The sequence below is a fragment of the Balaenoptera borealis genome (genome assembly GCF_965194805.1).
Source record: "Balaenoptera borealis genome assembly, chromosome: 14".
Classification (NCBI taxonomy): Eukaryota; Metazoa; Chordata; class Mammalia; order Artiodactyla; family Balaenopteridae; genus Balaenoptera; species Balaenoptera borealis.
In genome coordinates, this window is record NC_138875.1 from 25,659,310 (window position 1) to 25,796,169 (window position 136,860).

The following is a 136,860-nucleotide window of genomic DNA, read 5'->3' on the forward strand; positions in this document are numbered from 1 at the left end:
TATCCTCCTCAGGGAAGCCTTCATTTCGGAAAAGAATATATTTCAAGAAGTCTTACTGTTTGAAGTGGTCACTTGGTACTTCCTGCTTACTGATTTGCATTGCTAGTGCCGCTTTACTTGAGTCGCAGGTTAAATCCACGAAGCAAGGAGTACATGAGAATGAGTGCCAGCCAGGGAACCAAGATAACCGTGTTCTAGTCTTGTCTCTGCCACCAACTACCTAAGTGAGATCTAAGTTTCTTTTCACCTTCAGTTCTACGGTGCTCTCTGCCTAACACAGTAGGTGCTTAATAAATGCTTGATGTGATTGGTTGGGTTCAATATTTCGGCAGAGGCTCGGGTGTCTGTAAGGTATAAGTGACAAAGTTACCCGATGGAGGTTATGACTCCACCAGCTTTGGGAAGCCACCGGCTTAGCGGCTTGTCGTGCAGACGAGCGAGGATGGGGCCTAAGAACAGCGCCTGAACAGTGCAGAAATGCAGGGGAAGGGAAGATAACTCAGCAATTGAGGGGCATCGTGCCAGGCACTTATGTTCTAGATTTCACAAGACCATTCAGAGCATGCATTATTAGCACCATTTTTAACGAAGACAGAATGACGGTTCCGGTTAAAGAAAAATACCTGGCATCCCCTTTCCCTGGCCCTACATCCCAGAAAACATCTCAGCCCTGGGCTTATTTACATCTCGGACCCCGCCCCCGTTTACCACCACGAGGGCCCCGCCCACTCATTCGCAGAAGGGCGCGCCCAGTGTGGGTCCGGTACCCGAGCTTCTGCAGAACCCTCTTCTGCCCGTGGCTCGTCCCGTCCTCTGGGCATCCCTGGGGATGAGCACGTATCCACTCCCGGCTTGACTACTGAAGGTGGGCCAGGCGGCCCCCGACAGGCCCCACCCAGTGGCGCTGGCGAGAGACCGGGAGGGAGATCAGGGCCGAGGTAGTGAGGGACGGGTGGTCGCTAGCGCAGCAGGTTACGTGCCTTCCCCTCCCCTTCCCAGAGCCTCTCGTGAGACCGCGCAGGAGACGAAGCCAACCCAAACCACGGGCATCACACCCTGCCTACTCCTTCACCGCCCCGCCGCCCGCCGGCCACGCCTCGCCTCACGCTCTACGGGGGAGGCGGGACCAATCAGCGAGCGACGTCTCCCTTCCGATTCGAGGCCCCCGACGCGCGGCTCACACCCCGAGCACTCCGTGCGCTGATTGGCTGCACGCGCCGCCGGTCCGGCCGGGGGGGCGGGGCGGCCGAAGGGAAAGGAGGTGGGGAGGTAGTAGCCCGCGACTCTCTGAGCTCCGCTCGTGTCCCGGCCTTTCCCGGGCGCTCGGCCTCCTTCTTTCCCTCCTCCGTTCTCCTCGTCTTCCGTACGCGCCGAGCGCTGCGCTCGGCCGGCGTGCCTCGCGCCCTAACGGGCGGCCGGGGGCGCCAATCAGCGGGCGGCAGGGTGCCAGCCCCGGGGCTGCGCCGGCGAATCGGCGGGGCTCGCGGCCCGGGGTGGGAGGCGGGTCTACCGCTCGGCCGCGGCGGCGGAGGAGCAGCTCCCAGCCAGCAGCCAGCGAGCGCCGAGCGAGCCTCCCGGAGGTGGGTGCGCCGCGCCGCTGCGGCCGGCAGCGGAGGGCGCAGGGCGGAAGCGGAGGTGGGCCGGCGGGCGCAGCGGGGGAGGGCTCGGCCGTCCAGGCCGCCCGGGGTGGGGGCGAGGCGGGCGCGCGCCCGAGGGGAGGAGGGGCGGTGGCGGGACGCGCGTCCCCACCCCCTCCTTCCCGCGGGCGGCGGCCAGGCCCGCGCCCCCTCCTCGCGCGCCGGGGTCGACTGCCGGGCTCCGGCTGGGGGGCGGGGCGGGTGGCCTGGCAGCCGCGAGAGTGTTTTCAGTTCCGCCTCCAATCGCCCATTCCCCTCTCCCCTCCCAGCCCCTCATCCCATTCGGAAGAGGAAGGAACAAAAGGTCCCGGACCCCCGGCTCTGACGGGGCGGGACCCGGAGCCTCGGTCCAGGTAACGCCGCGGCGCCCGGCGGGCCCACGGGGCTGGGGTGTGTCAATGTGGGGCTCGGGTCGGTGAGGCTCGCCGCGTCACCTGGCCTCGGGGGCCGGGGGCTGGGGTGTGGCGAGGTCGGGGCCGCGGGGCGCCGGGCCCTCGGGGTGCGGGAGCGCAGGGCGGGGCAGCCGGAGGGACGGGGTCGGCAGCCGGAGGGACGGGGTCGGCAGCCGGAGGGAAGGGGTTGGCGCCCGGAGCTGCTGCCCGCCCGCGGCCCGGGGCGGGGGCCGGCTGTGGCCCGTCCCCTGCGCCGCGAACACACTCGGTAGTTTGTGGTTGTGATTTGCAAAGCCCGGAGGGACAGAGCTCTGGTTTCGGGAGTTGTTGAGAAGCCGAGTTAGGAGCGTGCGATACTTTGCTTCCACTTTTTTTTTTTTTTGGTGCTGTAACCTTTGTTAACCATTCTGGTCTCGGGGTTCAGAATCGCTTGAGTGTGCTCTCAAACACGCACACGGCTGATACTCTGTCCAGGTCCTTCTCTACTCGCTTGTGAAAGTTGCTCTGTGAGCGGAGCCTATTTGTTTTTATCACACGCCTTTAGAAAGCACGCTGATTGATTTCACGCATTTCAAACTTGGTTTTCAAATCTGCAACTTTGTTTTGTTCTCTCCTGGGGGATACTGCCCTTGGGTTGAGTACTTTTGTCTTTTACTTACTTAACCCTTTTGTGGTTATGGTTTCTTTTTGATCCTAAACAAAAGAAAGACAGTACTTAGGTTGGTTTTGTTATTTCTGCCTCCTGACCCTTTAAAAGCTAAATGCTACCGGTTTGTTGTCAACTAAACCTTTATTTAAAAAGAAAAAAATTACCAGGTAAAACGAAAATGAAGTAGCATTTTCCATCTAAGTCCTGGCATGTTTGTTACAGTTTGGAGTATCCTAGATTTTGGTGTTTTAAACTTTTAAAACGACGCAGGTAAAGTAATTGTCAATAAATAAGTGATCACGCAAACTCCATTTTTCCAAAAATGGTCCCTGAAATTTGAATTAATTTCCAGAACTCTGAATGATTAGTTCCTTTTCTTCTGATTTCATGTGAATTGAACCTTCACCACTGATTGTAAGGGTGCTTTCCTTGAGACTAATAAGATAATACATTTTCTATTATTCTGAAAATACATTAGCTATTTTTCTAGTTTTGATCCCCTTTAAAAAAAAAGTTTTCCTCACATACATGTGTCAGGTAAATAGTTAAATTAAATTTGGGAAGTTTTGATGTGAATAAATAAGCAAATATACACAGAGATGGGAGAAATAATGTAAAATGGATTTCATAAATGTATCATGGTTGGAGGATTTTTTTTTCATTTGCCTTTAAAAAAACCATACAGAGTATTGATAGAATTTTCTCCACCAAAAGGTCATTTAGAAAACATTTATATTAAATTCAGGAAGTAACACTGATTTTATTTTTAAAGTTCCTTTGTTTTTTTTTTTTTTTTGCCGTAAAATTAGCTGTGGTAGTAAGTAAGAATAGTTCAAGTCTATGGGCATATCTAAGGTGATTACACACTTACACTCTTAATGTTAAAATTGAGTTTAAAGTAGTTCATTGGTCTGTTTTAATTAATGTAATGTGATTGGTAACATCCATTTCTGGACTTGTTTTAGTAAGAAATTGCTGTTAGAACTTGGTTTTTATACTTTGTAGCTATACTTTGTACAGTGATTTCACATTATAGGTGTTCAACAAAGTTTGGTTTTTCAGGGTTGTAAGTTAACCTGTGCCTAGTCATAAATGGTCAGATCGCTACACACACAATCTGTAAGGTTCATGAAATAAGAATCTTGTAAGAAACTGTGCAGAGTAATTTCCTGTTGTTTGTGGCTTGTCAGGCTTGGTGTGTGCTTTAACTCTCAAGTAGGAATTTGGGGATAGTTTTGTATATTTCAGCAGAAATTCTCTTTAGTAAGAACAAAGGTTGTTTCTACTTCAAGATGGCAAAAGGTCCCCTTTTCATTTTCATATTGTAGATATTACAAACATGTTGTTAAAATTTTGTTACCTCACATTGGGGGAAAATCCGTGAGTGAAAAATAGTTTAGTTACGTAACCTGCTGATCAAAGACCTATTGAATTTTTACATTTTGCAAATATTTTCAGCTTTGGCTTTTCTAAAGGTGTGAAAGCACTCCTTATTCTTGTTTGGTTTTGATTTTGTTGGTTTTGTACTTTAGGACTTCTAAGGCCTCGTTTTGTAGCAGCTTTTTTATACAGGTGTTTTTGTAATGCGTATAAAAGTCATATTTAGTGCAGTCTGGCAGATGGAGTCTCATTCTTATTCTTGGGACAAGAGTCATTTTTAGATGATGGTGAGGGGCATGTCTTTTGATGGGAGTAGAGGAGCCATTTTTATCTGTAAGAGGAAAGATGTTTTCCACTAAGTGTTGTAAAGGTATGTCAGAAAATGTGAAATAAAAAGATTTCAAAACCAGTTCAGGAGAGGTTATGCATTTATTCAACAACTAACTTGTATTTATTGAACAGGTAACATTTATTCATTTATTAAACAGTAAAACAGCCTTTTGCTGTGTGTCAGGCCCTGAACTAGGCAGTGAAGTAACAGGGAACAAGTGTATCCCTGTTCCTTAATGGGATTAGAAAAGTGGAAAATCTTCATATCTCCTTGTCCTGTCCTCCAGTGTTTAGAGTAGGAAAATCATGTTAATGTACAAATTCAGGACTGAGCCAATTCCTAAAGTATGCTTGCACGGCTTTCTTTTGAGTGTAGAGGACAGCACTAGGAAAGGTGTCACGTGTTAACTGATATTGTCACCGGGAACAGGTAGGGTATTTTTGGGGGGTGGGGGAACTTGTCACCATTTTTGCACAATCTCTACAAATTGAAGATATGACTAGTCTTTCAGAAATATATTTGTTGCTGAGCAGGTGAACACTTGTAGAGCTAAGCCTAATTTGGCCTTAGTTTGATTATCCATTGCCTTTTATAGAAACTGGTCAGGGAAAGAAAGCAAACCTGAATCGGTCAGGTTCTGATGAGAGTATGAGAAAGTATAAAAGCAATGAGCTAAACCGAGAAAAAGGATTGGGCTGCAATCTTGTGTAGTGGAAAGGCCCTGGGTTTTGGCGTCAGAGAGACCTAGGCGTACAGTCAGTTTCTCAGTCACTGTATTGGGCAAATTACTTAACTCCTGAGCCTTGGTTTTCTGATTGAAAATGGAGGTAATAACACCTACCTCTTAAGGTTATTACATACAAAGAGTAAATGATTGTGATGAAGGTACCTAAGAACAGTGCCTCAGACTAAGGGTCTTCTCAGAAGATCTTTGTTGTCTTCTGGTTGTAGCTTTCACTTGTTTTCTAATTCAGATGATTTTCCTACACTCTTCTCCTTGACCTATTATAAAATACATTTGAGAAACAGACACTTAGCGAAAAGGCCTAAGGTAGGCAAATTGTCCAAGTCCATACCTTTCAGTTCTAGTCATAGGAGAGCCATTGTGACCCTTAATTAGAACCTGTTGGCATTTATTTCAAATGTTTCTAACAAGCAAAGTTATCTTGCTTCTAAACCCACAGTAGATTAGAGACAAGTAGATTGTGGGTCATGTGGGAGGTTGAGGGGAGTCTAGGGGGGGGTGGGGTAGGAGGATGGGGAACTGTTAGCCTACTGTCTATTTTAAGGAAACACAGATAACAGTCTGGTGAGGATAATGGAGATAATCTACAAGACACAAAAACGAATACTCAGAGCCTAGCTAGCATGTCTGGAACCATTCAGTGCAGGACCAGACCTGAAAACATAGTAATGAAAGTTCATCAATTAGATTAAATCATATTTGGGAAAATCTATTTAAAGAGAGCGGTAATCTCCATAATATATTTTAGATTGTCATTCAGGATGATTAACAAATGTTCTTAAAGGGGTAGAGCATGGTTCTAATGACTTTCTTTATGACAGATCCAAAGTACCTGCTCTGACCAAAGTGCTTTTCATTTGTTTTGCCATTCAGAGTGCCGTGATTCCAGACTGAAAAATCTTTCATGCTAGGCCAGTAGTAAAGAAAGGTGATCTAAAGGGTGTCGCACCCCTGGCCACACCTTTTCTTTGGAATAAGTCAGTTTTTTGTCAATCTGCAGGGGTGTCGTGTACAACTTTTCACTCAGGTTTTAGAATAAAGTATGCTAGAGATTTCTAGGACTGAACAAGTGTGGACAGTTGGCTTAGTCTGTCTGTTGAGGGCTTCGTGCTTCTTATATGTGACTTCTATCCAATATTAGCCTTGGTAATTTTTTTGGATCCTCTTTTCTATCTCAGGGTTACTTTCTAAACCATCTACTCCATCAAATATTAATTGGTCACCTTGTAATTTATAGCCTTAGCTATTTGGAAAAAAAAAATGGACTTTTTTTTTTTAAAACCAGTAGTACAAAAGTTATCCATCCTTTTTTGTTTAAAAATGCACAGTTTGAGGCTTATTGCTTATCTCTGATCAATTTTTAAAATTTATTTATTTCATTTTATTTATTTTTGGCTGTGTTAGGTCTTCTTTGCTGCGCACGGGCTTTCTCATGGGTTTAGTTGCTCCGCGGCATGTGGGAACTTCCCAGACCAGGGCTTGAACTTCACTGTGTTCCCTGCATTGGCAGGTGGATTCTTAACCATTGCCCCACCAGGGAAGCCCTCTCTGATCAATTTTGATCATTACTCCAGGTTGATATAATTGTGATGTGTTCAATTAGGACATATTTCAATGCTGATTATAGGTAAACATCTCAAGGATAGCTCTGAGCTTCAATTTCAGTAATTTCATGTAGGGAGAATGTAATTTTGCCAAGCCAGATGGATTTAGGCCCTGCCTCTGGTTTGGCTAGTTAGCCTGAAATATTAAGGTAGTTAAGGTAATTGTGGCTCACATATGTGCCTTACATTCTAGAGTGTGTACGCGTTCCTCTTAGAGATGTGAGCCACACTGACAGGACAGATGCCTGGTAATTTAGATCTTTAAGTTTGTGCTTTTAAGAAAACAGAAATCCTGAAGTGATTCATTCTCATTAAAATTTGTGAGTTTACTGTCAACTTGTCACGAATTCTTCCAGATAGTTCTGTAATTTTCAAAATCTCAGAATTACTTTGGCCTCAAGACTAGAACAGTGGAAAGTGAGTGCAGACTTGAGTTTTGATCTGTTCAGTACACATGTCCAGTTTGCATCTGAAAACCTGTAGTGCCCTACTGTGACCTCCCTTCTCTTTTGGCGGGAGGGCATAGCTTCAGGTTTAATGTATTCAGCTTGTGAGGAAGAATAACTGGGAGGAGCCAATGGAAGTTCATCAGATTTATTACCTTGAGTCTTTCAGTTCAAAAACTCGATCTGAGGAAGTAGCATAGTAAATCTGTGATCTTGTAGTTTGCCCGTTGAAGATAAAGTACATTTGCATATGCTGCTTCAGCTTTTCCAAAAATTCTATAAAGAGATAATGGTTATGGACTTGTAAATATTAAGGTAATGCTCCGTCTTAATCATCTTTCATTATAAAATGTGGGGCGGTGAATCTGGTTTTCAAAGTTCACAGAATAAACTCCTGATAAATGGTGCAACGGAAGCTGGGCCCATGGGCTTTCTTCCTTGATTTGAATGAACTATGGAAACTTTATTGTTGACTAGAGGCGCTCTATCTATGGCAGTGAATGCAAATTTTTCATGTTTAGACCAACCTTTTACTTTGTAGACAGGTGGTTAGGCTGTAGTTCATGTAAGCCAGCCAATTAAACTTTTCTTTATAAAATGTTTTAAGTATCAGGAGGGTTCCGCTTTGGCCTGAGGTTTGTGCATTGGCCATTTTTGCTCTAAACCCGTTTTCAAACCTAATGCACACACATACCTGTATGCACACAGCAGCAGCCAGAGAGAAGGCTCCTACCAGCAACAGCAACAGCAACAGCATTATGCAGAATCTCAAAATGTAAGGAAAGCGACAGTTGCTGAAGCCCTGCCTGCTCAGTTTTCCTCTCATTCTTTGGCCCCCAGGAAGCCTTTGAAGCTCTAGAGGAGTAATAGATCGTAGAGAAGAAACTTTCTGTAGACCCACACCATTCAATATAGTAGACACCAGCCACATGTGGCTATTTAGCACTTGAAATATGGCTTCTGTGACTGAGGAAGTGAATGTTGAATTTAATTTTAATTAATTTTAATTTAATAGAAAGTTGTGTTGGGCAGTGCTACTCTAGCCTTTGCTTTAATTGCACTTTTACACACTGAGGACTTGTACCCAATTGATGGTGTAAGTTGTTGCTTTAGCAGAAGGTCAATACAGACTCTGGGAGTTTTAAGAGAAATAGGAGTACTGAATATTTGTGCTGATTTGAGTCTGGGCTTGTGTAGTCTCTTAATAGTTGGATCCTTTTTCACAGTCCAGGGATGATAAACTAGTATGTAATTTTATGTTTACAAGCTGAATATAGACCTATGGATTCCACACAACTCATTAAAGGTGAAAGGAATGTAACTCAAGTAAAGAACAGATAGACTCTCTTTATACAGCAGTCCCCATATAATGGGGACTTTCACTGAAGTAATGACCTGCTTTTAGGGTTAAATTCAAGCTCTAACATTACGTTTTAACAGTCCATAAAACTGAACACATGAATGTTTTCTCTTTGCTTTTAAAAGGCACATTACCCATCGCTCTCCATGGGGCCAACTTAGGTTTCCAATTGGCAGTCTTTCCTTACTAGCGTACAACTTTGGAAAAAAAGCATAGTTACAGTGAGAATTGAGAAATCTGGGTTTTTTTTGGTTGTTGTTCCTAAAACTAGTTTTTACTTTTTTTTTTTTTTTTTTTAATGCTTTCTATTGTCGGGGTTTCTTTGACTAAAACAATTGTAAAAATCCAGGTCATTAGTAAACGTGTGATACATGTTTGAATGTGGATTGCCAAAAATCTAATAGTGATTTTATACTATTTCAGCAGGAACTTAGGTGTTCTTTATGAGGCAGCACCATCACATTTCAAGTATTTTATGTTGAAATATCTAACTTGATTTTCTTTTGAAATAAATATTTATATAGGTATTTGGAGAATATTTTGTATTTGCAATTTGAAGATATTTGAAATTTACATTTACTTTCTATACTTAATGACTTCCTTTGTTCTAAACTTGAACCTTGTGAAGTGTTTTTTGCCACTCTTTTTCATATCCGCCTTCCTGCTGCCCTTTTAGAAGTCATCACTGAATTCTGAACTGCCAAGTTTAGCAGTCTTTTCTCCATTATCATACTGCTTTCTTCAGTGTTTGCATCATTGACTATACTCTCTTTATCTAGATTTCTAAAAAATCACACAAAGAGACATAGATTAGGCCCATTCCTCCTGCTACAAATGTTGGATAAAATGTAAAACATTTTTGGTCATATATATATATATATATATATAGAGCTGATCTAGAGAGGGAGGGGTGGGAGGGAGAGAAAAGTCCCCAGGTACCAGAAACTTAGAAAGTCAGTTAGTGTCAAGGAAAAGCTGGCCTTGGGGAATTTATTAGATAATTCAGTAGCTGGGGCTGGGGTTGTAATGCCATTTGGGGAAAGGAGATAAAATTCTGGGAACTGTATACTAAAATATATATATCTATATCTCTGTTCCAATATCATTGAAACTTCTGTGGCCTCTGAGAAAAACAAGCCTCAAGCTTCTCTATGGAAAAACTAGAAAAACACTAGTTTGTAGTGTTTTTGTAGAGGGACTTAAATAGCACATGAAGGCCAAGCAGGGTAAATAAAAAGCAGACACTAGCTAGATGTAGAATAGTGGATTTTTTAAATAGGTGATACATTATTGTATTCAAATTCAAAATTCAAAATTCAAAAGATACAAAAGGATATACAGTGAAAAGTCTCTTTGCCAGCCTGTCCCTGCCAACCAGTTGCCTTTCCAAAGGCAAGTAGCATTACTAGGTTTTCTTGTATTGCTCCAGAGATTTTATGCATATGTGAGCAACTTTGTGCATATATTACCTTTTAGTACAAAAACTGGTCCTGTATTTTGCTTAATAATGCATCTTGTAGATTATTCCGTGTCAGTACATAATGAATACTTTTTAACTTTTTCTTTTGGTTGCACAGTATTCTTCTGTATGGGTGTCTATATTTCATCAGTCCTCTTGTTGATGGACATTTATTTCCAGTCTTGTGGTATTAAAAATAGTGCTGTAATAAATGACTTTGTTGATACATCATTATACACATACATAGGATAGATTTCTAGAAGTAGGTCAGAGGATATCTACATTTGTATTATTTATTTTAGGGAATGTACTTTATTCATTTTTTGAATAGGTATTAAGAGCACATGGTGCAAGATTCTAAAGGGACAAAATAGTAAATAATGAAAGTAACTCTCCCTCAGATCTCTTAACTCCTGCTACCCAGTTCCATGTCCTTCTAGAGCTGCTCTGTTCAATAGATAGCCACTAGCCACATGTGGCTCTTGAACAGTTGAGCTGTAGCTAGTCCAAATTGAGATGGGCTGCATTTGTAAAATACATACTAGATTTTTAATACTTAGTTAAAAAATAGAGTGTAAAATATCTCCATTTTTAATACTGATTACACATTGAAATAATATTTTAGAGATATAGTAGGGTATATTAATAAAATTATTAAATTATTAAAATGATTACTTTTAACTATTTTTACTTTTTTAATGTAGCTAATAGAAAATTTACAATTATATGTGTGGTTTGCATTCTATTTCCATTGAATGGCTCTGGCTTAAAGAAATTCCATATATATATAAACAAGTCTGAATGCATGAGAATTCCTCTTATCAGGCCGGGTTTTTTTTCCTTTGCATTATAATCTGTAGCATCAGAAATCTCGACGTTGGTTAAAACATACCAGGCGGTTCTTTCCTGTCACATTTACTCTCAACATTTACCATGATCATAGTGGGTCTCATCAGTGAAAGCCATGCTTCCATTGACTTTTACGATGTTTGTCTACTTTAGAGAGAAGGCTGATATTACTTTTTTTTTTTTTTAATTAATTAGCTTATTTATCTTTGGCTGCGTTGAGTCTTCGTTGCTGTGCGTGGGCTTTCTCTAGTTGCGGCGAGCGGGGACTACTCTTTGTTGCGGTGCTCGGACTTCTCGTGTTACGGAACACGGGCTCTAGGTGCGCGGGCTTCAGTAGTTGCAGCGTGTGGGCTCATTAGTTGTGGCTCGCGGGCTCTAGAGTGCAGGCTCAGTAGTTGTGGAGCACGGGCTTAGTTGCTCCGCGGCATGTGGAATCTTCCCGGACCAGGGATTGAACCCGTGTCCCCTGCATTGGCAGGCAGATTCTTAACCACTGTGCCACCAGGGAAGTCCTCTAATATTACTTTTGCTACATGTTTTTGAACCTGCTCCAGTCTGCACTGGTTGCCTACACCTAGTACACAGCAGTTGTCCTCGGATCCCCCTTCACTGTCATTTTATGGGGTTCACTGTCATGGGGTTCACTGTCATTTTATGGGGTTCCTTAGCCTTTCTCCTTTGTTAGATCTCCTATTCTTTTGCTCTCCTTTCTTTTGATGAAACATATCCTTCAGGACTTCCTTTGAGAGAGAGTGTGTGTGGAAAATATTTGGAGATGTTACATGTCTGAAAATACCTTTATTCGATCCTGGGTGGGTAATAGAATTCTAGGTTAAAAATAATTGTTTTTTAGAATCATGAGGGCATTGCTCTGTTGACTTCACTTAGTGTTACTGTTGCGAAAATCAAATCCATTCTGATTCTTTTCTGTATGACCTTTCAAAAAATTTATCCCTGGAGACTTTTGGCTCTTCTTAGCATTCAGAAGTTTCATAGCCACCAACCTTGATGTGGATGTGTTTCATCCATTGTTCTGGGGTCTTGATGGGCCTTTTCAATTTGGAAACTCCCATCGAAAGATTTCTTGATTTATTTGATATATTTCTTGATTTCTTTGACTGATAATCCCCGCCCCCCCCAATCATCTCTGTTGTCTTTCTGGAAGTTCTGTTTGGACATTGGACCTCCTGAACTGGCCTTCTAATTTTCTTCATTTTTCTCCACTATTTTTCATCTTTCTTCTTGTTCTGCTTTCTGGGAGATTTCCTATACTGTATCTTCCCACACTTCTGTTGTCCCCCCCCCTGCCACCCCCCCCCCCCTCCGTTTCTGCTATCAAGTCATCCAAGAGCTCTTCTTTTACACTTTGAATGTTCCCTTTGTAAAGTATGTTTCCTTTGTAAAACATGCTGCTCTTGCTTCAGGGTTGCTATATCCTCTCTTGTTTCTCTGGGTATAATGATGATTTTGAGGATGTTTTCTTTCTCTGTATAGTCTCAAACTTATTGAAAGTTGCATTTTTCTGTTTTTGCTTGCATTTTTCCTCACATAAACCAAGTAATCATTGATTAAGAAGGTGGGGTCTAAAAAGCCGATTGGAAACTAAGCATGTGGGTCTTCTTTCAGTTTCACTGTAGAGTGATCTGAGTGGACCGTTTGTTGGTAAACTCTCAATATTAGTATCTGTATGTTTTTCCTCCTGGGTTGGTCAGGTAACCTGGAGAGGAGTCTTGATCTGACTAAATGGGTAAAGGTCTGGCTGTTAGTATCTTGGGAGCCAGAACTCAGTGGAGGAAGGGGTTGGGGAGTGTCTGCTTTTGGCATGCTTATGTTCATTTACCCCCTCTCTTCTCCTAATGGGACCCAGGCCATCTCCTAGCACAGGTAGACTGTTTTACTCTCTGCCAAGAATAAACGTTTAGTCTTCTGGAGAGGGAGAGGAGCAGTTACCCAGTGGCATAGAGTGGGGAAGTGGAGCTAAGTATCTGATTGCTTCTCAAATATCCCTCACCCAATCCTGCCTATTTTATCTCCTTCCTCCTTCTGGCCCTCAGTTCCTGCTATGACTGGTGGTGTCTGCTACTTAGCCTTTTGAGAATTCTGCTGTGTAGATCAGGATGTTTCTCCACAGGTAGCCTAGAGTTAGTAAGTAGTCTCTGATCTGTTCACAGTTATTACTCATCCATCCATTTTCCAGTTATCAAAATTTTGCTTGTTTTTGTCTTACTCTTCTCCCTATCTTCATGAAATTGTCTTTTCTTTTTTATTTTTAAATTCCTTTATTGTGTGTTGAGTTTGTTTTTGTTTGCTGTCTTCACCTGCAACCCACTGATTAAAGTTTTCCATTAAAAATTTTTAAGGATAACCCTCTGAAAGAATTGGAATAGAATGTATAACTCCAAATCAGTGGGGATGAGGTGGTGGAAATAAAGAATATGTGATCATTCAACTAGAAGGCAGGAAAGGAGAAAAAAGAAGCAAAGAAATTGCTTACGAATTAGAAAACAAAATAAGATGATAGAAAATAAGCTTAAATGTCTCCATAAACCAATGCATAATTTCAGATTAAGCTTGCTGGTTAATGGAGAATGAAAAATTAAAAATTAACTAAATGCTTTTTATTAGTAGATACACTTGAAACTATGATGACACAGTTTTAAAGTAAAGGAAAAAGATGCAAAAAGATGTACTAGGCATAAACTCCATTTGGGCTGCTGTAACAGAATTCCGTAGACCGGGTGCCTTATAAACAATAGAAATCTATTTCTCACAATTCTGGAGGTTGGGAATTCCAAGTTCAAGGTGCCAGCAGATTTGGTGTCAGGTGAGGGCTCACTTCCTACTTCATAGACAGCTGTCTTTGCTGTAATCTCATATGGCAGAAGGGGGCAAGGGAATTCCCTGGGGTCTCTTTTATAAGGGCATTAATCCCATTCATGAGGGCTGCACTCTCATGATCTAATCACTTCCCAAAGGCCCCACCCCCAGATATGATCACAGTGGGAATTAGGTTTCAACATGTGAATTTGGGTGCAGGGCAGGGCAGGTGTGGTAGGGACAGTCTATAGTGGTCTATACGGTAACATTAGCAGAATTACAAGGATAAGTCAACAAATGTGTAATAATCATTGTAGGAGATTTTAACATACCTCACAGTAATATAAGAAAAGATAGGTAAAAAATAAGGTTATACAGCACTGGAAATGTGCAGTTAGCAAGCATGCAACAATTACAATTATATTCTTTTCCGGTACATATGGAATTATACAAAACTTGGTTATGTACTAGACCTCAGAGCAAATGTTGACAAATTACTAAGAATTTGTACCTTAAAAATCATGTCCTTGGATCCTAGTGCAGTTAAGTTAGAAACATAACAGGAGGATAGCAACAACAGCTCCCAAATCCATAGTTGTATGCTGAAAAAACATACTTCTAAATTTAAGAGCAACTCATAAAAATTAGAAAATGTTTAGGATGATGAAAATACTGTCAAAACAAAACAAAACAGCAAAAGTTCATTTGTCTATCTGGGAAACTTACAACCTTAAATGTGTATTAAAGAAGTAAGAATGTTTACTTAGTAAAGAAAAATAAGTTAACTATACAATGTAATGAGTTAGAAAAAGGAAGGAAATAAAGTTGAGAAATATTAATAGGGGAAAAATAGATATAACTGGAACAACTAAACCTAAGGTGCTAAGTTGAAAAGACTAAGTTTGATAGAGGAGGAAAAGAAGGCACAAATGTGTTAGAAATGAAAAAGGGATAGGACTGCGGCCAAATGAGATTTCAAAACTAAGAACACTGAGCAGCTTTTTGCTTTCAGATTGGAAAACAGGTAGAATGGAAATTTCTAGCAAAATAAATTACCAAAATTGGCTTAAGAATAAGAAACTTGATTAAACTTGATTAGATTATAATGTTAAAATTTAAATTCAGAGTTAGATATTACACCAAAATGAAATTAAATAAAAATCCCCAAGCAACCCAAACCCCAAGTGAAAATTCCAGATGGGCAAGTTCTATAAAACTTATGAAGAACCAGTAATTCCAGTGTTATACAAAATGTCATAGAAAAATCATTTTGCTAGGCAACTGTAATCTTGATACCCTCCCAGCCATCGAGACAAGTGTAGTACCAGAAGGGAAACATGTAGGCTACATCTCACTAATGAACATGGCAATAAAATTTTAGGTAAAAATGTTAGTATTTGCTCAAAACAAAAAAAACGCTGTGACTATTTAGGGTTTGTCTCAGGAATGTAAAAATGATTAAACATTAGAAAACCTGTAAATGAAATTCATCACATTAACACATCAAAAGAGAAAAGCCGTATGATAATCTCAGTGGGTGAAGGAAAGCATATGATAAAATTCAGTACTTATTCTTGACAAAAATTCTTAGAAAACTAGGAATCAGGGAACTTGCCTAATTTGAGTAAATGGTGTTGGTTTAAAAAAATAGAAGTGTACCTATGGCATGATTCCAACTATATGAATTTCCAGAACAGGTAAAATTACTTTGATAGAAATCATGGGTGTGAAGGGTAGATTGACTCAAAAGGGATCCAAGGAATCTTTTTGAGATGATGAAAATATTCTGTATCTTGACTGGGATGGTGGTTATATGGACGTATATATTTACCAGGACTCACTGAATTATATGTTTAACATCTGTGCATTTTATTGTATGTAAGCTGTGCCTCAATAAAGTTGACTTTAAAAAGAATACAGTTGACTCTTGAACTGCATGGGTTTGAACTGTCTGTGCCAGTCCACTTCTATGTGGATTTTTTTTTTCAATAACTGTGTACTACACTATTCATGGTTGGTTGAATCTTCACATGCAGAACTGATACAGAGGGCTAACTGTAAAGTTATATGCGAATTTTTGACTGCATGGGGCGTCAGCACCTCTAACCTCCTCATTGTTCAAGGGTCAACTGTATATAAAAACCAGTGCATTACTATATGCCAGCAAGAAACAAAATCTAAATTTTAAAAAGCCACCCTTTAAAATGGCAACACAAACTACAGAATACCTAGGAAAAAATAAAAACACGTGGGACCTTAATGGAAAAAATTATAAGACCCATATAATATTCAATTAGAAGAAGATATACTTGTGTTTATGAATAGAAGACAGTATCGTGTCAGTTTTCCTTCACTTATTTATAAATTGTGTCATTCCAATTAAAATCACAGGTGAAAGAGAATTCACTTTATCAGATTTCAAGACATATTGTGTAGCTTTAATGGTTAAGACATGATGGTATTTGTCTCAGATATAGACTAATGGAAGGAAAGAAAAAAAGCCTAGAAACACAAATAGCATTTGTAATCACTAGGGAAAAGATTCAGTATATGGTGCTGGTGTACTTGATTATTTCTGTTGAGAAGGGGAAGATGCCTACCTCACACCATACACACAAAAAAATTACAAGTGTGAAAAGCAAAACTTTACACTTTGACTTTTAAAAGGTGACAGCATATGGAAGGATCTTTAAGAAGGTACAAATATATACGTATGATTTAAAATACTGATAAATTTGAGCACATTAAACTACTTAAGTATAAAAAAGGCCATCAAAAGTCACTTGCTAGGTGAAGATACATGTGATATGTGTAATTAACAAAAGATTATTATCCAGAATATATAAATAATTCCTGTAAATTAAGAAAAAGATGGTGAATGTGAACAAATGATTCAAAGGAATAGGATCCTGAAAAGTCAGTAAATATGAAAATATTCTCAAACTTCTTAGTAGTTGGGGAAGTGCTAAACATCGACAGCCCTCTGTGTTGCACCCCATCCTTTTGACAAAAGTTTGAGAGACCAAATAATGTGTTAGTGGTACTGGGTAAAATAGGAACTCATATTTCCCTGGTGGGAATGACAATTAGTATAACCATGTTGATAGTATTTGGTAAAGTTGTATATGTGCATGTCCTACTATGCAGCATTTCAACTCCTTGGTATCCTAAGGCAGTGGTTTTCATATGTTTTTTTACAAACCTATGGTGGGAAATATGTTTTACATGAGACACAGACAATTAAAATTTTTGAAATAATTGAATATGCTCTGTTTTCTACTGTATTCTGTTTTCTATTTTTTTTCTTTTCTGTTCTTCTAAAAAAGATACTTCTCAGGATCAACTAAGTTGATTCATATTCATTAATGGTTCACAACCCTCAATTTAGAGAAATGGCAGAGGATAACATATGGTAAAATGTCTCTTTTAAGAATGTATGTGTGTGTGTGTGAGTGTGAGGTTGCAGTGTAAAATTGTATTTCTCGCTGTGGGGCTTCATTTTTGATCAAGAAGTTCAAAAGTTTCTGTCCTTAAAGAGCTCTCATATACGAATGAGAAGATATATGCCAGACTACTCATGGCAGCTTGTGAGAGTGGAAAATTGGAAACTAAAAGGAGACTAGACAGTGAACTGTGATAGAGTCATGTAATGGAGTGGTATATGACAGCTAAATGAATGCATTAGAGTTGAGGATTATATATTTATAATATATGCTGTATTATAACTATCAGCATGGATAGTTATAATACTGAGTGAAAAAAGCAAAGTTACATGAGCAGTGTTTAAAAGTTTGACACACATTTATAAAATGTGCAAAACTTTATTGTATGGATACCATATGTATCAAAACCCTTTAATGACCATGGGGGAAAGTCAAGATAGTGACTCTCTGAGAAACAAGAGGGAGGAGAGTGGGATCATAAAGGTGTTCATAGGAGACTTCAGCTATATCCATCTATCATGTCTTATTTCTTATATCTGATCAAATACTGCAAAATGCTGAGAGTTGACAGAGCTGGATGGGAGATCCAAGGGTGTTTCAATATATTGATTTTTTTGTATGACTGAAATATTTATTTATTTTTTTTAATAAACGTTCCAGCCACAGTAAAACCCAAGATGGAGGAATAAGCAAATTTAATGAGATGTGCAGAAAATTAGACAACTTATTGATGGGTATTAAGTCCAAAATAAATGCAAATATCTCATTTTCATACACAGGAATACTCAATATCATAAATTAATATAAATTCATCAGACTTCCAAAGTGCTATAGGGTTTTGGTGGAATTTGACAAGCTCAAATTAAAATAACTAACATAAATTTGAAAAATGAGGGAGGGCTCACCTTGTAGGTATCAAAACTTGCTTGAAAGCAGTAGTAGTAGTAATAGTGTAGATGTGAACAAGCATACCAATGAACAGAATATAAAGTCCACAATCAGACATTTATTTATAGGGATTTGGTATGTGACAGGAGTGGCATTTTGAATTAGTAAAGAAAAGATAAGCTGTTTAATAAATGGTGCTGATAAAATAGGCTGTCCTTACAGGAGATATTTAGATTGCCATCTCAACCCTTAAAAAGAAATTCCTGATAAGTTAAACACCTAAATGTGAAAGGCAAATCTAAAATATCTACAAGAATATCTAGAGGGGGCAATATCTTTATAAAGTCAGGGTATTTCTTTGTGTCTCAGATTCCTCACTGGTAAATAATAGTACCCACTCCACTGGATTCTTATGAGAATTTAATGAGTTAATGCTTACCAGACTATTACACTAACATGTCATTGAGTAAGCACTCAATAAATTATTTCCTACTGTATTTGGGTGCAGAAAGGGATTGTTTTAAAAAGAAGCAAAGTTGTGTCATAAAAGATTTTAGATTAAAATATAAATTTGTATATACTAAAAGACAATGTAAGAAAATGAAAACATTCTAAGGATTTGGAGATTTTTTTTGTAATACATATTCAGTGATAGGGTTTATATCAGAATAAAAACAGTACGCAAAGAACAGCAAGTTGAAGACTCTGCAAAGAAAATGAACCGTAGTTTAATAAGACATGTAGAGAATGCTATTTGCAAAACTATTTTACAATTATTAATAACTTGAAGGTTTTATTTGCTAGTTCAGGATAATCAGACCTCTTACTTAACTGAAACTTTCCGGTGAGTAATCTTGGAATCCCAATTTTACTAAGGTATCACTTGATAAGCTTTCTTACCTAGCTGTAAAGATAGTCTTCCTATTCTGTTGAAACTTGCATTGTGTAAGTATCAGTTATAGCTGGAATTACGAACAGAGTTAGTATCTGAACTTATTTTTCAATTCTTGCAGATGTTGGGAAAACATTTCTAACTTTAGTAGAGAGCTTGCTGCCACACTATTGAAGGAAATCTGTATATTATGTAAATGACTCACATCTTGATAACTTGATCATAAATCTAATTTTCTTATTTTCTTACTCCATTTTGTCTTCAACTTGGAACATGGAGAAATCGATACCTTGTAAAAAACCTAAACTCAGTCTGTTTACGTTTCAAAACTATTGGCTAAATATGATACCTTAGCTATTTAAAATGCTCAACTAATTAAAGTGTATTATCAGCATTACTGAAAAGTATTTTATTGCATAATTGAAAAATTCTCCAGGGATAATTAGCCAGGAGTCAGCGAGCCATGATTACTAAAACATGACAAGTTAAGGCTGGTAACTTTAAATGAACACATAGTTCCAAAGTGGTCATAACTGCTCTTCTAAGACATGGGACATTGAAATCATGTGGCAATACTAGGTCATGAGGTTATTCAGATGACCCAGAATAGGCGTAAACTTTTCATGTTTTCATTTCCATGAAGAAAAAAATTTTTAAGATTTTATAGAAAGTTTTCAGATCCCCAAGAATACATCTTAACTCACAAGAAACATTTCGCCTAATAGAAGTCTAACAGAGAACCTGTTTACTCAGATTCTTCCTAACACTGGGAATCCCTTTCATTTTTGCTGCATATATAAAAGTTTAATTTTTATTCATTTTCCTAGGCTGAATTCTCATGGGTGGATTAATTAAACTAAAGTTATAGGCACTTTTAGATAGAGTCTTGTTATATTTGCTTGTTCTGTCAGTTTTTCGCAAGGAACAGGGATCCCTCGTGTAATGCAGGAAGAGTTTTGTTTTAAGGATAAAATCGGTGTGGGGCTGAAACAGCGCCCGGCGGAGCCCTCAGAATCCAAGCCTTCTCCACAGGACTAGCTCTGCCTTGCTTGGGCGTGCTCTCTTGCCCTGACTACCCTCTCTCCTGAGCCTCTGCTGTATTTTCTGCTGCTCCCTGGTTATGTGATGAACACAGTTACTTACGTAAAGCCATGTATTAATACTGACCTTGTAACCTTAGCCTTCAGATTTGCTTCTGTTTCTGTGTTCTGAATAGGGATTAGTGCATCATTCCACACTGCTCAGTTACATTGGTTAGTGGCTGTTATCCTCGAATCCTCCTTTTCCCTAAACTGTCCACATCCACTTGGCCAATAACATATGTGAATTGTTTCTGAAATCACTGAAGTAATACTAGCATTAGCACTAACTTGTCTTCATTTTTTTAAACTGGGCTGCCTCACTCTCCCCTCTCTCCTACCACGTTGCTTCCTTGTACTCTGAGTTCTTGTAGTACCTACATTTTTTTTGATAACTCCTAAAACGTTTCCTGTCTCTTGAAAACCTGCTGAACTTTCTGCCTGATATTCTCTCTCTCTTTCTCTTTCTTTATTCGCACTTCTGCTGTGTGTTGCTTTTGTGATACCTCTCCCTTCCAAAGGTTGAATTAATAAGCGTGTTCTCTGTGCTTGGATAAGACTGTCACATGGTATTGAGGTTTATATAGCTGGCTCCACTAGAGCGTGCTTTGTGACACAGAGTAGGAATTCAGCAGAGGTCAAAGGTAGCCAAATACAGCTTTTGCTGCCTGGTAGTTGCAAATGTCTACTTTGGTGGATTATTACATGTGTTTGATGTAGTTTTGTGTGTTTGCTTTATTTTGTCAAGTTGTAGTTTCATATACTATAGTATTTTTAAATTATAGTATTCACTATAGTGTACTATAATATATGGCATTTTTATATATACTTATTTATGTGTGTTATTATAGCATCTCCCACTCTAGACAGCTTAATGGTGCTACCTACTGTCAAGTTCTCGTTGCTGTTCTTTACTTAGCTTACAGTTCCTAACTGGGCAAACCTCACTTTCCCACCATTTCCGCTGTATTGCTAAAGAAAGTCACATAATCCTGCTTTTTGGCTCCTTTCAGATTTTTAGCATCTAAACCACAGTTGGGCTATCAGGGGTGCCAGGGCAGCATTGTTATGTGGAATTCCAGAGATGTCCCTATAAAAGGGTTACCATGGCCAAATAAATTTGTGAAATTTGGCATGCTATATTACCTTGTGGGAGACCCTTGGGACAGTCTCCTGAATTGCGGTTGGGACCTGTTAATTGTTTTTCCCTTTTGAGGGGAATGAATATGATTATTAATTAGGTTGTGACCATTATTTTCTAGCAAACTGTACCAAGGCCTAAGTATCTTCAGTTTGGAAGACTATTTTTGAGAATGGTCTTTTGAGAATTCAAAGTCCTTTTTTGAGAATTACACGAACTTTTTTTTTTTTTTTTTACGTAAATGTATACCTCTATTGCAGCAACCTTGCCACGGTTGCCCCAGATAAGTTTGTGATTGGATGTCATTTGGGCTCTCACTGTTTGTTCTCAAATAATAAAAAAAATCCCTCCCACATCCCCAGCCCTGTTCCCCAACATATACCTAGATGTGCTTGCAGAGGCTCACCTCCAAGCTGTGGGCAGACACTTGTTGGCTTACTTAACATCTTTGGTCAATTGCCACCTCCTCCCTTCTGAAACTTACAGTATGCGTTGGCATATTGAAGGTCTGATAAGTTCTTAAATAAAGAAGTCCATTTAACTTTGCTTGTTTGAAACTTCTTAGTGTATTTGTTTAGATCCTTTTTAATTTTTTTGAATTGTAATTTACATTGGTAAATGCCCAAACTTTAAATTTTCAGTTCTGTGAGTTTTGATAATTGTGTACTCACATGTAATTACTTCTCAAAATAAGATAGAAAACAGTCGTATCACCCCAGAAAGGTATTTGTGCCTCGGACCAGGCATTTCTCTGTGTCCCTCCCCTTTCCTGAGACAGTCATTTGACTTCTGTCACTGTATTAGTTTCCCCAGTTGTTGCAAGTCATAAGTGGAATCAGTATATATTTTGAGTGTCTTTTTCCCAGCATGATTTTTTTTTTTAACATCTTTATTGGAGTATAATTGCTTTACAATGGTGTGTTAGTTTCTGCTGTATAACAAAGTGAATCAGCCATACCTATACATATATCCCCATATCTCCTCCCTCTTGCGTCTCCCTCCCTCCCACCCTCCCTATCCCACCCCTCTAGGTGGTCACAAAGCACCGACCAGCATGATACTTTTGAGATTCGTCCATGTTGTGAAGTGTATAAGTAGCTCACTCATTTTTGTTCCTGAGCAGTATTCCATTGTATGAATATACCACAGTTGTTTGTTTTATTTTTTTCAGTTTTCCTGAGATTTGGGCTCTTTCCAGTTTGGGGCCATTATGAGTATGGCTACTATGAACATTCTTGTATAAGTCTTTTTTTGTGAACTTAAGTTTTCATTTTTCTTGAATATGTCTAGGAGTGGAATTGTGATATAGGGTAGATGTATGTTTAACTTTTTAGGAACTTGCCTATTTTCCAAAGGCACTGTACCATTCATTTTACGCTCACATCAACAGGGTATGAGCATTTCCAGTTGCTACATATGTCAGGCTGAATAATGGTCCCCAAAGACATCCAGGTCCTAGTCCCCAGAACCAGTGAATATTATTTATATGGCAAAAGGGACTTTCCAGATGTGGTTAAGGATCTTGAGATGGGGAGATTATTGTGTAATATCTGGGTGAGCCCAAAATGTAATCACAAGTGTCCTTATAAGAGGGCAGATAGAGGGAGGTTTGACCTGAGATGGAGAAGGCAGTATGACAATGCAAGCAGAGATTGGAGTGATGTGCTTTGAAGATGGAGGAATGGGGCATAAGCCAAGGAATATGGGAGGCCACTAAAAGCTGAAAAAGGCAAGGAAGCAAATTCTCCCGTCATACCCTCTGGAAGGAAACAGTCCTGAGTATACTTTGACTTTCTTTAATTCATTGAAACTCATTTTGGTAAATCTGTGGTGGTTTAAAGCACTGAGTTTGTGATAATTTGTTACAACAGCAATAGGAAACTAATATATTCTACATCTTCACCAACATTTGACAGTGTCAGAATATTTTTAAACCATTCTAGATGGTGTGAAATGCATTGTGGTTTTAATTTGCATTTTCCTGAAGATTGTTGATATTAAACACCTCCTAACGTGCTTATTGGCCATTCCTGTATCCTCTTTCATGCAATATCTGTAATTTGTCTTTTGCCTATTTTTTAAAAAATGGAGTTCACTTTTTTCTTTGACTTGCAGTTCTTTATGTATTCTGTATAGTAGCCCTTTATCTCAAATATTTATAGCAAATATTTTTTCTCTAGTCTGTGACTTACTCGTTCTTTAATGGTGTCTTTTGGTAAGCAGGCATTTAAGTTTTGATGAGGTTTGTGTTATTTATATTTCTTTTGTGGTTAGTGTTTTTTATGTCTTAAGGACATAAAAGTATTTTGAGTTTTCCTCTAAGAGTTAATTAAGATTTTGCTTTCCTATTGAGGATGGTATAAGATAGTGCTTGAGGCTTACTATTTTCCATATTTTTGAAAAGCTGTCGAAAAAATGTTGAAAATAGATTGACTTGGCGCCTTGGTAGAAAATGAGTTGACTGTATATGTATGGGTCTATTTCTGGACACTCTTCTATTTCACTATCTTTATTTTTCTCATGCCCACTCTATACTCTTGATTACTAAGGTTTTTTCAGTTGAGTCTTGAAATAAGGTGGTATAAGTCCTCAAAAATCCTTTTTCTTTTTTCAAGATTGGTTTTATTATTCTAGATCTCTTTTGTTTCCATAGGAATTTTAGCATCAGCATATCAGTTTCTTTTTTAAAAATCCTGCTGGAATTTCAACAGGGATTACATTTATATATCAAACTGGGAAGAATGGACATTTAAATAATATTGAGTCTTCTAGTCTATGAACATGGTCTCTCTTCATTTCAGTCTTCTTTCATTTACCTTAGCAATATTTTGCAGTTCTTAGTATAGAGGTCTTGAGTATCTTTCTTCAGATTGACCTATAGGTTTTTTTGTTGTTGTTGCAGTTTTAACTGGTATTTCTTTAAATTTCATTTTCCATTTGTTCTTTGCTTGTATGTAGAGATACGCTTAATTTTCTATGTTGACCTTCTATCATGAAACCTTGCGAAATTCACTTCCTAATCTTACTAGTGTTTTTGTAGGTTCTGTGCAGTTTCCAATGGAGACAGTCATATTACCAGAGAATATACTTCTTTCTTTCCAGTCTTTATGCCTTTTATTTCTTTCTTGCCTTATTGTGCTGGCTGGAACATTCAGTGTGTTATTGAATAGAAATGGTGACGGTGGACATCCTTGTCTATTCTCACTTATAAGGGAAAGGGACTTAATGTTTCATCATTAGATATGTTGCTAGCTTTAGGTTTTTCATAGATGTCGTTTTCCAGAATGAAGAACTTCTTCCCCTTTTCTATTTCTAGTTCTCTGAGAGTTTTTAATCATGGATAGATACTAAATTAACATTGTCAAATGCTTTTTTTTTTCCTGCATCAGTTAAGAGAATCATAAGGATTTTCTCCTGTATACTGTAAATGAGGTGCTTGATTTTTTTTTTTTTTTTTTTTTTTTTTTAACTGTTAAACCAGTTTTGCTCCTTGGGATAAACCCCACTTGGTGATGATGTATTATTTTTTCTACATATGTTACTGGGTGTGATTTGCTAATATTTTGTTAAGGATTTTTCCTTCTAGTAGTAGCAGACCTTTGCTTTGTATTAGTGCAGGATCTTGGGCCAAAGACAGTTTCTTGCTCCTGGCCCGTTGTCATATCGATAGCTTTGCTTTCTATTCATTCCTTAGCATCAGGGTATGTTTGTCTGCCACTGGTGGTGGCAGTGTTTCCTGCCTTCCTCTAAGGGTAGACTGTGGTTATGTTACATGGTGAAAGGCTTGTTTGTATGTGGGAGTGGGGCAAATAGGTTCTGCTCCCCCCACCCTCCCAAGTAGTACACAGCTTTTGCTTTACTCTTCCCTTTCAGGCAGGGAAACTTTCCTTGGGCCCTGGGTGTGGGAGGCTTTCCTGCATCTCCTCTCCTGGTTGAAGGCTTTTGCTTCATGTTAGGTGCCACTTAAAGGGGAGGAGCTCTCTCCCTTCTCTTGCCCCATGCCATTCTTTTTCAAGAGAACTCATTTGCGAGCCTTTGAAAAGAGCTTGTGAATGACTGCAGATTCCCCTTTTGTCTGGGTTTTCCAGGGATTCTTAACTGCCATCCTAGCTGACACTCAGCCATTATTTTTATTTTTATCTTTAATATTCAGCAGATTGACTACTGTATGTTTCCTTTCCATCTGTGGGTTGATATCTGCCATCATTTTTGAAATGTTTTTGGTCATTATCTCTTCTTAAGCTTTTTCTGCCCCATTCTCTCTTTCATCTCCTTCTGGGACCCCAATTACACTCCACTTAAACCCCAATTGACATGTGGTCTTGGATGTTCTGGGATTTTTTCCACACTTTTTTTTTCTCTTCATGATTCAATCTGGGCATTTTAATTTGGCCTGTCTTCACATTCAGAGCTTATTTCTGTCTGTTTTTAAATCCATCTAAAGAAATCTTTAATTTCTGATATTGTATTTTTCATTTTTAATGTTTCCCTGTGATCTTTTTTTTATAGCTTCAATGTCTGTGATTAAATTCTCCATTTCATTATTCATGTCGTCTTTCTTTTCCATCAGTTTTCATCATAGTTATTTTAAAGTATGTCTGATAATCCCCAAATCTAGGCCCTCTCTGATCTGATTATATTAGTACTTCCATCTTTTGACTTTGGTTTGCTACTCTCTCTGTCTTGTAATTTTTGATTGAATGCTGATTGTTTGTGTAAAATCAGTACAGGTTGAAGTATGTATTATCTACTTCCCCAAAATGGCCCATCATTTCTTGTGGGGCTAAGTCAACAAGATGTGTGCATAGTCAGCTAGTTCTGGGCTTATTTGCAACTTTATTTTGATTAATTCAAGTGTTTTGAGAGTAGGATTAAGACTTTACTTTCTGCAGTATTTGTTGTCTTAGTGTAATTTCAGTTATCTCTTTATGCTTTGTATCTGAGCCATCAGCTTTCTGAACCGTGGGTGATTTCTCTGCTTTACAGCCTAGCTGCTGGTTTCCTGGTCATTCTGGAGTTCTTTTTGTTCTCTAGTCTTACCCCAGGTTTTTGTGCCTAGTGAGATCTCTCTGTATGAGTAATACCTTCCAGTGCTTTCTCTCAGCAATCCTTTCCTACCCCAGCCTTGGTAGTTCAATTTCCAGAGTATCTGCATGGAAGTTTCTGTCTCAGTTCTCTTGTCCCACCTCTGCCCTTGGCAGCTGAATGTCTGGAGTCTCTTGGATTGATTTCTCTCACATCTCACCACCACCCCCCCACCGCGCCCCCAACCACCTCCTCAGGGCATTTGAGGAAGACCCTAAGCTTCTTAGGCTATCTCTTAGCTTTCCTGCCCTGTCTTCCAACCTTTGCCATATTTTGGCCAGCTTGGTGCAGATCTGTGGGATTGAGTGGTTGAGTGGTGCAGACTTGCTCTGTGGAATCCTTGGAATTCTAATATGTCTTGTCAGCCTACATGTTACTGTTAAAATGTACTAAAATTTAGGCTGATTTCTCCTTACCTTCACTGTGGTGGGATTATTCCTCCTTAGCCACTCCACCAGGAAAGAGACCATCTGTGGGCTCCTCTTCTATCAAGACTCAAAACTTTCTGGAATTTAGTTTCACTTAGGTTACTTTGCATCTTAAACTTTCTGATGGGTTCAGAAAAACCATGATTTTATAGCTTTTCTGTCTTGTTTTGATAGTTAGGGTGAAAGTGATGGTCTACTGTGACTCTATACCTCCTGATTAGAAGTGGAACTCCTTCATGGAATACTTCCTGATTTATAATCTGGCAAATACCTGATAAAGTTTGTTATTTCACTTCACCCTAGCTGATTTTCTACCGTATTTCTCAGAGCTAGTTTTCAAAATGTTTTCCATTCTTCTCAAATCTGAACTCTCCAGTTCTGTCCTCAAGGGTAAATTATCTTATCTCTTACTTTGAGATTAAAGCCATTGACATTAAATTTTAAGTGGGCTGGTGGAGGGTGTGGGAAGAATTTGTAGTAATTAGCTCTGGGGAAAGGAAAGAGTTGTATAAAAAGGGAAACATGATTATACAGTAGTTAACTACTAATCTCATCAGGTACAAAACTACCTGGGAGATAATTATTTTTAAGGTTGGAGGAAAGCAAGTGGTTGTGGTGTAAATCCTCATTTTCTGTAGAAAAATCGATAGGTATATCTAAACTTGCTATTTCAAGGGATACCATTACTGAGGTATAAATAGCAAGAATAAAAGTTAAAAGATTCTCTTGGTGTGAGAAGAGGAGCTATACTTGACTTTACTCCCTATGCATGTTGTCACTTAGATATAAATGAAAATATTTTTTAAAAGAGGTTTAATTAAAAGTCTTCTCAAGGGGTGGTAAAAGTGAACCAAATCTTTTTTTCACAGACTCTCTTTACCTTTATTTCTTTATTTTTATATTTTTTAACTTTTTTTTTTCTTTGGCTGCGTTGGGTCTTTGTTGCTGCGCGTGGGCTTTCTCTAGTTGGGGCGAGTGGGGGCTACTCTTCGTTGCAGTGTATGGGCTTCTCAGTACGGTGGCTTCTCTTGTTGCAGAGCATGGGCTCTAGGTGCGCAAGCGTCAGTACTTGTGGCGCACGGGTTTAGTTGCTCCGCGGCATGTGGGATCTTCCCGGACTCAGGGCTCCAACCCGTGTCCCCTGCATTTGCAGGCAGATTCTTAACCACTGCACCACCGGGGAAGTCCCTATGTCTTTATTCTTCTTGTTTACTTCACACTTCATGCCTTTTCCCTTGTTATAACTTTACATTTTACTTTATGATACTTGGTTATAAAACTTTAAAACTTTGGGGATATTGAGCTTGTAAATTTTTAAAAATATTTTTGTTACGTGTTTTGAGAATAGATTGAAATTCTAAAAAGTGAGGAAAACTTTCTTTTGGTGAAGATATTTTATTGATACTATTAAAAGTTAAAAATAAAGTAGTATGGGTAGTGATAAACTTGTCCAGTGTTGATAAAGATAAAAGATGTTACTTGCAAAATTATTATATTTGTCTACTTATAACACTGTCTTGTTTTTAGAAGGATTTGTTTCCACAGTTCATTTAAATTAGTAAAGTCATTTTCAGGGGTGAAAAAGATAACTTCTGAATGTCTGTTGTGAAAGAAATAATTTGAATTTCTATTGCATTCTGTAATTTGCTTTTGATACTGTGTTGAAACAAGTAGTTGATTGTAAAGTTAACCTCTAAATTATCCTTTCCATATCTTTTCTAGGTTAGATTAAGGAGGATATTTTCTTAGAGTGGATCGCTGCCTTTGGTAAGAACATGTCGTCCATCTTGCCATTCACTCCACCAGTTGTGAAGAGACTACTGGGATGGAAAAAATCAGCTGGTGGATCTGGAGGAGCAGGTGGTGGAGAGCAGAATGGACAGGAAGAAAAGTGGTGTGAGAAAGCAGTTAAAAGTTTGGTGAAGAAGCTAAAGAAAACAGGACGATTAGATGAGCTTGAGAAAGCCATCACCACTCAAAATTGTAATACTAAGTGTGTTACCATACCAAGGTAAGTGTTGTTAGATCAGGAATTTGATGGCCAAACTGTTGAAAATTGCTTAAAGGAATCTGAAGGGAAGTTATTGAAATTTTGTTACTTTCAAGTGACCTGTCAATAGTGATTTTTAAAATATGACAGCTATTTTTAACCTGTCATATTAATTTTGTTTGACTCGTTAAGACTTGTTTATTTTACAAAGCATTTTCTTGAACAGTGAGAAGGTTTAATCAAGCAAAATAAAATACTTAGATTGTATTTTTATCTTCACTGTCTTTATTTACCTTCATTGCCTAAATGCTTCATTGTATGTTATCCTAATTTCTGTGATTGAATGACATTTGAATAAAGATTCAAAGATTTTTCTATCATTAGTGCCGTAGTGACTGACAGTTTTTTTCTCCCTTGGTCAGAACTTCAGTAAGGAGTTAACAGAGGCTGCTAACATTGTGATGAATTTTATATAGTTTTTGCTTGAGTTGCAGCATTACTTCTAACAAAGAACGGTATGTGAGACAGCTTCCTAGGTGCCATAGGTGGTCAGAACCTGTCTTGAAGACCTACCTCTTGTATTAGAAGGACCTATTACTTAAGAGGTTGAAGTTTTATTAGTGTAAATTTAATCATTTACAGATCAGTACCACTGTCAGAAATACTGTTTTTTTTTTTTTTTAATTTATTTATTTATATATTTATGGCTGTGTTGGGTCTTTGTTTCTGTGCGTGGGCTTTCTCCAGTTGCGGCAAGTGGGGGCCACTCTTCATCGCGGTGCACGGGCCTCTCACTATCACAGCCTCTCTTGTTGCGGAGCACAGGCTCCAGACGCGCAGGCTCAGTAATTGTGGCTCACAGGCCCAGTTGCTCCGTGGCATGTGGGATCTTCCCAGACCAGGGCTCGAACCCGTGTCCCCTGCATTGGCAGGCAGATTCTCAACCACTGCGCCACCAGGGAAGCCCAGAAATACTGTTTTTTAAAATAAAGTAGCAAGTGGTTTTTAAGTGTTGTAATGTGTACTACTGTAGTTGTGCACATTACAGGGTTTGCGGGAGTGTCAGTTTATAGCATTTTCTAAAAATGATTGTTTTCGGTGTCATACACATAGGCTAGCATATGGCACGTAAAACCATTCTACTTGACACGTTTCTAATGAGTTTTGGGAAATACACTCTGGATGCTTGTTGATAATAGATCCTAATAACACCAGCGTGTCTGCTTGCAAATACTAACAGTAGAATGTTTCCTCCCTTGTTTGGTAGGTTAATTATCCATTTCTTTTACCTCACTTGTTTCATGTATTTCTTAAATAAGAGTCACTTTTCCTGGTTTATTCTTTCGTTTTAGAAGTGTTTATGAATGCCTGCTGTGTACAAGGCACTGGTTTTAAGCACATGGGATAGATACAGTATGAACAAAACTCAAAGTTCCTGCCCTCCTCAGGGATAGATGTACACAGTAAACAAGTGGACAATTAATCTAATTTGAGATGGTAATGAGTACAAAGAAAACGACGACTGAGGGGTAAAACTGCTTTGGATGGGATTGTGACACTTAAGCTGAGCTTTGAGAAGTAGCAGCTAGCTGAGGGAGGTCTTCTAGGCAGAGGAAGGAGTGAGTGTAAAGATGCCAAGTCAGGACATAGCTTATTGTATTGGAGGACTTAACTGTATCGCAGTAGAGATGGAGTGATACAAAATGAGTACAAAACTTGGAAAGGGTCAGATCATAGAGGGCATCGTAGGGCAGTTTGAATTTTAGTGTCAGTGTAATAGAAAGCAAATAAGATTTTTAAGTGGATTTTCAGATTTTAATCCATTTTTAAAGAATTTTTTACATTTATATTTTTACAAAGATCATTCTGGCTGCCGGACACACGTGGTTGGGGCTGGGGGTGGGTAGTGGTGTAGTGGTGTGTGTGTGCACATGTGTGTGTAGTAGACTGGTATGGTATAGTGGTCTGCAAGCGGGGAAATCAGGAGGCTATTGAAGCAGTCCAAAATAGAAATGCCAGAGGTTGGGCTGGCATGGAGGCTGTGCTGCCACCGGAAGTGGATGGATTTGGTTGGAAATTGAACTGACAGGACTTGCTGATGAATTGGTTAAGAATAAGTCAAGTTTTTTGTGTTCATTTTTCATTGTATAGTGCCTGGTATTTCAGTTCAGTAAACATTTATAAACATACAGTCTTTGCTCTTGAGTTGCTTACTTCCTAGTAAGGGAGGTAAACTTTAAAAAATAAGAAAGATAATTTCATAATGTGCAGGAGGTGTTCTGAAAGCTGTATGCTTAGGGAGCTGTGTCCAAAGTGGGGACCCTTCCCTCCTCTGTGGCTTGTGGAAAATTTCCTCCTGGAGAAATATTGGTGCCTGAGTTGGGTGGAGGTAAAGGAGGAATTTAGTCAGGAGAAGCTCCATTCATCCAGAGTGACCCTGGGGTGTTGAGAGGACTGGTGATGGGGGTCCTGGGAGTGTCAGGTGGGAGGTGGGATATGGCAGGACTCAGAGGCTGTGTAGTAGTGAGGAAGCACCACATCCTGCGCTGGGGGGTTCACACTGAACATGAGTGTGATTGGGTGATGGGGGAGTTGTCAAAGAGTCTTAGGTAAAGAAGTGAGGAAAATGGTTGTGAGACTGTCAAGAGTGGAGACAGGGAGACCAGTTAGTATGTTTTCTCCTCATCCAAGGGAGCTGTGTGATCCAGGAAGACAGGGGGCCATGCTTTTGCACAGCTTCATCTAGGGCTCTGGTGCCAGTGCAGTGAGGTTGTTGGCAGAACAGAACTGAGAGGAGAGTCATGCAGTCCTGTCTCTTAAGGAGATACAGTAGGAAGCAGCCTCATGATTGAAATGTATAGACCTTCTATTTAAACTGTGGAAGTCCCTTTAGTCGAATTTCTTTTCCTTATTTTCCAGTCTTCGTTTTACAGTCTAGTTTTTAGAGATTTTTTTTTTCATATTCTAGGGCTTTTTCATCATTTAAAGATTTTTTTCCCCGCACTTTTACCTGAGTAATGAAAGTGAAGTGGCGCTTGTCCAGTATCTTGTTTTTCACTCTTTAGAAGTTCCTTGAAGCTTAGGAACTTGCTTGTCTAATTTGGTGGTCTTTTTTTTCTAATATTTCAAGAAATGTAGATTTGTTAATATTGGCTGTTTATCAAAAAACTTAAGTTTCTTGCACTATATTTTGGAGCCATATATTTTATAAAGTTTGTTTTTAATAATAGAACAGTTATATTGTGTCAGATTATTAGTCATCTCTTAACTACTAAATGTATTTAAACATTCAGTCAATTCTTAATTATATAGACCTGTAAAAGGTGGGGAATGGGTGTGGAAAGGGTCCATTATGGAGGAATCCGAACCATAGCTTAAACAAAATTATTTAAAATGTAATACATGGTGGATTTACTGTAAGCTTATTAACTTAAAATTGCAAATAAGTTGTCAATAAAATACCTTAAGGTATTGATGTATTCATCATGTATTAATGAACATGAAACATAAATTACTTAATTTTTTAAAATGACAAATGTTTTCTGTTAAGAAAAACCTGTTTCATTGACTCTTCTTAACAGTTTCCTTTCCTCCAACCCCCATCTTCTAATGTTAGAGTGGGACTAAACTGCAGATAGAAACATAGTCCTGACTTTATGTCCCTCCCATCCCCCTCACATAATTAACTCTGCCTTCATCGCTTTGTCTCCGAAGGGATAGAAGCTACTACCCATATGTGTCACTGCTTCCTTCTTACTGTTTTATGTGGTGACACAAAGTGATTCATGGGTAGATCTTAACCTATTAAGCTACAATGAGCTGAATAGGATAAAGTTTCATGAAGCTTTTCCATCTCAATTTTTTGAGACTAACAAATGGAGGACAACTCAGTCATAAAATCAGAATGGCAATTGATATTTAGGTAATGAATCAGTCAGAAGAAGAAAAAATGACTTTCAGTGCATTTAATCTACAGTAAAGCAAAATCCAAACAGCAGTGGGGATGGAGAGCTTGTAAAGTTTAAAACAAGTGGCTGTGAGGTATGAAATGCCAATTTGATAATATCCATTGTACATAAATGTGTAAGAATGAAGAATTTATTTTCATAAACATAAATTATAAGGGCTTTCCTAAGGTGGTACTTTGACCGTATAATTACATTTTGATCTTTCATCTTAAGGAAATAATCAGGAATATGGTCCAAGATTTCTGGTGTTCATTTCAGCATTGTTTATAATAGCAAAGAATTAGAGAGACCCAATCCTAACCCACAGTTTCCTTAACTCTAATAATAAAGGAAACTTACCCAACTCATTTTATACCAGAATTGAAAATGAATAGTAAAAGTAAAGTTTATATCAATCTTACTCATAAAAACAAATGCAAAAATTATAAATGAAAAAGCTTGAATTATAAAAACAAAACCACAAAATCATGACTAGGTAAGGTTTATTGCAGGAATGCTAGTATGATTCACCTACAGGAAATCCATTAATATAAGATACTCTGTATTTATATTTATGAACACTCTGATCTTGGTGGATCTAGAAAGAGCTTTCTATAAAATTCAGTATTCATGTTAACAAATTAGAAATAGGAATTTTCTTAACTTGATAAAGCAGTACTTCCAAAAATGTTAATACTTAATCTTGAAACTTTAGAGAAATACATCAAATTGTTAATAGTGATTATTTATGGATTACCTAAAAAAAGAAATGTCCTGTAATTTTTCCCTAATATTTATCTATGAAAGTATGTTTTACTTTTGCAGTCAGCATAATTAAATTTTTTTTTTATGGTTTGTTTTACTTTATTATTTTTTTAATAATTTTTAAAAATTTATTTTTATTTATTTTTTGACTGCGTTGGGTCTTTGTTGCTGCGCGCGGGCTTTCTCTAGTTGTGGTGAGCCAGGGCTACTCTTTGTCGCGGTGTGTGGGCTTCTCATTGCGGTGGCTTCTCTTGTTGCGGGGCACGGGCTCTAGGCGTGCGGGCTTCAGTAGTTGTGGTTCACGGGCTTAGTTGCTCCACGGCATGTGGGATCTTCCCGGACCAGGGCTCGAACCTGTGTCCCTTGCATTGGCAGGCAGATTCTTAACCACTGCACCAGCAGGGAAGCCCAATGAAATGTTTAAAAATAACTTCTGGGCAATACTTAGACTATTCTTGGCTTCGCTTTTTTTACCCTTTAAATTAAGTCAATTTTTCTGTTAAAGGGCAATTATATTTTCATTTTCTTAACATTCTAATAAATGTATTTATATTTTGTCCTTCGAAAAGTATGTTCCTTAAAACAAAGTAGTATATGTACATGATTCCAAATTCAAACACAGATTATACAGTGGAAAAATGTGTCCCTCCCCCTCTTGTTGTCACCCATCTCCTCACCTAGTTGTATTACTAGTGTCTTATATATCCTTACAGGATATGTTTCTTGTTAATGCTGTTACTAACATTTGGATTTTGTTTTTCATCTTCTAAATTTTTAAATATCAGAGTAATTGAAATAAACTTTATGCAGATTATCAACTTTTATTTTTGATTTTGTATTACTACCCTTTTACTTCTCTGGATAACCCAGGAAGAATTAAAGAGAAGTCTTTTAAAACCAAACTATAGTATCCTTCAGTTCTTCTTAAATTAGTGCTTTTTTGTTATTTCAGAAGGGAATAATTCTCTCTCCCTCGTTCACACATAGATATAGACTGTGTGTGTGAGGGTGTGTGTGTATGAGATAATATATATGGAATACTATGACAGAAAGAACTTTGAAGTTTGATGACTTGTTTTTGAGTCAGCTTCTTCAGTACTGATGAATGTGAATCCTGAGGCATGTGATTATACTTTTGACTGTTTCTTCATCTGTGAAACGGGTGGTACTATTTGAGTTCTTTCACAGTACTATTTTTGGGTCCTTTGAAATAATGTTAAGTTTAGTTTGTAAGCTATAAAGCACTACAGCCATGAGTATGATTTGTTTGAAATAGTCACAGATATTCCATGTCTTCATTTTCCTTCCAGGTTTTCTAAAAGAACTCACATTAAATTGTATTGTCTATCTTTGCTTAGTTAACATTTCTGCCAGACAACTATCATAATTTAGTATAACATTTATTTATAAAATCAATTCATCAAAACAATGAAACATTTTATAAATGCAAACTAGAACTTTGAGATTATCAGCCTCAGCATCCAACTTGTCATTTTCTTTCTATATGTTCTGTGTATAAGTTGTGAAGGCGCTTGTAATGAGCACTTCACTATGGTCCTGTGAAACACAATTTGAAAGACGCTTTGCTAAGACCCTTAACCTTTATCTGGTGCCTACATTTACAGTTCTTTTTTATTGAGGGAGCTCATGCTCTAGGACTCTGGTATTCAGAGCCCTTTTGTGTATATGATATATTCTTCTGTAGGGCATTTTTATCATTTACCTGATCAGGGAAAACATCCACCTGCCCTAGGACCTAGGTTCCTTTATAAAATTATAGGATTATTACCCAGATTAATTAATATCTATAATTTTAAATTTAACGCTCGATGCAACAAGCATCATCCCCACTTTTCTTGTCCCATTCACGTAACGTATTGGCTTTAAAGAATTCATTTCTCAACTTAGAATCAACCTAGCTAAAATAATAAGCATTTAAAAAATTATAACCATCTTTTATTTTCTCAACATCTTTGGTCTCTTTCCAGTCTTATCTGGAACCATTCCAGCTTGCCCAGACTATGTGACTAACCACATTCTAGGAAGATCATTATTATTGGGGACAACATTGAACTATATTGTTTGCTCCTTCTCCTGCCTGTCTTGTACTAGAGTGTTTCCAGGCCTATGTCGTCCCCGCTGGTGATACGAGTAAATGTACCACTACCATCTAAGGCAGGGGTCCCCAACCCCCGGGCCATGGACTGGTACCGGTCCATGGCCTGTTAGGAACCGGGCCGCACAGCAGGAGGTGAGCGGCGGGCGAGTGAGCTAAGCTTCATCTGTATTTACAGCTGCTCCCCGTCGCTCGTGTTACCGCCTGAGCTCCGCCTCCTGTCAGATCAGCGGGCGGCATTAGATTTTCATAGGAGCAGGAACCCTACTGTGAACTGCGCCTGTAAGGTATGTAGGTTGTGTGCTCCTTATGAGAATCTAATGCCTGATGATCTGAGGTGGGGCTGAGGCGGTGCTGGGGAGCGGCTGCAAATACAAATTATCATTAGCAGAGAGGTTTGACTGCACAGAGACCATAATAAATTGCTTGCAGACTCATATCAAAACCCTATCAGTGAGTGTCAAGTGAAAACAAGCTCAGGGCTCCCACTGATTCTGCATTATGGTGAGTTGTATAATTATTTCATTTTATATTACAGTGTAACAATAATAGAAATAAAGTGCCCAATAAACGTAATGCGCTTGAATCATCCTGAAAACAGCTCCCCCACCCCCCCACCCCGGTCTGTGGGAAAATTGTCTTCCACACAGTGGTCCCTGGTGCCAAAAAGGTTGGGGACCACTGATCTAAGGGACCTGAAATTGACAGTACCACACATAGACTGTGAAGATGGAAACTAGTAGTAAAACACCAGTTTAGGATATTCTTCAATCTTGTGTTAAATCTTACCTGGTAATTGGACTGAAATGACTGGGTCCACATGTCTCTTATGCTCTGTTCTTTACATTCTTTTTGTTTTTCCTCTTTCAGTTCGGATATTTTCTATTGACCTAAGTTTGAGTTTACTGCTCCGATTTTCTGCTATGTTCAGTCTTCTGTTAAACATATTCAGTAAGTTCTTAATTTAAAATACTATATTTTTCATTTTTAGTATGTTCCTTTGATATTATAGATTCTGAATCTCTATTGAAATTCTTCACCTGTTTTTTCTATTTTCCTGAATTTTCTTTAATATATTTATAGTAGTTATTTTATAGTCCCTGTCATCTCTAATATCTGGATCATCTTTAGGTCTGCTTCTGTTATTGTCTGTTCATTCTTTTGATTATCATCACATTTTCCTGCCCCTTCATGTGCTGTGTAATTTTGATTGTACGCCATATATTGCATACAAGAGAATTATAGATGCTGCAAATGATGCTTTCCCCTGTCAGGTAGATAGGCTGGATCACCTTAATCTTCTCAGGGATTGAGCTGGGTTGAGGCTTGGTTGCCATTTTAATTTGATTTAGTCTACACTGGCACGTACCTTTTCTGCAAATAAGATTCTCCTGGGATTTTGCTTAAAAGCCTGGCAGGTCTCTGTCATCCACTCCCTCAAACGCTGTGGGAGATTCACTTCTACTCTTCTTCCATAGTTTGAGTTTGGCTCTTGAGCCTCCTGATGCTTGCATTTTTAAAATCAGGCAGATGCCTTTGAGGAAGGAGAATCTTGTGATTGTCAAAAGTTTGACTGTGTTATTTTCTTCGTAGAGTTTTTCTTCCCAGACCGAGCCTGATGCTCAGCCTGTACCTAGAATCTGCAGGTGACCCGACCCCAGGGAAGGAAATGACAGACAATTGTCAGTTCACCAGAAAGTGTTCTCTCTTCTCGCAGTCTTTGTTCATTTGGATCTCATTACTTTAATAGTTCTCCATTGTCTTTGAATAAGTATTTTTTGTTATTTTTTTCCCCCTAGTTGTTGCAGTAGGGAACATTAGCCTGTATGACCTGCTTATGTCTTACCTGGAAGCAAAATTGTAACAGCTTTTGAAAGTGGGACTCTTCTGATATTTATTCAGAGACCCGAAATCTGAGAACAACTGATTGCAAGTAACCTACACTGAGAATTGAGGTGCTATACCATTCATGCAGGACTTGCAGAAAGGATTAGCTGAGACAAGTATTGCTACAGTTAACCCATCACTGACCTCTGAGCCATGTAAATAAAATACAAGAGTTTGTGGAAGGGATCCCATGTGAAAACTTGGGAGAGAGGAGGGTATTCTGTGGCATTTCCCCTTTCTTCATCCAAATTGAGCGGCTTCAGGGAACTTCTCAGTTTGACATGAGGTTTGGGAGATAAATAGACTGGTACCTGACTGTCACCTGAAAAAGGCTAAAAAGTGAGAGAGCAGCTGGAGCTGCTCCTGCATCAGTAGAATGAAGGAAGGGCACTGTTGGAATGGTCTGCACGTTCACAGTGCAGTGCATCAAAGGTGCAAGAATTTTCCCATGGGCCAGGTGGAGTTTACTAAGGTAGTTGAAGTTGACTTGTCTTGAAAAGATCAAGAGGCTCAACTTGGAAAGTCAGAGTGACCCAAGCCAAACAGCCAGAGAAATTCCTGCAACAGGAACTAACTACAGGGAAGAGGCTGCATGTGGGCTTCTGACCTTATAAGGCTGTTCCCTCTTCCCCTAAAACCCCCTCTTCTTGATGTTCCAGAACCTACAGGGCCCTTAAAAGTAACAGAGAGCCCCGGAAGAGGTGAAGTTAGCAAAATTGAATGAGAGAATAAAGTTTTGATTTAGATCAGGGTAGTAAAATTTTAATTTCTGCCAAGAGGTTTATTGTGTTATATATATATATATATTTATATATTTATATATATATATATATATATATATATACACATATACATATACATATATATATATATAATCTATTTGGGTGTGACTAGAACAGCCATAGGGTCTTTTTGAAATTTAACGCAGAAAGGAGGAAAACAGTTTGACAGAAGCTTGCTTGAGGGTAATGATATGGAAAGACTCAACAAATCCAGCTTTTTAAATAAGCTGTCTATATTCTCCTTTTGAAAACTTGGGAATCCAAATTTAGTGGTGCTGGGGACAGGTAGACTATATGGGGAGAATGGAGGAATGTTACATCTGCATGAAGTATGTAGCATTTTAACAGAACTTTTTTTCTAAACAGAAACCATCTGACCATATACCTGTTAAATTATCCAATGATGCTTTATTTCCAAAGAGACAATTTTATTACAACTAGAGTCTTCTTCTATTACCATCACATTTTTTTCCCTTGAACTGTTAGTTTAATCTCTGTTCTCAAAATCCAACATTACTTCAGCTTTGCTTTTGGGTTATTATGGGAAGCACTGTGAAATGGTTGTCTTGAGACTCTTACGAAACTATGATCATGAATAGTGCTTAAATTAGAACTAAAGTATATAAGTTTTGATTAACTCCTGCATCTCAGACTTTTTTCTTTTATGAACTTTGCTTATCTTTATCGCTTTTTAACTTACGTAAGAAGAGGATATAGCTTTTCGCTAACTTAGTTTACTCCATGTTTGCTAGGCCAGTGGGGGAGAGGAGGTTAAAGGGAGGCTATATTTGTGTTAAGGATGCTGTAAAAGTTCAGAGTCACATACTGAACAAAAATTTATAATGAAAAGTAATTTAAGTAACTTAAAATAATTTTTCCCAATAGTTATTATGTGATGGCTTATATAATTTGCATTAACTTTATAAAACATTTTAACTTCTTCATGTAAAAGCACATTGTCAACTTCAAAGTGCTATACAAATGTGAGTTAATTTTTATTTTGTAGGATGCTAATATTAAAATTGTCAGATTAAAAAACCTTTCCTTTATAAAGCAGAAACTAACACACCATTGTAACGCAATTAGATGCTTTACATCCAATAAAGCAATTTAACATCCGATAAAGATGTTTAAAAAAAAAAAACACCTTATTTTACAACCAACTACAACATTATAAAAATGTGTGATTAATAAGTTGAGTTTTTACAGAACTCTATTCTGTAGTGCGATCCTTGTTTTATGTTTTATGCATTTAATTTAAGAGATTGGAATGACCATGTACTTATATTTTCTCTTAGGATTTCTTTTGTCTTTTAGGATACTATTTAATTGTTAAAAACAGAGAATATGTATTAAAATAAATTTAGAAAATCCATCAGCTATATTATTAAAATAAATGTTCCTGAGCCTATTTTGGTGTTAGCTTTTTTTTTTTTTTTCTTCTTAAGTAAAAGTTTCTGTTTTTTTGGAAGGACTTGAAATATTTTGAGCAACTATTTTTAGAACTGATATTTAAATCTTTTCAATGATAGGGACTATTTTATTTGTGTGGGAGATATTTTGTTATTTTTCAAAGGCAGTAGAAACATCTAGCAAGATCTTAAAGTAGTGTTTTCAACATAACTTTAAAGGGAAAGGTAAAAATTTTTTCCAATCATTACTTGGTCCTTTCTTCTGCTTCTAAAAAGAGCTGTTCCAAACCGAAGAAGAAGAGTATCAGTTTTATCTTATTGGACTCTATGGAAATTTTATTGTCTCCCCCTATTTTAATTTGGGAGTGGCTCTACTAATTTCCTTGTCCAAAGAGGTTTTTTTCCTGAGAAATTATAACTCTTACAGTGAAATCTCTAGTTTTTATAATTAAGCACATTCTATAATGCTTTACTTATCAGAGATTCTATACCAAAATTATTGTTTTAATTTTGTCTTGCTATGTTTTTATTTTTAGTAAACTATATGAGACAGAATAGTGCTGGTAATTAAGAATGCAGTCTCTCTCCCCGCCACTTGCTAGCTGTATGACCTTAGACATGTCACTTGATCTCTGTGCTTCCATTATCTCATTTGTCAAATGCGGTAACTGCCTAAATTGTGGGTTGTTGGAAGATTAAGTAATTCAATATGTGTACGGACTTAGTGCTATACTTGATATATAGTATGTGCTTAATCAGTGTGAACTATATGTGGGGTGGATCGCTCCCCAAGTTTGATTTTGATGTGAGACTGATGAAGCCAAACATATACTGAAAGGGCATGAAAAAGATTATTGCTCATATGATGAGGCTTTCTGGGGAAAGCAGGGCAGGCTCCCAAAGTGGTCCAAAAATTACTTGAGAAAGGAGTGACAGGAGACGTGGGGCTGGGGTGATAATTCCTGCACTCCTGTGTGTGCCCAAACTTGCCTGGTTTAAAATTCTCACCAGCCCCAAGGGCTTCCTTATCAGCTTGCTCAGATTTGAGGCAGAGGGGATGAGGACATGATGGGACTTGAAACTCTTAACAGTCATATATCAAGAATGGAGTCAGATTCCTCATTAAACTCAATAAGGATAAATGAAAAGTAAACCACACCTAGGTGCATCATAGTCAAACTCATGAAAGAGAAAGTCTTGAAAGCAGCCAGTGAGCAATGACATGTTACATACCGGGGAATGATGATGTGAAGGACAGGTGACCTTTTGCAGAAGCGAGAGTGTCAGAAGATTATAAAATGATATCTCTGAGGAGCCATAACCATAAATGTGTATCTACTTAATAAAAAAAGCTTCAGAATACATGAGTAAAACTGGATAGAATTAATGGGTCAAAATGACAAATTTGTGGTAATAGTTGGAGAGTTCAATTAGACCAAAAAAGTAAGTAAAGGCATAGAAGATCTAAATCTAAAATCAGTATAATAACAGTCTTTTCCAGTGCTCTTGGTAACATCACCAGGAAAGACTATTTGCAGGGCACAAGTCTCAATACATTTTAAAGGATTGAAATCAACAGAGTATGTTCTCTGCCAACAGTAGAACAAAATTAGAAATTAATACCAGCAAGACATATTAAAAATGGAAATTATTATAATTCTTTGACCCGTGGGTCATTTAGAAGAGAATCATGAGCAAAATTAGAATACATATCCAACTGAATGATAATCAAGTTATACCATATCAAATAAGTGGGATGCAGCTAAAACAGTGCTTAAAGGGAAATTTATAGCTTTAAATAATTATACTAGAAAAGAAAAGTTATCTAAGACGTCACCTAGGGAACTAGGAAAAAAGGTCAAAGAAAATGGAAAGTAAGTAGAAGGAAGAAATAATAAAAATAAGAGCAGAAAATCAATGATTAGAAAAGAGACAACAGAGATGATAAATCCAAAAGCTGATTATTTAGAAAGATCAATAAAATTGAATAAACTCCTATAATGCTGATGGAGAAAAAAAAGAGAGTGCCCATAACCATAAATTAGCTATGTATGAAATGAAAGAGATATTATCATGCTAGATCCTACAGGCATTAGAAGCATACTATGGATATATTTTAAACAACTTTATGTCAATAATTTGTAATAGTCAAATTTCTTTAAAAACATGTTACCCTGGCTGGTGCAAGAGGATGTGGAAGATTTGGATAGCCCTATAATCAATTAAAAAACTTGAATTCATAATCAAAATCTTTCCCACAAAAAAAACTCCAGGTCCAGTTGGTTTTACTGGTAAATTCAAGCATTTGAGCAAGAAGTGACATCATTCTCATAGAAACTCAGAAAAAGAGTTATTTTATGAGGTCAGTATAACCCTGATAGCAAAACCTGACAAAGATGGCACCAAAAGGAGAATATTTAGAGACTAATACTTGTCATGAACATAGGTTTAAAAAATTGTTAACAAAACATATACTCCAGCAATATACAAAGAGCACATCATGATTGAGTGAGATTTAGCTCAACAATGCAAGGTTAGTTTATAATATTCAAAAATTAATCAGTGTAATGCACAGCACTAACAAAGGAGAGAAACAATCTTGATCACTTTACTTGGTCAGAAGCATTTAACAAAAATTCATCCATTCATGACAAACACTCCCAGCTAATGAGAAATATAAAGACGTTTCCTCAGTCTGATAAAGGACATTTAAGAAAAACTGACGGCTTAAGAATATACTTACTCGGACTTCCCTGGTGGTGCAGTGGTTAAGAATCTGCCTGCCAATGCAGGGAACGCGGGTTCGAGCCCTGGTCCGGGAAGATCCCACATGCCGCGGAGCAACTAAGCCTGTGAGCCACAGCTACTGAGCCTGCGCGTCTGGAGCCTGTGCTCCGGAACAGGAGAGGCCGCGATGGTAAGAGGCCCGCGCACCGCGATGAAGAGTGGCCCCTGCTTGCCGCAACTGGAGAAAGCCCTTGCACAGAAACGAAGACCCAACATAGCCAAAAATAAATAAATAAATAAAGTTAAAAGAGACTGTCAAGCTGTTTCACAGAGTGGCTAAACAATTAAAAAAAAAAAAAAAACAGAATATACTTACTCACAATATGTTTTCCCTAAGATCAGAAGTAGGACAAGGATGTTCATTCTTGTGTCTTCTTCAATTCATTATTTTAGTAGAGGACCTAGCCAGTGCAGTGAGGCAGGAAAATGAAATATAAGAGGCATAAATATCTGAAAGAATGGGTCAAAACTCTTGCTTTTTGTAGATGATATGATTATGTAAGAAACCTTAAGGAATCTACAAAAACAGTCACTAAAGCAAACAAGTAAATTTAGCAAGGCTTCATTTTACAAGATCAGTTGTATTTTCATAAATATTCATAAATATTAACAGCAGACAAATGGAAGTAATATTAAGAATTCTATGAATAGTAACACCAATAAAATTAAAATACCTAGGAATACATTTTTTTAAAGACATAAGATCTGTACACTGAAATTTCAAAACCTTAATGAGAAAAATTAAAGAAGACTAAACAAATGGGGAGAGAATTCTTCTCATATAGCCAGATATGCTTTTATCAGACTTAGACTCCCTCAGATAACAATTATAAACTCTGCACAAAATAAAATGAAAATAAGGCACTAGAGAATGAACAAACAAAATAGACATTTTGAAGGAGATTTGACCCTTGGAAGAAACAAGTGACATGAGGTGAATTTTCTGTTCTTATAGCTTTTATCCATGCAGAATGTGCAGGGTAGCTACAATTTCAATATGAAACCCGCCTTTTCTGTCCTGAAGAAGCAGAGATCAGAGTTTAGGACAACCACAGTTGCTGAAGAGTGAGAGGAGAATTCTGGCATGGAGAGAGCCACAGAAGGGGAGCCCCAGATTTTCCTTAAAAACTTTGCTGAAATCACTAGGCTGGTGAAAAACTAATTGGAATTGTTCAAAGACAGAGTTTGAGTGTGAACAAGTTAATTGCCTGCCAAAACAAGAACAGTTAACACTTAGAGGAATATAACAGAATCTAGCATCTCCATCATGTAATGTTCACAGTGTCCAGCATACAGACTTTAAGTTACTCAACGCATGAAGAGCAAAGAAAATGTGACCCTTTCTCAGGAGGAGACCAATGGAGACCAACCCTGAGACAACCTTCATGTTGGAACTACCATACAATAAATTGACAGACATACCATGTTTGTGAATTGGAGCACTCAGTAGTAGTAAGTTAGTTCTCTCCCAGTTTAATCTGAATCAAATCAATCTCCATTAAACCCTAAAAATATATTTGTTTTTCATAGAATATACAAACTTATCCTAAAATTTAGGACCTAGAATGTCCAAAGCAATCTTGAAAAAGATCAACAAAGTTAGAAGACTTAAATTATCTGACTTCAAGACTTTCTGTGAAGCCACAGTAATCATACATTGTGTTTCTGGCATAAAAACAAACAGATAAATGGGATAAAATAGAGTACCTTAAAATAGATACTTATATGGTTGTTTGATTTTTGACAGATTTGCCAAAGCAATCCAGTAGGGACAGGAAAGTCTTCAATAACTAATACTGGGAGAACTGGATTCTCCATCTGGAAGAATGAACCTTGGCCCCACCTTAAACCATTCAAAAAAATTAATTCCAAATGGATCATAGTTATCTAAAAGTTAAAACTATCAAGCTTGTATAGGAGAAGACGTTTGTGACTTGGAAGTAGGCAAAGGGTTTTTAAAGGATATGGAAAGCAATAAGAGGAAGTTGTTAAGTTAGACTTCATCAATATTAAAAAGTATTTCATCAAAAACCATTAAGAAATGAATAAACAAGTCATGGAGTGGAAGAAAATATTTGCAAAATATATTTCTGACAAGAGGATTGTATCCACACTTTATAAAGAATTTCTGTAACTCAGTAATGAGAAGAGGAATAGCCTGATTTTAAAAATGGGCAAAAGATTGCCCATTTCCATCACAATAGAAAGGGCCACTGAGCAAATGGAAAGTGTGCAGTATTGTTAGTCATCAGGAAAATGCAAATTGTGAAGCAGTGAAATACCACTGCACAGCCACCAGAATGGCCTATCATGGGAAAAAAAACCACATCAGTGATTACCTTTGGGGGTGGGGGAGGGGATTACAGGGATTAACTGAGAAAGGGGTAGGAGGGAATTCTTGGCAGGACGGAGGGTTACCCGATTTATGTATTTGATAAAACTAACAAAATGGTACCATTAAGATTTGTTTGACACTATGTAAATGTTACCTCAAAAAAAGAGTGAGCAGTGAGCTCTAGTTAACAATATACGCATTCTTTAAGGTCTAGATTGGAAGTATTTACGACTTAATTTTGAATGCATCAAAAAATAAGATGGATTGATAAATAGATATTGGGGCAAGGACAGCATGGCTCAGAGCCTTTATTGGAGTTTTCCAGAGAAGGAATGACAGTGCTGGGTAGATATGCTGAGTTAAGTTTAGGATTAGATAGTTTTAGTAATTTTGGCCAGTCTCTGGACTGTAGGGGTGGTTCCTAGTTGTCCAGTACCTAGCCCTAGGGTGATTTAGGGCAGGAAGAATATTGGCTTGGTGTGTGTCAGAGTTTGATTAAATAGCTAGGGGTGTGAGCTCTGGATCGGTTGGTTTGTATTCAAAGGTGAGTTCTCAAGGAAGTCCCTTGCCATCTCTAGACCTGGGAGGGGTAGTCTCTCCAGGATCAAGGCTCCAAATGCCAGAGTATCAAGGATACAGAAAATAAGAAAACATAGTTAATACATGTTCCTATAAAATTTTGAAACTACAGATTTTAAACCACCATTTTGCAGAAGTATACCTTGAAAAATTTAGGCTTTTAAGCCAGCCAGAAGTGGATGTAAATCCTGGCTGTTACCTCAATAGCTTTGTGACCTTTTGAGTTATTTAGCTTCTCATATTTATTTCTTTATATGAAAATAATGGTCATGTTAATTCACTTTATAGGGTTGATATGAGTGTAAATTAGATAATACATATGAAGCACTTTGAATAGTGCCAGGTACATAGCAGATGCTTAAAATAAATGTTGGCAATTTGCTTAAGTTTTCTGTAGCCAATGAAAATTTCTTAATTGTTCACTTGTATCCTTTGCTAATTCGTTAAGAACAAGGTTGTACCTAAAGCTCCTTTCTTGGTGATGGAGTGAAGGTTAAAAACTATCTGGAGGTAGGCATTTTCTTTTTTTCCATTGCCCATCCCTCAGCTGTATAATGGTGATGAAGTGAAGTATACAGACACACGTAGTACGTATACTTACAGAGACTTTATTTTTTTATTACAGCTATCAGCTCTTGATTCCTGAGGTGATATAAACTTTTAGTCTTGCTAGTCATATACAAAATGGAAGGACTGATCTGTTATAAGTAGAAATAATTTTGAATGGGTAGGGCTTTCCTGGTGGCGCAGTGGTTAAGAATCCGCCTGCCGATGCAGGGGATACGGGTTCGATCCCTGGCCCGAGAGGATCCCACATGCCGCGGAGCAGCTGGGCCCGTGGGCCACAACTACTGAGCCCGTGTGCCACAACTGCTGAGGCCCACGCGCCTGGAGGCCGTGCTCGGCAACATGAGAAGCCACCGCAGTGAGGAGCCCGCGCACCGCAACGAAGAGTAGTCGCCGCTCGCCGCAACTAGAGGAAGCCCACGTGCAGCAACGAGGACCCAAAGCAGCCAAAAATAAATAAATAAATACATTTTTAAAAAATAAATAAAAACAGGAATGCTTTAAAAAAATTTTTTTTTTTGAATGGGTGGTTACAGATTATTCTGTAGAAGTCCGTATTTCATGAGTACATCAGTAATCGAGCTGGAGCCTCAAGTGAAGTTTCTTTTGTTGAACCCTTTCATTTTACTCAGTGTTCAGCATTGCTTATATGGGTTTCCCCAGTGACAGTCTAGATCCTACTCCTTTTGATTTGTAGAAGAAATATACTCTTTAGACAAGAAGTTCGTGAAAAATAATGAATTAGTAAAACATAGTGAGGCTTATTACTTTTGACACTGGTGGTTTAACTGCTGCAGTAAATTGTGCAAATACTGTAGGGACAGTACAACTTGTTTAATGGTTTATATGCTTCTGTGGTATGAGCCTTCAAAGTCAGTGTTATTTTCTTGAGCTTAGTTCACATTACTTTTCTTCTATCTCCTGATAACAAGTATACAAATAAATATACGTCCTTAATTCAAAAAGTATATTAATTAACAAACAACGTCTGTTTGAACCAAAGTTCAAAATGTTAATGTAGATGTGTGTATAAAATACCTACACATATATATGGTTGGTAAATTGTACACTAGATTTTAAATTTTAACTTTTTTCAAAGGTTTATTCTTAGATGAAAAAAAGCTTTAATGTTTTGGTTTTGCTGATAATTATTGTAAAAGTGATTATTAGGGCAATTCTATAAGGATTTCTTCCAGGTTTACTACAAAGTCATCTGGTTAGTCCAGTGGTCAATTAATATACTATATGCCATAGAGTTTTTTTTTTTTTTTTGGCAGTTTAGTGTCCTGATGATTTTAATAGCTGTTCCAGCCTCTTTTTCCCAGATTTTTAAAATTCAGTCTATGTAAGCAAGAAAGTTTCACAGTTGATAATCTGCCTTTAAGAAATTGTGTTCCATACAAAGGATTGCAGGACTTTGCATGATATTTCTAACATGGACATGCTTGCTCATCTGTCTGTGAATTGATGCAGGGACAGCATCGTAGATGACTTATGGTCTATTACGTCTTATTTCAACATAAATTTATAATATTCTATGTTAATTGCATTGGTGAACAATATCAAATTTTGATCAGGTAGAATTTATCTGAGACCAATTTTTGTTTTTAACCAATTAGCATGGTATTTTTTAAAACTAAAGAGTTTTTAGACTGTCCTGAAGTCAGATAGTCAAATTTAGGAGATGTTGAGCTAATGTGTATGGGATAGTGCTATCACTGTAGTTAATTTTGTAATTAATAAAGTGTAATACTTTCTTTAGGATATGTGGATTTCACCTAGCAGGTATTTTTATGAGTTTAATGTTTTCAGACCCATCCTTCTCTTCCTTACTACTTGTCAACAGCTTGGTGTTGTGCAGGTTGATACGTTTCACGTTCAAGTAATGTACAGACATTTCTTGTGGACTTCTCAATGTTGTTTAAATGCTTATAAATTTATTTATTTATTTATTTATTTTTGGTTGCATTGGGTCTTCGTTGCTGCGCACGGGCTTTCTCTAGTTGCGGCGAGCGGGGGCTACTCTTAGTTGCGTTGCGTGGGCTTCTCACTGTGGTAGGCACACAGGCTTCAGTAGTTGTGGCACGCAGGCTCAGTAGTTGTGGCTCACGGGCTCTAAAGCGCAGGCTCATTAGTTGTGGCTCACGGACTTAGTTGCTCCACGGCATGTGGGATCTTCCCGGACCAGGGCTTGAACCCGTGTCCCCTGCATTGGCAGGCGGATTCTTAACCACTGCGCCACCAGGGAAGCCCTGTTTAAATGTTTAGAAACATAATTTAGTGTAAACTTATGCTTATCAAAAGGTTGATTTATACTGAGTTCTATAACCAAGAAAATTCTAACATCAAGTTAATGATTTGTTAATATTGATTTTCTGTTTCCATTGTGATTGTGCTGCTGAATGACTAAGGTTCTTTTGAGGCCAGCATACTACCATGTGCCCTGTGTTGCTAAATTCTCTACCTCTTTTCTCTAAGACTATTATGAAACATAATTTATTTAGCACATCCTGATATCATTTGACCTTTTTGGAGTGATCTCATCATTTACATGTTAAGTCAATCTCTCTGCTTACCTTTGGTGCTGAGGTGATTGTCAAACCCAGATCCAAACCCAGACACCAAGATGATGCAGCAGAACAAGACTAGTGCTTACCAGGTTATCCAGAATATGTGTTTAGAAGATTTATGTAAAGTTACTATTTACTCAGAATAAAAATGTAACTTAAAAAGTTATTGTAGGAACCAAACAGACCCTTGACACAAGTACTATATTTGAGGTGCCCAGGGATCCCCAGGTTTTAGTCACAGAAATGCTGATGTAGGTGGTGAGAAAGTAAAAGCTCAGAAAGCTCTTGGTGGAGTGGACAGCATTGTTGGACAAGAGTGGGCTGGAATCCTGGCCCTGCCACTTGTTAGGAATCTGACCTTGGTGAGATTGTTTTACTATCCCGCTGAGGCTCGGTTTCCTCAAATTTAAAGTGAGATAATAATGCACAGCTTACAGGTGTTTATAAGGTCCATAATATATTTAAAGTCTTACATAGTACCTGACATGTAGTGGCTAACTTATGAAGGTAATTGCTATTACATTTTTCATTGGTTTTAAGATGCACATTTTTTCACTTTGAGATGCATCATATAAATAAATTTGGAAGTTTTTCCTTTTAAGTTTAACACAAGATAATGTTGCATTTTAGATTTATTGAAATAAGGAATGTGCAAAAGACTTTTATAAAATAGTTGTTAAAATCAGTGCTATTTCTCTAACATTTTTCCTGTGTTCGTTTCTTTTAATATCTTTTAGGAACTGTACATACTTGCAGTTGTAACTTGCCACTCCTTGTGAACAAACTGAAAACCTGAGAGGTCATTTTCCCCACTGTTATTTAAAGTATTATGATTTAGTGTGCCTAGGAATGTTGTGGTCCAGTTTTTATGCTATAAAAATATTAATTTAGTCACCAGATACCTTGCTTGCTAGGTAGTAGGTATACAAAGACCTTTGGCAGCTCAGGGTCTTATGGGGATTATTTTCCCCATAAATAAAAACTTTGGTTAGTAAGAATCTTTAAGGAAGAGGGAGTGATTAAAACCACCTGATTTAAATCCCCTAGACTACTAGGTCTTAAAAATTGACCTGGTTTGCTAGGCATACCTAAAAAAGAATTAGTAGTTAAGTCAAAAGGTGGCTAGGAAGGGGCCGTTGACATAAATGCATGTGGAAGAAAATGGGTACCAAAGGCCGATGTTATATAGAGAGGACATTTTGCTAGAAGAGAATAAACAGGGCTCAGGCTGGCATTTTATTATCTCCTTTAGTAATGCCCAAAGTGAGCTGAAATGACGCAGAATAGGAAATAACAATCTGTACTTCTTAGTTATCTAAGGTTAGAAGCATATCTTTTAATAGAAATGTCAAGACGACTTGACTTACATTTTATTCTGTGGCAGTATTCTTTTTTTTTTTTTTTTTTTAATTTTTATTTATTATGTTTATTTTTGGCTGTGTTGGGTCTTCGTTTCTGTGTGAGGGCTTTCTCCAGTTGCGGCGAGTGGGGGCCACTCTTCATCGCGGTGCGCGGGCCTGTCACTATCGCGGCCTCTCTTGTTGCGGAGCAGAGGCTCCAGACACTCAGGCTCAGTAGTTGTGGCTCACGGGCCCAGTTGCTCCGCGGCATGTGGGATCTTCCCAGACCAGGGCTCGAACCCGTGTCCCCTGCATTGGCAGGCAGATTCTCAACCACTGCGCCACCAGGGAAGCCCGGCAGTATTCTTTTGTTTGATTTGTTTAATTTGGTAAAAAGCAGTACATTCACGTGGTTTAAAAATCTGTGTATATTTTATGTGTACATGCATACATAAAAACAGAACAAACAGACATCGAAAAATTTACCCTTCCCTCCCTCTCCCCACCTCAAGTAACTCCTGTTCATGGTGTGTGTGTGTATCTTTCCCATATGCATGTGCAAATACTTAAAGATAGTTTTTTTTGTTTTTTTTTTTTAATTTATTTTTTTATTATTATTTATTAAGTAGGCTCTTATTTATTTTTTTTTGGCTATGTTGGGTCTTCGTTTCTGTGCGAGGGCTTTCTCTAGTTGTGGCGAGCGGGGGCCACTCTTCATCGCGGTGCGCGGGCCTCTCGCTATCGTGGCCTCTCTTGTTGGAGAGCACAGGCTCCAGACGCGCAGGCTCAGTAGTTGTGGCTCACGGGCCTAGTTGCTCCACGGCATGTGGGATCTTCCCAGACCAGGGCTCGAACCCATGTCCCCTGCATTGGCAGGCAGATTCTCAACCACTGCGCCACCAGGGAAGCCCCTTAAAGATAGTTTTAATTGTCCTTTTTTACACGGAGTAGCTTACTAAAATATTGTACACTTTTTTTCACTTAATTTATATTTTAGAGATCTTTCCTTATCAATTCTTACGGAACTTTATTGTATACTAAATAAACATGAATTTTTTTTTGTTGCTACTTTCCATTTTGATTATTATTTCATTGTCTGAAGTTCTTCTTTTTCCTTGTTTGTATTTTTAGGTAAAATTTTCAAATGGTAAAGTACACAAATCATAATGCTTATTAGTAGGATTAGATCTGAAAAATGCATATACAGTGTATCAAGATACAGAACATTTCAATCACCCAGAAAGTTCTTTCATCTTCTTTCCCCCTAGAGGCAACCACTGTTGCAATTTTTTTCACTTCCAATTTGTTTTGCCCCTTCTAGAACTTTATGTAAATGGAATCATTCAGTATCTAGTCTTCCATGTTCAGCTTCTCTTCATCAACTAAATATTTCTGAGATTCATCCATGTTGTGTTCTTTTTCCAGATGTTTTGCTTTTCAAGATCTTTTGCATTTCCATATACGTATTAGATCAGCTTGTCAGTTGCTATAAAAATATCTTGCTGAAATCATGATTGCAATGGATTTGAAAAAATAGAGCAAATATTATTGGGGAATTAGGGAAAATGGATATCTTAAGTCATTTAATCTAATATATTGTATTCCTTTATATATTTAGGTTTATTTAATATCTTTCAGCAAGAATTTTAGTTGTTAGTAAACAGGTCTTACACATCTTGCATTAAACCTTTTGTCTAAGCATTTTATGTTTTTGACACCATTGTAAATGGAATTTAAATTTTTAATTTTCAAATAGTTTATTGCTGTAATAGAATATAATGGATTTTTATAAGTTGCCATTAAATCCTACAACATTGCTAAATTCACTAATGAGTTCTAGAAGTTGCTTCAGAGACTTTCTATGTAAACAATTATGTCATTGTTCAGAAAAAGGGTTTTTATTCCTGCTTTATTGAGATTATTGACATATGAAAAATATAAGTTTAAGGTATACAATATGATGATTTGATACACATATATATTGCAGAATGATTACCACAATTAAGTTAGTTAACACGTCCATCCCCTCACATAATTACCTTTTTGTGTGTGTGTGGTGGTAACTTTAAAGATCTACTTAACTTTCATATATATGTTACAGTACAGCCATACCTTGGAGATACTGTGGGCTTGTTCCAGACCTCACAATAGGACAAATATCTCAATAAAGTGAATCACTAGAATTTTTTAGCTTTCCAGTCTATACCAAAAATTACGTTTATGCTATGCTGTAGTCTGTTAAGTGTGCAATAGCATTATATCTTAAAAAATAAAAACAGTGTACGTACCTTAATTTAAAAATACTTTATTGCTAAAAAAAAATGCTAGCCATCATCTGAGCCTTTAGTGAATGGTAGTCTTTTTGCTGATGGAGAGTCTTGCCTCGATGTTCATGGCTTCTGACTGATCAGAGTGGTGGTCCCGAAGCTTGGAGCAGCTGTGGCAATTTCTTAAAATAGGACAACATTGCAGTTTGCCACTTCGATTGACTCTTCTTTTCACGAACAATTTCTCTGTAGCATGCAATGCTATTTAATAGCATTTTACACACAGTAGAACTTCTTTCAAAATTGGAGTCAGTCCTCTCAAACCCTGCTGCTGCTTTATCAACTAAGTTTATGTCATATTCTAAATCCTTTGTTGTCATTTCAACAACCTTCAATGTATCTTCACCAGGAGTAGATTCCATCTCAGGAAACCACTTTTTTGCTCATCCGTCAGAAGCAAATCCTTATCCGTGAAAGTCTTGTGAGATGGCAACAATTCAGTCACGTCTTCAGGCTTCACTTCTGGCTGTTTCCACGACATCTGCAGTTACTTCCTCCACTGGAGTCTTGAACCCCTCAAAGTCATCCACGAGGGTTGGAATCAAATTCTTCCAAACTCCTGTGAATGTTCTTAATGGCAGCTAGAATGGTGAATTCTTTCCAGAAGGTTTTCAGTGGACTTTGCCTAGATCATCAGAGGAATCACTGTCTATGGCAGCTACAGCCTTACGAAATGTATTTTGCAAATGATGAGACTTGAAAGTCAAAATTACCCTTTGATCCATGGGCTGCAGAATGGATGTTGTGTTAGCAGGCATGAAAACAACATTAATATCGTTGTACCTCTCCATCATTGCTCTTGGGTGACCAGGTGCATTGTCAGTGAGCAGTAAAAATTTGAAAGGAATCTTTTTTCTGAACAGTAGGTCTCAACAGTGGGCTTAAGTTATTCAGTAAACTATGTTGTAATCCAGGCTTTGTCATCCAGGCTTTGTTGTTCCATTTATAGAGCACCGGCAGAGTTGATTTAGCATAATTCTTAAGGACCCTAGGACCCTAGAATGGTAAATGAGCATTGGCTTTAACTTAAAGTCACCAACTGCATTAGTCCCTAATGAGAGAGTCATTAGGAGAGTCAGCCTATCCTTTAAAGCTTTGAAGCCAGGCATTGACTTCTCTCTAGCTATGAAGTCCTAGATGGCATCTTTTTCCCATATAAGGCTGTTTTGTCTACTTTGAAAGTCTGTTGTTTAGTGTAGCCACATTCATTAGTTACCTTAGCTAGATCTTCTAGATACCTTGGTGTCCCTTTTACAGCAGCACCTTCACCTTGCACTTTGATGTTACAGAGATGACTCATCTCTTTCCTTAAACCTCATGAACGAACCTCTGCTAGCTTCAAACTTTTCTTCTGCTATTTTCTCACCTCCTTTGGCCTTCACAGAGTTGAAGAAAGGGCCTTGTTTTGGATTAGGCTTTGGCTTAAGGGAGTGTTGTGGCTGGTGATTCGTATCAGCAGTAAGGCTGTTTTTGCTTTTTTTTTTTTTTTTTAATCATTTTTGTGTTCACAGGAGTAGCACTTTTAGTTTCCTTCAAGAACTTTTCTTTTGCATCCACCATTTGGCTTACTATTTGGTGCAAGTAGCCTAGCTTTCGGCCTATCTGGGATTTCAACATAACATTCTTCATTAAGCTTAATCATTTCTAACTTTTGATTTAAAGTGAGAAATGTACGAATCTTCCTTTCACTAGAACACTTAGAGGCCATTATAGGGTTATTAATTAGCCTAATTTCAATATTGTTTTGTCTCGGGATAGGGAGGTGGTGGGGGCAGAGATGGCTGGTAAGTGGAGCAGTCAGAACACATACAGCATCTTAGATGGGTGTGATTCATGGTTCCCCCAAACAATTGCAATAGTAACATCAAAGATCACAGATCACCATAAAAAATATAATAATAATGAAAAAGTTTGAAATATTGTAAGAATTACCAAAATGTGACATAGAGGCATGAAGTGATCAAATTCTGTTGGAAAAATGGCACCACTAGATTTTGCTCGACTCAGGGCAAATCTTCAATTTGTAAAAAAAAAAAAAAAAACCAAATACACAGTATCTGTGAAGCACAATAAAATGAGGTATGCCTGTATTGTTAATTATAGTCACCATGTTGTACGTTAGATCCCCAGAACTTTTAGTTCATCTTTTGACCTACATCTCCCCATTTCCCCCATACCCCTGGCAACCACCATTCTACTCTGTATTTCTTTGAGTTTGGCTGTAAAAAAGCAGTTTTATTTCTTCCCTTTCTAATATTCTTTCTTTTTCTCGCCACTGGCTATGACCTCCAGTACAGTGTTAATTAGAACTATATCATTGTTGACTAAAATTAAGTCATTAATTTAAAATATTTCTTCTTTCTAATATAAACATTTAAGCAATAAATTCTCCTTTAGCCCCCTTTCCCCAATTTTTTATATTGTGGAGTCCTTATCATATAAAGTATTTTCTACTTTATTTTGTCATTTCTTCTTTAACCCATGGGTTACTTAGATGTATGTTGTTAATTTCCAGGTATTTGGGACTTTTCTAAGTATCTTTCAATCATTGATTTTTAATTTAATTCACTTATGGCCAAAGAACATAATCTATAGGATTTCAAAGTTTTAAAATTAACTGGCCTCAGCATGTGGTCTCTCTCGTATTTTTTTTAACCAAGGACGTCACAATATGTAACTCAGAAGTAAACTCAGTTTAGATCTCTGTAGATTATTCATTCATTTAACGTTCAGTTGATACCTAATAATGCAAACCATTTCTCTGAAATAGTTCATTGATCTTAGATCATTGGCTGTTGACTCCAGATAATTATTGATCAGTTTCTCTTGGATCCCAGTGTTAAATAGAGGTGCCTCAGGCCTAAAGGGAAGGCAAAGGAAGTAGTACTCTTGTCTCACTCTTATTCTGTGCTTCTGTTTAATGCCTACAGTAAGCATAGAACCTTTCTACTTTTATCTGTTTTATATAAAGGAATTTCCCATAAAGTTCACTCATTTATCAAGTATTTTTTGAGACATTGTTATTGTGCTAGATCCTATCTTGTCCTTTGACTTTGTTCAAAAAACACTGACTGTACTTCTCATTACATGCCATTCTTTTTTAAATACATAATGATGAAAACTGATAGAGTTCCCTTGGGAGGTCTTGAACTACATGTCCCCATACACAAAGACTTAGAAGGGAAGAGAAAATTGTCCTAAGTTTGGTCTGGTTTTTTGAGTGATGTAATTTGAAAGCCATTTCTGGGAAGAAATTAGCATTTCTAGAAAAATTTAGGCAGTTTTCTAGCCTCTTCTAAAGAACCAGGCACCCACCCACCAGCTGATTGTCAGGCACTGTTTTGCTCTCTTTTTTAAATACTCCATGTGCACTTGAAGAGGATTCTATAAATGTCAGTTAGAAGGTGGTTGATAGTATTGTGCAGCTCTTCTATGATACATAGATTTTTTTTGGGGGTAGTGTGACTGTCCAAAGAGTTACTGAGATTACTCTGATGGCTGATTTGTTCATTTCTTCCTTTAGATCTGTCAATTTTTGCTTCATGTATTTTGAAACTGTATTTTTAAATGCTTACAGGATTGTTAATGTCTTCTGATGAATTGTCCCTCTTAATGTCTCTTTTTACTTTGGTAATACTCTTAGACTTGAAGTCTTATTATTTCTGGTACTGTGCTTTATTAAACTTATTGCTTGTATGAACTATGTATTTCCGCTCTTGTATTTTCAGCCCATCCATATATTATATTTAAAGTACATCTTTTTTTGTAGACATTTTGCATCCTGTATTCATTCTGACAAGTCTCCGGCTTATTGGAGTATGTGGTGTATTTATGTATAACGTTATCATTGATGGGTTGGACTTACTCTTTGTTTTACTCTTTACTCTGTTTTTGGTTATCTGTTTTTTGTTCTTTTCTCCTTTCTTTCCTTTGGGCTTATTTTTTAGTATTTCATTTTAGTTTTCTATATACTCTTTAGTTACATCTCTTTTGCCCTTTGTGTGTGGGGGAGTTGCTTTCACAGCGACAATATGCATCTTTAGCTTTGCAATAATGTAGTGGTTTTTAAACACCTCTTGTTGCTTCTGCTGCCATTGTCATAAATTACACTACATGCTTTTAGAGTTACAGTTTTTTTCTGTAGTTGGTCATCTCCTTTTTGTAGAAATTAAGAGACGAACAGAATATTATCTTTTATATTTACTTACATACCTATACTTTCTAGTTTTTTAAAAAAATTTCCCCCTGATTTAGAGTTTTCATCTGTTGTCATTTCTTTATCCTGAAGAATTTTCCTTTAGGCATTTCTTTGTGCAAAGTCCGCTAGAAGTCTCTCAGTTTTTGTTTATCTGAACACATTTTTGTTTTGACTTCTTTTATGAAGGATATTTTTGTTGATTATAGATTTTAGGTTGAGGGTTTTTTTGTTTTTTCCTTGCAGCTCTTTAAAGCTGCTGTTCCATTATCTTCTGGCTTCCATTGTTTCTGATGAGAAATTGTTATTCACGTCTTTATGCCTTTACATGTATAAATTGCTCTGGTTTGGCTGCTGTCAAAGTTAAACAAAACTGCACATTGTTGGTTAAAAGTGGTAAAAACAGATTTTATTCAGTAACCATTCCAGTAGGGGTAAGATCTGAGCCCAATTCCAGTTTGCACAGAGGTGACTGGGAGAATGAGGGAGTAGCAAGGGGGTGATGAGTGGGGTCTGGAACAGAGTCAGGGAAGTGAAAAATTACCCAAAAAGTGGGTACGAGGTTTGGTCAGTGTCCGTGTGATTTAGGCCATCTGTGTCTGCTAAATGGCATTTATCGGAAGTTAAACTTCTGCCTTCTCTCAGAGGGCAGACTGGAAGATGGAGACCCCATTTTTTCCTGGTGATTGGTTACATTTCAAAGGAATGGTTTTCAGGTCCTCCACTCCTGAGTTGTAGGAGTCATGTATACATTTCAAAGAGACAGGAAGGATTTACAATTGTAAGCTTTTTAAATAGATGCGCTAGGAAAAGGAGATCAGGGGCCTATGGACCAGTATTGGCTGGAGCAAATGGTAAATTCTTTTGGCAGCCTTGAGCTTTTCCAGGCAGGAACTCAGAAGGGTCTGGGTCACACCAGGGACGAGGCTTTAGGTTGCTAGAAACCATGTTAGAGTTTGGTCACGTCTCTAACTGCAGGGGTTTGGATGGAGTCCTTTGTGCTGAGAGTTTTTATGCTTCTCACCAGCTTAAAGATTTTCTTTTCATCTTTTGTTTTTAAGAGTTTGACAGTGATATGCCCAATATGTTTTTGGTTGTTTGTTTTGTATTTAAACTGCTTGGTATTCACTGAGTTTCTTGGAAGTTTAAGTTTAGTTTTTCACTGAAGTTGAAGATTTTTCAGCCATTGTTATTTCAAAATGTTTTTCTTGTTTGTTCTTGCTTCCCCTCTTTCTGGGACTGCACATGTTACCGAGACTGTTTATTTTGTTATTCAGTCTTTTATTTCAGTTCTGATAAGATAATTTCTATTGATCCATCTTCAAATTCACCAACTCTTCTGTCTTCTCCAACCATCAGGTTAATTTTTAATTTCTGATTTTGTAATTTTCAGTTCTAGAGTTTTCATTTAATTTGTTTTTATAGTTTCCATTACTCAGCTGAGATTCCCATCTGTTCATTAAGTCCACGAACATATTCATAATAGTTACTTTAAAATTCTTGTCTGTTAATTCATCTTGGGGGTCTGTTTTTACTGGGGGTAACATTTTCTTATTTCTTCACATGTTTAGTATTTTGTGATTTTTATACTGGATATTTGGGACAAAATATTTTAGAGGCTAAATTCTCTTATCTTTCTCTGAAGGATGTTGATTTTTGTTCTAACAGATAGTTTTGGGTGACCTCAGAGTCCAAACTGCCTCTTAGAAAAGGAACAGCTGAAATCTCAGCTTAGTTCTTTCAGACTTTCAAGCACTGGTTTTCAGCAGGCCTCCACAGTCTCTCCCACATGCATAGTTTAAGGGTCTGGGCAGAGTTCATACTCCTATTCAGATTTTTCTTTCCCTTCGTGGCTTCCTTCATTATGGGATTTCCCTCTTCTCTTTCCAGCCTTTCCGGCAGCCCCAAATCCACCCTCTGATTCTGCAGGTCCTTAAAACTGCTGTTTTCTGCTTAAGGTCTAGTTGCCCTGGGTAGCTTACACTGTGGGGTGCCTTTGGATATAGAGCCACACAAATGCAGCTCTCATCCAGTGCAGTTCCCCCCTTACAAAGGCTGACTTCCCTTCAATTTGTATCTGTTTTTGGTCTCTCTCCACTGTTATCAAATAGTTGATTTTATTATATTTTCAAATAGTTAATTTTATTATATTTTGTTCAGAGGTTCTCATTTTTATCCAAAGGAAGATTTGCCTAATTGAGGCTACTCTACTGGCAGAACCTCTATTCTGTTTTGTTTGTGTATTCTTTTGTTAATTGCATACTATTTCTATTACTGAGGATTTATAATGTGTTTCAGGATCTGGTACGGCCAGTTTCTTCTTTGTCAGAGTTTTCCTGGTCATTCTTGTTTATTTTGATACATTATATTTCAGGTAGTTTTATCAGGGTCTTAAACAATTTTTTTTTTAATTTATTTTTATTTATTTATTTTTGGCTGTGTTGGGTCTTCGTTTCTGTGCGAGGGCTTTCTCTAGTTGCGGCAAGCGGGGGCCACTCTTCATCGCGGTACGCGGGCCTCTCGCTATCGTGGCCTCTCTTGTTGGAGAGCACAGGCTCCAGACGCGCAGGCTCAGTAGTCGTGGCTCACGGGCCTAGTTGCTCCGCGGCATGTGGGATCTTCCCAGACCAGGGCTCGAACCCATGTCCCCTGCATTAGCAGGCAGATTCTCAACCACTGCGCCACCAGGGAAGCCCCTTAAACAATTTTTTAAAATTTTTATTGAGTGCATCAAATATATAAATTTGTCAGAACTGATATCGCTATGATGTTATCTTCCTGTCTAGGAAGATGTATGTTTTTCTCTTTGCTCAGTTGATTTTTCTGTTCTTTAGTAATAATTAAAATGTTTCTTGGTGTAGTTTTGACACATTTCTAATTACATTTATTCTAGGTGCTTTGTATATTTTGTTATAAATTGATTCTTTAAAAAAATTTTTTTATATAAACAAGGAAAAATTTTACTTGATAGAAGCAAATTTATTATTTTTAAATAAGCCTTCTAATTTGTGAGAGAGAGATTATAATGATCAATAGAACTGGGGCTTAAATATACCCTGTGATGGCAATGGGAAAGTGGCCGAGTTAGAGTTGGGATTTAGGTCTTCTGCCTCTACATTGATTGCATGTTTTTAACAACTACTGCGTATTGTTCTCTGATATATTTCAAGGCTTGAATAAAGCACAACTTAAGCTCTTCATGCCCTATTACATTCTGGTTCTCATGTCAGTTCCAGAGTTACTTGAGTGAAATGTTCATTTTAGTCTCATAAGAGCAGAATAGCCTCATTATCTTCTCTTTTATCAATCTTTTTCCTCAAATTATTTTCAAAGAGAGAAGAGTAAGATGCATACTGTTCCTTCTGAGGTTTAAATACAGATTAATGAGACTCTAGAATTTAGTTGATTTTATTGTGTTTTAAACTACATGGTGCTGTATGTTTCCAGTAGATATTTGATAAATATCCGAATTAAAGAACCATTTATGTCATGGTTGTTTAGTCAGTACACCTTTGGGAAAAAAGGAAAGGTCTGAATTATCCTCCAGTTTGTTTTTTTCTGACTTTTGTAGTCTGAGAAGTGGAAGTTAGAAGCCTAAAAACCAAGAGAATCTGTAAAATGTCTCAGAAAGCTGCTGGAAAGTGTCTGAAAATGTATTTTTAAAAACCATCCAGTATTATACTTACTGTAGCCTCCAAAGTATGGTGTGAAATGTTTCTGCAGCCCAGTGACTGTGCAAAAGGCCCTGAAGCCCTGAAGCCCTGAAGCCCTGAAGCCCTGAAGCCCGGCAGCCCACTTGATGTGTTGTCCAGCCACAGGAAGACAGCAGTTTTCACCAGTGCCCTTTGAAATGCTGATTGAGTTAGCTCATTAGCAAAGTATACATCTGGAATTTAACCAGTTGTTTAATTTGATTTTCAGAAGTTGTTTTGAAGTATTTCTTTCTCTTCCTTTAAATTTTGATGATTTTGTAATATGTAAGAAATGGAATAGAGTTTCAGAAATTATCTTTTGACTCTAATTTTAAAAGTATGACTTATAACTGAGACCCCTTTGGCTGTCATTAGTTCCATTCCAGACTGTTTTTAAGCTCCTGTTCTTTTCTCGTTTTCTTCTCTTCTCCCACAGATGAAGTGGTGGCAGGGAAAATAGGCAGACTTATCTCTGGGCTGCCCTTGTTCTGGAAAGAAATGTGGAAGAAAAATTTTGAGGTCTTTCTGGTGTATGCCTTTCAGGTGTATTAATGAGAAAAACTAGATATAGCAACTTTGTCATATTCATACTATCTTTTATGAATTTTGTCCTTTCATGTATCTTTAGTCCTCATAGCAATTTCTTAAAACTTTTAAGGTAGTATGCTGTGCTAGAATGACTTCAAAATCCATTTCCTTGTCCTTTACAGTAATAAGAGAGCAATAATAATTTTCAGTAAAACTGAATATATATGTATCTCAAACAAATAACCTGGAAATCTTAACTGTGGGTATATGTCTATTTCAATTGGAATTTTACCTATATTAAAAATACTAGTTGACATCCATTTTTAGATAAGTTTTTTTAAAAAACTGGGTTATAAAATGAAGCACTGTTAGTAAGGCTAATGGCATAGGATCCTTTGTTGTGAGTAGAAGAAATTGGAAAAGGCATAGGTATGATTTCATTAAGCCAGAGAGCATTGGTGTTCACATTTTAAAAACATAATCATAACTTATCTGGAGTCACATGTTCCATTTTATTGGCTTCCTTCATATAGAAAATATAGAAACCAGCACTAAATGCCTGTGAAAAAGTGAAGCAATGTATATTTTCTGGGTGAAGGAAGTATTCTGTACATTTTCCATGTTTTACATCATGGTAATTTGAATAACCATGCTTCCATGTTCACATCAATTTTTTGTTTTTCAATTTATGCACAGCACTTGCTCTGAAATTTGGGGACTGAGTACACCAAATACGATAGATCAGTGGGATACAACAGGCCTTTACAGCTTCTCTGAACAAACCAGGTGAATATTCTGCCCTCTATCGAATCCTAGAGATCTTGTGGGAGGGAGGGTGTTTTGGAAGACCTATAGTGGGTTGCTTAGTATAATTTTGCCTTGGATGTTTCCTTAATGTAAAATAAGGCATGGCATTTAAAATAACTGCTTGCCAGTATTAAAAATATATTAAATGTTTCAGCTGATGTTTTATCAATGAAATTCTAGTTTTGAATCTTTTTTAAATTATTGCATCCCCTAAAGAATAGAAACTTTGATAACTATATTCTCATTTTAGTGTGAGGTTAGATTATAATCTGTTGTTGGCCTAATTTTTAAGTAGATACATAACCAGTTTTTGCTAAATTTCTTGCTATCATCTAAATCTCATCTGTATACTAATAAGTACATACTTATTTACTGAACCCCTTATATCACAATTAATGCCAGGCGAACTCGTTTTTATGTTTTCTTTTTTTTTTATCACCTTATTCTCTTTTTTGAGCATATTGGTATTGGTCCATTTCATCTCATCATATTCATCACCATCTGCATTTATGTGTGAGCTGTATAGAAATATACCTCAGTACTCAAAACAGTCACAACTGGGTAATGAGTTACATTAGTTTTAGTAAGTTACTTTTACATCATTGTTGGTATTTATCATTCTTCACACTAGTTCTTTTTTTTGATAATTCTGTCACCTACAGAAATAATGCCCTTAAAAGCCTCCCTAAATAAGAGTTTGATTCACTAAAGATGAAAGTTGTTGACAGAAGTTTTTCAAGTATAGCTATATGATACTTTTTTTAAAAAAATCACTTTTTCCCTAAGCGGTTACCTGTTCATTGACATTTGAGTCATTTATGTAGCATATTTATAAGAAACATACCCTAGTGTTGCTGCTTACTTTTATATGAGATCCATTAGATAACACATTTTTCTTCCTTGTACTCACTAAAACTAACTAAACGTCTGTCATTCCTTTCTTTATGCTCTTACTGTACTAATTTATCCCAATTGAGTACATTTATTTTTTTTAAAGTTCCCACCTTTCTTTTCCCTTGCTTCCCAATAGGTCTCTTGATGGTCGTCTTCAGGTATCTCATCGGAAAGGACTGCCGCATGTAATATATTGCCGATTATGGCGCTGGCCTGATCTTCACAGTCATCATGAACTCAAGGCAATTGAAAACTGCGAATATGCTTTTAATCTTAAAAAGGATGAAGTCTGTGTAAACCCTTACCACTACCAGAGAGTTGAGACACCAGGTAGGAAAAGTAGATTTTTTTCCCCTTGTTTTAATTAAATGCTTGAACTTAAGTTCAACTTAAGTGTATTAGGTACTCTTATACCTAATTGACCCAGGGAAATTTTGGTATAAAACTCTAATAAGTTACCTTAAATTCAGTATATTTTTTGGCAGTAGTTAAAAATACTTTAAAGTTTTTTAACACATGTTATGGGAAAATATATCTTAGAGGGAGAGATATCTTAGTTTCTTGGAATAGCAAACATTTCACATCAAAGTACGTATCTAGGAAATTCTAATCCCACAGATACACAGTCTGCTTAGAACTGAGTGATATGTCTTATTACTTGTCTGCTGCACTACCTGTTTTCAGTAATTTTGCTCTTTGTTTTTTTGATGTACTTTAATGACATCATTTGCATCTAAGCAGTTCGGTAAAACTCATAGCAGGACTTTCAATTTACTTAGCTGTATACTTGAAACTTTCTAAAAGAATACAGCTATATTTTCAAAAAATACCCCAAATCTGATTTTACAAATCTTTCTGCAACCTTCCCAATGAGGATTTATGAACTTCTATAGTTCTATAGTAATATAATATTACCAGGATCACTTTGTCCCCAAAAGTACAAGATAAATTGGGACTTGGAGATTTAGATTGTGGACTACATGACAAGTTAAAATCATAATCAGGTTTGTCAATTTCTCAATAGCCAAATAATACCAAGTAGGTGGATCCTAAACTTCAAAAATTAATGAAAACTTTTAATACAGGTGTCATCCTCCCCTTTGCTCTGCCATTGACTTGGATTTCTTTTACTCTTTTAGTTTTGCCTCCGGTGTTAGTGCCACGGCATACTGAGATCTTAACAGAACTACCACCTCTGGATGATTATACCCACTCCATTCCAGAAAACACTAATTTCCCAGCAGGAATTGAGCCACAGAGTAATTATATCCCAGGTATTTTTGCCTCAGAATCTCCTAAAATTTGGGATAGATACAAATTTTGTTCATAAACGTTCAAGTATTAATAAATTATGGTTTGGCTTTTTTGAATTTTTAGTTCTACAGACATAGCAACACGTATGTTGTGCTGAAAATCAGAAGACCTCTTATTTTAGTTCCTTTTTTCATCTGGGACTCAGTAATGCTGATAAATAAATGAACTGCATGGTTCTCACATTCTGCTCTATTATATTATATGTCCAGTAATATTCCATGATATGGAAACTACTCTTTTAGTTTTCACTGTTTGTTAGGAGAACAGCTAATAATTTCTTCCTTTTTTGTCTGTTTCCTTTTTTTTTTTGGTTTTTTTTTTCCTAGCACAAACTAAAGATATAAGACGGAGCATTTAGCTATACATTGGATTTTTTTAGTGTCGTTTTTCTCCTTGTGTAATATTTATCTATTCCACTCTTATGTTTATTTTATACAACTGAAAATATGTAAGGAACTTGGAGTTTCAACTGTATTTAAAAAATTGCTTTGTCTCATCATGGAAATAATGCTTGTTCATTGGAGATAATTTTGAAAACATAAGGAAAAGGAAGGATTTTTAAAAATAGCTTATTTTAAGGTTAGAAAGTGTTTTCTGATTATTTTAATGCCTTTTTCTTTTATTACTGTTTTATTCCAAAAGAAGATTTAAAGCTGTTTTTTGGGTAGCTGGGAAACAAACATTTTGAGAAGTTAGGAGGACAGGGCAAAGACGTTGTTGTGGAGAATGGGGGCCAGGGTGAGGGGAAGGAGGATGAACAAAGGGCATTTTGTAGGGAGAAGAATTTGACTGGAAGTGGTTACGTGTGGGTAGTGTTTTGAGTGAGGGGGTACTTAAGTCTCTGATGTGGGAATTAGTATAATTCAACAATACTTAGGAAACTGAGGTATAAGCATACACTCTTGCAAGACACCTACCCAATAATTATATGGAGGATGTTAGAATGTTTAGTGGCTTTCACTTGTGGAGATGTTTGGGCTTATTTTCCCTGTTATCTTTACTTGTTTAGATTTGGGCATTTTACAGAGTAGAAAATCACAAGTGGATTACACCTATCTGCTTTTCTGGACAGTGGGGCTTTACCCACTCCAACTGACAGCAAAACCTTGGGATTCACTTTTTATTCCATTCCGAAAGAAATTTTAACATTTCCTCCAAAACACTAGTACCTTTGTTGTCTATTATTTTATAGATAACTAATAATGGAGAAAAATGAAAAAGGATAACATATTTAACAGTTCAGTATTTCTTCCTCTTTAGACCTTTGAGAGATGAGTGGTTAAACGGGCAAAGTTTAGCTCTTTTTTTTTATTTGCTTTAACTTTTGCAATAGCACGTAATGGTATGTATTATTCTTATTTTTGTATTCTTTGTTGTTTGAGTGTATGAAGGAATTTATTTTATTCTTATATTAAAAATTTGGGGGCACTGACACTTAAAATGAAAAGTTTGATACTTAAGTTAAAATTTATAGTTAGCTTATTGAAGAGAGATTGTAAAAAGTTTATGAAGGAAGCCTTTATTTAACCCACATCATTTAAACTTATTTTTTCCTCCTTGAAATTATAATTGGTAATATTGTATAAATGTTTTTATTTTACATGAAGCTTATTCAGATATTCAGATGCTTCCTGAATATAAACATTTTGTTCATAAACCATATTGGAAATGACACATTAGAATCTTAAGTATTTTCAGGAAGTAGTTTGCCTCAGTTTTGTGTAGTAGTCTGTATTTGAATTTAATTTTCTGCCTCAAGCATTCAGGATTTACTGGTTAGCAATCATGGAGCAATACACTTTTTAGGTAGAATTCAAGCTAGACCATTCCTGAACTATATTACCATATTTTGCCCTATAGAACCTAATGTAAGATGTAAGCCTGTATTATTTTGTAATCCAAAATCTTGTGTGCCTGTGTTGTGTGTCCTTTAATCATCTCTAAGTACCCATCTATGATGGCCATTAGGTTAAAAAATAATAATAATTATGGGTACTACTTTCTTTGAAACATACCGATCGGAACTGAGGCATCTTTGAAGTTATATTTTTGGCTTTGCCCCAGAAAATACACATATGACAATGAGCCAAATATGTAAATAATAGCTAAGAAAATATGCACAGAGAGCTCAATTATATTACAAGTAAGTTTTAAGGTTTCACCTATAAGGTTTGGATCAGAACCTGAATCATAAGCCCTCAGTATCCAATATTGCTTTTTATAGAGATGTTATATAACATTGATATGTTATTTGGAGTGACTTGTTGGTTGTCTTTGGTAGCTGGGAGAAAAGGCGATGAGATTAAATTGAACCTGTACGTGATTTGTTCTAAACTTTTTTAGAAACGCCACCTCCTGGATATATCAGTGAAGATGGAGAAACAAGTGATCAACAGTTGAACCAAAGTATGGATACAGGTAAAAATATTTTTCAAAATTCCTCAGTAATTAGATACACATTTTTGCCTTGTTGGAAACTCACTAGAGTTATTCATAACCCTTACATTTAGAGAAGTTGGGACATATCAAAGAAAGAATCATCGTGATTTAATCATATTTGAATCTTCAGAGAGAGGAGTCAGTGAAAGATTAACATATGCTACTCTGCAGAATAATTGTTAGAATTTTCTCTTATTAGAGTAAACAAATAAAAATTGGAGAACACTCACTTTTCTTTTTAAAATATTGATATTCTGTGCTTCTGTTTAAAGTTTTAGGTACTCTATGAATAAATGTCTTTGTGATGAAAGATTCTAATTAATTAGCCCAATAACAGGCTTTCAGAGGAACTTGGAAGTAAGAGATGGGGATCAGCTTTTCAGTGCTCTTTTAACTTACTAGTGAGTTCTGAATTATAGTAGATTGTTTATACAAAATACCTTGTATATTGTACCTGACCTAATGCAATTAATTTCTAATATTTAGCTACCAACTTCAAACACAATGAAGAAAAAATTGACGTGTAATAGATATTACACACATCAAAGCTTTAAAACAGTTGTTATGTAATAAAATGTATATAACCCATCAGAACTAATAGGTTACCAGTGAAATAGCTGTGATGTCATTGTAATTATATGTTTTGATCTATTCCACCCTGGTTATATCTTAAGGATTGGACACCTTAATATCACAACCTCCCAAATTATAGCATCCGCTTTTCTACACAGTTTATACTAAAGCATTCTGCAGTTATGATAATTTAAGTTATTTTTTGCATGGCGGGGGGCTGGGGTGGTTGGCTTTTACAATAATTCTGTTGTTTAAATTCTTCCATTATTTAGACTCCCAAGTGAAGAAGTTTCTGCTATAGCTAATCATACTTATAGCTTTTCAAAATAGTAGATAACCAAGAAAAGTAGATGATGATCATTAGAAATAACATATCGTATGTTTTTAAAAAACATTTTTTTTTTGGCCGTGCAGCTTGTGGGATCTTAGTTCCCTGCCCTCACAGTGAAAGCGCAGAGTCCTAACCACTGGACCTCCAGGGAATTCCCCATATTATACATCTTAATGCAAATATCTTACTGCAAATGACGTTTGGATTTCCGAATATATCTTCCTAAGACATGCATGTGTGTCGAAGAACTGTATTCCTAAATCAGTCATGTTCCTTTTTGCCCCATGATGGACAGTTGCTACTGTGACACTTAGAAATGAATGCCAATAAAAATACGCCCTAATGACATCGTTAATCATCAGGGAAATGCAAATCAAAACCATAATGACATATCACTTCACACCCTCTAGAATGGCTATAATCAAAAAAGGAGGAAGTCTCAATGAAGATCGGAGAAGTTGGAGTCTTCATATGTTGCTAATGGGAATGTAAAATGGTTCAGTTACCTTGGAAAGATTTGCTATTCCTCAAAGTTAAATATAGTATAACAATATGACCCAGCAATTTCACCCAAGAAAATTGAACCCATGTCCACATTAAACTTGTAAACAAATGTTCATGTAAGCATTATTCATAGTAGCCCAAAATTGGAAACAGCCCAAACTATCTATCAAATGATTAATGGATAAATTAAATGAGTTATATCCATACGTTGGAATGTTATTCAACCATATAAAGGAATGAAGTACTGATGCATGCTACAACATTGATGAACCTTGAAAGCATTATATTAGGTGAAAGAAGCCAGGCGCAAAAGGCCATAAGGATTCCAATTAGTGCACAAATGCCTATTCTATAATATAGCTGAAACATGGGAAGAACAATAAGATGAATATAATCATTGGTTATGATAATGGTCAAAATCTAAAAGTGGATAATAAGCTGAATCAACTAAAATGAATTCAATGTTTTGGGGCTAGCTTTGAACGTAACCTAATATTTCTAATTCTGTTTCAGTGGGGGAAATGTTACTGTCTTTTTCAAAATGACACATTTAAAATTATTTACTATAATGACAGTGACAGTGTGAATATTTGATTCATGAGATGCTAAAAGTTGGTTTAAATACCAGTCTTCTACCTGCTATCTATTGTTCTCTCAGTGCCATGGGAAGAATTTTCTGACTGATGCAGGGTCCCAATTTAGAACAAAATTAACCTGTTTTTAAACTCTGGTCCATACCTTCCCTGAGGGAAGGACATAATTAAATTGATCTTTCAAGCTCTGCTTGAAATAGAAGGAGTTAATATTTTTTAAAAGGGTAACCAGAGGGGCTTCCCTGGTGGTGCAGTGGTTGAGAATCCACCTGCCAATGCAGGGCACACGGGTTCGAGCCCTGGTCTGGGAGGATCCCACATGCCGCGGAGCAACTAGGCCCGTGAGCCACAACTACTGAGCCTGCGCGTCTGGAGCTTGTGCTCTGCAACAAGAGAGGCCGCAACAGTGAGAGGCCCGCGCACCGCGATGAAGAGTGGCCCCCGCTCGCTGCAACTAGAGAAAGCCCTCGCACAGAAACGAAGACCCAACACAGCCAAAAAAATAAATAAATTTAAAAAAAAATAAAAAGGGTAACCAGAGGAGAATTCTCTGGCGGTCCAGTAATTAGGACTCCGCTTCTACTGCAGGAGGCACGGGTTCAATCCCTGGTCGGGGAACTAAGATCCAGCTGCGTGACCCTCCCCCCCCAAATAAATAAATAAGAATAAATATAAACAAACAAACAAACAAATAACCATAGGACAAATAATGCAGAATACAAAACTGTATGAACAAGTACCTGTTATTTTTTGCTTTGCTTTTTCTTTTTTTTAAAATTTCTCTGGCCAAGCCTTCATTCTTTAAAGTTTGTGGACATTAAGGAGTAGGCTGAACATCACAGGAAATATAAGTTTGATTTAGTTCTAATTTTTTTTTCTTGCAAGCCAGTCATTTTGTATACCCGTAGACAAGGTTCACATACCCCACTTAGGAGACAGCTTCTCTAACCAAATGCATGGCGGCAGGATAGTATGGTTGGACTGTGAACTAGACTACCTGAGTTTGAATTGTCCCTCTACTATATACTAGCTAGATGACCTAGGCACACAGTTTCCTTATCTGTAAATTAGGAATAATTATAGTACCAAACCCATAGGGTTGTTAATAGTTAATTTTTGTAAAGAAGTTAAATGTTCCTAACTTACAGTAAATACTATGTGAGTATATTTAAAGAAAATATAAAAGGATGAATTAACCATTAAGAAAAAGGAAGAAAGTTGATTGCATGAAAATTAGAAGTAAATTGAGGGACTGAGATCCAGAAGCAGAAGCAGTTTCATCTTCATGATTAGGATCTTCTAAATAAAATAGGAAAATAAGGTTATTTGTCAAGAATGGAGGGTCAGGTTTGAGAACTTTAAGGTAGTGGTCTTATTGGCTATGCCATCTGTGCCATGTTTTACAGTTTTTAGCATAGATATATAGCATTTCTGTCATTAGATGCATTCTTCACTGTTTTAACCTTTTCGTGCTATTGTAAATGTTTCTTTTTCAATTTATTTTTAATTGTTTTTTCCTAGGATATAGAATAAAATTTGATTTTTGTATGTTGGTCTTTTTTCCTGAACTTTGCTAAAATCACTTTTTGTATCTAGTATTCTGTAGATTCCTAAGATTTTCTATATATGATACCTTGTCATCTCTTAAATAAAGACAGTTTTACTTCTTGCTTTCTAATCTTTAAGCTTTCTTCTTTTTCTGTTCTGGGTAAGACCTACAGTAAACTGTTGAATAGAAATACTAAGAATGGATATTTTTGCATTGTTCTTGATCATTGGGGGAGTACATTTAATAATTCCCCCAATAAGTAAAATGTTAATTACAGATTTTTAATAGATTATCTTTATCAGATTGAGGATTTTCCATTCTGTTCCTAGTGTTCTGAGTGTTTGTAATGAGTGGCTGTGGAATTTTGCCCATAATTTTTCTGCATCTATTGAGAGGATAATACAGTTTTACTCTTTTTGAGTGAATTCCACTAAATGATTTTTCTAATAACCAATTTTGACCTTATTTGGTTGTGATAAATTATACTTTTAAAATATTTACAAATTTAATTTGTTAATGTTCTTAAAAGGATTTTCACATCTATGTTTATGAGAGATTTTGGTCTTTAGTTTTCTTGTAATGTTTTTCTGTAGTTTCAATATCATAATTATGCTGGAATCAAAATATATTGGATGAGGTTTTCTAATATTTTCTGAAAGACTTTGCATAGGATTGGAATTAATTCTTCCTTAAACACTTGATAACTTCTACCAGAGAAGCCATCTTTTATAGTGAAGGGTTTTTTTAATTGAGAGTTATTTAGATTTTCAATTTTTTGTGTTGGTGTGCTAACTCGTGTCTTACAAGATATTTTGTTCATTTCATGTGAATGGTAGATTTTATTGCTATAAAGTTATTTCTAATATTCTGTTATCCTCTTGTCTGCAAGATCAAGTAAATCTTGATGACCCAGTTTTTACTTAAAATGTTGATAGTTTGACTTTTCTCTTTTATTCTTGATAAGTCTTGCAGGGGCTTTATCAGTTAATATTTTTAAAGAACCAGTTTTTGGCTTCTTAAACTTTTCTCTTGTGTTTGCCTTTTTACTGCTTGATTTATTTCTATTCTGCATTGTTTTCTTCTACTTACGTCCCATTTAATGTGGTCGTTTTAGACCCTTGTAGTTTAAATTTAGGTCATTGATTCTTTTGTATTTTTTTCCATTGATTCTTTTTTTTTTTGTCTGAGCGTCTATACATTATTTATTTATTTTATTTTATTTATTTTTTTACACAGCAGTGTCTTATGAGTTATCCATTTTATACATATTAGTGTATATATGTCAATCCCAATCTCCCAATTCATCACCCCCTCCCGCCCCGCCCCCCCCCCCACTTTCACCCCTTGGTGTCCATACATTCTCTACATCTGTGTATCAGTTTCTGCCCTGCAAACTGGTTCATCTGTACCATTTTTCTAGGTTCCACATATATACATTAATATACGATATTTGTTTTTCTCTTCCTGACTGACTTCACTGTATATGACAGTCTCTAGATCCATCCACGTCTCTACAAATGACTCAATTTCGTTCCTTTTTATGGCTGAGTAATATTCCGTTGTATATATGTATCACATCTTCTTTATCCATTCGTCTGTCGATGGGCATTTAGGTTGTTTCCATGTCCTGGCTATTGTAAGTAATGCAATGAACATTGGGGTGCATGTGTCTTTTTGAATTATGGTTTTCTCTGGGTATATGCCCAGTAGTGGGATTGCTGGGTCATATGGTAAATCTATTTTTAGTTTTTTAAGGAACCTCCATACTGTTCTCCATAGTGGCTGTATCAATTACATTCCTACCAACAGTGCAAGAGGGTTTCCTTTTCTCCACACCCTCGCCAGCATTTCTTGTTTGGAGATTTTCTGGTGATGCCCATTCTAACTGGTGTGAGGTGAAACTTCATTGTAGTTTTGATTTGCATTTCTCTAATAATTAGTGATGTTGAGCAGCTTTTCATGTGCTTCTTGGCCATCTGTATGTCTTCTTCAGAGAATTGTCTATTTAGGTCTTCTGCCCATTTTTGGATGGGTTGTTTGTTTCTTTAATATTGAGCTGCATGAGCTGTTTACATATTTTGGAGATTAATCTTTGTTGATTCGTTTGCAAATATTTTCTCCCATTCTGAGGGTTTTCTTTTCGACTTGTTTGTAGTTTCCTTTGCTGTGCAAAAGCTTTTAAGTTTTGTTAGGTCCCATTTGTTTATTTTTGTTTTTATTTCCATTACTCTAGGAGATGGATCAAAAAATATCTTGCTGTGATTTATGTCAAAGAGTGTTCTTCCTATGTTTTCCTCTAAGAGTTTTATAGTGTCCGGTCTTACATTTAGGTCTCTAATCCATTTTGAGTTTATTTTTGTGTATGTTGTTAGGGAGTGTTCGAATTTCATTCTTTTACATGTAGCTGTCCAGTTTTCCCAGCACCACTTATTGAAGACACTGTCTTTTCTCCATTGTGTGTCCTTGCCTCCTTTGTCATAAATTAGTTGACCATAGGTGCGTGGGTTTATCTCTGGGCTTTCTATCCTGTTCCATTGATCTATATTTCTGTTTTTGTGCCAGTACCATATTGTCTTGATTACTGTAATTTTGTAGTATAGTCTGAAGTCAGGGAGTCTGATTCCTCCAGCTCCGTTTTTTTCCCTTAAGACTGCTTTGGCTATTCAGGGTTCTTTGTGTCTCCATACAAATTTTAAGATTTTTTGTTCTAGTTCTGGAAAAATTCCATTGGTAATTTGATAGGGATTGCATTGAATCTGCAGATTACTTTGGGTAGTATAGTCATTTTCACAATATTGATTCTTCCAGTCCAAGAACATGGCATATCTCTCCATCTGTTTGTATCATCTTTCGTTTCTTTAATCAGTGTCTTACAGTTTTCTGCATACAGGTTTTTGTCTCCCTAGGTAGGTTTATTCCTAGGTATTTTATTCTTTTTGTTGCAGTGATAAATGGGAGTCTTTCCTTAATTTCTCTTTCAGATTTTTCATCAATAGTATATAGGAATGCAAGAGGTTTCTGTGCATTAATTCTGTATCCTGCAACTTTACCAAATTCATTGATTAGCTCTAGTAGTTTTCTGGTGGCATCTTTAGGATTCTCTATGTGTAGTATCATGTCATCTGCAAACAGTGTCAGTATTACTTATTTTCCAATTTGTATTCCTTTTATTTCTTTTTCTTCTCTGATTGCCGTGGCTAGGACTTCCAAAACTATGTTGAATAGTAGTGGTGAGAGTGGACATCCTTGTCTCGTTCCTGATCTTAGAGGAAATGCTTCCAGTTTTTCACCATTGAGAATAATGTTTGCTGAGGGTTTGTCGTATATGGCCTTTATTATGTTGAGGAAAGTTCCCTCTGTGCCCACTTCTTGGAGAGTTTTTATGATAAATGGGTGTTGAATTTTGTCAAAAGCTTTTTCTGCATCTATTGAGATGATCATATGGTTTTTCTTCTTCAGTTTGTTAATATGGTGTATCACATTGATTGATTTGCGTATATTGAAGAATCCTTGCATCCCTGGGATAAATCCCACTTGATCATGGTGTATGATCCTTTTAATGTGTTGTTGGATTCTGTTTGCCAGTATTTTGTTGAGGATTTTTGCATCTGTATTCATCAGTGATATTGGTGTGTAATTTTCTTTTTTTGTAGTATCTTTGTCTGGTTTTGGTATCAGGGTGCTGGTGGCCTCATAGAATGAGTTTGTGAGTGTTCCTTCCTCTGCAATTTTTTGGAAGAGTTTGAGAAGGATGGGTGTTAGCTCTTCTCTAAATGTTTGATAGAATTCACCTGTGAAGCCATCTGGTCCTGGACTTTTGTTTGTTGAAAGATTTTAAATCACAGTTTCAATTTCATTACTTGTGATTGGTCTGTTCATATTTTCTGTTTCTTCCTGGTTCAGTCTTGAAAGGTTATACCTTTCTAAGAATTTGTCCATTTCTTCCAGATTGTCCATTTTATTGGCATAGAGTTGCTTGTAGTAGTCTCTTAGGATGTTTTGTATTTCTGTGGTGTCTATTGTAACTTCTCCTTTTTCATTTCTAATTTTATTGATTTGAGTCGTCTCCCTCTTTTTCTTGATGAGTCTGGCTAATGGCTTATCAATTTTGTTTATCTTCTCAAAGAACCGGCTTTTAGTTTTATTGATCTTTGCTATTGTTTCCTTTGTTTCTATTTCATTTATTTCTGCTCTGATCTTTATGATTTCTTTCCTTCTGCTAACTTTGGGTTTTGTTTGTTCTTCCTCCTCTAGTTCCTTTAGGTGTAAGGTTAGATTGTTTACTTGAGATTTTTCTTGTTTCTTTAGGTAGGCTTGTATAGCTATAAACTTCCCTCTTAGAACTGCTTTTGCTGCATCCCATAGGTTTTGGATCGTTGTGTTCATTGTCATTTGTCTCTAGGTATTTTGTGATTTCCTCTTTGATGTCTTCAGTGATCTCTTGGTTATTTAGTAACGTATTGTTTAGCCTCCATGTGTTTGTGTTTTTTACGTTTTTTTCCCTGTAATTGATTTCTAATCTCATAGCGTTGTGGTCAGAAAAGATGCTTGATATGATTTCAATTTTCTTAAATTTACTGAGGCTTGATTTGTGACCCAAGATGTGATCTATCCTGGAGAATGTTCCGTGCACACTTGAGAAGAACGTGTAATCTGCTGTTTTTGGATGGAATGTCCTATAAATATCAATGAAATCTATCTGGTCTATTGTATCATTTAAAGCTTCTGTTTCCTTATTTATTTTCATTTTGGATGATCTGTCCATTGGTGTAAGTGAGGTGTTAAAGTACCCCACTATTATTGTGTTACTGTCGATTTCCTCTTTTATAGCTGTTAGCAGTTGCCTTATGTATTGAGGTGCTCCTATGTTGGGTGCATATATATTTATGATTGTTATATCTTCTTCTTGGATTGATCCCTTGATCATTATGTCGTGTCTGTTTTTGTCTCTTGTAACATTCTTTATTTTGAAGTCTGTTTTATCTGTTATGAGTATAGCTACTCCAGCTTTCTTTTGATTTCCATTTTCATGGAATATCTTTTTCCATCCCCTCACTTTCAGTCTGTATGTGTCCATAGGTCTGAAGTGAGTCTTTTGTAGACAGCATATATATGGGTCTTGTCTTTGTATTCATTCAGCAAGCCTGTATCTTTTCGTTAGAGCATTTAATCCATTCACATTTAAGGTAATTATTGATATGTATGTTCCTATGACCATTTTCTTAATTGTTTTGGGTTTGTTTTTGTAGGTTCTTTTCTTCTCTTGTGTTTCCCACTTAGAGAAGTTTCTTTAGCATTTGTTGTAGAGCTGGTTTGGTGGTGCTGAATTCTCTTAGCTTTTGCTTATCTGTAAAGCTTTTGATTTCTCCATCAAATCTGAATGAGATCCTTGCCGGGTAGAGTAATCTTGGTTGTAGATTCTTCCCTTTCATCACTTTAAATATGTTATGCCACTCCCTTCTGGCTTGTAGAGTTTCTGCTGAGAAATCAGCTGTTAACTTTATGGGAGCTCCCTTGTATGTTATTTGTTGTTTTTCCCTTGCTGCTTTCAATAATTTTTCTTTGTTTTTAATTTTTGCCAATTTGATTACTATGTGTCTCAGCGTGTTTCTCCTTGGGTTTATCCTGTATGGGACTCGCTGCGCTTCCTGGACTTGGGTGGCTATTTCCTTTCGCATGTTAGGGAAGTTTTCGATTATAATCTCTCCAAATACTTTCTCTGGTCCTTTCTCTCTCTCTTCTCCTTCTGGAACCCCTGTAATGCGTATGTTGTTGTGTTTAATGTTGTCCCAGAGATCTCTTAGGCTGTCTTCATTTCTTTTCATTCTTTTTTCTTTATTCTGTTCTGCAGCAGTGCATTCCACCTTTCTGTCTTCCTGGTCACTTATCCGTTCTTCTGCCTCAGTTATTCTGCTATTGATTTCTTGTAGTGTGTTTGTCATTTCAGTTATTGTATTGTTCACCTCTGTTTGTTTGTTCTTTAATTCTAGGTCTTTATTAAACATTTCTTGCATCTTCTCGATCTTTGCCTCCTTTCTTTTTCCGAGGTCCTGGATCATCTTCACTATCATTATTCTGAATTCTTTTTCTTGAAGCTGGCCTATCTCCACTTCATTTAGTTGTTTTTCTGGGGTATTATCTTGTTCCTTCATTTGGTATATAGCCCTCTGCCTTTTCATCTTGTCTACCTTTCTGTGAACGTGGTTTTTGTTCCACAGGCTGCAGGATTGTAGTTTTTCTTGCTTCTGCTGTCTGCCCTCTGGTGGATGAGGCTATCTAAGAGGCTTGTGCAAGTTTCCTGATGGGAGTGACTGGTCATTAATTCTTTTCTAATGTAAGCATTTAAAACTAAATTTCCCTCTAAGCCTTACTTTAGCTTCATACCAAAAGTTTTAATAAGTTATTTTTCATTATTATTATTATTATTCAACATCTTTATTGGAGTATAATTGCTTCATAATGGTGTGTTAGTTTCTGCTGTATAACAAAGTGAATCAGCTATACATAAACATATATCTGCATATGTCCTCTCTCTTGCGTCTCCCTCTCACCCTCCCTATCCCACCCCTCTAGGTGGGCAAAGAGCAACGAGCTGATCTCCCTGTGCTATGTGGCTGCTTCCCAATAGCTATCTGTTTTACATTTGGTAGTGTATATATGTCCATGCCACTCTCTCACTTCCTCCCACCCTACCCTTCCCATGTCCTCAAGTCCATTCTCTATGTCTGCGTCTTTATTCCTGTCTACGTTCTTCCCTACGTTCTTCAGAACCTTTTTTTTTTTTTTAAGATTCAATATGTATGTGTTAGCATACGGTATTTGTTTTTCTCTTTCTGACTTACTACACTTTGTATGAGTCCATCCACCGTGGTACAAATAACTCAATTTTGTTTCTTCTTATGGCTGAGTAATATTCCATTGTATATGTGCACCACATCTTCTTAGTCCATTCATCTTAGGTTGACACTAAGATGGACGCTTAGGTTGCTTCCATGTCTTGCCTATTGTAAATAAAGCTGCAGTGAACACTGTGGTACATTACTCTTTTTGAGTTATGGTTTTCTCAGGGTATATGCCCAGTAGGGGGATTGCTCTGTCGTATGGTAGTCCTATTTTTAGTTTTTTGAGGAACCTCCGTACTGTTCTCCGTAGTTGCTGTATCAGTTTACATTCCCACCAACAGTGCAAGAGGGTTCCCTTTTCTCCACACCCTCTCCAGCATTTATTGTTTGTAGATTTTTTTGATGATGGCCATTCTGACCAGTGTGAGGTGATAACTCATTGTAGTTTTGATTTGCATTTCTCTAATAATTCGTGATGTTGAGAATCCTTTCATGTGTTTGTTGGCAATCTGTATATCTTCTTTGGAGAAATTTCTATTTAGGTCTTCTGCCCATTTTTGGATTGGGTTGTTTGTGTTTTTGATATTGAGCTGCATGTGCTACCTATATATTTTGGAGATTAATCCTTTGTCAGTTGCTTTGTTTGCAAATATTTTCTCCCAATCTGAGTGTTGTCTTTTCATCTTGTTTATGGTTTCCTTTGCTGTGCAAAAGCTTTTGAATTTCATTAGGTCCCATTTGTTTATTTTTGTTTTTATTTCCATTTCTCTAGGAGGTGGGTCAAAAAGGACCTTGCTTTGATTTATGTCATAGAGTGTCCTGCCTATGTTTTCCTCTAAGAGTTTTATAGTGTCTGGCCTAACATCTAGGTCTTTAATCCATTTTGAGTTTATTTTTGTGTATGGTGTTAGGGAACGTTCTAATTTCATTCTTTTCCATGGAGCTGTCCAGTTTTCTCAGCACTGCTTATTGAAGAGGATGTCTTTTCTCCATTGTATATTCTTAACCTCCTTTATCAAAGATAAGGTGACCATATGTGCATGGGTTTATCGTATATTCTTACCTCCTTTATCAACGATAAGGTGACCATATGTGCATGGGTTTATCTCTGGGCTTTCTATCCTGTTCCATTGATCTATATTTCTGTTTTTGTGCCAGTACCATACTGTCTTGATTATTGTACCTTTTTAGTATAGTCTGAAGTTAGGGATCCTGATTCCTCCAGCTCCATTTTTCTTTCTCAAGATTGCTTTGGCTAATCTGGGTCTTTGGTGTTTCCATACAAATTGTGAAATTTTTTTATTGTATTTCTGTGAAAAATGCTATTGGTAGTTTGATAGGGATTGCATTGAATCTCTAGATTGCTTTGGGTAGTATAGTCATTTTCACAATGTTGATTCTTCCAATCCAAGAACATGGTATATCTCTCCATCTGTTTGTATCATCTTTCATTTCCTTCATCAGCGTCTTATAGTTTTCTGCATACAGGTCTTCTGTCTCCTTAGGTAGGTTTATTCCTAGGTATTTTATTCTTTTTGTTGCAATGATAAATGAGAGTGTTTCCTTAATTTCTCTTTCAGGTTTCTCATCATTAGTGTATAGGAATGCAAGAGACTTCTGTGCATTAATTTTGTATCCTGCTACTTTACCAAATTGATTGATTAGCCTAGTAGTTTTCTAGTGGCATCTTTAGGATTCTCTATGTATAGTATCATGTCATCTGCAAACAGTGACAGCTTTAATTCTTCTTTTCCGATTTGGATTCCTTTTATTTCTCTTTCTTCTTTGGTTGCTGTGGCTAAAAATTCCAAAACTATGTTGAATAATAGTGGCCAGAGTGGACATCCTTGTCTTGTTCCCGATCTTAGAGGAAATGGTTTCAGTTTTTCACCGTTCAGAACAATGTTGGCTGTGGGTTTGTCATATATGCCCTTTATTATGTTGAGGTAAGTTCCCTCTGTGCCTACTTTCTGGAGGGTTTTTATGATAAATGGGTGTTGAATTTTGTCGAAAGCTTTTTCTGCATCTATTGAGATGATCATATTGTTTTTCTCCTTCAATTTGTTACTGTGGTTTATCACACTGATTGATTTGCGTATATTGAAGAATGCTTGCACTCCTGGGATAAACCCCACTTGATCATGGTGTATGATCCTTTTAATGTGCTGTTGGATTCTGTTTGCTAGTATTTTGTTGAGGATTTTTGCATCTATGTTCATCAGTGATGTTGGCCTGTAGTTTTCTTTTTTTGTGGCATGTTTGTCTGGTTTTGATATCAGGGTGATGATGGCCTCGTAGAATGAATTTGGGAGTGTTCCTTCCTCTGCTGTGTTTTTGAAGAGTTTGAGAAGGATGGGTGTTAGCTCTTCTCTAAATGTTTGATAGAATTTGCCTGTGAAGCTGTCTGGTCCTGGGGTTTTGTTCATTTGAAAATTTTTAATCACAGTCTCAGTTTCAGTGCTTGTGATTAGTCTATTGATATTTTCTATTTCTTCCTGGTTCAGTCTTGGAAGTTTGTGCTTTTCTAAGAGTTTGTCCAGTTCTTCCAGGTTCTCCATTTTATTGGCATATAGTTGCTTGTAGTAATCTCTCATGATCCTTTGTATTTCTGCAGTGTCAGTTGTTACTTCTCCTTTTTCGTTTCTAATTGTATTGATTTGAGTCTTCTCCCTTTTTTTCTTGATGAGTCTGGCTAATGGTTTATCAATTTTGTTTATCTTCTCAAAGAACCAGCTTTTAGTTTTATTGATCTTTGCTATCATTTCCTTCATTTCTTTTTCATTTATTTCTGATCTGATCTGTATGATTTCTTTCCTTCTGCTAACTTTGGGGTTTTTTTGTTCTTTTTTCTCTGCTTTAGGTGTAAGGATAGGTTGTTTATTTGAGATTTTTCTTGTTTCTTGAGGTAGGATTGTATTACTATAAACTTCCCTCTTAGAACTGCTTTTGCTGCATCCCATAGGTTTTGGGTCATTGTGTTTTCATTGTCATTTGTTTCTCGGTATTTTTTGATTTCCTCTTTGATTTCTTCAGTGATCTCTTGGTTATTTAGTAGTGTATTGTTTAGCCTCCATGTGTTTGTATTTATTACACATTTTTTTCCTGTAATTGATATCTAGTCAATTGTTTTTGGTGTCTGCTCCCAGTGAGTAAGGTTGGTTCAGTGGGTTGTGTAGGCTTCCTGATAGAGGGGACTGGTGCCCATGTTCTGGTGGATGAGGCTGGATCTTGTCTTTCTGGTGGGCAGGACCACATCCAGTGGTGTGTTTTGGGGTGTTTGTGAACTTATGATTTTAGGCAGCCTCTCTGCTAATTGTTGGGTTTGTGTTCCTGTCTTGCTGGTTGTTTGGCATAGGGTGTTCAACACTGTAGCTTGCTCGTTGTTGAGTGCAGCTGGGTCTTAGCATTGAGGTGGAGATCTCTGGGAAAGCTTTCCCTGTTTGATATTGCATGGGGCCGGGAGGTCTCTGGTGGACCAATGTCCTGAACTTGGCTCTCCCAGCTCACAGGCTCAGGCCTGACACCCGGCCAGCGCACTAAGACCCTGTCAGCCACATGGCTCAGAAGAAAAGGGAGAGAAGAATAAATAAGAAAGAAAGAAAATAAATAAATAAAATAATCAAAATAGAAAAAAATTATTAAAAATAAAAAAATTAGGAAGTAAAAAGAAAAAGAGAGAAAAAGAAACCAGAGAGCAACCAAACCAAAAAACAAATCCTCCAATGATAAAAAGCGCTAAAAAGTATATTAAAAAAAAAAGAAAAGGACAGTCAGAACCCTAGGACAAATGGCAAAAGCAAAGCTATACAGACAAAACCACACAAAGAAGCTTACACATACTCACAAAATGAGAAAAAGGAAAATACATATATATTAAAAAAAATTTTTAAAGGAAGAGAGCAGCCAAATCAGTGAACAAATCTACCAATGATAATAAGCTGTAAATACTAAACTAAGAATAACGTAAAACCAGAGACAAATTAGATGCAGAAAGCAAACCCCAAGTCTGTAGTTGCTTCCAAAGTCCATCGTCTCAATTTTGGGATTATTTGTTGTCTATTCAGGTAATCCAGAGATGAAGGATACATCAAGTTGATTGTGGAGATTTAATCCGCTGCTCCCGAGGCTGCTGGGAGAGATTCCCCTTTCTCTTCTATGTTCGCACAGCTCCTGGGGTTCAGCTTTGGATTTGGCCCCGCCTCTGCGTGTAGGTTGCCTGAGGGCGTCTGTTCCCCGCCCAGACAGGACAGGGTTAAAGGAGCGGCTGATTAGGGGGCTCTTTCTCACTCAGGCTGGGGGGAGGGAGGGGTACAGAATGAGGGGCGAGCCTGTGGTGGCAGAGGCCAGCGTGACATTGCACCAGCCTGAGGCACACCATGTGTTCTCCTGGGGAAGTTGTTCCTGGATCATGGGACCCTGGGCATGGTGGGCTGCACAGGCTTCTGGTGGGGAGGTGTGGATAGTGACCTGTGCTTGCACACAGGCTTCTTGGTGGCTGCAGTAGCAGCCTTAGTGTTTCATGCCCGTCTCTGGTGTCCGCACTGATAGCCGCGGCTCGGGCCTGTCTCTGGAGCTCGTTTAGGCGTTTCTCTGAATCCCCTGTCCTCATGCACCCTGAAACAGTGGTCTCTTGCCTCTTAGGCAGTTCCAGACTTATTCCCGGACTCCCTCCCGGCTAGCTGTGGTACACTAGCCCCCTTCAGGCTGTATTCACGCAGCCAACCCCAGTCCTCTCCCTGGGATCTGACCTCCAAAGCCCGAGCCTCAGCTCCCAGCCCTCACCCGCCCCGGCAGCTGAACAGAGAAGCCTGTCAGGCTGGTGAGTGCTGGTCGGCACCCATCCTCTGTGCGGGAATCTCTCCGCTTTGCCCTCCGCACCCCTGTTGCTGTGCTCTCCTCCGTGGCTCTGAAGCTTCCCCCCCTGCCACCCGCAGTGTCCACCAGTGAAGGGGCTTCCTAGTATGTGGAAACTTTTCCTCCTCCACAGCTCCCTCCCAGAGGTGCAGGTCCCATCCCTATTCTTTTGTCTCTGTTTTTTCTTTTTTCTTTTGCCCTACCCAGGTACGTGGGGAGTTTCTTGCTTTTTGGGAAGTCTGAGGTCTTCTGCCAGCGTTCAGTAGGTGTTCTGTAGGAGCTGTTCCACATGTAGATGTAGTTTTGATGTATTTGTGGGGAGGAAGGTGATCTCCATGTTTTACTCCTCCCCCATCTTGAAGACGCCCCCCTTTCATTGTTATTTAATTATTATTATCATTTAAGTATTTTTGAATTCCTCTTGCGATTTCTTCTTTGATCCATGATTATTGAGAAGTTTGGTCTTTTAGAAGTATGGGGGTTTTCTAGATAGTTCATTGATTTCTCACTTAATTCCATTATGATTCAAATACACTATGTATGATTTCAGTCCTTCGAAATTTACTAAAAATTATTTTATGCCACAACATGGCTTATTTATCTTGATGAGAGTTCCATTTATAGTTTAAAAAATGTTGTTCAATTGTAGTGTTACTCTGTCACTTAGGATCATTGATGGTATTGTTTAAATCTTGACTCTGTCTGATTTGTTTCTACTTGTTATACCACTCACAGAGAGGAGTGTTAAAGTCTCTTAACTGTGGCTTTGGATTTGTCTGTTTTTCCTTTTAGTCCTGTCAGTTTTTGCTTCATGTATTTTGAATCGCTGTTATTAAGTGGTGCACATTTAAATTGTCCTTCTGATGAAGTGACCCTTGTTATAAAATGTGTCTCATATAAACATCACCATATATTCTTATTTCACAGGTGGTATGGTATATTTACTTTTACCATCCTTTTACTTTTGGTCTACCTGCATCTTTATATTTAAAATGTGTCTGTTGTGGATACCTTTTTATGTCTTCCTTAATCTAACAATCATTGTCTTTTAATTGGAGTATTTAGTTCCTTTATAATTAATGTAGTTCTTGATAATCATTGGGTTTGGGTTACCATTTTGCTATTTCTTTTTTGTCTGTGCCATCTGGTTTTTGTTCCTCTGTTCCTGATTTCCTGACTTCTTTAGATTAATCAAATATATTTATATTTGAATCCACTCTGTTTACTCTCTTGAATTTGTAGCAGTATCACTTAGTATTATTTTCTCAGTGAGTGTTCTCGTGATTACAGTGTATATCCCCTATCATCACCTTCTACTTAGAATGTTACTTAAATTGTAATATTTTACAACTTCATATGAAATATAGGAACTTTACAACACTATAATTCCATTCACCTACCTCTGTCGTTTGTGCTACTGTTTTCATATATTTTATTTATAAATATGTATAAACCCCCAAATGTTATTTTTTGCTTTAGACTTTGAGGTTTTTAAAAAAATTATTTTAAAGAATTGAAAAGTAATGTTTTTTATTTACCTATCTTTTTTTTCCATTTCTGCTCTTCTTTTCCTGTAGAAATTTGTCCAGTTGTTTTAGCACCATTAGTTGAAGATACTTTTCTTTTTTCATTGATTTACCTTGGTTTCTTTGTTGAAAATCAAGTGATAAGGTATATGTGTGTCTAACTTTTGGTCTTCTCTATGCCAGTTCAGTGACTTCATTTCAGATAATCTGTTTTTCAGTTTCATAACTTCCATTTTAAACTCTTTATCTGATAAGTCCAGTATCTGGTTCATATGTAGCTTTGCTTGTGTTAACTTTAAAGTCTTGATTATGGGTCAGTTTTTCCTACTTCTTTGCATGTCTCATGTTTTTTTAGTTGGATGCTGGATATTGTATATAAAATAATACTAGAGTGTAATATAGATAATATTTTCCTTATGAAAGACTCACCCTTTTCTTTCTCTGGTTGCTAAGTTGGGGATCTAATCTCTTCCATATATTAGGAGTTGAGTTGAATAGGTGATGATTTAATCCTTGACATCAAATCACCTCAGGTCTGAAGGAGGGGCAGTCCCCTACCTCAGCAGGTCTTTCAGATATGAGTATGGTGAGACTGTAGGATCTCTCACTGCTTTGCAGCCTTTGCCTGAAACTTCCTGTGCTACCATGTACTACTCAGCTAAAGACATGAGGGTTAGAATTGTCTAATGAAGAAGACTGTGTCTGTGGTTGGGCTTCTCAGATTCCAGTTGCCAGTGTGTGGCCATTAAAATTTCAGCCAGTTTCTCCTTTGGCAAGTACAATCCTACATGTGTCTATGTCCTAACTTGGCAGATACTCCCAGCAATGAAAATGGTTACCACTCTCTACTTAAATAGGAAGAGCTCATCCTTCTCTAAACTACTTCACTTAGACTTAAATGGATCTACAGTTTTTGGGTCACTTTTTGGTAAAAAATATAATTTTTTTTAGTGTTTCTGATATTTTCTTATTGTAGGAGCAAGGTTTTTTCCAACAGTCTTCTACATTCTAACCATAAGGGGAACCCTATAGAAGGTACTAATAAAAACAGAAGAGCAACTGTATTCTCATTATGAACATAATTCATGCTTGTAGAAAATTTGGAAATACATAGAACATAATAAAGAAACATGAAGGAAGTATGTATTTTTAAACTGGAATTGACATAGTACCTATTTCTTTTATTTTTGCTTAATCTCATATTTTTACCATTCTATGTCAAATAAAAGTTAAACAGTATTTTACAGGTTAAAATTATGTTGCAACATTTTGAATTATGCAACAAGTGGATGTTCATTATAAAAAATTAAACAGGTAAAACAAGAAACTTTAAACATTATATATAATTCATAAAAAACAGTACTGCAATGAACATCATAGAAAGATAGGTAGAAAGTGACAGAGGAATTTGCACCTAGGATCTCAGATTCTAGAAATTCTGTTCTTAACTACTGCACTAGACTTCCTCTGGCTCGTTTCAGATGACATGGGGAGAAATGCCTGCTTTTGCAATATATTGCTGAGGTAAGACTTGTTTGGTGATTAAGTAGGGATATGGTTGAAGGAATAATCCATCATGATTCTCAGTTTTTTGAAGGGTTTGTGAATGTGATTCGTCTGTGTATTCAGTAAATGAGATTTTTTTAAAGCATATGTTTAAGCCTTTTTTGGTATAAAAACAAAATCGTAGATAATTTTAGTTCTTCGGGATTATCTCTGTAATATGAATGCAAAGATAAAACTAAATGATTTTAAGGCCTTTAACTTTCCTGTCCTTCCATATATGCCTTTTGAAAGAATAAGTCTATTTTTATTTTCTTATTTGAATGATAATAACTTATGGTTAGTTAACACACTGAAACTTATAAAAGTAAAATATACATTTCTTTGCCATTAATTTTGCTCAAGAAATTCAAAGTAATTTTAATATTTCTCAAAAAGTTATAAAATAGATACTAAACATGTAACATCTCATACCAAAATGAATTCCATTTGGAGAAAATGCTTAAATTAAAAAATGAGACTCTAATTTCTAGGACATGTGTTGAAGAATTTTTTAAATAATCTGAGCAAGAACTATGCAACATATAAAACCATAGAAGAAAAGGTTGATAAATTTGAATATATAAAATTGAAAATGTTACCACTGCACACCTGTTAGAATGTTCAAAATATGAATTCTGGCAAGGATGTGGAGCAGCAAGATCATTGCTGATGGGAATGCAAAATGAATGGTACAGCCACTTTGGAAGACAGATTGGCAGACTCTTACAAAGCTAAACATACTCTTGACCATGCGATCAGCAGTCATGCTCCTTAGTATTCACCTAAAATAGTTGAAAATTTATGTACACACAGAAACTTGCACATGGATGTTTATAGTGGCTTTATTCATAATTGCCAAAATTTGGAAGCAACCAAGATGTCCTTCAGTAAGTGAATGAATAAATAAACTGTGGCATATCCAGACAATGGAATGTTATTCAGTGCTAAAATGAAAACTGCTAAATAAAGGCATGAAAATACATGGAACCTTAAATGCATATTACAAGTCAAAGAAGCCAGTCTGAGAAGACTATATACTTTATGATTTCAGCTATGTGATGTTCCAGAAAAGGCACAAACAACTATAGAGACAGTAAAAAGATCAGTGATTGCTAGGGGCTAGAGGGCAGGGAAGGATGAACAGGTAAGCACGGAAGATTTTTAGGGAAGTGTAACTATTTGGTATGATACTACAATGGTGAATACATGTCATTATACATTTGTCAAAATTTGTAGAATGTACAGCACCAAGGATGAACCCTAATGTAAATTATGGGCTTTGAGTGATAATGATGTCTATGTAGGTTCCTCAGTTACAATAAATGTACGTTGTGGCACACGACACTGATGGCAGGCGAGGTTATACATGTATGTGTACATGGGTATATGGGAACTCTTGTACATTATGCTTAATTTTGCTGTGAACCTAAAACTCTAAAAAATAATGTTATACAAAATTTTTTTTACTTTGAAAGACCTACCAAAACAAACCAAAAAAACTTGGGGAAGTATTTGTAAATGTATGACAAGCCTAATAACTGATTTCTAAATTTAAAACCTACAAATAAAGAGGAAAAAAACAGTAGTTAATAGAAAAGGGACATGAAGAACATGAGTGCACTATTTATAACAAAATAAAAATAAGTAAAATTTTAAAAAATCAGAGTTGCCCCATTTAAACCTTTCAAATTGTTACATGTCAGAAGGTAGTGACATGGCATGAAGAAACACTAGCTCATAAATTGTTGGTGGGTCTAAACATTTTGGGAAGGTACTTTGGTACTTATAAAAGTTTAACCTCACGTTCCTTTTGATCTAATATTTCCTTGTTGAAAAAATGTATCCTACAAAGATCTGCGAACTTGTATGCAAGGTTACGTGCACAAGGGTTTCTCTAGATGTTTTAACTGCAAGTAATATAAACTAGCTTTAAATAGTGAGATTATTACTTCTCATAACTGGAAGTTCCAGACTTCAGTAGAAGCATGTATATACGAATAACTAATAGGTTAATCCTCATTTTACCTGGCTCTGTTCAAGAAAAAAGTTTCTAGAAAGTTCTGTTAGCTAATAAATGTTTAGCTTAATTTAAGTTCTAAAAATTTTATATATGATGATAATCAACTTTTCTTTTCATAATATATAGTGTAACTTTTATCACATCTGACTGGACTCCTTTTAGTCTAAACTAATGAACTGTGATTCTACTGGTCACGTCTTATAAGTATTTAATAGAGGGAGTAAACAGTTAAAAGATATGAAAAATTGGGCAGTTTCCTCCATTTCTAATAGTGGCTTTGTTTATTTTATCTCAGCTTCAGGAAACAGCAGTGAGTTTTAGTTCATTGTTCTAAATATATTTTGACCTTTCATAGCTGTACCTGTTGTGACTTGCCAACAGATTTTTCAAACTGAGGAATAAAAAAAGAACATAAGAACTTTGTTATGGAAGGCTGTTCTGTCTTCTCAAAAATCATTATCACCTGTTCTTTATTTTTGATTCATTAGTTTATGTGGGAATTGCTGTTTCACCTGTGTTGCCTGGTATTTTAGGTCATGGTTATAGTGTGGAGAGGGGAGAGGTCTACAGGGGGCATCTGACCTTATTCTACATCTATGCCATTGCTATATTTTTAAAGCTTGGGAGCTGTAAGTCATGCTTTTTTGGGTAACATTCTCAAAATATGTAGAGAATAATGATAAGAAAACAAAATTTATCCTACAATTATAATATTATTTAACAACAGTTTACAACAAATATGTTTTAAAATTTAGTTGCATGAAATTGAGTGAAGTAATCTCTCAGTCACTGTTTTTCTTGTGTCTGTGGTTCTTCCTTCTTTTTCTTATTTTATGTGTTTGTGCCCCCTCCTCCCTTATTTTCTTGATTAGATTTAGCCAGTTTACCTAAAACTGGAAGAAATGAATACTTTTCTAAGAAAATATAATTTACTGAAACTGACTCCAGGAAATAGAGCTGTCTGAACAGTCAACCTTCATAGAAGAAATAGAGAAGTGTCTTAGAATAAACCCTAGAAAATTTTTAACTGCAAAGAATTTCACACGGGAATTCTACTGAAATATTAAAGAATATGTTATTCCAATGCTAAGTAGTTTAAATAAACTGTTACAGAGCATAGAAAAGACTTAAACCTTTTAGCTTGTCTTTATGAGACAGCGTAATATTTGTGCTTGCAACATAGATCTACAGACCAGTATTGCTTACGATTATTGATGCACAATTCCTAAATAATTTTCTCTCTCTCATCCTCACAGCCAGCGTCATACTTAATGGGCAAATACTAGAAGTAGTTCCTTAAAGTTAAGAGTAAGCCAAGAATTTCTGCTATCACCACTGTTTTATCAAAATGTGACATACCCCAAAATGATTGATAAATTATATCACATAAAAGTTTTTTTGACACTGCTTAATCAAAATTGGGATGAAGAATCATAAGCCAGGTGACCAAATATTTGCATCCCATACCATGAAAAGACTAATATCACTAAAACATAAAGAGCCTTCTGTAAATCAGTGAGAAAAGTGATCAACACAATAGAAAATTGAGCAAAAGAAAAAAACAAACTATTCACAGGAAGGAAATAAAATATAAACAAGTATACAACTGCTCAATGTCATTTATAAGAGAAATACAAATTAAAACTATACTTGTTAAGACCTTGTTCTTACTTATCAACAATAGCACATGAGCCTCCCCTATTTATGTTGTTACTGGGAATGTAAACCGGTACAACCTCTATAGATGCCAATTTTGGCAAAATTTATCAAATTACAGATGGACAACCCTTTGATTTGGCAGTTTCTCTTTTAGAGCCTACCCTTCAGATACAATTGAGAATATGCATACTTGTGAGATTAGTTATTAGAATCTTGGTTCTTAAAGCAAAAGATTGAAGATAACCTGAATATCCATCAATATGGGATCATAATATTCCATAATGTAATGTTATGCAGCTAATAGATGGATAGATGGATGGATAAATAGATACGTAAGTAAAAGGGAAAGATGTCAACATCTCTGATAGAATAAGTAATAATAAAAGCAAAGTTCAGAACTGTGCTACCATTTGTACATAAAAAGCAGGAGGCACAGAACACAATATATTTGCTTATATGGTTTGAAGAATATTTCTGGAAAGGTACACAAAGAACTGGCAACATGGGATGCCTTTGGAAGAGGGTAGCTTGAAGCCAGGACTTTTTTGTATCTTTTATGTATTGAAGCTTCCAAAATTAAACTTCCATTAAGCAGTTGTATATTTTGAATTCTTGGTATGTAAATTATCTGTATTATCTGTGACCATTACAACCAGATACAATCAATTTTATTATTATTTGGTCAGAACTTATGGAAGTACTTTTACAGCTGTTTTAAAATTGAATCTTTTGTTTCAGGATCTCCAGCAGAACTGTCTCCTACTACTCTTTCCCCTGTTAATCATAGTTTGGGTAAGTTGCAGATACTTTTCCCCTACTGTTTTTATACCTTTTTAATTAAATGTCCTTTCTGGTAATTATTTTCCATATATATGAGGAAGAGATCCCAGTGAATAATCAAATGATTGTTCAAATTAGTGCTTTCTAAAAATGATACTGATAATGTGCCTCAATATTACTAAAACTCTTTTCTCCCGGCACATATAAGGAGTTAATAATCTTTTTATTCATGGAAATCATATTCATTATTCATGAAAAATTTTCTTATATGGCTAGATTTTTATGTATATATTTAGTTTCTGATATATTTTATAATAGCAATTATTCATATGAAATGTGTGTATAAATATATATAGACATATATCACTCACATATGTACATGTAGTATGGGAGATTATATATATGTGATAGCTAATACATACGTATATACATGTATATACGGTCTGTAGTTTATTCTTGGTCTTCATTTTACCTATTTCACGATTTCTTTTCAGTTTCTACACATTGGAATTTATTCTACAAAATTGTCATTTTTTCCCCATGATATTGCTTATGATGCATTTTAATCAAAATTACAACACTTTAATACATGTGATCCTCGTTTTCTCATGAAATATGTAGATTCTTTTGATTTATATTCTGTTTCCACTTGCATGCTGTATGTTTTCTTTTTTTTTTGTATGTTTTATTACTTTCTGTTTCTTGTGTATATTTGGGTTTTCTATTTTTGTAACTAGGGTAACTCAGTGAGAATCTCATGTTAAAATAGACAAATGTCAAATATATGTCATATTTTGTATCCTATCATGACATTTTTTTTTCCCCTGTGGCTTTTGACTCATTAATCCTTGCTTCAGCTTTGTTCTACTCTGTCCTAGCCAAAATTAACTTTATAATGCAAATTGACTGTGGCACAAGCAGGGTAAAACTACTGTTAGAATAAATGATTCACCATAAAGTCTAAGAAAGCTGTTTGAAGATTAGAATAACTTAATGAGATAGGGGAAATTTGAGAAATTGAAAATCCGGAGTGATCTTTGGAATCTGGAGTTCGTGATGTAGATGTTAAGTCTGTTTCCTGGGCTGTTGCCGGTGTAGGCTGGCATAGAACATGTAAAAGTGATGATATTCAGTCTATTCTTGGCTTGAGGTGGCTTGAATTATTCACACACATTTCTTTTATGTGTTTGTTTTTTCTGCCCCAGATTTGCAGCCTGTTACTTACTCAGAACCTGCATTTTGGTGTTCAATAGCGTATTATGAATTAAACCAGAGGGTTGGAGAGACCTTCCATGCATCACAGCCCTCACTCACCGTAGACGGCTTCACAGATCCATCAAATTCAGAGAGGTTCTGCCTAGGTTTACTCTCTAACGTCAACAGAAATGCTACAGTAGAAATGACAAGAAGACATATAGGTATGTTTTTTTTCCTTATGTGAAAAACCAATGCCATATACTCGTAACGTGAGCATTATGTGGTTTACCACATCAAGAGATTGTGTGCAAAAAAGCCTGCCTTCTCTCTCTCACCTTAAGGGCAGTCATGTTTAAGTGCACAGCTTCACAGCTTTTAGTAGATCCTGGTGATCATTCCATCTGCGAACTTTTATCTTGAGCTTCTGTTAATTTGGCACCCTCAATACTGGGAAGTCCTTCAATAAATACGTGTTAAAATAACTTTACTTTGCTGAGCCTCTACCAGTCATAAAATTGTCATGTTCAGATTTTAGGGATGTAATTTTAACAAATCATGAATTTTTTTTTTTCAGTTTGTTTACGTCTCCTAGTTTTTTCCCCCTTTCAGTGAATTCATATATCAGATCTGCACACTATTAATCTGAAGCAGGATATCTAAAACAAGGACTACCATTTAATTTGTTCAAAAATAATTCATAGAATCTGAAAATGTGGTAATCCCAGGCACCCTTTCAGCAAGTTGGTGAGGTGAAAACAATTTTCACAGTGGTACTAAGATGCTGTTTGCCATTTTCACTCTCGTTCTCTCTTGACTGTACAGTGAAGTATTCCAGAGGCTTACAAGGCTTATGATTTTGCAAGGAATTAAACGTAGACTCTGATGAGAATTCTACTGTCTTCTCTTAAGCCAGACATTAAGGATATTTGCAAAAATATAGAACATTGCTACTCTTCTCACTGATTTTTTCTTTGGTTTGCAAAATGGTTATTTTTCATAAACTTGTTTATGTTAATATGTAGTGGGTTTATTATTTTGATTTTCAAATGAATTAATAAATTTTTTTGAATCTCAGTTTTCACACATAATATGGTAAGTTTGCATAGATGTAATCCACATAAACAGCAACTCTTTGGGTCATCAGTATTTTTTTGACAATGACGTAAAAAATAGTTTGAGCACCACAAAAATAACTGAACATAGTTCTCATCACCTTAAAGTAACTTCTTTTAATAATAATTAGCTTCTGTTCATTTAATTAACCGTCACTCGTATGAGAAATAATGCTGATCACTAAAGAGTCAGTGTGATATTGCAAGTACTAGTGACTTCAGAGGTCTGTTAGTTGGCTCCATGTGGAATTTCTCAAATCTTGCTTGATGTATAAATTTTATATAATCTTCCTAAGGTACTCAGGTATCTTATAGGTGAGGAAGGCCTCTGAATATCTGCCCTCTTTTAACTAAAACAGTTCTGAATTTTCCAGGTTCTAATTAGGACTCTGCATAAAAATTTAACAAAACGTTTACCCTACCTTATTTACTTCTGTACAAAATTTTAGATTGCTGTAATTATTGGATCATCTCTTTTTACTTTTGATTTCTAGTTTATTGGGTGCTTTTGATCAGAAACTATAGCCTGAAAAATCTCTACTTTTTGGACTTAATGTTTTCCTAATGGTCAAGTGAACAACTTTATTTTTTATATAAGTATTCTGTAGTCATTAAGAGAACAGGGCACCAGGTTCCATATTTATGTAGTAAATCTGGCTTGTTGGTTTATATTAATTTTCTTTTGCTGCATAACATATTACCACACATTTACCAGCCTAAAACCACACAAATTTACTGTGTCACAGTTTTTGTGGGTTAGGAGTCTCCTCAGGGTCTCACAAAGGGAAATCAAAGGGTCAGCTGGGCTGTGTTCTCATCTGAAGCTTGAGGTCCTTTTCCAAGCTCACAGGTGATTATTGCAGAGTTCACTTCCTTGAAGTTATGGCACTGAGATCCTCATTTCCTGCAGATTGTAAGCTAGAGGCTGCTATCAGCAACTAGAGGCCACCTGCGTGGCCCCCTCCATCTTCACAGTTAGCAGTGAAGACTCTGTTGTGTTGAATTCCTGTTGCTCACACTTTGAATCACTTTCACCAGGGCCAGCCCAGTCCCTTTTAAGGGCTGTCACCTGATTAAGTCAGGCCCACCAAAGGTAGTCTTAGTTTCTTATGGTCAGTTGATTTGAGAACTTAATTACATCCGAAAAATCCCTTTAAGCAGTATGTAGATTAGTGTTTGATTGAATAATTGAGAAGATAAATACACCAGGGTGAGAATCTTAAGTGCTATCTTAGAATTCTGCTTTTCACAATTTTTTCTTTAATCTTTGTATTGCTAATATTTTATGTATATTTGATCTGCTAATATTTTGTGTATATTTGATCTGTCAAATTCTGAAAGAGGTATATTAAAATCTCCCAATATAATTTTTTCTTATCTAATTCTGCTTATATAAATAGGGAGCTGGTTGCCCCCATAATATATATAGTTTTAAAAGGGGCAGATGACTCTAACCTCTTGATAATTTTTATTACCTTTTTTCTTTTTTTTTTTTTAATTTTTTTTTTTTTTTAATTTTTGGCTGTGTTGGGTCTTCGTTTCTGTGCGAGGGCTTTCTCCAGTTGTGGCAAGCGGGGGCCACTCTTCATCGCGGTGCACGGGCCTCTCACTGTCGCGGCCTCTCTTGTTGCGGAGCACAGGCTCCAGACGCGCAGGCTCAGTAGTTGTGGCTCACGGGCCTAGTTGCTCCGCGGCATGTGGGATCTTCCCAGACCAGGGCTCGAACCCGTGTCCCCTGCATTAGCAGCAGATTCTCAACCACTGCGCCACCAGGGAAGCCCTATTACCTTTTTTCTTAACCATAGTGGGCTCTTTAAAGAAATACTGTTTATTATAATAAAGGCATATTAATCCAGACATTAGTTAATTCCTTCAAATGAATTCTTTTATTTATTTAGAAATAACTGTAATTTGTATGAAATTCTTTATTTTGCTATCCATTCACTTTTCTGCATTGCTTAAGTATTTTTGATAAGCACGTACTATCTTTACAAATCAATAAAATCATTTTTAAAAAATACTTGGAAAAGTGTACAGTGGTATGTTTCAAAGTTAGATTTCAGAAAAGCATAGCTATGGAAAAAGTCATCAAAATACTTTATGTCATTTTACTATCCTCTGAGAAGACTCTTTGAAAGTCATGCTGAAATAGTAAATGTTGTAAAACTAATTCCATATATATTTTGTTTTAGGAAGAGGAGTGCGCTTATATTACATAGGCGGGGAAGTTTTTGCTGAGTGCCTAAGTGATAGTGCAATCTTTGTGCAGAGCCCCAATTGTAATCAGAGATACGGCTGGCACCCTGCAACAGTGTGTAAAATTCCACCAGGTATGGATACAACAATGTAAATAAACCTATTGTATCAACTTGCTGAGTTTTTCTTTGCTATTACTTTTAGGAATCAGGAGATGATTTGCATGCTCATATTCTAATATCTGTAGCCCTTTTAAAATGATTTTCTAATAGTAATATTCTTTTTACATAATTTTTAAATCTTTTTCTCAATCGTAGGCTGTAACCTGAAGATCTTCAACAACCAGGAATTTGCTGCTCTTCTGGCTCAGTCCGTTAATCAGGGTTTTGAAGCCGTGTATCAGCTAACTAGAATGTGCACCATAAGAATGAGTTTTGTGAAAGGGTGGGGAGCAGAATACCGGTATGAAATACATATTCGGTTCTTAAATTTCCACAACGTAATTCTTTTCTCTTTCATTCTTTGTATCTTCTGAAGTTCATGTGTATTTATTTTCCTTGAGGTTTATAGAGTTAGCAGATCTTTATGTAAAATAACAAAAGAAAGTTGGGGGCCTCTGGATTCAAAACTATTGCAAATTCCTGTGCTGGCATTATGGAACAAAGAATTAAAACATGTATGGATGGGTACCGTAACAGAATGCAGAGTGTTAAGTACCATAAATGGCATATTGGAAGGCTTATGTCAGTTCATGGAAAGAGATGTTTCGCTGGGGCTGGGGGAGGTAGTGATGACACAGGGTCTGGGTTCCGAAAGATGCCTAGGATTTCAGTAGTCACAGGTTTGTGGGGTGGAAAGTGATGATCCTGGCAGTAGAGTACAGTTCAGTTTGACTGGAGTATAGAAAGTAAAGAAGAATAAGGCTGGACAAATAAGTTGAGACAACTTCAGTATAAGGTTAAAAGGTGGAACTTCATTCAGTAATAGAAGGGAGTACTTGTTAGGTGCCAGGCACTGTGCTGCTGTGTTTTAGGTGCAGTATCTCACGCCTTTCAACATGGCTGAGAATTACTGTTGCTGTTTTTATCCTTTCTTTATAAGGTTGCAATCTTTCTAAGGTAAAAAATGGTCCAAACTAATGTTTATTTGGAAATAGGCTTAGAAAAGATTTGATAGTTTGCCCAAGGACACATTCTAAGTGGTAGAGAGGGGACTTGAGGAAAGCTCTCCCTGACTCTTCACCTCTTCTCTAAGGATAGTAAGTAGCAGTTACGTAATTGAGTTTTACCAAAGCTAATCTGTCATCAAGGGATAAGATAGATTACGCCATTGATAAATTAAACAATTGATTGGATTCCACAGCAAAGATAGGGAATACTTCATCAGCATATTAAAGAATGAAAGTATAAGTAAACTACTTAGTCTTTCTTCAGTTCACATTACTTACTGTCTGAATGTCTGCTTAAGAAGATATTCATATAGAATAGTAATAGTACTCCTGTTTCATTCAGCAGTTTGGGCCCTTCTTCAGAATTTATTTCATTGCATTTGAGCTTGATTCCCTGTCTTAAGTTTTGTGAGGTGTATGACTTTTGTGATGGTGAGATTTGAGATCTACTGGTTTGAGTACTTTTGTAAAAATATATTATGTGTTATATATGTATATCCTAGAATGAAGACTTGTCACTATTTTGTCCAAGTTATGTTAGTAGAAGAATTCACTTTTTGACTTTGCTGTAGCTCTCTTTTGTTTTAATCATTTCCCCTTTGAGATGTGATAACTTTAAAGAATGCTGAGCTTCATTTTCCCTTTGGACTTGGATTGAGTTGATATTAAAATTAGATTCAGATAGTACCATCTGATACCAATTTATTAGGTCAGACATTTTTTTTTCTCTTCAAAAGATCATAATGTTGAAGAACATGGTAGAAATTCAGTGGAATTAAATATGAATTGCATAGGTCAGGGAGAATTCCATGTGTATCTGTGGGTCTCCTGTTAAGACCAGTTTTGATTGGTAGAGAGAGATACTGCCCTTCATTCACTGTGGACTGTGCTGTTCTTTAACCCAGAGCTAATTTAAAATCTGTATGAGAAGCAGTAATATACAGTATGTTTTCATGGATAATGGAGTCAGGTACATCTACTTTGGATAATAAAGTAGTTTCCTTTAACATTTACAGATCAAAATAAATCAAATACCCATATATCTGTGAACTGTGGAACCTTTTATCCTTAATGACACTGGTGCTAAGGAGATAGATCTAATGGTTGGATTTCTAAAACTTATTTTTTAGTTTCTTTAGTGCCAGCTTGATTGCTTAGCATAAAAATCAGGACATGTAGTAAGCAGAAAATATAGATGTGTAAAGAATTCATAGTTAATTGAGAAATATGTCTCAGTTAAGTGAATTAGTACTGAAGTGAATTAACAGGTGGGGGACACATAATGTGTGTCTCAGACCCTGAGACAAGGGTTTGCATGCAAAAGGTTTATTCAGGAAATGGAGGGAACACTGGTCAGGAAGGAGGAAGTAGGGAAAAGAGGGAGGGAGGAAAGGCAGCCAGTACCATTCTTAACCCATCTACTCTAGTGGGTGGGTCACTAGAGCTATTCCCTTAGGAAAACCTTGGAAAACAGTAAAGAACACACAGAATTATCCCACCTAGAGAGAAGGGAAACTGGACGCTTAAATGCCAATTCCTGTGTCATTGAGGTCTGTTCCTGGGGATGTTAATTTCCTGGCACTTCTGATCTGCTATATATGTGGACAGAGCAGAGAAGTTCTCAGGCACAGAAATGCAGATGCCTACAATTGGAAATTGGCTAGAGAACACTGAAAATCTGAAGGGTATAGTGGGGCACTGACACCATCTGCTACAGAAAACCACATCCTTTGAAATACAGTTTTAAATTATATTGAGCATGTGTCACATGGAGGTGAAGAGTTGATAATGGCCTTTTCTCATGTTTGAAGGGCTGTCATGTTGAAGAAGCAAGCAGACTTACTGACTTATTGTATATAATAAATAAGAACTAAAATCAGTATGTGGAAGTGACAGGATGTCATTGAACAATTGTGATTCCCAGAGGGTAGCTCATTTTGTTTGAAGTACTAAAGGTGTTTCTTATTAAAAAGCCTGCATGATTTTGCTAAAAGGGATGTTGGTTGTTGGCTTTGTCAGGGAAAGTTGAACCCCAACTCTTAACATTCTGTGATAAGCTTGGGTCAGAATTCTCTTTTGTTTTGATATACTTTAAATTTGAATCCTGTTCCATTTGGACTTCATTTGCTATTTGAGTATCTTCTATTCTGTGGATGATTAATAAGTAGGGTGACTTTATATATTCTGGTTTGCTTGGGACAGTGCTCGTTTATGTCTCTTGCCCTGGCAGTGATTATTTATAGTGACTACATTCTCTCTTAAAGGTGTCCCATTTTGGACGGTAAATATAAGGTTACTCTACTAATTTTAATTTGAGGGGAAAACAGTGTTTTTTTTCTCTTTAAAAGAAAAAAAGTCACATAAGTACTTTGAGGATTAAACAGTTTTCAAAATAGTAGATATGCAAACTTGATACTCGTTCAGAAAAGAATCTAGGTTTTAGTATATATTGATACAACCTTTTGATTTATCTAAATTCTTCCATAGCCATGTTATTCTTTTAATTTCATAATTATTTTCTTGCATTCTTTTAACAGAAGGCAGACGGTAACAAGCACTCCTTGCTGGATTGAACTTCATCTGAATGGACCTCTACAGTGGTTGGACAAAGTATTAACTCAGATGGGATCCCCTTCAGTGCGTTGCTCAAGCATGTCATAAAGCTTTGTCACCAGTCAAGTCCCATCAAAAGACTTAATGTACCAACTCTTCTGTCATAGTATTTGTGTGTGGTCCCCGTGGACTGTTTACTATCCAAAAATTCAAGAGAAAACAGCACTTGAGGTCTCATCAATTAAAGCACCTTGTGGAATCGGTTTCCTATGTTTGAATATTAGATGGGAAAATTAGTGTCTAGAAATACCCTCCCATAAAGGAGGAGAGAAGATTTTAAAGACTTACTGATGTCTTGTTGGGCATAAAACTGAGTGTCCCAAAGGTTTATTAATAACAGTAGTAGTTATGTGTACAGGTAATGTATCATGATCCAGTATCACAGTATTGTGCTGTTTATATACATTTTTAGTTTGCATAAATTAGGTGTGTGTGTGCTGCTTCTTGATTTAGGCAATCCTTTATAAAGTTACAGTACCTAATCTGTTATTCCCACTTCTTTGTTATTTTTGTGTGTCTTTTTTAATATATAATATATATCAAGATTTTCAAATTATCATTTAGAAGCAGATTTCCCTTGTAGAAAAACTAATTTTTCTGCCTTTTACCAAAAATAAACTCTTGGGGGAAGAAAAGTGGATTAACTTTTGAAATCCTTGACCTTAATGTGTTCAGTGGGTCTTAAATATTCATTCTTTTTGTGTTTGTTTACTTACTGCTAAAACCTTATGGAAATCTTTCCAAACCTCTCCTCCATTTATTTCCACTTTTGTCCTGATACCAAAACAGTGTAGCGTGACATCCATCACCAATAATGGTTGCACTGATACCGCCAGCACCAGTTAATTCTGGGGTACGGTAACAAATCATATGGAGTAAGTCCCTTTGTCTTATACCAAATTTCAGTTTCAGCAGATGATAATAGACTTGTGTAACCTAGCAGTCTTTTGATTTATCTTTACACCTCATAAAAAATGCACAGGTGGCAGTATAATTATTTTCAGGGATATGCTACAATTATTTCAATATATTTATCCTTTTTAAAAATTCAGTCTATAGATATAAACACTCTTTAAAAAGGTATTTTAAAATATTTCAATAGCAAACCTAGTGCTCTTTGAGTTGAGTTTCATTTGATTTAGTTACCAGATTGTATTATGAAATGGACCTTTTGTAAATGTAATTGCTTCAGCAAAATACCTAGAAAAGTAATGCTGAGGTATGATCAGCAGGTAAAGGCCATCTGTTTTTAAGGTATGTTGTATTAAATTTATACAATCTATGTTATTTTACATAATTATGAATTCTGAATTTTAAAATTTGGGGGAGAAGCAGTTTAGCAAGTTTTTTAGCTTATAATTACCTACAGTCTGAGCTGTTCTTAACTAATCCTGAATATGTGGTGACTATTAGAACCAACCATGCTTTATGCTCTACAGTGACAGGAGATGTCAGAAACTCTGTTGGAAGTCCACCCTGCAGCAGATAATCCTTATGTTTATTGTTAACTCATTGCAGTTTAAACATTTCTTGTTTGCATCTCAGTAGAAATGGAAAGTAACCACTCCTGGTCCCCTTCTAGTAAGTTTTCATATTTTTAAAGACAGATTATCTTTGGTACTTGTTTTTTGAAACCATATTCACCTTTATCTACAGGTGTTATTTTCAATACTTTCAGCGTTGCTTGTTTTCTATTAGATATTCCCCATTTTTCTATATTTGTGTATGCATGTATGTGTTCATGTAAACTTGGTATAGTAATTTTTTATTCATTCAACAAATATTTATTGTTCACCTGTTACGTGTGCCAGGAACTTTCTTAGCCTTTGGGTAAAGGTGAACAAGACAGATAAGGCCCTTGCCTTTGCTGAGATAGCAGTTTCTATAATGCTTAATTAGCTTATTTGTCTATGAAGGAGATAAAACAGGGTACTGTGATAAAGCATAGCAGGGGGAATGCTTCTGTAAGGTAGTGATGCTTGAGCTACCACTTCGGTGAGAAAGGAGCAAGCCATGTGGAGAGAAAAATAGGCATTCTTGGCAAAGAAAATGGCATCAAATGCAAAGGCTTATTTTAAAGGAAACTCATAATTTACTAGGTGTTTATGCTTTATACAAAAACCTCTACACAGGTCCAAACTTGAGGATCAGATTAGTTCTACAGTTTATAATAGTTGAAGGTGGCCTTACTTTGTGATAGATTGCTTCATGTGTCATTCTCACTAATATTTCCTCTTCCTCACGTCCTTACTGTAAAAAGTTTACACCAGGTCAGTACCATTTAATTGAACAACCCTTTCTTTAGTTCTGCCTTGGGCAAATTTTCACCATTGTAGTGACTGGCTGCTTGCTTCCAGATGTCCTGCTGCCCGATAATTATTACTTCTACAGCCCATCCTGTGGATAGAGTAAATGTCCCAGGTATTACCGCCGTCAGACCTGTTGGAAATGTGGAGGCTCTGCCCTTTGGAAGTGTTTACTTACTAGAGGACTTGTAGTGATGTTAGGGAACACTGTTCTTTGTCTGGGGGTAAAGAACAACTTTGAAAGTGGTAGAACATCCTGGCAGTTGCCCTTGCATTGATATGTTAAGCAAAGCAGTACCATCTGTAACATTTCAGTAGTGGATCACATCTCTACAGTTATGGTGGGATTCTTCTGTACAGTATGAAACTGGGACTCACCTCTTTGGAAGCACCCATGTATTCAGTGGTTAGACCTGTCAAGCAGTTGACTTTGTGGTTGCAGTGGTTAATTTGTATGAGTGTGTTCAATGGTCTTCCTTGCTTTTTAATGTGATGCTGGTTTTGCATTCTATTTTGGCCACTGTGGCCTAATTTTTGCTGATTGTTTTTTCCCTTTATAGGGTTTGTTTTCATTCTTCTAAGTGATAAGATCTCCTCTCTGTAGAATTTTGTCTTTATTTAGATTAGCAACATCATTTAGAATTTCTTCTACACAGTGCTGGTAATTTCCTCAGTTTAACAACATGAGAACTGAATGATCATGCTTTCTATCACATTTCTAAGATAAATGGTGATTTTCACAGTGGATTACATACACCTTAGGGCTGGTTTAGGGAATTGGAGGCTGGTGACATTCCCACTGACTTTGGCCTGGCCAGTGGCAGCTTCATTTTTATTCTGTGTTGGAGTTCCACATAGGAACTCCAATAGAATGATTTCTTTCTTAAAAAATTTGTACTGCTTAAAAAAAAGTTTGACTTTCCTGACTAGATTTGAACTATACCAGTTAGTGTGCTAATTGTACATTATGATATACATTCATTCAATAAACATTTATTGATGCCTGTTCTTTACCTACCCAGTGTGATAGATGTTGAGTAATAAAAAGATAACTGGGATTTGGTACTGACTCTCAAGCCATCTTAGTCGTGTGGGGTTACTTTCTCTCTCAGGACTTGTCACTTTGCCAGAAGAAAATCTGCCTAATTTTTCTTGAAAGCTATATATTCTTACTCTGTACTCTTATTCTGTATTCTAAGTATATATTTGCAAATTGTTAATATCTGGGGTTTTTTTAAACCTCATATCATATCTAGTTTTGCTTGGTTCATCTGTCCTTTAAACATTGCCAGATATTCTCCTTTGTTGAAATTATTTTATTGATAATTTCACTTTATTTGTGCCTTTATTGTCAGTTTCATCAAGACTAAGATTTTGAACTTGAAAAACAATCCGTCTAGTCTCTTGCTAGTTGAAATCAAATAAAAGAGTATATATACCCAGTTGGTTTCTCTACCTCTTCCAAAAATTGTCCAAATATACCTTTAACATCTTTCTTTTTTTAAAATAACTAAACACTTTGAGCATTTACTCAATAATCAGTGCCCTCCTGGTCTGGTTGATGGTGGGATGTAATGTAATGCAAGACAATCCTCACTGTACTTAACATCTGTCTTTATGTACAGCCTTTACTTTCATAGCTAAACATTCCAGCTTCACAGTTTGCCACCCCTCCACCATTCCCCAGTATCTCTTTAGATAATTAAGTAGACTGTGGACATAAGCAACCCGTGATCTTGTCTCTTACTCTGGTGCAACACGTTGAGGTTTAGACATAACACATTATTGCCCATTTTCTTTCCTTCGTGAACTTTATTTTGCTAAGTCCTTTATATTCATCAACTGAATTTTATTCTTCTTTCCCTTCTCTTGACAACATGTATCCCTAGTGGTTTTGCTAGTTGCCCTCTTCCTTGCCAACCATGTTGTTTCTGCATACATCAGAATGTTTCTCCTTTGAACTTTACTAAAGACCAAAAAGGGCGGTGCTGTTCAATCCCAGGGTCCTAATTTCTTCACCACAAAGGTTGACGTTGTTCAGATTGGTCAGTCACTTAAATCTTACAAATGGCTCAGAAATTCTATCCAGTTAAATGTTTTTGTGACGATAGCATACATTGTCAGATTCTGTTGTAAATTATGTTCAGGATTATGAACTTTTCCGGTAGTTAGTTGCAGCCAGTGATTTCCTCATAATACTAGCCCTGTTTCCACCTTGGGGCATATTGGGTGGTTGTATTTAGTACAATCAAGAGTAATAATGATAGTGTGTGGTGTCTAGAGGTTGTCAGAGTCCTATTGAATTCCTTTTATATCTTCCTTTTCAAGTTTTCATAAATATTTTGTCTGTTCAGACTACCTTTTGTGTGTGGGGATTGAGGGACAAATTATCTCTTGTAGTGGAATTCCTATGTTTGAAGCCTCAACCAGGAAATGTGAGCTATACTAGATATAGATAGCCTCATGATAGCTTTTATGATGAGAACTTGTCTAATGTGTTCACATAACTTCTTGAGTAGAAACTGTTTTAGCTTGGATATTATAGCTAACTTTATATATAGCATAACTGCCTTAAATCTTTTTAGTAGGAAATAAATTATAGAATGTGTATGTATGGATTTATATATACATATACACTTCCAGAAAAATCTTAACAGTAGGGGTCATTTGCATACATTTTAACAGTGTTCAATGATTCTATTGTTTAAATCTCATATCAGTAAAAAATATTTAAGTTTCTTGCAGACATTTTCCTTTCACGGACAGACCATCAGGGTAAATTTTTTATTCTGCCAGGGTCCTAATTTGGCGGTTCAGTTAGTATGCCATTTTTAGGCAGCTTGACAATTAAGAATCATAACTGGAACATCAAAAAAAAAAAGCTCTGAGTGGTCTCTGGAAGGTACTTGCTTAAGGTTACCTTTTTTTTTTTTTTTAAATAATGTTAGATTGTGTGTCCGCCACACCTGCTCTTTCCCCCCCGCCCCCCGGCATAAGAATGCTGCTTAAGATAACCTGGGAAGCACCACTACCAAGTCAAGTTTTCCTGTATTGAAGGGTAGCCTCAGGATGACTTTTTTAGCTGTGCTCAACAGAAATGGATTTTCCAAAGTTCTTTGGGCCATTTCTGAGTCACAGAGTATCTGACCAGAGTATATATTAGCCTGAGTTAACTTCAGTGTTAATTGGTTTGCTGCCATGAGATCCATAATAGACCCAAAATTTCACCATTGATTGAGATGTAAGGGCCCTTTGAAAGAATAGTACCACTGATGTTAGGAGTGAGGATTCATTAACTCCACACAAAGGACTTTTAGATTTTTCTCCAACCAAATTTCCCCCCAAATTATATTCTTCTATCCTCTTTAAAAAAAAACAAAACAAAACAAAACAAAAAAAAAGCTCATACTTTCTATAGAATTTCCAGTTTGCTCTTTTGGGTGGGGAGTAGGGATTTACTTTCTCTTTCTAATTAAATATGCTAATTTATTGAACCATGAAATCCATAATATATTGATTTAAGGACAAAAGTGAAGTTTTAGAATTGTAAAAGTACTTAACTATTACATATTTTTCATTTCACACTTGACTGTTCTTTCTCCCTATGGCTTTAAAGCTTTTGGCTGTTTTACAGCGTTAGTCACTAGGTAACTTGTCATATTTCTGGTTCTGTTAGTCCTACCGATTACAATGCTGTGGCATAAAGTTAGTTCTCAGCATTTGTCTGTAGGAATAGAAGTCTTACTAAAGTCTTTTTCTTCCAAAGAGATTTTCCTTTCTCAGTAAGTTCCTAAGAAAATAATTGTTTGTCACTCTCTTTATTCACGTTCTTTGATTGTTCAAACAGCAAAAAAAAATGTTGGTGTAAACGATTAGGGTCCTTTTCTGATGAATGTATGTACCTGCATTAAGAATGTAGTCATTTATTGGTTTTATGTAACTAATATACACACAGATTAATTTTAATCAGGAGAAAGAATTATCACATACATAGCAAGTAGGTAACATGCATGGCTTTTACATTTTTTAAAAATACCCTATTTTTTGGCAAAATGTAGAACCCAAAATGGTCATTTCTTAGACCAACTTTACCTCAGGCTTCATTTTTGCTGTTTTGACCCTGGCCTTTAAGGCATTAATATTTATATCTTTTTATTAGTGATAGTGAAACTGTGACACTAACCATTTCTATACAAGACAGCAAAACAAGAAAAACTATAAAGATTAAGATGAAAGCAGTTGTGTGGTTGTTGAGCTAGATCACAGCATTTGTAGGCAAAATAAAAACGTTCATATCTGAGAATTTTTTTTTTTTTTTTGCCATTTTTTCCCAAGGCCAGACCTTCTGGTAGGGCACAGTTAAAAGTAACATAATTCTGGGCCTTTGTAATCTGAGGGAAATAGCCCCAGTTGGCAGTCTTCATGTTAATATATGAAACAAGAATGTAGGAAATAGTTGGCGTGTTTTCACCTAAAAAGAAAAGAATATGAAAAGATATAAAACTATTATTTAGCTCACAAAATCTCAAAAAGAGACAGTAAAATGCTACACAACTGGACAAAACCAGAAGAACCTATAGAGGATTTGTGGGAAAACAGGTTTCAAGGATGAACTTTTATACACTGCTCACCAATTTGCTTACGTTCTACCAACTATTCTTAAAATTGACACTGTTAAGTAAGATACTGACTTCTAGGAACTAACGATTAGCAAATGTCCTAAAAATATTTTTGAGCCAATTCCCTCATAAGTAGCCCTATATACTCTTGAAAATTCTTACCTTTTCTCTAGCAATACTAGGGGAGGAGTGAGTAAGTAGTGTTCTTAGGGTGACCAACTGCCCTGGTGTGCCTGGGACTGAGGCAGTCCCCTGGATGCAGGACTTTGAGTGCTAAACCCAGGAAAGCCCCAGGCACACCAAGGAGGAGCTGATAGCCTTAAGTGTTCTTGTGACTTACCCTCAGCTTAAACACTGTAATAGTTGCAATTAAATTCAGCTGCCCTATAGCATATGTGTCCTCCAATCCCTTACTATTGTGTATGGAATGTGAGATGTATACCAGTAATAGCTAATGGCACCAACGTGGTAGTGAGACTAACACAGTCATCCAGGGAAGATAACTGGTGGTTTAATGAAACAGAAGAGGCAACTAGCTAGCAAAGTTCTTCAGAACCTGTGTGTATATGTAAGTACAGATCATGTCTTTATGGGGTTAAATTTAATCTGAAATTTAAATTTTCACAGTAAAAGAAAACTGAGTAATGCTGTGGATTTCTTCTCTCTTGAGGGAAAATATGGCCTTTGATGCTCTATCCTCTACTACATTCCCCAGACTATCCTGCTCAAGAAGCCAGAATGTGGCATTATTATGTTTATTCTCAGTGAATGTTGTATTGAGATTACTAAATGCATCAGCCAGTGGCAGGTGAAGGAGTCGGGTGTCCTGATCCAGACTGAGCAGCACCCTCATTTCTGATGGCCTCCTACCCCTCAGGTGCTTACCAGCTGCAACACCGACCGCGGGAGGTGAGATTTTTCTAAGACGGCATTAATTTTGTAATGCAATATGCTGGATGCAGAGTCTGTTATTGTTTCCCTGTGGTAGTCCTCAGGCTGCATCCTCTGTGCACTGTGATGTAGATGGTAGATGTGTTCTTTGTAAGCTTTAATCCTATGATTGTCAAAATACGATGTGTTTCCTTTTTTTTTTTTAATTAAACAATGAGCTGAGGCTTTATTTCAGCTGGTTTTCAAGTTAAAATTGTGAAATACTGATTTCCTTCCCACCACCCACACCAAATATTTTAGTCTATTTAAAGTACAAAAAAAAAGTTAAGAAAACGTTGCTTAAATGTCCTGTGATTTCTGGTCAAATTTTATATATATTTGTGTGTGTCTGTGTATGTGCTTTCACTTTTTACCTTGTTGGCTCTCTACCTGTGTTAATAGTACTGTCACCATTGAAAGGTGAACATTTTTCCTAGCATTAAAAAAAAAGCGATTTGAGTTGTTTACCATGTTATTACGGGACTAATTTTTAATCGTTTTCATTGATTTTGATTTAGACTGATCTATTTTTAGAGGGGATTATATTTTGCTGACCACACTCTAAATTGTACAGAAACAAAAAAAATTTGTTGTGTGTATTTTCACATAATGGAATTATGCTACTGAGTGCATCTTTTTATTTTTTAAGTTTGGTGTTACATAAAAAGATTATCCCACTCCCCTGGCAGACAGATACGCACTGCTTAGTATACATACACAAAACACACCTCATAGTGCTAGTAGGTTAGGCATTTTAGTTTACTTCAGAGCTTGCCTGTACCAAGTAATGATCTAATACACATGATCTGTGCTGTAAATGGACTAGAAAGTGTGAAATTCACATTTACCCTCAAAATGTACTCTTAGCAAAAACAGCAAATGGTATTTTAAAGATTTCATTGAAAAATAATACATAAGACGTACTCATAATTAATATCATCATGAAATAATTGAAAAACAAACTTTTTAGATCAACCAGACTTTCTTCGTGCCTTGCAGGAACTCAGTTCCTAGGATGAATCAGTACTTCTCTCGTTAGCAGACTGCTTTCATTAGACCATTTAAGACACCTACTTTAGGATGCAACAAAAGGGACCTCAAAATCTAAAATACACTCTGCTACTTGGCATTGAACAGCCCAGTGACTAGCTTGATTTCGTTTTGTGTTGGTAGGAAACCTACTTAAACAAATCCTACTTAAATTGCTACACCATACAACTCTGTAAACAATCTGAAAGGAGCCTTCCAGCATTGAACTGCAACATCACTTCAGTTGACAGATGACTAGAAGAGATCCTTTTCCATCGTCACTTCACCCTGGGAACTTTCCTGCTTGTTACCCTGCTGTTAGTGACACTGGTTATCTGCGCCGGAAGATTTTTATAGCAACCCCAGTGTCCATAATTGTGCATATTCAAGGGGCTGAAGGGTAGGAGAGAAGTATTATTTGTATGTTTGGGCTTTCTCACCAGTTGGCAAATCCTTTTTTCCCACTTGCTTCAAAATAAATTGAAAGCCCTAGTGTGGGAACCATGCCTATTAATATCAAACAGATGTACTCCAGTGCCTTCATTCTCAGCATGAGGTGTGCCCAAGAACTAGGGTGAAGATCAGATGTTCATCCGCTGCTCAAGAATATATTTGCACCATGCAGTTATCCAGCTTCTTTTTAACAGACTCTCATCCTTTTCATCAAAATAATACAAGATGAGCCCAACCTAAAAATTAAAAGTTTGCAGATGTAGGAATCCAAAAGAAAAAGTCAAAGGCATACATAAAAGCTGTTTTCTGCTGCAATGAATATGAAAATACTTGTAGAATTGATCTGATGTTAGTTTGCACGTAGACTTAATTACGTTCTTAAAGCGGACCACATTAACTGAGGGCAAGAACATTGAATCAGACTTACGGGTAGCAAGTTCTGGGATAAGCCAACACGATCTTTAGGAAGCTATGAGAGAATAGAGTGTGTTACTGTGCTCCAGTCCAAGCTACATGACCTTATTTGAGATAGGGATTTGCCATAGTTTTTATAATCTTTGATTTTTTTGTACCTACTTTAATGCTGTGCAGCAATAAGTTTGTTTAAAAAGTTTAGAAAGTAGTTCAGGAAAGAGATAAGATCACAGAGGAAGGAGAAGTTGCTTCTGAACAGTGTGGTGCAGGACGAGGAAGGACAAGATAACGATTTAAGCACAGTGTTCAAGGATGCATTGAATTTGGATAGATGGAGAGGACTTTTGGGGCCAAAATGAGGTCTTGGAACAGAATTTGTGGATCTGAATGTGCATGAAAGCTGGACAACTTTACTGAGCTGCTATGTATGGTGAGCAGAAAACTGACAACCACAAGCTAGGTAGGTGCTACTGTGAAGCCCACATCTAATAATGGAACCTAGATAGCCAGGAGATAAAAGCCATACATAACTCTACACTTTGGATCTTGTAATCTACACAGAGATTGTGCTACTGAGCTGGCTGGCTGGGGCAGAGGACATGAGAACACCAGCCATAACCCCAGCCGAGGATGGACTGCTTGTTTGGGGCGGGGGGAGTTTAAACATGTACATATACGTGTGTGTGTATTAAGTGAAATTTAACTTTCTGCTCACAGCTGGAGATGATTAATCTAGAGAACCCTCTGAAATTTTATGCAGAATTTTGTGTACTTGTAGACTTTTATGGTGAGAAGTAGCAATCATCAGAGAGGCCTTAACCACTGCCCAACAGTGATTCCATTGAGACCACCCATCTTGAACTTAAGCTAGAATTAACTCTGATTTTCGATCTTGTTAAGGTTTTTTCCATGAGAGATCTTATCTCTAAGCTATTTTAACTTGTTATTGGCAGTATTTGATCACACTATTTTAAATATAAATGCCATGTAAATAAGATTTTAATATAACTGATGACCCACTTTTAAATGGTTGCAGTTTTTAAGTATGTTTGGGCTGTAGTGGGAAAAAATGAAGATTTACACAAGCCTAGCCTAACATCTGGAATAAAAGTATTCTAGGTTGCCTTTTTATATTGAAAATATTTTTATATTGAAAAAACAGATTAATGTCTTTGTTTTACCCAAGAACCACAAGTTACTTCGTTCCAACTTTTAAATCAAAATCTTGAATAAAAGCATGTGGTGTCACCACATTTTAAAAACGTACTTAGTCAATCATAAACACATTTTCTAAGGAATTGAATTTTATAGAGATAATTGAATGCTTTCATCTGTAACAGAATTAGTGGCCTGCAAACCACTGTGGTTTCTTGCTTTGCTCTGAAGTTGTTAAAGGGGGAATTTTCTGCTCCAAGTTACATGCATAAAGGAAGTAAGATGCAAAGTAAAATTCAGTTTTTGAATTCTAAAGCAACAGCCACTGACAAAATGTTATCCTCTAAAAGTTTAACTAGTTTTTAACTAAACAGTTGTATTCCTCTCTTTTATCATTCCAGTATCTAGGTGCTTAAATTAACATAAGTATAAAATCAAATATGTTAATAAAATCAAGCTAGACTTGGTAAACTAAATTTGGAGTAAAGTTTCTAGCAGTGTCTATATAACATCTCATATGGTGTGATTTTCATTCACCAAAATGTTACTTAATTCTCTATGTTCTGCTTCCCCCTATTTCCATCCTACCCCTATAACCTCCTGCAATTAACCCTTAGAAAACTGCCTTATCTTAGAATATTTAATTGATTTGTTTCTATGTTTTTTAAGAGCCAAAATCACAAAAGGGAGAGATGGCTAAGAATCTGGCTTGTTATTACATCCTCCAGAAAATCACCTTTTAAATGGGTGCATATTTTGTGTATCCTCTCTTAATTTCTATTTTTGTGGGTGTACTTTTATTCTATTGAGTATTGCCATCAGGGAACAACTAATCTTCAAATTTACAATTTACATAATTAGTGATTGGCTGAAAAGGGGTATTGAACATAAAATCTAAGATAAAACTGAGAAATGGGGGAAGATTTATATAATTTAGTCTCTTGGTTGTTTGGCTGTTTCTCAACTGGGAATAGCAATGTCTTAAAGGACATTTAAGCAACAAAAAATGCTAAGGGTGGAATGCTTGAAGAAAAGAGCCCTGTAACGGTCAACTACTTCAGTTATCTTGGATAATGGAATAAAACTCAGTTGCCTTTTTAAAACAAACTTTTTCTGTCTTTAATGACTTTGGACAGAATCACATTCTGCTAGTTTTAAGCCTTGGTTATCATTTCTGATGTAATGGAAAATACAGCTGAACTCAGAATCAGAGGTCTTCCGTTTGGACCCTGATTCTGCCAATTTATGGTGACTTTAGATAGATAATTTCAACAGTCTGCTTCAAGTTCCTCATTTCCTCCAATTCCCCAAAATGACGAAGTTGCTTTTCAGGGTGGTTATGAGGATTAAATGAGAACACTTTACACAGAGTAGAAGCTTAGCGCTGGAGGACTGAATCCACAGTCGAGGGAGTGTCAGGAGGTGGTGGCAGCAAAGAAGGTCTTTGCTACCAAACCTGCCTCAGAAAAGCGGCAAGAGATACACTGAGAGATGTCAAGTAAATGAAAACCTATGGGAGCAGCTATCCGTTGCCACAGAAGTAATGCATAACAACCATAAAAGCCCAGTGGCGTGCAATTGTAAACATTCATTTAGTTTACGAGTTAGGTCAGTGATTTAGATGGGGTGTCTCTGGGTAGTTCTAGTTTTGCCTGGCTCGCTGGGGAGGTGGCCTTGACTCAGCCCTTTTCTGTGTCTCATCCTCCTGCAGCTACCCCAGGCATGTTTCCATGAGGTGGCAGGAGGGAACAGCAACCGAACCCAGTCCCACAAGCCCCTTTCAAGTCTGCACCCTCCCTGCCGACCGATCGGCATTCCCCAGAAGCAAGCCCCAAGCAAAGCTCAGAGTGGAAAGGCACCACACAGTGAAATGGCAAAGGAGGAGGGTACCAGGAGGGTGAAGAATTGGGGCCCTAACAGCAATCAATCCACCATGCCCATGCTTTGTTCTGTCTTACTGTTGTACTTGTTTGCCAGTGAAGAGTGGAAAATGTGGGGAAGCTGAGGAGATCCCAAGCTGGGATCTATTTGGTTCAAGTGTTTTCAATCCATGGAGCATTAAGTAGAAGCCTCTTCTAACACACGCCATGAAGGTGAGTTAAAACCAAAGCAATGTATTTTCTGTCTACTCTAGGTTCTTCCTTGTGGTTGCCCCTGGCCATTATCATATGACCGGAATTAGCACCCTCTAAACTTTGAGCCTGGCTTGTACAGAACTAGGAGAGTCCACCTCACAAATGAGGTAAAAAGAAGCCTTTGATTCAGAGAAACCTTTTCTCTTAATGATGAACTTTACATTCATTAATGCCACTTCCAAAACCTTTCTGGGACTTCTTACGTGCAAAGAAGCTGTATGCCTGCTGGACCTTTCTGGAGGCCTGAAGTGCTTTAGGAAAGATTCACCAATAATAATGATGGATCACGGTATGTTGTAACTCTGACACATTTTAAAAAAGGAAACACCACAATTATCTGTGTCCTGTTTATTACAAGTATCAAAATTGTCTGGAGGGGCTTCCCTGGTGGTGCAGTGGTTGAGAATCTGCCTGCCAATGCAGGGGGACACGGGTTCGAGCCCTGGTCTGGGAAGATCCCACATGCCGCGGAGCAACTAGGCCCGTGAGCCACAACTACTGAGCCTGCGCGTCTGGAGCCTGTGCTCCGCAGCAAGAGAGGCCGCGATAGTGAGAGGCCAGCGCACCGCGATGAAGAGTAGACCCTGCTTGCCGCAACTAGAGAAAGCCCTCACACAGAAACGAAGACCCAACACAGCCAAAAATAAATTAATTAATTAATTAATTAAAAAAAAAAAGTTAAGCTCCAAGTCCCCCTTTGATGATATTTAAAAAAAATTGTCTGGAGGGTCTGAGTCTCTGCTGTCGAAGTTGGGAAGCAAGCGTTTTTTTTTTTTTTTTTTTTTTTTTTAAATCATTTATTTATTTATTTATTTATTATTTTTGGCTGTGTTGGGTCTTGTTTCTGTGCGAGGGCTTTCTCTAGTTGCAGCGAGTGGGGGCCACTCTTCATCGCGGTGCGCGGGCCTCTTACTGTCGCGGCCTCTCTTGTTGCGGAGCACAGGCTCCAGATGCGCAGGCTCAGTAGTTGTGGCTCACGGATCTAATTGCTCTGCGGCATGTGGGATCTTCCCAGACCAGGGCTCGAACCCGTGTCCCCTGCATTGGCAGGCAGATTCTCAACCACTGCGCCACCAGGGAAGCCCAGCGAGCATTTCTTTGGTGACATGGCTAGGCTTGGTAGCCCTGGAAAGTGGAATTGACTTCAGCCTTCAACTCTTAGGTGCCCAATGTTTCCTTACCACATTTTTCAGAGAACTGAGTATATTTCTCCTCGAATATATGTTTAAATGAGCTCCCCTTCCCCATATTCCTCTTTAATGGTCACACAACTCCTTTTGTTTATCACATTCATGGAAATACACAAAAATACTCTGTGGTCTTTTACGTGCGGCACAGTGGATGAAACTCTTTATATTTAACTTCATAATATACCCATTATTTTTGTAAAATACAAAAGCACCAGCAAAAAAATCATCCAGATTACAACAACCAGAGAAAACCACTGTTTGGTGGTGTAATTTTTTCTTCTCCTTGCTTTGGATGTATATGTATTTTTAACGGGAAATGTTTGAAGCATCTCCAGCAGCACATTGAGTTAGAGAAAGCTATTACAAATCATAAGAAAAATCTCTAAAATGCATTAAGCCATTCAGCAAGCCATAATGGACAATTTTTTTTTAAACTTGCTTTGAGCAACACACAAATTTGGTGTTTGAAATTAAATATAAACATTTTAGACATTCTTTTCATGCATGATTTTTTTATGTGCCTTAAATTGACTATATACTTTCATTAGTGTATTTGAAACTAAACGTTTCTTTGTCATGTCTGTTGCAAGTGTCCTAAAATAAAAGTGTGCAGGGGAACCAAAGAATTTTATTGATCAGCTAGCATTGTGTTCAGATATAATGAGCATAGAAAATGTATTGGACATACATAGTATTAAACATGCCAAGCTAATCAATTAGTAATATTAAACCATTCGTGATTACTTCCTTGTTCATGTTTTGGTAAACTGTTTAGGCAGTTATTAGATGAAGTTCTATCTTTTCTTATTTTCCAACTTATAAATGTATTATCCAGAAGTATTATGCATTTTACATACAATCCAAAAATGTCATAGTGTGCTTTGGTATTTTTTTAAAAAGCTACATGGTTATATAAGAACATTTTTTCATGAAAACCAAAACTTCTGAACAATACATAGATATAGTTAAAAAAAAAAAAAAAGAATTTCCTTCCATTCCAATGCACTTCCACAGCCCTCCCTGAAGAAAGCCTTTGGGTATTTTTGTCTTTGCTAAATGTGGTCTGGGAGCTAAAATTTGCAAGGAAAGTTGATCTTATCTCCAGGTTCTAAGAGGCCCCGCGGTGAGATGTATCTTTATCGTCCCTTAGGTGACCCCCCTTGCTAGTCCCACGGTGACTCTCCAGAACTTTCATTCTGCTCACCACCGGTGCCTCTTTCTCCCCTCCTCAGCCCAGTGGCAGAGAAAAAGTTGTCTTGTGTCAGGACTAAGCCATGGTCTCTGAGCCCAGCTGGTTCTGCGTGGCTTCTCTAGAAGGTTTCCAATCAGTTATTCCTTCTCAGATTTTCAGTTCTCAGTGGCCACTTGCCCTTTCCTACACTCCCACTTTAAAAGACAACAGGAAAATGAAGACAAACTTCCTTGCAACCCCATAACGACTTTCTGTCCTGCTGTTCACAGCCAAGCATGTTGAGACCAGTTTGTACCAGCCATGTCGATTTTCTGTCCTACCACCTTACTGGCTGAAGTCACTTCTCCAATTACTGCACTTGCCGTTGGGTGCTGCACTTGTCTTTTCCCTCAGACTGGGAGGAAGTGACGTCCCGTCCAAGGCTAATTCTTGTACCAGTGCTTAGATAACTGGTTTCCAAAATGGAGTCACAGGGAGAGCTTTTAAAATGCAGCGTCCCTGGCCTCCCCTGAGGGATTCTGATTTAGCAGGTCTGGAAAGGAGCAGTGGGAGCTGCATTTTCAGAAAGCCCGAAGTGACTGTCAGCCAGCAAACCCCTGCTTTAGACCGCATTTGCCTGTGAGCTTTCAGACCTTGCCCCGTCAATGCTATTCCATTTTCCCACCTCCCACACGTTGCAACTTAGACCATGCAAAAGAAAGTTGCACTTTCTTTATTTCATATCATTAATTTAAAATTCCTCGTCAGCCCCATCTGGCTTTATTTAGGAGGGTGTGGGAAGAGGTAGATGACCTTAAACTTGCCAGTCAAAGATAACTCATTCTCTTATTCCAACAGTTTATCTTGGGCTTCAAATTGCCTCTTTGGAATAAATGCTCAGCTTTTCAAAGTGTCTTCCAATCTTCCTCCCCGAGATAGCTCTAGTGGATGGGGGAGTAGAAGTCACCTCTGGGTGACAGGGGAAGCGGTTCTCCAGTGAGTGTGCTCAGGTCCTTGGGCAGTCTGGCTCCTGCTGTTCCATCCTGCTGTCTCTGTTCAGTGGCTGCTGTCCTTACTGAATCTGCTGGTGCACGTGAGTGACTCCTTGGCTTTTGTTCACATGTTGGCATGTCCCGCTGCTGACCACAACTCTGCCATTGCCCGTGGTTTCAAGGTCTCCCCTTTCAACAGCCTTCATTTTCCAACTTTAGGGCTCTTTATCTGCTGACTCTTGGAAAAGGAGGAGGTTGGAACGTTGGGATGTCCTGAGCATCTTGCTCAAGGTTTGGGAAGCCAACAGAGTCTTCTCAGACTAGCTGGTCAGCTCCCTCTACCAATCATGAGCTAGTGCCCCTAAGCCATATTGCATATGCCTCTGAGTCGCAAGAAGGACTTCTCTGAGTGTCTCGCAATCTTCCCCAGGCTATGCCTAGGAAAGTGGTCCATTTACCCATCATGCAATTTCTGTCTCACCCTCCATCCCCATCATGCCCCCTACACACACACACACACACACGAGTATTGACCCTGAGAGGAAGGAAAGTGAAGTCATGGGTGTTCTTACTTCTTTACAACCTACTCTTCCTTTCTGAATCCTTCTCTCTCCCTACCCTAGGAGTCTTTCTACTTTCTCCCTAATGAAACGACTCTCCTTACCTCATATCCCAAGTTCCCTGTATCTATGGCTAAGAGTAAATCTCCACGTTCAGTTGTCCAAGTTTGCTTTTGGTATGTGAATGGAGTTCTTAGAATTTAGAACTCCCTTTTCATTCTCAAAAAAACCCAACTTGACTTTCAAGACTCCTTACTTCATCCTAGAGACGTCAAAGGATAATAAAATAATAAAATAAAGACTCTAAACGTCACAGCTGAGTAGTTACGATGCTATTACTCTAGTACATAGCCTATTCTGTCCTGCCATGATTAAGCATCATGGCCTTGCTTTACTGGAAAGACTGCAGGAGGAAAAGTGATGAGGAAGATGGAATCTTTAATATTATCAAAGTATTGGCTCTACATAGACATTCTTACCCCAGACTTGCTCTCTCTGGCTTCAGTGTTTGCCTGTTCTGGTCCTAGTACCTTGAATGTCCTCTCTTCAGCCTGATATAACGTTAGTCATCCCTCAAAGCCCAGTTCAGATATCACCCCCACCAAGGACCTCTCTTTATTCTCTCCAAACTTCTTGGTCCCTTCTGAGCATTTCCTTTGTCATTTGTTTATACTGGTGGGAGGGCATTTATCATGTTATAATTAGACCTATGCACACTTAACTTCCTTGCTAAATCATGAGCTCCTTTCTGCCTTGGAAAGCTCTCCAGCTTTCACTCTGCACTTCCAAATTTATCCATTCTTCTTGACCCAGTTTAAATTTGATCTCCTCTGCAAAGTCTTCCCTAACCACCGCTATTGAAAATTCCCTCCCCCCATAGCAATAGCTGGCAGCAGCACTTGGAAGCTCGTGAGAGGTATATACGCAAAATCTCATATGGAAGCCCTGGGAGAGTGACACGGGCACTCCTGAAAGAAACCTCGACAGCCAGTTTGTAAGTATCGGGGCCTTCAGGAAGAGTGGTTTAGATTTAATGAACGCCACTTCGATTATAAGCTCCTTGACGTCAGAGGCTAAAATCAGTTTTTCCCAAACATTTCTTTTTTATATACGCTACATCTTTGTGTCCACTTCAACATTTCCAGCAGTGCCTTATGCATAGCGGGCATGCAGTAAATGTTTCTTGATCAACTGACAGGTGCTCAGAAAAACTTCCCTGATTGATCCTCTTGTGATGTCTTCCTTTTCTGACAGCTCATTAATGTTTAAGTTGTTTTCCTTGAAATGCTTGGTATGCTTCTTTCCTCCCTCCACCTTTTTTTTTTTTTTTTTTTTGCCTTCCACGGGGTCCCATCTTGATCAGCTGCTCTCATTTTCTCTTTTGTGATCACAGGTTTTGGCAAGCCCTGAAATGAGTGTGAGCTTGGGGTGGGAGCAGGGGGAGAGTTGGGATTGGGGACCAACCCAATCCAGCTCATAGAAGTAAATGGTACCTGGAGGTGCTAAAGCACTTCTCTGAGTTTCAGGGGTAGCTTTTTTCAAAACACTGGAGGCCATGAGGCTTGTGGTTCTCATCCTGTCCCTGGAAGCCAAGTGGACTTGGCTTAGTCCTTACCTTCCATGCGGGCCTGGGGGCTATGAGTTAGACTGGTCTCAGTTGAAGCTGTAGATACTGCAGCGTGGTCCTAATGAACACCCCATGGCACTCCAATCCTTGGGGGACGGTGGTGCTCATTCCAGCAGAAAAACCTCTAAGTCAATAACTATGTCTTTAGAGAACTAGACAGGCACAGAAGTTGTTTTGACATGAGCACACCAGGATTGGCGCCCCCCAAATCAAGGGAATGAGGAAGATGCTGAATCTGGAAGACGGTGCAAGAGCGTGAGGGTTCAACCATGGCTGCGCCTGAGGATGCATGGGGCTATTTTATTTACATTTCTAAATCAAATATGCTGGTTGATCAACCAGTCTTTTTTTGTGCCTCGCACTGTGGGTGCTGTAGGAGAAACACCACCTATCTGGGAGAACCTTGATGTGCTGTCATGGATGTAACCAATTCTGATTATAAAGCAGAATGGAATCAGATCCAAAGCACAGTCTGTGGCATAAAGTGCTGCAGGGTCCCAGAGGGAGCAATGCGGGTGGGCCAAGATGGCGAGGCGAGGGTGGGTAGCATTTGACTTTGAGAACATAACCTGAGCAGAGGCACAGTGGGGACGGTGAGTGTGGAGGAAGGGAGGTGCAGGGGACAAGCGGTAGAGGAGTGGGCAAAGGGAAAGTTCAGGAGGGTCTAGAACAGGGAAATGACTTGATTGGCGGCCATTTAGTTTATTTTCATATGTGTACAATTTGGAATTTGCTTGGTTCCTAGAATTCCTGGGTCAGGTTACTCCTTCCTAGGATGGGAAGCCATTCCACGGGCCCCGCGTACCTGGCTGTGGCTCCTCAGTGACCGCACTCAGATGAGCTGTCTAGGCAGCCAGGATGGTAGAAGCCCACTGACTTCATGTCTGCAAGGGTACGTGTTTCCACCGTATAATTACCAGCATGTAACAGACTTTTATCAGCCCTCTTTAGGATGGCTTTTGGCAAATGGGGTAGAAATCTATCATGCATTTAAATTATCAGACTCACAGACATAGAGAACAGACTTGTGGTTATCAAGGGGGAGGTGCGGTGGGGGAGGGATGGACTGGGAGTTTGGGGTTAGTAGATGCAAACTATTACATATAGGATGGATACACAACAAGATCCTACTGTATAGCACAGGGAACAATATTCAGTATCCTGGGATAAACCATAATGGAAAAGAATATAAAAGAGAATGTGTATATGTGTATAACTGAGTCACTTTGCTGTACAGCAGAAATTAACACCACATTATAAATCAACTATACTTCAGTAAAAAAAATTATACCCAGTCTCCTCTTTAAAAGGTTTTCTGTATCAACTCCACTCCACTCCATATCCAAGTACATCTCAGACCAGGAAGCAAAAGGAAGTAGGGAGTTTGTTCTTTTGGGTTGAGAATTAAGAAGAAATCTCCACCCAAATAACAGGTATGTGGTGGGAAAAAAATGACATATCCCTCACTACTTAATCATCAGGTAAGGAGAGGGGCAGAGGAGTGCTTGGTATGGGGAAACCTCAGAAGATTTAAAGAGAGTTACAGACAGACAAGGCTGAACGTTGGATGTCATCCAACAAAGCTCTTAAAAGATTGGAGTAACTGCCCCATTTTTGAGCTCTGACCTAGACCTGGAGGTCTGGGAGACCTGGCACAGACTCAAGAGTGCTTAATTATCTTTCTGGTTCTGGGTCCTATTTAGCCCCCTGGGAAGGGGGGCCAGGTGTGGGCCATTCTTCATAAGAGCATATCTAGACTGGCTAGTCTACTTTAAAATCCCCTGTGGGTTTCTTAACCTCTTCCTGGTTCAGTTTCCAGATTGAAGTGTGTCCTTCCCATCCCCCACCCCCCAACACTGCCTGCTTCTGGCCTGGAAAACTGACATCCCTTTACACCAACTGACATCTGCCATATGCTTTAGGGAACTGAATAAAAGGCAGGGGCGGGTGGAGGCGGGGTGACTAGAGAAGCTTCAGGCCAGACCTGCAGTGTAGAGACTGCCTGTTTCCATGACAGCACAGAGCTTCTCCCTCCCACTGACCACCAACTCCCACAAAGATGCCAGAGGACAGACTTGTTCCTGTGATGCTATTGTTGAGAACTTTACTGAGAATTCTTCCTTGAGCTCTGCCTGCGACACCTTTAGTAGTTCTTTACTATGGTGAGGTCAGTGGGCAAATTGTTGGAAGCAACCCAAATTATTCAGTTGATTACCAGGTAAGGGGCTGTTGAGCAATAAAGGCGGAACAGAAGCAATGGGAGTGCTTTTCTCTGCTGTTTGTAAATTAACTCTGATATCAATTCTTAAAGCCCAGAAATATTTCCAGCAAAGCAAGGCTCACGGAAATCCTTACAACCCTCCTAGTAACATCCCCATTTCACAGATGGCAAAACTGAAGCACACACAGGTCAGTGTCTTGCCCAGGCCACTCAGCCGGTGAGTGGTTGGGTGGGATTTGAGTCCAGGCCTCTGGGGGCAGAGCCTGAGCTCTTAACTGTGATGCCGAGTTGCCTCTCTCTACTTTAAAGGGCATCTCTCATCGGAACGTAACAGATCCACTGATTTAAGAATATTTACGTTACAGTGGTCCTCCCTTTTCTGCAGTTTTGCTTACTATGGTTTCAATTAACCGTGTCAACCGTGGTCCGAAAATATTAAATGGAAAATTCCGGGAATAAGCAATTCATAAATTTTAAATTGCGCCTGTTCTGAGTAGCTTGATGAAATCTCTCACTGTCCAGTTCCATCCTACCGGGCATATTCAGTGTATCGCATTGTTTAGTCACTTAGTAGCGGGTTAGATTATCAGATCAACTGTTGAAGTATGGCAGGGCTTGTGTTTAAGTAACACTTATTTTACTTAATGGCCCCAAAGCACAAGAGTAGTGATGCTAGCAATTCTCTTACTGTACCTAATTCATAAATTAAACTTTATCATGGGTATGTTTGTATAGGAAAAAATTTAGTGTATATGGGGTTCGGTACTATATGCTGTTCCAAGCATCCACTGGGGTTCTTGGAATGTATCCCCTGCAAATAAGGGGGGACTACTGTATTTTATAGTCACATTTCCAGCGCTCCATGAGGGCAGGGGCTCTGTCTTCTAATTTGCATCTCTACAGAGCTGTGCACTCAAATGTAAAGGATGATTGTAGCACACAAGGTTGTCCTTGTTTTCCCAGTGAGGAAATAGAAGCTCAGCCCAGCTAACTCACCCGAGGTCACTTACTTTTAGACCTGGGATTTGAACCAGAAGCTGCCTGGCTCTGCTTACCCTCTTCAACACCATCTGTGCTGGTTTGATTCCTGTTTGCCATGGGAAAGAAGGAGGGTCAGAATCTGAGTTTTCCGAGCCATCCTCCTGTAGCAGCCCCTTCCCCCGTCTCCTTAGTTATGTCCACTGCTCCGCTGAGCCTTCCCTGCTCTGTGGTTCCGTCTCCCTTGAGGAGGTGGGGTAGGTGGTGATCAGAGCAGCCTCCAGGTTCGGGGTGGAGGGCACATGATTTTGTACAGAGGAAGAAGAAGCAATGGTTTCTAGTCTTTTTGGACACAAGGGCCCTTTGGGGTCTTTGATGCTCTTTGATGTCTTCAGGGCACTGTCTCTGTGACTCTTAGGTTCTCTTCCGGGGCTGTAACTGACAGGAGAGGAATGCTGTGGGTAACAAACAATGATTGCAAAAGCGCTTCATAAACTAGAGAGGGGCCATAAAGTTTTAAAATGTAGATAATGTTATTCATTCATTCATTTGTTCATTCATTCATTTATTTTTCCCGATTGAGCCCTCTTGAGATTACCTCTTCTGAGTGTGCTATAGGCACAGATTTATTCAGTGAAAGCCAGAGAAAGGTGTGTGAGACGATGTATCCCAGACTCATCCTGAGGGCTGGATGGAAATGTCGCATTAGTGCACTGGGTTGGTTGTGATTTTGCACAGCACATTGAACCATGCATTGATAACGATAGGCACATTAAACATATCAGGGAGTGGCACTGAGCACAGTGTGTGTTGAATTATCAGTAAAGCATTTATGATGTACAGTTGCCTGTGTCACTTTGTGGGCACACTGTGTAAAGCTCTGAACGGGGGAAGCTGGCATTAGCACCCAGAGCCAGGTCCCTGGGAGCACACGGGAGTTATTTCCACTTTGAGGTCTGTGGCTTCCTACTTGCCTACACTGAAGCCTGTGCACTCTATTTTCTTTGTAGTTGATGTGTGGTGTCATGGAGCCAAAGTGTTGACCGTACATGAACAACACGGGGTCTGTACAGGAAGGCTTCCAGAGGACAAAGCCAGAGACCCCCTAAAGCCCAGCAGCGTTCCAGGAAAAGAATGGAAAGATGTTGTGTCCGGTCTCTTTGGAATTAGGTGAAGGCCTATCCCAGAAAAATACCCCAGTCTGCCTGCCAAGTGGCTGTCATTCCAATGTTTAGTTGTTCTCGTTAGTGGCTCCCAGAGTCCCTGGCTCACATGCAGATGTTTATGAACCAGTGCAGGATTCATCCATTGACTTCTCAGTTTGAATGTTAGCATAAGAAGGAGTAGAATGGGGAGCATAAAGCCAGCACAGGATTTAGGGGCCTGGGTCCCTTCCTGGGCACATGGAGGGGTCGTGGTGGTGTGGTAGGGAACACCCTAGCCCTGTGCTCAGTGGATCTGAACGGAAGCAGCCTGAAATGCCTGCCCCTTAGGCCTCTCACCCAGGGCAGTGATGAAAGAAACACACTGTTACCAATGGCAGGTAGAATTGTTATTAATTAGATCAGTTAGAAAAAGGATTCAAAGGGGCGGGAACGTAGGACCGGCAAGTTTTGAGCCTGATGGGTGGGAGAGGATGCCGGTGGGTGTATGCGAGAGAAGCCAGAGGTCTGAAGGGTCGTCCTGGGGTGGGAACTGCAGTGGTGGTCCTTGAAACAGCTTAGCCCCACGAGTGTGCACCTGTGTGTGTATAGTGGGGGTCTCAGGGAGAGTAGGAGGGTGAGGATAACTGAGTTCCAAGGCAGAGGTGGCATCAGGCAAGAAGGAAGGCTAAAGAGAGAAAAGACCCCAGAAGCCACAGAACCTGTGCTGCTGCCACCTGTGGGTTCACAGGTGGGGAACGGAAAAGGTGGTGGCTTGAGAGCGGGGCAGGAGGCAGGTGGGGTTTGGTTTCAAGACTCTAGTAATTAGAACTGAGTCAGCACTGGGTTGGGACTCAAAAGACCTAAGATCTCATATCTACTCACCACCACCTAGTTATGTGGTCTGGGCAAGGCCCTTCTCTTCTCTGGGCCTGACGAGGGGTTTTTACTGGGAAGATTTCTTCTTCAGAAAAATCTTCTGAGAGAAAGTAACACACAGAGGTTCTGGAAAAGAAGGGGCTTCAATGGTCTGGAAGATGTGCTAGCTCCCCCACTGCCACCTGAGCTCAGGGACCACCAGTTCTCTGTGAAGGACCACACAGCCCCCCACCCCCCAACTGGTCTCTCATTTCTGCTCTTTTCCAGTAGAAGCCAGAATGGTCTTCTTATTTTCATTTTCTTTTTGAATAGGAAATAGATTGATATAGTATAAAACTGAAAAAGTCTAACAGGTGGACATTGAAGTTTCTCTCTTCTTCCTAAGAGGTAGTCAATATTACCAGCTTCTTTTATATCCTCCTAAGGTATAGTTCATGATCACCTATAGTTCCCATTTTAAATGTAAATATACTAGATCCACTGCTCTGTAAATTAGTCTTGTCACTTATTATTCCTTGGAAATTATTCCATATTAACAAAGAACAGTCTCATTTCTTTTTTAACAACTGCATAATATTCCACTGTATGGATACACTGTAATATATTTAATGCCCGCTGGTAGGCATTTAGATTGTTGCCAGTGTTTTACACTATGTTGCAATGAGTAACATTGTACTATGTCATTTTACACAAATACAATATATCTGTAGGATAAATTGTCAGTGGTAGACTTGATGAATCTAATTCCATTTGCAATTTTGATTTATTGCAGTTACCTTCTATAAAATTTTTATCAGTGTACACTACCACTAGGTATGAATGAGAACGTGCCTTTTGCCACATACCCTCATCAACCCAATGTATTAATCAAACTTGTTCAACCTTTTCCATCTGGAAGGTGAAAAATAGTAAGAGGATTTGATCTTTTAAAAAGGTAAATCAGATTATGTCACTCCTGTGCTCAAGACCATCACTGTATTCTCATCATTCTTTGAATCCCAACTCTTGGAGCATGGCCCAGTAGGTACTCCAGATCTGGCCCTGCTACCTCTTTGACTTTATCTCCCACTTCTCTCCTCCGATTCACTCTGCTCTAGTCTTCCAGGCCCTCTGGTTCTTTCTCAAATGCACCAGGCTTGGCCCATCCCCATAATCTGTGTATAAACTCTCCTTGAATCCTTGCTTAACTCCTTAACTAGGCATGTGGGGGTCAAAACTCCAAGGTGCCCAGAGGAAAAAAGCAACTGGAAGGCTGATAGAACTGAGCAGAGGTTGCAGCTTCCCACTGCATCTCCAGTGCTTCCAACATACAGGGGCTCGGTGTCAGGCTTCCCACTGAAACTCCAGAAAACCCATACTCCAGAAGTAAAGACACATCCCAGGATTCAGGGACTCACCCTACAACTAAGGACAAAACTGAAAGAGACTCACCATAACAGAACCTAAAATTAAGCCATCTGAGGATTAAGATGATCTGTCAGTTATTTAACAGTTTGTCAGAGCAACACACAATACCCTTCAGAGGAAGATAACAGAATCTAGAGTCTCTATAAGAAATCATCTATAATATCCTATATACAGTCCAAACTTACAAAAAAAATTCAAAGAAACAGGAAGATGCAGACCATAGTCAAAGAAAAATCAGTCAACAGAAGCTAACACAGATGTTGCAATCAGCAGAAAAGAACTCTAAAGTAAATTTGATAAGGTCTTTTAAAGAATCAATAGGAATGATGGCTTAATTGGTAAAAAGATAGGACAATTCAGGAGAAATATGGAAACTCTAAAAAAGAACTAAATGGGAACTCTAGAACTGGAGGATACAGCATATAAAAAAATTCAGAGGATTGGTTACAACCAAAGACTGCATCAGTGAGCCTGAAGACAAGTCATCATCCAAATGAAGCACCCAGAGGAAAAGATATTGGAAAAAAATAGATAGAGCCTCAATGACTTGTATCAGAAAGTGTGGCCTGCATGTAACTGGAATTCCAGAAGGAGAAGAGAGAGAATGGGAGAGAAAAATATCTGAAGAAATATTAGCCAAAAATTTCCAAGTTTCCTCAAAAACAGCAACCCACAGGTCCAGGGATATCAGTGAATCCTAAGCAGGAAAAATACAAAGAAATCCAGTACTAATTACACATACTTAAACTGCTAAACCAGCATACCAAAGATAAAGAAAAAATATTTTAGAATATTAAAAACAGCAAGAGGAGAAAGACATACATATAGGAGCAAAACAGTGAGAATGATAGGCAACTCCTCAGAAAAATAAAAGTTAATAGAAAATAAGTAAATCTTTGAAGTGCTGAAAGAAAAAAGATGTCAACATAGAATTCTATATCCTGCAAAAATATATATCAAAACCAACTGTGAAATAAAGACATTTTCAGATAAACAAAAGCCTAGTGAATTTGTTTCCAGCAGACTCACACAAGAAAAGATGCTCAAGGAAGTTCTTCAGGCTGAAAGGAAATGATACCAGGTAGAAAGGGATGAAGAACATTGGAACTGCTAAGTGTGAGAGTGTCTTAGTCAGCTTGGGCTGCTGTAACAAAATGCCATAATCTTGGTGGCTTAAACAAAAGAAATTTATTTTGCACAGATCTGGAGGCTGGAAAGTCCAAGACCAAGATGCCAGAAGGATTAGGTTCTAGTGAGAGCTCTCTCCCTGGCTTGCAGATGGCCACCTTCTTGTTCTATCCTCAAAAGGTAGAGTGAGAGAGGGCTCTGGTCTCTTCCTCTTCTTATAAGGGCACTAATCCCATCTTGAGGGCTCCACCCTCATGACCTAATCACCTCCCAAAGGTCCCACCTCCAGATACCATCACATTGGGGATTAGGGCTTCAAAATGTGGATTTGGGGGGAACATCAATTCATAGCAGTCAGTAAATATAAAGTCATGGGATGAGATCTCCAAGGAAGTGGTTATGGACAGAGACAGAATTGCTTCTGGGTACTCCTATATCAAGAGGTTAGGAAAGTGAGGAGAAGCCAACAAAGGAGACTGAGGGGGAACAGCCAGAGAGGAAGAAGGAAAACCAGGTGAGTGTGGTGTTTTGGGGAAGAGCCAGACTGTCACATACTGCTGATGCGGATAGGCCAAGTTGGAGGAGGACTGAGAAGTCATTGCTGGGTGTGGCATCCTGGAGGTCATTGATAATGGCGACAGGAGCTGATTTAGTGAAGCAATGGGGGTGAAAGGCTAATCAGAGTGAGTTTAAGGGAAGCTTAACAGTGGAAAAAAAGGATAGATGTTAGAAGATAACCAGCACTCTATGGCAGCCCCCCTTCTAGGTAAAATGCACGTAGCATGCTTGACTCATAACAATGGCACGTTACTACCGGGTTCTTCCTCCATCTCTCTCCAGGGGAGGCTGGCACTGACCTGGTCCCTACAATAGAATAGGCAGGGCTGAGGGGCCTGCTCTTAGATGTTCAGGGGAAAGTACCAGAGTTCTCTTGTGACCTTTTCCCTCTCTCTGAGCTCCTTACCCAGGGACCCAGAGGCGTGGGTGACCATACGTTTTGTGGTGCACTGCCAGCTTGGTGGTATATTCTGAGGCACTGTCCCACCACATTAGATGTAAACCTGGGGGAGAGGCCCAGGAAGCTGGATCAAAAGGGGCAGCTCCCTGACCCCATGCTGCTGTGGAAGCACGGCTGGCAGGAGTCTCCTACTGGGGCCTGTGCACTCTTGCTCCCAGCCAATTAGCCTGAATGGCAATGATTCATTTAGGATACTCTTGGCTGAAAAGAACAGAAACTCAATTGAAAATAGCCTAAATAGTGAAGAAGCTTAATGTCTCACAAAATACATGTCTAAAATAGTGTTTTCCCTGTGTTGCAAGGGAGTGAGTTACTTCCTGCCTCTGTGCTCTGCTATCTCCCCCTTTAGTTCAGTCACACATTCATTCATTCAGCAAATATTTATTGGGTGCCTGCTTCATGCCAGGCACTGCTCTAGGGGCTGGAGCTACATCAATGAACAAAACAAAATCGCTTCTCTTGGTATTTACATTCTATTTTGGAGAGAGGGACAAAAAAGGGCACATGATGATAAATAATACGAAAATAAATCAAGCTGGACAAGGGAATGTAAAGTGTCAGAAATTGGATCCTATTTTATATAGAAGGTCAGGGAAGACCTCTCTGATAAATGACATTTGAGCAGAGACCCGTGGAAGCAAACCATGTGGGTCTCTGGGAGAAGAACATTCCAGATGGAGGGAAGAGCGAGTACAAAGGCCTGATGTGAAAGTTGCCTGTTGAGTTTGGGGACACAGGCATGGAGGGAGATGAGGACATAGAGGTAGCAGCAGTGGGCTGGGTCACATAGGCCTTCGTAGGCCATGGTGAGCACACTGGATTTTACTCTGCAATGGAAGCTTTTGGAGGATTTTGAGAAGAGGAGTGCCTTGATTTAACTTAGTCTTAAAGAATCACTCCATCCTGGAAGAGGGTAGGGGCAGAAGCAGAGAGCCCAGTTAGAAGGCTCTGGCAATAATCGTCCAGGTGAGAGAGGATGGTTGTCTTGGATCAGGGTGGTAGCAGGAATGATGAGAGATTTTCAGATTCTGTGTATATGTTGAAGGTGGGGGGAACAGGGTTGGCTGATGAATTGGGTGTGGAGTCAAGGCATATTCAAGGTTTTTGACTTGAATGACTCGAAGAACGCAGTTGCCAATAACTGGGATGGGAGACTGGGGGTCAGGGGTAGTAGGTTTGGGGGTTAAAATCAAGAGTTTAGTTTTGGACACCTTTTACTTGTGCAAGTGGAGCTGTTGATTTGGCAGCTGAATGTACAAATCTGAAATTTAGGGGCAATGATCGGGCAAAGATGTAAGTGGAGACATTGGGACACAGGTGGTGCTCAATGCTGTGTGCCTGATGAGCCCACTGAGGAAGTGGGTGTGGGCAGGAAGGAGGTATCAGGATTAATCCCCAGATCCTCCAAAGTTTAAGGGTTGGAAAGATGAGTTGAAAGTAGTATGGAGATTGACAGGAAATGACCAGTGAAGTAGGAGGAGAACAAAGGAAAAGCGTTGTCCCTGAGAGCAAATTTCAGGGAGGACAGAATGATTGTCTGTGTCACATGCTGCTGGTGATCAGAGCCACACCGACTTGCAGTGAACCTCCTCTCTGTTGGCCTTGGAGTGGTGCCCCTGAGACCTGGGGTTGTTTGTTACTGCAGCATAACCTATGCTGACTGATACAGCATGCTTTTCTCCAACTATATTCCCTTTCCTGAGTTCAGGTCCAGAGAGGATGGACTCTTGGTTTAACAAGCATTGGGGGTTTGCTAGAGAGGCATGACAGAGGGAGCAAGGGACAGGACATTGAGGGTGTGTTTAATGAAGCCTGAGCTGGACAAGGAGGGAGGTAAGGGAGATGCTACATTCATCCTGAGGGTCCTCCCCTGATAGTTACGAGAGGGTGGCCAGAGGCAGTCAGGACAAAATGCGTCCTCTCAGATCCCTGGGGATAACGTGCCACTGTGTCCAGGTGGAGCTTCTGACAACAATGAGAGCCACTGAGTTTTCTGTCTACAAGGGCTCATTTTAATTTTTCTTTCCAGCAGAGCCTCTGCCACAGCTATTCTAGGTACCTGCTTTTGTTTTGTCCTTTTCAGATTGAAGCTGACTGGAGGGAGAAAGAGAGAGAATAAGAACACAAGTTCCCTCCCCATTTTGCCCTTTGGGAGGGTAGGCTTTCTGCTTCTTACAGATTCTCCATGTGCTTGGGTGAGGATGGTCCTATGTGGTCTGCCCACACCCTCCAGGTCCTGATCACTGGCTGTCTATTCCAGACAGGGACAGGGTTCCAATCACACATTTTGGAAGCTGGGCAGGCTGGAACCTGGTCCTTCGACTCTAAGCCCACCTCTCCCTGTACCTTACTGCAAGGGGCTAGAAGGCTCCCCATTCCCACAACCTCCTTTTCCTTATTAGAGAAGCCAAGTGGGGCTGCACAGCCATGGGCTCTGCCCCCAGAGACGATCTGCAAGTTCTGGCCCCAGCCTGCGGGCCCCCTGCCTGGCCGAGCTCAGGAAGGAAGCAGCAGTTACGACTGGATGCCTCTCCCAGCTGCCCCCCTCCAGCCCAAGACGCTGGCCAAGAGCCCACACGCTCTTTGCTCCTCAGCCCCCGCTCAGGCACTGGCACTTAAAAGAGGCTACATGACGAAGGGCAGGAGTGTCCAGACAGGCCCCGTTTCCCAAGCTCGCAGGGTGCACAGCTTGGCTGGGCCGAGCCACGCCCCTCGCCGGGCACTTCTTCCACAGGACTCTGGCCTCCCTCCAGGTGGGCTCTGTGGGCCTTCCTGGCACCCCCATCCGCCCTCAGCAAAGCGCCCCCTGAAGGAAGGGGCATGGAGATGCCCCGACAGCCGGGGGTGGTGGGGGGCGCGGCAGGCGTGACAAGTGAGGATGTGTTTCACAGAGGGAGCCCGCTCTCAGGGTCACATGGCCCATGACACCACGGCCATGGTTCTGTTTTAGATCTCCCTCCCTCCCAGGGGGAGGACTACGAGGCCTTCAGTCTGGTGTTAGCTAGGCCACCTGAGCCTCCCCTGTGACACCTACTAGGCCAACTGGTAAACCTTGCTGAAGGCTCCGGGGTGGGCTCGCTCAAGGAGCGCGGGGGCAGGGGTAGGCGGTGCCCTGGATGAGGCTGGGGAGGAGAGGAGAGCAGGAGAGTCAGGGCACGGGGGAGGGCCGGCCCCGGCCAGGCTTCCGTAGGCTTTCCCAGGCTCTCCTAAAGGAAGGGCTCGACTTTCGTATTTTATAGGAGGCAAGTGTGTTATTTGCTCAACGACCAAAATTTAACCTCAGCTCCCTTTGAACAAGCTCTGGGCTCTTGGGTGAATCACGGGCCCTTGCCTCGGTTTCCCCCTGGGTTTTGGATTCAGTGCTCAAGCACAGTGACTCTGAGAGGCCAGGACACAGGCCTGTTAACAGGGGCCCTATCCTGCCACAGGGGTGGAGCACATTGTGGGCTGTCTGGCTGGGTGGGGAGGGTCAGTGGTGGCCGGTGTCGACAGTGCCTACCAGAGAGGCACTGACTCACCGCCCTGGGGCTCTGGGCAAGTAGGACAAGCCAGCCTCAGTTTTCCCAGGTATAAAATGGGTGTCGGGCAATTTGCTTCCATGGGAGGGCCTGGAGGGCTGTAACCACGCAGGGGTGTGTAAAACCCTGGGAGCCTGAGGATGGGGTGGCCTGAGGATGCTGGCAGGACAGCCAAGGGTTTTAACTGGCTGAGGAATTAGGAAATTCCTTTAGAAGAAAGAACAGCGGGGGAGAGTGAAATGGCGACCCTGGGAGAAATTGGTGCCCTTGGGAAGCCATCTTAGCGCCCAGCAAAGCCCTCTCTCACAAGGCAATCAAGTTGTTGCTTCTGTTCATACCAAAAGGGCCTTTTTAAAATACAATTAGGCTCTGTTTTATTATGTGTGACAGACGAGGCCATTAACCATTCCGACTATTAAATCAGACTTCATTAAAAAAAAATGGAAGTAACTGTAAATGGCCTTGGGTCACGATCGTTTAGAGCTGAGACACTGCAAAGGAAAACATTAGGGAGCTCACTACCGTGAGGAAGTTAATCAATTTGACACCCCTGGTGGGCTGCGCCCCCGGGGAAGAGCTAGCTGCACGCTCGCCTCTCCCAGTGGTGGGCTCCCGGTGGGTGTGGGGTCGCCACCTCTCCCTGCCCAGAGCAGAGCCAGGAAGGCACGAAAATAACTTGAAAGTTTGGGGGAAATGGGGATTTCTTTTCCCAGAGAGGTTTTGCTAGTTTTCTTTTCTGAAAAATTACCTAAATATATCAAACGTGATACCAAGTCATACATAATACATGTTTTATGTTTTTGCACCAAAAAGTGACTTGAGAGCTATAAGGAGCAGTGCTGTGTCCGTATGATGTGTCTCTCCTACCTCCAGGCAGGGTGGGTGGCATCTCTGGACGTGCTGATTTTCAGAGTTTGTCTCCCTCCTCAAGGCCTGGCGTGGGCTTGCTGGTGGGTCCTGAGGGGTCCCCTATGTGGGGTGCATCTTGCCCTCCTCCCCTGTGTGTGGGTGGGAAGGAGGGGTGGAGAGGACAGTGGAGCCCAGGGGCCCACGAAAGACAGAAGCCGGGAGGAGACCCAGCCCCGGCACCGCTTACCCCCAGGCCCCCTTATCCCAGAGAGACCCAAAGCCCAAGCCTCCTCCAAGGGTAGGGCGGGGATACAGGGGAGAGGGGGAGGGGTTTGCAGGGGTGCAAGGTGGAGCCAAGGAGGTCCAGAGCAGGGTGAGGGGCTGAGAGGTGTCTGGGGCGGGTCCCCGGCCTCGGGCTGGCACCAGGCGACGAGGGTGGGCAGAGGACACTCAAGGCCGCCCCAGGCGGGGGATGGGGGCTGTTGGGAGACTTGACCTTGTCCACGTAAGCGTTTCCTGGCTGGATAATTAGCCTAAGTCCACCCAGACTGTTTGGATGAACATGTTGGTATTCACGGGGGGAGGCAGAGGTGGGAGGAGTGGGTGCTGTCAGCCGCTGAGAGCTGGCCCTGGCACCCTGCCCTCTCTTCCCCCTTCCTGCCACCCTGGTGTGGCCTCCAGAGCCCGGCGCAGGGCTCACCTCCTCCATGAAGCCTCCCAGGCCCCACCCAGGCTGCACTTGGGGACCCTCTGGCCCCCCGGAACTTGCTTCCCTGCTCTGCTGGCACAGTCTGAAAGCTGCTAAGTCAAGTAGTCTGTGGCCGTCAAGCCGTCCTCCATTTCTCCCAGCTCCAGCACACCCTGCCCTTCCTTGTCCTCTGTTTAACTACTCTGGACCATTCCCTACAGCCCAAGGTCAAGGCCCTGACCGCTTTGCGGCCTCAAAGCCCTTCAGGAGTTGTCCCCAACTACCTCTCTGGCCTCCCCTCCTTCCAGCCTCCTTAACTCTGTAGGTGCCACTCCCTTTGCCTGGTTGCCTGGGCCTCTCTCTTCAACCTGGGGAAAATCCTACTGTAAGTCCTGGCCACCTCCACCTGGAAGCCCTCTCAGATCTGTCACGTTTGGTGAGTCACAGCAGTTTCCCTCCCTCCTTCCTTTCCTTCTCTCGGCAAATATTTACTTCGCAGCGTCTGTGCCAAGCCCTGTATAGGACCTGAGAAGTCCAAAGAGAGCAGGACAAGGTCTCTGCCTCCATGAAATTGACCTTCTGGGCAAGACAATCGATACATGTGAGATCAGGAGGAGGTAAGCGCCTTGAAGAAACATAAGGCTGGGTCAGGGGACAGGGAGGGATTGGAGTGTGGCCAGGGAAGGCCTCCAGGACAGAGGAATTTGATCAGAGGCCTGAATGAAGTGAGGGAGCAGATATTCTGGCAGAGTGGCCTGGAGGCCAGCGGGGGGAGATGCTCCATGTGTTCCCACAGCACAGCTCTGTGGCCTGTTTTGCATTGTGTTGCCACAAGTGTAGTTACTCAAAGCAAGGACTGTCTCATTACTCTCTGAATCTACCCAGGAGCCCGGCTCTGTATTGGGCACAAGAGGGCCATTGGCACATGCCTGCAGGACGGCAGATGAATGAATGCGTGAACCAAGGGAGAAATGAGTGAATTCCTGGACCTGTGCTGGGCACTGTAGAGAGTCTGTCCCCAGCTGCCCCAGTAAATGTGGACAGAGCCTTAAGTTCCAGCCACAGTGCTCTGCGGCCCAAGAGCTCCATCCCTGGACTCCCATCCCTCAAGCCGGAAACTGACCACCTGGAAGCCTCTAGGCTGGAACCCGCCCTGCTGGCACCGTTGTTCTTCTTTCCTGGCTGTGCCAACAGCGAGAGGCAAAACGTGCGTTCAGGTAACATTTTGAGGGTCTGGGACAGGTCTGGTGGGCTCTGGCAATAAGAGTTGGGTTTGCATGTCCTCGTTGTTTCCTTGTTTGCATCATTACGTTGTGTGTTAGTTGCAGCAAAGATGGAGTTTCATACAGAGGAGAATCAGGCCTCAGACTTTTCTCTTGGTAAGAAGTCCAAAATGACAGTCCTTAAAAATGTTAGCCTGGGGCAGGCAAAATCTAACGATTCTCTCCACAGTACCACACCTGTGGATGTGATAGGTTAAATACTCCTGGCCTGTGGTGGTCGATGGTCCACGAGCTTGTGCTTGTAGCAGCAGACAGGGCCCTTTGGGTCCAGCTCTGTCCTTGTCCAGCCATGGCTGGGAAGCTGGCTCCCAACTGCAGCCGAGCCTGCGCCCCTTCCCTCACTGTCCTTCCTGCACACCACTCACCAGATGCCCCCGGACCCTGGGGAGCAGCACCGTTGCCAACCGTGATGATTTCAGTGGTGTTTTTCCTTCCTGGAGACCAGGACCTGCCTGAAGTCCGTCGATACAGAGCTCCTCCCGTGCGCTCCTGGGCCGTTTCCTCCAAGGCCGCACCCTGGGGAGGAGTGAGTCACTAGAGCCATCTGCAGAGGGTCTGGGGGCAGGGGGCTGGCTTCTAGGGGTGGGGGTTCCCTAATTGTTTTCTTTGGCCCTTTGCTCATGGCTCAGTAAAAGCCAAGTTCTGTTCTGGCCTGGAGCCGTCTAAGCAGAGGCCTGAGCTTGGCAGGCCTCTAGTTTTCTCTGGCATCAGAGGTGCTTTCCACAGTTTTCTGCCCTGAGAGGGCGGCTGTCTTTGGAGAAGACATCCTGTTCATACACCGGACACCAGGAGAGGGCGCCCAAGGAGTCGCCTGTGTGCCCTGGAGACAGCTCTCGTCCTGGTGTCCTATCCGTCACCGCCAGAGTCCCCAGCCTCTCATCCCTCGGACCCCAACACTGGGAGCCAGAGATGATGGGCTCTAGTTGAAACTCTGCCTTTAACAAGCTGGGTAGTCTTTGCAAGTCACATCTCCTCCAGGACCCCCAGCTTCTTTGTCTGTTAAATGGGAATTAAAAGGAAAAAAAAATTGAAAACCACCACTGTCTTGCCAACCTCACGGAGCAGGAGCCTGTATGAAGCTCCAGTTAGGCAGACTGAAGACACGGCTTAGAAAGGGCAGGGCAGATACACGGCAGATACTCTGCAGAGCAAGCTGGTGGCTATTTTTATTGTTAACATTGTAGCCCTGTGCTTCTCTGGGCAATGCTAGCCTGGGGACAGACAGCCGGTGAGGGGTTGAGAAACCTTTAAAAGGAGAGGTAATGAAAAATATTTAAGTTAAGGTTAATTTTCTTAAGCAATAAAGAAAAATCGGGAGATAAGTACTAGTAGTAGTAGTTAACCAAAAAATATCAGCCACCTTTTTTTCTTCTGCCAATATTATATAAATACTCACTTGACGGAAAAAGAGAATATAGTAAAAATGTTTATTTGTGAAATTAACAGAAAGCAAATCATTGAACTGTTGAATCAAGCCTATCATCATTGGTACTTTACCGTTCAATGTCTTCTCTGCAGAATGAAGGCATTTTCACACAGGAACATTAGTCACTCCTGGGTCCTTGTCTCGGGTCCTTCTGACCCTGACTCTTATTCAGAGATGGCCTCCAGCTCTGAGGGAGATGGGTCCCCTCTCTTCAGTGTCTCAGGGACTTCCAACTTGAGTGCAGGGATGCCTTACTTCATGGCTTCCTCATCTGGAGCTCTCCTGCAACATCAAAGAACAGTCAGGACTGCAGAGTTGAAAATAGTATTAGAACATGTGTTCACGAAGTGGTGACGGGGAGGTGACAGTCTTTAACAAGCTCACCCTCCCATTCCCCACGACTCTTTCAAGCCAGCTTCAGTCTCCTCAACTTTCCTACATGACCTCCCCCCCTGGGCATCTGATGACCAAGTGTCCTGCCCCAAGAAGAGGGAGGAACAGCCATCAGATGGGCACTGGCCTCCAAGCCTTCCAGCCTCATCTGCACCAGCTTCCCCCCTCCCTCCTGTGACAGTGGATGGTGGGTTGCTCGGAGCCTCATTCCAGGGGTTCACGGCCCTGCCCTTGCGCTTCTCTCTCTCTCTCTCTCTCTCTCTCTGTCTCTCTCTCTCTCTCTCTCTCTCGGATCTAAATGCGCTGTCTCTCCCTTTGTGGAAGAAAACCCTCCCTCAGCTCTTTGCCCTCTGCTCTCATTCACAGTCAAGCTTGTCAAAAGAGGAGTCCACACACCCTTCCGCGCTCCCTCAGTTCACTCCGGGCAGATTTCTTTTTTTTTTTTTTATAAATTTATTTATTTATTTATTTATTTATGGCTGTGTTGGGTCTTTGTTTCTGTGCGAGGGCTTTCTCTAGTTGCGGCAAGCGGGGGCCACTCTTCATCGCGGTGCGCGGGCCTCTCACTATCGTGGCCTCTCTTGTTGCGGAGCACAGGCTCCAGACGCGCAGGCTCAGTAGCTGTGGCTCACGGGCCCAGTTGCTCCGTGGCATGTGGGATCTTCCCAGACCAGGGCTCGAACCCGTGTCCCCTGCATTGGCAGGCAGATTCCCAACCACTGCGCCACCAGGGAAGCCCCGGGCAGATTTCTGACACTGAACCTGCTCCCTCAGCACTGCCTTGTGGAGATCTCCAAGGACCTCCACGTTGCCAGATCCATTGGGTGCAATTAAACATTCATCGGCCTTGCCCTCCGAGTCCCTAACAGGCCAGTTACCGTCTCACTCCTCCGTCAGCCTCTCTCTCTTGTTCGGAGACCCTGATCCGCTGGTCATGCTCCTTCGCTGCCCCTCTGGCCACTTCTGTTTCCCTTGCAGGTTTTCCTACCTCCTCCATCTGACCACTAAAGGCTAGAGGTCTTCTGGGCTCTGTGATAACGTCCTTGTTTTCCTTTAAATCCTTTTAGTATAGAACATTTCAAACATACATTAAAAATAGACAGAATAGTCTAATGAACCCCTATGTTCTCACCCATTTTCAACACTTACCAAATTATGGCCTAAATATTCATAACATTCGTAAATATTCACTCCTCTCCCCTGGTTTATTTTTAGGCAAATTCCACACTTCATATTATTTTATATGTAAACGTTTCAGTATATTTAAAAGACAAGGACCCCTTTAAAAACATAGCCTTGATGGCATTAACACACTTAAAGGCTGTGTAACTATAACTGGTTAGTCCTTTTTGGTTCTGTCTCTTTAGAAATCTCATTGACACCATGGGCTTAAATAGCCTCCATAGGCCAAAGACTCCCAGGCTTAAATCTTCAATCTAGACCTCTCTTTCAGCTCTAAAATCCCATTTCTAATTCTCTGCTTGACATTTCCACACGCTGGGCTCAGAAGCATCTCAGATTTAACGTGTCCAAAACAGAACTCATGATTTCTACCCTAACCCAGCTCCTGCTCTGGGAGACCCTATCTTGGTAAATGGCATCGGTGTCTGCCCAGATGCCCTCAGTGTTCTTCATACCTCCTTCACCCTCACGCCCTCTTCCAATCCAACACCAGGTCCTGTGACTTCTTCCACCCAAATATACTTAAAATATGCTGACAATCCACTTCTTTCCATCTCCACAGCCAAACCAAGCCACCACCTGCTCTTGCCTGCGCTGCAAGAGCCTCGTAACAGGTTTGTGTCTCTCACTTGCACCTCTGCTGACACTCAGCTGCACAAGAGCAAGTCTGCGCTGGACAGTAAAATATCAGAATACTTTCCTGACAGTTAGTAAATAATCACTCTTCTTGGCCACTCCCCACACCAGGGCTCCACCCACCCGCCCCCCCACCCTACGCCCTCCCTCTGTCCATCCAGTAAACCAAGCCTGGCCAAGCAAGGGGCCTCAGAGACCTTGCTATAATTTGGGTCTATGTGCTCAAATACTTAAAAATTCACATGGTATTGTGATGACCTAAGACTTCAGGTAACTTCCCTCATGAGAGTCAAGGGAAAAATCCAGAGAACTTCTGCTCTCATACTCTTCAACAGCCAAGATAATATATTAAAAAAAAAAAATATGTGAACTTGCCTTTGAGGTGGGGGAGTAGTGACTGGGAGGGGAGATGAGAGGAACTTTTGGGGTGTTGGTAATATTCTGCTCTAGATCTGGGTGGTGGTTACATAAATATGTTCACTTTGTGAAAATTCAGCTGGGCTGGGTTCTTACAATTTGTGTACTTTTCTATCTATCTGTTATATTTCGATAGAGTTTACTTAAAATATGTCAGACAGAATTTTCCTGTGGTTTTGGCCCAAGAGGGCAGTTGTCTCTTGGTCTTACCTTTTCTCTTGCTCACATCCTCTCCAGAGGCTTCTGCAGGGAAGAGGGCTCCTGCCATCCAGGACCAGCTTTGCAGCAGTCATGCCACAGGTCACCACCAAGGGCGCTGTGCCGGCCTCCAGTTGTTTGGTGGATGGATAGGGTAGAACAGGCCTCTTCCCCCCTGTTACTCTCTCCCTTCAGCCTCCACGAGATCAACCCCTCCAGTCTATTCAGGCAACAGTGAATTTCTTACCCAGGAGTTAGGAGAGCTTCTGGAATTAATGAGCTCCAGGACTAAGATCTGAGTTCTGGCTATTCTGCACTTCCCCTTGAGTCTCACTGCGGGAGACACCTAAAGACTCAGGCCCATAAAATAAAGCCATGAAAAGATGCTCAGTCTCACTGCTAATAAAGGAAAATGCAAATTAAAATCTCAGAGAGACACCATTTCGTTTTGCTTGGCAAAAACTTAAAGGCTGATAATACCAAGTGTAGGCAACTACGTGGAGAGTTCAAAGTTCTACAGGTGGGAGTATAAATCGGTAGAACCAGTTTGGAAAGAAGTTTGGCAACAGTCTGAAGAATTGAAGATTCTCCTGCCCCATGACTCAGGCATCCCACTTCCAAGTCTAGTACTGCAGAGGAGTGTGGGAGCCTCGCTGGTACAAAAATCTTCTTACAAGGTCATTTCTAACGTTTAAAAAATACAAAACAACCAGAAAATAAAATTTTTAAATTGTGGCCTATTTATATAGAAGTTAAAACAAATGAACTGCAGTTCACATGTATCAACATAGATACAAACAAAGGCAAAATGTTGAGTGGAAAAAACAAGTGCACGAGGAATGTCCAGTGTGATTCCACTGGGACAAAGTTTTAGGACATGCAAATCAGTACTGTAAGATGTGTATGGATGCAGACATGTGTATTAAAAGTATCAAAATGCTCATGGGAATGATAACACCAGTTTCATGAGAGTGGTTTCTTCTGGGGAAAGGGGAATGGTACGCAGGAAACTTCAGCTCATCTGTCGTTCCATTTCTTAAAAGTGAAAATCTGGAGGAAAGATGGCTCAGCATTAAATTTGATAAAGCCAGGTAGTAGGTACATTTTTCTTTTCTATCCTTGTCTGTACGTTTGGTATGTTTTCCAATAGAATCAATCAATTAATGAAAAAAGCTACTTAGGCCTCCCGGGGGGAAGAGGGCATGAAGACTCCCTCCCACTCCAAATGGTTCACCTGTCCCACGGTTGAGCCTTTGCTCCCAGCACTGTCCTCCCTTCTTCAAGGCACTTAGGTGGAAAACTCCAAAGCACAACGTGGAAAATTCTACCCTTCCCCCAGGCCAAGCTTCTCTCCCAGAGTCCTGTCCTCAACACCGCATCATACATCCGAGCCTTTGGTCTGGGTAGTGGCCCAACTTCAGCCTGACGTAAGGAAACACGGTGTTTAGGAGCCAGACTACCTGGGTCTGAGGGCTGCCTCTGCCACTTGACTGAGGGGCCTTGGATGAGTTACTCCGATTCTTTGTGCTGTAGGATGGAGGGAGCACGGGTGGAGGAGAGGGTGACCAGGCGGCTGGCCAGGTGAGCAGGGGCAGCTCAGGGGGCTGGCGACCCTCATCCTATGTGGAAATAGGCTACTTCCCACAGGGTGACCAGATCTTATTTATATGTGGCAACAGGAAATGGCAACCCTCTGTCCACCCACCCCTAACCACGGGGGAGATTGAATTATTTTAGCATCAGTTCTTTCTATTTCAAGACTAATATGCAAGTAATGGAGTGGGGGTGAGGCACCGAAAGAGTGCCACTTAAGGCAAATTTGCTGTAGATGGCAGCAGACCCTTGGATGGAGCAGGAAAGAACCCACCGTTTCCTCAGCCAGTCACAGACCAACCAAGAGGCCTTGCCTCTGTGAAAACCCTTTCCTGGGCTTGCCTTTTTATACCAAGCATTTTA

The 136,860-nt window shown here is 38.9% G+C and overlaps 1 protein-coding gene across 5 annotated transcripts; it reads left to right on the plus strand.

The window, feature by feature from the left end:
* The first annotated feature begins 1,242 nt into the window (after positions 1-1,242).
* Positions 1,243-108,973, plus strand: SMAD2 (SMAD family member 2). 5 transcript variants are annotated; one of them, XM_082354602.1, is made up of 12 exons: positions 1,243-1,635; positions 1,907-1,990; positions 28,348-28,636; positions 61,141-61,230; positions 62,282-62,475; positions 63,285-63,419; positions 65,803-65,877; positions 88,633-88,686; positions 89,880-90,092; positions 93,176-93,313; positions 93,497-93,641; positions 96,885-108,973. In XM_082354602.1, the coding sequence occupies exons 3-12, from the start codon at positions 28,401-28,403 to the stop codon at positions 97,006-97,008; spliced, it is 1,404 nt and encodes a 467-aa protein (XP_082210728.1). In that variant the 5' UTR covers positions 1,243-1,635; positions 1,907-1,990; positions 28,348-28,400; the 3' UTR covers positions 97,009-108,973. The 5 variants fall into 5 exon arrangements, with proteins under 5 accessions (XP_082210728.1, XP_082210727.1, XP_082210730.1 ...); XM_082354601.1 differs by having other exon boundaries at positions 1,243-1,580; XM_082354604.1 differs by lacking the exon at positions 1,907-1,990.
* The last annotated feature ends 27,887 nt before the right edge of the window (positions 108,974-136,860 follow it).

Excerpts from the sequence above, each read along its gene's own strand:
- SMAD2 (XM_082354602.1), top strand. The coding sequence starts at position 28,401 with ATGTCGTCCATCTTGCCATTCACTCCACCAGTTGTGAAGAGACTACTG. Across the intron at positions 61,231-62,281 it reads AGCTTCTCTGAACAAACCAG|GTCTCTTGATGGTCGTCTTC; the intron begins GTGAATATTCTG and ends GCTTCCCAATAG. Across the intron at positions 93,314-93,496 it reads AGTGTGTAAAATTCCACCAG|GCTGTAACCTGAAGATCTTC; the intron begins GTATGGATACAA and ends TCTCAATCGTAG.